At 37.5% G+C, this 144,179-nt stretch overlaps 1 protein-coding gene across 1 annotated transcript; it reads right to left on the bottom strand.

Annotated features, from left to right (window-relative positions):
- Positions 1-14,251: 14,251 nt before the first annotated feature.
- On the bottom strand, positions 14,252-90,691 carry RSPO3 (R-spondin 3). The gene is made up of 5 exons (XM_058566332.1): positions 90,413-90,691; positions 60,536-60,727; positions 58,823-58,969; positions 53,711-53,908; positions 14,252-15,447 (listed from the first exon to the last, which is right to left on the bottom strand). Exons 1-5 carry the CDS (start codon positions 90,507-90,509, stop codon positions 15,254-15,256), a joined length of 828 nt encoding a protein of 275 aa, XP_058422315.1. The 5' UTR covers positions 90,510-90,691; the 3' UTR covers positions 14,252-15,253.
- Between the last annotated feature and the right edge of the window lie 53,488 nt (positions 90,692-144,179).

Here is a 144,179-nt window from a genome sequence, read left to right on the forward strand (position 1 = left end):
GACACTCAGATTAGCTTGTTTCCAGGCCCTGACCTCGAGATGGAAATAGCAGCAGCCCCAAAGATGGCAAGCTGTCCAGGGCACCAGTGCTTCATTAGCTCCACTAGGCACCATATCCAACTCTCAGCTCCTATTAAACCTGTGGTCAACTAAAACCTCTAAGGGTTAATTTCTCCATGCCCACAGCTATTAATTCTCTTGTTCTGTGTAGTTCGTTGTATATTCATGTAGGCCTATGCTTTCTTTTCTTATAGATTTTATCATTTTAGTACCAGCCTATCATTTCATCCAAAGCATTAGTTATTTCTTTCAGCATCATCTTATTTTTCAAATTAAGATAAGCATGCTTTCTTTAGCTTCATTTAAGCTATTCAGATGGAGTAGTAGTAAAGGATGAAGGACAAAGACTTTGGTGCACCATTATAGAACCTGCAGGTTGACATAGGTATTTTATCAATACTCTTTACATCGAGTTGTTCAGCTAGATATGGATCCAGCTAATTGTTGCCACTTCTGTAACCTTTTCATGAAAATATCTAGAGAAATCCTTTGTTAAATTCAAGATACAGTCTATGAAATTTCTTTATTACTTTAAAAATCTAAAAAGAAAACCTTCCAAACCAAAAAAATATGACAGAAATGTGTGATTTGTAAGGCAGAGCCTGATGTCTGAGAGCTGTGGTGGTTCCAAGTGCTCTCTAGTCTTCTCTGAGGGTAAAGTCTGGTCTTCTTGCTTCTACGTCAGTAGCTTAATATTAGCTTTAGAATTTTGTCAGATATAAATGTGTAACTTTGGTGTAGTTTTCAGAATCTACATTTGTTTCTCAGGGTAGGCCCTGTTATTTAGGCAAAAGACAGTATGTTTTGAAAATAAAGTAACAAAAAAAATGAGCAGTTTTGAGGAGATGATAAAACAATAGATTTTTTTTAAAAGGATGTACAACAGATGTAAGAAAATTCTTCGACTTTCTGATCCTTATATACCTGATTTTATGATTTAGAATCTGACTTGAAAGCAAGCATTTCTCTTTTTTAATTTAGGAGAAATTGTGAAGATACATGATTTTTACTGGTTATCTGAGTTTCTATTGGGCAGAAAACCAGAATTCTATATTTATCATTGGATTTATACTATAAGCGTTACATTAGGTTTCTAGTTTTAGACATCAAATAAGTTAATGGAGATAATTTAGCCCTATTTTTGCTGAGTATGCTATGCACAAGATGCTTCCTATCATCAACCAAACACATTAATAAAACATCTAATTTTTAATTGAATAGCTGACACTATGCCAATAAGTAAAAGACAGAGTTATAAACTCTAACAAAATACAACAGATTTCATTAAACAGGACTGCACATAGTGGACTGCAGCTGCGTGTATTCAAAAAAATGAAAGCAAATATGGAGCCAAAAATTAATGCTTCATATAAAATATACTTAATAGGTCTAAATTTTTCTTAGCAACAGAAAGTAGACTTGAACAGTTTTCCTTTTTGTCAATGATGCGTATTCACAATTCGAACACTGATTTACAACTTGATTGAGGAGGAGATAAGGCATCCTTGAATTGATATCAATAATATTATTTGTTTACTTTCTATTTTTATACTTTATGTATACTTTATATATTTTATTGTTGTACTTTATATTTTACATTTTTGAAAGGACTCATGCATTTTCAATTTTTTTTGTAACTCATTTATAAAGTAACATTTAAAAAGTAGAAATTAATATATTATGTATAAGTTTTGGGTAAAAATTTATGTAGGCGGTATTGCCGAAGAGTTGAGAAACTTGACCTAGGTGTTAAGGAGGGCAGGAATATAGATTGGCTGTGGATGGAAAAACCAGTAAAGGTGAAACAACAATACCAAATGCATTTTTATAGAAAAGGAGACAGTCAAATAAAAAGGCAAAAAAAAATTATCGTGCTGAGAATTATGAAATGATATGGGGATTGGAGAGAGAGTTGGAAGATGTGTTGGGGAAACAGGTTAGAATGGGAATACTGTTTAAAGTGATATTTGTCCACTATGCTTAACACAATATTTTTAGTTGCGCTTTTAGTTTTAATTACAGGTTTATTACAGGTTTGCATGATTCTCCTCCTTGTCTGTTAAGCTAGGAAATTCCTTTTTCTCCTTTGCTTTAGCAGGTTAACGTGCTCTGGTCTCATTTCTTTCTCTACAAAGCAGACCCGAGTGCATCAGACCTTGCCTCTGTGTGGGCCCTGCTTGAGTTCTCTTTCTCATCCACATGGCCTGCGTCCCACCTCTGCAATTGCTCTCCTCCCATTCTATTCTCAACACACTCAGATCTGAATTCTAGCCTCCTAACTTTTTCGAAACAAGTTCTGAAAGATGACCAGATTGGCAATCCCAGGAACACGGGGCCTTTAGATTGGTTGCTTTTGTTGTGGCTCTTGATATAATCGATATAATCACATCTTCTTCTGATCCCTACCCCAGTGTTGTTTCTGTGTTCTCACTTTCTTTGTTCTTGATTTTTTTTACCTCTCAGCTTGCCTTTCTCAGTTTCCTTCATAACTTCCTTTTCCTCTACTCACTCTTTAAATATTGCTAAGTGTATTCAATCTTTTTTCTTCTCTTTTAATGTTTTCTCCTCAGGCCCACTCACCAATGCCCTCTGACTTATTTACTCAATGATTATTCCTGAATCGGTATCTCCACATTTCATACATTTTAATCAGGGGCAGATCTATATTTCAGACTACCATGAGTTCATCTCCATTGAATGTCTCCCACATCTCAAAATCAACAAAGCACACCAGCAACCCCACTCTTGCCTGTGGTCCATTCTCTGGGTAGTGCCATGGCTTTCCTCAGAGACACCCAGGGAAACGTGAGATCCACTCGGCTCACCTGCTTCCTCCTGCTGGTCACCACGTTTTGTGGCTGCCACTCCCAAACAACCTCTGATGTCTCTCCCCTCGTCCCCTTCCCCTTTCTCTCTGTGTTAATTCAGGCTCTACTTATTTTGGAGCTGAGTAATATAATTTTATTCGCCATACTTAAAACTGCTGCTTATCTGAGCCTTCCTTTCTTCATTCTTTAAAAATTCCATCCTTTTATTGCTACCAAAGGCATCTTTGTAAGGCAAATAGAATCATTACACTGCCCTTCTTCAAACCCTTAACAGACTCATCACTGTTTTCAAGATAAAGTCCAAAGTCTCTTGCATAGCATATAAGGCCATTTGACATCTGTTCCCTGCCCGCACACCTCCCACATCTCTTCCCAGAGAACACAATTCTCCTTGGAGTTCCCCAAACAGCACATGCTCTTTTATACCAGACTCTTCTCATGGACGGTGATGCATCACCCCTCTCCTACCTTGTTTCTCTGGCAAAGAACTGCTCACACTTGAGGAATTAGCTCCGGTTAGAGGCCACTCACCCTCTCCTGACTCTGTTCCCAAGGCTGGGTTAGGGGCTCCTTCCTCTTGGCCCCCATACCACCAGGCACATATTTAGGTTAAACACACTGATAGCCTTTGGGTATCTTATGTGTTTCTTCCACTAGGAAGACTCAAAGATAAGGATTTTGTCTTGTGGATTTGTATCAGCAGTACCAAGCATGTTGTCTGGCAAACAGTAGGTATACAGTAAATACTCATGGATTAAATTGATTATTATAGGAAGATTAATTAATGAGATGTTATATGTGTGTGCATATATACATGTATTTGTATATATATATGTGTATATATTTACATATATATAAATAAAAACTTCTGTTCAGAGTGATTTGGAAATTCTGAATATTTTAAACAAGGCACATATCAAATCTGATGATGATAGGAATAATTTATGGAGCACCACCATGTGCTTGGCATGCTGTATACTTTGTTTCCTTTAATCCTCACAACTCTATACAGTCTGTAATAATATATTCCTTCTGCATAAGAGGACACTGAGGACTCAAGAACTTAAATGATTTTTCCAAGATTGCCCAGCTCGGCAGTGGTGGAGGGATTTAAATGTGAGTCCTCCTGTCTGCAAAGCCTGTGCTGTTTCTACTAATTGTCACTCAATAAGGCAACCCCAGACTTCTCTCCCAGTGTTCTCCAATGATTCTGTCTAGCTGTTCATCTTGGCTGTTTCTTCTGAAGTGTATTTGGGTTGTTTCATGATGCAGTCAAATGGGGTCTACCGATTAGGAAAGAAACAAGAGCCAGGAGTCACGGGGTTGGGGGGGACAGTCAGGGGCACTGGGGGAGGGTTTATGCATACAGAGCTAGCACTGTGCCCCCCAGGTTTGTCCTTCCTTTCCCTTCCTTTCTGTTGAGTTATATGGAATATTTGTTTTTGGCTGGATATGTGTTTTATTTTGTCATATTTAGAAGAAGCTTATAGAATGAAAAGAAAATGCTCTTTTTGAAACTTGCAATATGAATGAATTTTTGTCTTTGCTGAATTTTTGTTTGTTGAAAGAGAGGAAATGGTTAATTATCAAAGCTGAGGATGATTCTTTTAAATTTATTACAACTTGTAGTCTGGGTAAATTTGATCTACCTCCAACCTTTGCAGTATCTCACGAAAGAGACACTGGAATTTAGAACATCCTTTGTGCAGCCTGGATACCAATGGCATTTTAGTTAATCAGAAAAAGAAAGAAGGAAAAAAGATGTAAGGAAATGACTGTTATTTTCAAAAGAGAACTTTTTTTTAAAACGGAAAACTAAGTTCCCTATTTTGCTGGTATACTTTAGGCCACATGTGAGAAATACAATAAATATGTGTCATCAGCAGAAGACTGTTAGCAGATGAGATGATATCTCAGACCACATCCCAGCAGTTTTCCTCTGCCAAATACTACTGCCATTGGAAAGAGAAATAAGGATGCTTTTAAAAAACACTTATATGAGATTAAATATCCTTACATACTTATTTGACTAAATGAGAAATATTTATTATCTTACTAGCATTTAACAGGTTTCATTTGTTTTTGATCAAGATTTATGAACTGGGAAGAAGAAATAACTGAGAGTATATAAGTTTGGAATAATTTAACTGCTTATTATTATTATTTACTATAAATTGGCATAAAGATTTTTTAGAAGGTATTACAAATTACATAAGTTTCTAATGCTTTTGTTCCTTTGCATTGGACATACAATGCTTACTATGTAACGTACAAAAATTTTATCAGGGCATTGCATAAAACAAGCAGAGTGATTCCTGGGCAAGTATCTACATAATAATTCTTAAATTTACTAGGAGAACTCAAGCATTCCAGGTAATTATTTTGCACAGGAAGAGAGCCTGACCATTGCTGGAAGTTCTCTATAAATATTAATTGAATGGGATACTACACACAAGTCGGATGCATATAAGAAGCACATGAAACAGGGTCTTTTTGATTGTAATTGCAATGATTAATAACAATGAAATGTAATAATTACCATAATATTCTCTTACAATGGAAGCGTTGCATTTTCTTAGTATATTACATTGGAGATTTTAGTTTTTCATTGCAAAAAGAGGGTAATTTTCTTGTCTGCCAGTACAATAATAATTAGAGCTAAATATGAACCGGTTTCATATCTAAACTAACTGGCCAGCAACTGAACGCTTATTTTCCTAATTTCAAATAGTAGAAAACAGCAGAATTAAAATATCCCTGAGAATATTAGCCTCATTTGTACAAAGACATTATGTATAGACAGTATTACATTCTTTGGGACTTTAAAGTAAAATCAGTACATTTTTGGTTTGTATTTGGTCAATAATGGAAAGCATTTCCTAAATTTAAAAACTAAAATCCATCCTTCATTAACGGAACTAAGAAAAGTTAGTCCTCTCTCTCACCCTGCCCCATCTCAAGCCCTGCCTCCAGATGTTAGTTCGTATTTATTTTGCGATGTTTATTATGACCATCCAAGCCGTTTATGTTTTCAAGATACATTGGTCGGTTTATTTATAGAGAGACGGCTTCTTGAAGCGGAGACAATTTACTCTGGGTGTGGGTTGAAGCTACACAGCACCAGAAAGAATGGGTGTGGCTGGTTTTCTCCACCGTGTCTCTAGTATTCATTTCATTTCCTTTCATTATGAGGACTCTGTTTTTTTCTTTTCTTTTAATCCTGGAAGGTTTTACGTGATTGACGCTGTGAGAAAGACTCGAGCTCCTGGCGCTGTTACTGTGCACAGGAAACGAGAGAAACCCAAGGCGGAATGGGTGAGTGGGCCTTGGTACATTTGCTTACAAATCTGGCTCCCATCAACGGTGAAACTGGAAATTCTCCCGAGGCACGAAGATAGAGAGCAATGTGCTGTGTTTTGATAGAATCTCTAGTGCTTCTCAAACCAGGCTTAGTACTGGCCAGCGGGCAGGGGGAGGTGGGGTGCGAGGTGTTTGTGCAGTAGGGCCCCATCAGGGTTGGGGGGCCCCGCGTGCTGCAAGACGCTGTTATCCCTTTCCTTTATGTGTTGCAGAATAAAACAATATTCCACTGTAAAACCTGTATCAGAAAGCTCAACAAAGTTCTCATTTTTCCCATTGTGACGACTTCAATGTCACTTCGGTAATATTGAGTAGCGTTTTTCTCAAAAATTGTTTTGTAATATAAAACAGCAATTTTTTTTCCCCGAAAATTGTTTTTCCTTACTTCTGCTTTGCCCAGTTCCTCAGAATGTGCTTGGTCTTTCTATTGGGAAGTCCGGCCCCGAGTCTGTGGCAGTGCAGGCTGGGGACGTTGCAAAAGAGAAGCTGGGAATGTGATCTCCCGCAAACGCTGGGGAAGCGCTGGGGACAGTTTTGGGTCAGGGCTGGTGTGGTGTCTTCCGAACCACAATGCAGCACTTTGCGGTAAGATTGAGGCTTCATCTTGCAAATTAGAGTATACTATAGGGGATTCCACTTTTCATTATTTTCCTCCACTTTAGCATCATTTTTCTCTCCACACTTTAAGAAGTGATTTGGGAATGAATTTGTTTTCTGAAGTATTCTTGTCAATTCCATTTTAACTTAATGGTTGAGTGTTGTATAGTGTTTCAATTGACACCAGGAAAAGCAGGACAATATGCTACTATTTCTTTGAGGATATGAAATAATATTATACCCGGCTACTTCTCCAACTGAAATGCTACTCAAAGGTGTACTTCTTTTTTTTCAATCCTTTGAAGCACTGTTTGGATAGCAGATCAAGACCTTAGTTTTGCTAGCTAGTTCTGTAGTTCAGTCATGATTGTTTTTACAGGTAAAGACGTTTCCCTTCAAACTGATAATTAAATTACTTTATCTCTGCAAAGTTAGACTTCTGTATTTTCACATTTTCTGGGGTTTTATAAGTTATACGACTTATAAAGTCATATAACTACAAAAGCAATAGTATGTTTTCTTAGCAGTTTTACAGACTGGGAAACATTAATATTTACTAAGGATGCCAGGGTTGGTAGAGCGATTATTACAAAATAACACAAGGCTGTTAACCTCTACCTAGAGAATTGATAGAAAATTTTAGGAGAATATTTATGTAGCCTATATATATCAAAATACTAAGTCTAATTGGGTAGGTCCATTGGCCTTTCAAGGCACTGTGGCTAATTAGCTATACAATAAGGATGGCAGAATCTATAGTTTGATTATTTATTTTTTAAATGATACCTCAGTAATGGATGGCGCTATGAGCTGAATGTGTGTCCCCTCCCCGCCCCCACGCCGCCAAATTCATACATTGAAATCCTAATGCCCAATGTGATGGTATTATGAGATGGGACCTTTGGGAGATGATTAGGTCATAAGAGTGGAGCCCTCATGGGTGGGCTTAGTGCCCTTATAAAAGAGGCTCCAGAGAGATCCCTAGCCCCTTCCAGCACGTGAGGACACAGCGAGAAGGTGCCATCTGTGAACCAGACAGTGGGCCCTTGCTAGACACCAAATCTGCCAGTGCCTTGAACTTGGACTTCCGGCCTCCAGAAGTGTGGTCTATAAGCTGCCCAGTCTCTGGTATTTTGTTATAGCAGCCCAGATGGACTAAGACAGATAGGAAGTACCTCTACTGACTGGTTTTAGGTTCATTTCCCAAAGTGATTATATTAAATCTGAAACAAGTGATGCTTTTCTATAGTAATTTCTCTTTAAGTTTATTAATTTTTAATTATTCTTTGTCAATTTAGTCTTAGTTTATTTATTATCTAATTGACTGGTTGTTTTGGGGGGTGGAAAGGGTGGAGACAAGGAAACCGACACTGGCCCTTAATTTCAAATTGCTTAGGCCTGCAGGAATGTCCGTGACCAATCTATTTTGATGATTGCGGGAAAGTTAATTTTCCTAATAAATCTGGAAAATCTGGAGACTTGGAATAGCACATTCTAATGATCTCTTCCTTTCTGTAAAAAATATCATTTTGGATTTGATTGGATCATATGAAAATAGAAACTAAGCTCTATTCTCTTGACCCTTTCACATGTTGCATATTAAGCTATGCTTTAAATATTCCACAGTCAACAAGCGGAAATATTGGTTTACCACAATAATTCATTCTCCCCCACCCCACCCTAACAACTCCAACATTTAAAAGGACACTAAGATGGCAATCAACAAAGCTAGAATTCATTTGCATGAAAATGACTCACTTTCTTAAACTGACTCTGCTTGCCTATGTCTTTTTGGAATCGTAAATTATTCTCACCGCTGGTTTGGATAAAACTAAAATCTATTTTCCTGTAGCATTCAGGGTGTTCCTAAAGTGAGTCACAATTATTTTTTGCTATGGGAAAAAGATCAGTAGGAGCAAACTTAGTGATAAATAGGACCTGCTTCTAAATAGTTACCACATGAGGAAAATCCCTTGGATGTTAAAAACCAAGTGTTTCTACTTTAGATTTTCTAGTTTCCTTTGATTTTGTTCTATTAAACTACTGCTTTAAGAAGTGTAAATAATATTCTTTCCTTAGTTTTATATTAAAAGTAGAGGAACTTACTAAATTATTTCTTCAACTTATTCTTGGGTAATTTTTAGATCATTGGGTAGTTTTTTTCCTTTTCAAATTAGCCAACCAAAAAAATATCAACAAGTGAAGTACAGGACCAAAGCAGGGAGAGAGGCCAAAGCCCAGGACAATGACATTGCCACCGTGGGGAGCCCAGAGTCCCAAGGCTAGGGGCATGGCTTTTTTTTTTTTCTTTTTTGCATAATACTCTTGGGGAGAAGCAGTACATGGTTGTCACTGAGTAGCTATAAGGATGAAAGTAAGGGCCTCCATTCTTTTGGAGATCACACATTTTCTTTTTTTTTTCAAACTTTGAGACTGTCATGGCCAGATGGTTGATAGAGCTGTGGTAGAACTTCCACCTCTTGGGAGGTTGGGACCAACCAAGAGAGTGCATGGTCTGGGGAGAGAGAGCACACACAAGGTAGCATCAACTGACTCAAAAATGCCTCTGGTATAGATTCAAGATTTAGTGGTAGCTTATGTTATTGTGTTTGGGCACCACAAAATTTATAAAGTGAAGGTGCCTCCTGTCCCACATTTGATGTAGCTCCATACCAGTAGCTACAGAAAAATATGCCAGAAGGAGAGGCTGCATGCTGCATTTTCAAATACGTGGTCACCTCAGGAATTAGTACTTTTATTAACTCCTTCTTGGGAAGGATGTGGATAATTTCCTCCAAGAATCAAGTCTCCTGTGAGATCAACAGTGTAAGGAGTGGGGAAAAGAAAGACAATCTGTTGCTATAGTTAGCGATTAGTTAGCAACAATAGTAGCTTATATATTTATGGTGCTTTACAATTTCAAAGCACTTATAAATATATTGTCTTATTTCAGCTTTGATTATATAGTAGGTGCCTCTGTAAAATTTTTAATGAGTTGTTAAATTGGTTGAAAAATTCTACCTCTTGCTTAAAATCTATTTGAGATGGATATTTGAGAGACATAACTAAAATGGTAACTGATATTAACAATACAAAATCTAGTACATCAGTTAAACCTCAATTAACCAGAAAACTTTGATAATTAAAGTTATTATTCAGCTTTGTTTAAAAACTTTTCTAACATATATTTGCTAATTCTCCATTTTTAAAAGTAAAACTGAATCTTTAGTAGATAATTCAATATCTTGGATTGTCTCAACATCATTTTGAACAATATTTTTCATTGCACACAACTGAAGCGCAAGATATTTTTCAGACTGTTTATATATCAGGTTATTTTATGATCATGTAATTCTGTCTTCTGAAATTATCATGTGGCCAATTTTCCAGCTAATGGAATATTCCTACTGGTTGAGCTTCTCTTATAACTGTGTTATAGTGACTATGAATAAAAGTGTTTACTATTTTTTGCCTGCCTTCCTTCTCTCCTCCTTCCTTCCTTCCCTCCCTCCCTCCCTTCCTTCCTACATTTCTTAATTTTTTTTACCTGTTTGTGTGATGGATATGTTACTCCCTGAATTACTTGAGAGACAAGATGGGCAAGGAAAGATGTGTGACAATTAAAATATTCATATTGAATGTCTGAATTAGCTGGGAGAAAGTGAGGCATATCTGAAGGAAGTTCTTTTGGCAGTTCCAACAGTAAAGAAGATCTTTACTGTTGTTTGATTGATGTTTCTTCCTGTATCATTGCAATTCTGAACAAGGACTCGGGGAAAAGACGACAGTGTTGGCAAATATCCTGCTTACACTGGAATAGAACTGAATTGAAGTCAGTCCACAGTCACAAAGGGCTATAGCAATCCAGGACTTTCCCAAGGAGCCACACCTGCCGTCCCCCTTTTGTGTCTGAACTGTGGTCTTTTTCTGATGGCACATAATTCTCATTTCCCCTTTTCCTTTCCTATTCCTGCCGAACACACTTGCTTCCTGCCATCCACTGCCCCACCAGCCAGCCCACAGGCCCTCTGGAGCTCACACACAGACACACCCAGACACACACACACACACACACACACTCATACACACATAGTCACATTTCAGATTCAGAGTCCTATCCTGGGTTGAGGCCTCTGTGATTTGACTTCTCAGGCTTCTTCATGAGGTACTAGTTCAGATCACAGGACAATACTTCCATTATGTGTGTCATGAACATTCTTGGAACAATAGTAAATGTGATTTTAAAGGATAGGATGTAGGGGAAGCAGCATGGGTTTTGGAGTCAGCCAGAGCTGGGAGTGGCTTCCAGGCTCACTGGTTGCTGGTTGTGTGACTTTGGGTACTTCTGTGGGCCTCAATTTCCTCATTTTTAAAACAAGGATATCAATAACTCTCTCAGAGGGCTTTGGGGATTGTTACATAATGTAACTTAGTCAAAGGATAAGTGGCTAGCATAAAGGAGATACAGACAATTTTTTTGTTTTGTTTCTCTTTTTCTAACAAATCTAGAAATATAATAAAATGATAACATATCTACTAAGTTAGTGAGATGAAGTGTTATTGCTTGAAATGGGAAAAGTCTCAACTGATCCGACCACAAGCTTTATTTAATCTTATTCTTTTAGTGGAGGATGGATTTACATTGGCTTCCAGACAAACTCTCTTTGTCTTACAAGAAGTAACGCCCTGTTTGTAATAAATCAGCCTTAGAAAGAGGCCTTTTCCTGCTAATTTTCCCAGGGATAGTTGCAATTGTATTGATAAAGAGTCTAGTCATTTCCTCTGCTATTAAAATATATGCATGAGAAAGATAAAGTGTCTTTATTTATGCTTATTTATAAAAAATGCAAACTTTAAAGAATAAGTAATTTCTTAATTTTAAGAGGATCCAAGACAAAACTGGTAGTATTTACATTTTAGTTAACTATTATTCACTTCATTTCTATGATTCTCACATATATACTTATTTCTTGAAATTTTTACACATGTAAAAATATGAGGGTACACATGTACCCTCATATGGATAATATGACATATCATTAATCAAGTAAAAATGATTTATATGTGTGACTTGTGGAGTTAGTCATTAGTTTTTATTGATATTTATTTAGATGAAGACTAGTTACTACTATTTTGGGTGATGAACCTTTTAACTCTCATAATGACCTTGCAAGATAGATGTTGCCACTTCCATTTTGCAGATGAGAAATGAGGCTCTGAGGGACTACACAACCTGCCCAAGGTCACATGAGTTATGACCAGCTAAGGAACAGAACTGGGGGCTGACCCAGGCTGTCTAACTTTAGCCAGGGTGTACTTCCCACTCTCTTTGCTGTCTCCCTTTGTGGGGATCAGCCTCTATTCTTGGCATTAGCCCTACTTATATGTTCCTTTCTTCCTTCTCAATGTTATTCATTTCAATATTTTAATAATCACAATTTTTAATTTCACTTTTAATGTGAACAACTTTTAATTCAATAACATCAGAGCAGCAGAATTCAATCTGTATCCTCTAAAAGCCTCTACATTTCCACTCTGGGGAAAGCAGGGATGGGGAACAAAGAGCACTGTTGCTAATGAGGACTCGTTAGGGGCATCACTCTGTACTAACAGAGGACCCAGTGCTCCCTTGCCTGGGGCTACAGTGATCATCTCCAGCCCACCCGTTCCATGTTGCACAGAAGAAAAGAGGACCCAGACCATTTAAGTGATTTGTCAATGGTTGACGGTGAACATCTGAGACAGGAACCTGACTCTGCCCATAGAACAGAGATCCCTCCCTCAGTGATAAAGCAGAATTTGGGGACCAGAGCTGGAGTGTGGCCAGACATAGACAGATTTATGTTGCTGTACTCTCTCGATTCTCTTTGTATCAAGAATTTACCAGCCATCTGTTACCATCAACAGTTTACCAGATCTTAGAGACAGAATCAGAGCAGAAAGTTAGTGCTTTCTGTGACTAGTGCAGGAGCTTTACCAGAAGTTGATTACAAGTCTTTGCTTAAAGTTAAGTAGGCTGCTGGTTTGAAGATCATAATGATTCCATGTGTCTGAAGATCTATTATAGGTGGATTGAGAATTATAATTAAAATTGAAGTTATCTTTGTCTTCATTTACACCTAATGAATGAATATTCATGTTAGTTTTCATTTCTTTTCCCTTTGTAATGATTCTACTTTTATTTAAGTGCTGCATTATGGATTTAGGTCGTCTACTGTTGTCTGGAGGACCACAGGGTAAAAGCTTTGAGTCAAAACACATGGGATGACATGAGAGTCGTTTGCCACAGTTGTGTCCTGGTTTATTTAACCATCTTTGCAGCACTGCATGTGCAGGTATAGACCTTCCCAGTAATTGCTTACTGAAAGGATGAACACAATGATCAACACAGAAAGATACACAAAAATAATTTGGCCACTTATGCTTAACTAGATAAGATTGAGGACAAAGATGGTGTTTGAAACCATTCAAAAGTTCTAGAACATGGGAATACACTTCTGCCTAACAGATCTGTAGAAAAAGGTTTGTTTCTCCTTGGTGACATCAGTTGCAGTTGAAGATAGAATTATTTTATACATTGGGAACAAATCTAGTTAGTTGAAACACTTATCTCATGTGGACAAGGAAAGAAAACACCAGAGTAAGAAACAAGAATACATGAGTCAAAAATTTTATATGTTGGAAGAGAAGAAGAGAAGTGGAAAATGAATTAAGTCAAGCAGTTCACATGAACAGTACACTTGGTGGAGAAAGAGTGACCACAGCTAGGCAGCCAGAAGCCAAATTCCATTGCAAATTCTTCAAAAAGCAGTGGTCTTTAGAGGCTACGAAGCATGGTGGACAGAGCAGCTGTGCATCCTTCCATTACAACAGAAAGGTTAAGGCGGGTCATGAGATTCTGTGCTGCACACTCAGAGATGCCTCCTCCAGCCCTGGGCTGGCTGTGTCCTCTGTGAAACAATGGTAAGGCCTTCAGCTAGGGTGACTTTAGTCCCCAAAAGACATCCTCAGACTGAGAAAATATGGAGAAGAAAAGGCCAAATGTTCAAGATGCATGAGGAACCCACATACAAGAAAAGATGCTAACTTCTAAGCAATGAAGGGGAAACAATGACATCATTTAGGGACACCCATATGTCTATAACTAGAATTTTGTTGATTAAAATAAGAAAAAAGCTGAATAAATATCTCCTAATACTGTGTAAGTAAATCTCCATCGGCTCAGATAAAGGTGGTTTCGAAAAGCAAACACTGAGAAATGTAATATGTTCTGAATTACATAGGATACAGAAACCTCTTTCCTAATTTGTGAGTCTCTAAGAGTAACAATTTTCCAATAAAACAAACAACAAAACAAAATGAACAAAACTTTGAAAACTATCAACAAATATATTTATTGTGGTGGCTTTCCCCCTACTAGAGACACCTTGTTAGAAAGTAGTACCCCTTTTAGTTCCAGGTGGACCATTAAGCAGGTAATAAAATTGTTTTTCCCTCGTTGAGAGAGAAAGAAAACACATGACTTTGCAAATATGTTATATCCTCCTTGCTCTAGTTTTTGTTTTCTATGAAATCAGAATTTTCTTCTAATAAGTATGATTTTCTTTTTGGAAGTAAGTTACAGGTACATGTGTACAGCTTATATAACCCGAGGGGTAGCAGAGGCTGAACCACACAGTGCTGACATAGATTGGAGACCTGTTCCAGGTAGTCATAACCCTTCACAGTTTTGTAAAGCACAAAAGTCATCTCCAATTCTATGGTTTCTTCCACATTTTGCCTTTCTCCAATCCCATACAGTATACTGAACTCCGCTGTGCGCTCTCATGCTTCTTGCAGAAGGACAGGATGAGGGCAATCAAACCAATCTCAAACCAGTTGTTCCTGTGCTAATAATTCCTATGACTCCAAATGCCAGGCCCTAATGTCTGAGCACTCTCTACACCTCCTGGACAAAACAACACTGTCCTTTGAAAGATGTTTCTCTCCCCTGATCTCTTATTTGTTTTGAAGGGACACTGCATCTTTGAATTTGCAGAACTATCTTTTGCTTCTTAAAACAAGAGCTTGAAAAAGATTTTTATAGGGAAAAGATGTTGCTTCTCCAGATGTCATCATTACGTTGTTACATCATATAGCCTATTGATAATTATGTACAAAATTTCTTGTCTCTTAGCAATACACAGAAGCACGTAAGATAACCTTTCGAAAGCATCCCTTCTTTGAACTTTTGGTTCTTTGTTGTTAGCTATGCTTGTATGAAGAATATAGCAACTATTTGGAATGTTGTTTAGACTGAGCGGTAACTGACACGTTGTCCATTTGTGGTCCTAACGGCTAGAGCACCTGTCCTGGGCATCTGGTTGAGATAGCAGCATCACGAGACTACAACAATCACATGGGACCCTCTAGTGTACAGTGCTGACTGATACCGATTTCTGTGCTTTGTCTTGGATCTTCCGCTTCTTCTGCTGCTGTTTGTCTTTGTTTTCTCGCTGTTCTGGGGTTTCTCTGCTGGGTTCCAGACCTTTGTTATCAGGTATTGGTTCCTTACTCTCTTCTTTATTAAGTTTTTTTCTTTTCCTCTCCCTTCCTTTTTTTCCTGAAATGAAAGGATACGCCTTTAAAAAATACATTCAACTATGTTCTATTTGGTTATTCTAAGTTTTTAAAAATGAGTTAAATTTCTCTTAGGTTGCATACCATATGCATAGATACCAAATATCTACTACTTAAATCACTCACTCAGCTACTCTTTATTAAGCCTACACTGTATTTCAAGCAATGTAAACATGAAACACATACAAAATATAATGAAACAATTAATATAGGATAGTTCTTAACTCTAGAGGATTCTATTATTATAAATTTGGTACGTATTTTATATGATAGTTATTTATGGATATTTAACAGAAAGTTTTGAATATATTTCGTGCCATATAAAAAAATGTATTAATGTGTATATGTTATCTGGCTCCTATTAAGGTGCTATTTTATATTCGAATTTTTCCAAGTAGCAATTACATATTTGCAATCTGCCCGTACATCTGCATGCCATCGACTAGAAGAGAATTTATTTGCATAACAAATATGCAAATAATGGTTCATGAGGAAGACCAGGATAACTATACTTTATTTAACACAACTATTTGTGCATTGAAATTAATTTCCATTGCAATTTCTCTACATGCAGGGGTGGCAGTGACTATAACATCAATTACCCTATGGTATAAGCTACGAGGGCTGGGACATCGTGTCTCTATCAATCAAAAGAGTAGATATTTATTGGATATATATACTGGATTCCATGGAGGTCCCTAACTCTGAACTGGGTTTGAAGCATAGATTTTAATTCATATTCACACTGTGAGGGATTTTAAAAAGTGAACTCAACACAGCTTTTAAGGTTCTGATGTGGGAAGACATATTGCAAAGTAGACAGGAGCCAGGGTGAAGAACTGAATTTCATTCTGTTGGCCTTGGAGAACTGCTGAGAATTTTAGAGGAAGAGAGTAATTGGATCAACGTGCATGAGCCTGGCACCAAATTGGATGGATTTTTTAGTTTATTTCTAAATAGTGAAATATATTAACAAGTAAAACATTTTACATATACAGTTTACAGTGCAAAATAATTTCTGCGAGCATGGTTTTAGTGATATCTATTAATACATATATCCCAATGAGAAATTACTGATTTAAATCAATATCATTGTAAATGAAAACAAGGAACCAACTATTTCTTGATGTGGGACAGGTTCTGACAATGCGTATCCCCACATACCAAACCATGTAAAATTTGAAATTAGTCTCTGTCTACAAAAAGTCACTTTGGACAAAGGTATTTTGGAGAAATTATTTGCATGAGAGAACCAAAATATTTTCATGTCCTGAAATAGGTCGCAAATATTGAATTCAGTGGTTTGGCTTTCCTTTTCTTGAGCTCTGGTTACAGAATCCTAGGGAGCAATGTTATTAATACTGCATATGTATACTCGGCCAAAACAGTCTCCTTGGGTTAATGATTTTTATGCCACAACTAGCTTTGTCTGAGACTATATTTACAAAACCTTCTAGTTACTTTATGAAAACTTGCCTTATGGGCTCAACATAACCCACCTCCAAATTCTGGACTCTAAAAGGACAGTTAACAAAAATGAGAATTCAGACCACTATAAAGCAAATATCAGTCAAATTGTTTTGGATATGTAGAGATGAACAAAAAATATTAGAGTCAATTATTGTGTCTATGGCTGAACTAGCTGTACACTGATTCACCAATTCCATTATTCTTTTCATTGAAAGGAATGTTGTTGGACTGATAAAATTTCTACAGAAGGAATCCATGGTTGGTTTCTTTTTTTTCATATTGGCTTTAATTACTACACATTGGAAGTGCTAACTTGAACTTGGTAACTAAACAGATAAAATTGAAGAGTAAATTTACCTTCTTGAATATGTAGCATAATTTAATTTTCATAAAGCTGCACAAACTGAAAGAGAGAAATGCTGATTTTCATGGTATGTGGTTGGTTTTCAGAAGGACGTGGCTGCAAAGGTTAGATTACATAATATTTCCATTTTGAGAATCATTTTGGAGGTGTTCACGTTCAAGTCTAAAACAATTGTCAGTGAAAATCATTCCAAAGTTCCATAAAAACTACTGACCCCGAACAAAATGTTATTTTTATGAAAATCATCCAAAAGTTCAGTGTTTGATATTGTTCTCTTGATGATGGTCCAACATCTTACAGCTGTGATCCCAACCATAATGTTCTGGACACATAAGAAATATACTGTTTCTTTCTTGGTCACAGATTGATTTATATGTTTTTTAGTCACGTGTGACTATATACTCAACTTACAGCGCATTTCTGCTTATTAGCAAACTGATATGATTATTTCTTAAGACAGGCAGAAACATTTTTGGAAGTAGCTTGAAACTCAGTATTATAGTTTTATTATCCAAAGAATAACTATTTAGTCTGGGCGGTGAGTGAAAGGGGAGGCTCTAGTAAAGTAACAGTAAACTAGCACATTGTACATTGTTGTTGCCCAACGGAGGGCTATTACACAATAGAAAAATGGGATTATTATTTTTTACAGGCCATGTGTTAGTGGTTGGAAACACTAACCATCCTTTTGCATAAATAATATATTTTCCTGTTGTCCAAGAAATAAAATAGGAATGCAAAAGAGTGGCTGTAGTCCATTAAAAATCACTTGCAATGTGGGAAATTTTATAAGGTTTTCATTAAAGGGGACTTCTTTTTCTATTCTGGTGACTTTTCATTGATGTGGTCAATCGTTATTTTTATACTTTTTTTGTAATTTCGTGATAACAAAGCATTCCAGCTATCACAATCTTACATATATGTTTGTGTTCTGTCATTCTCTGATTATGTGTGTACACATGCACGTGTGTCAGAATTGGGTGGTAGAGGGTTCCAATGATTAAAAGAATGTTCATCTTCCCTTAATGTTCCAGCTATGAGCGTGGTGTCTGGATAGAAACCATCAAAGACAAAGTGCAATTAGCAATCAAGTACAGTCTGAGCCCTTGCAAGGAAGCACCGTGGTGTAACATTTAACAACACTGTCTTTAGAGTTAGAAAAACATGGCGTTCAAATTCTAGATCTGCCACCAACTAGCTGTGTGACTTTTGGCAAGTTGTTGGTCTCTCTCAGGATTAACTGTCTGATATTTAAAATGTGGATAATCATTACTACTTGCTAAACTTTGTAAGGATTACACGAGATGCTTGTAAAGCTCTTAGCATAGTGTGTGGCTATATTAATCATGGGAGAAATGAAAGCTAATGTTATTAACTCATTACACAAACACGAATTCAGCCTCGACTCCATGCCAAAAAGTGTGCTAAAACCTGAGGATACAAGTGAGATATGGAGACAGACAGAATAATTAGTCACAAGCTGATGCTAAAACAGAGGCATGCACACAATCCTATTGGGAACACGGCAATGAAAGCACTGAACTCTGCCAATGGAGATTGAAAAAGACTCCCCAGATGGGGTGATGCTGGAGCTGAGCCTTAAAGAATGAGGGAGCGTTTGCCAGGCTGATGAGGGAAAGAAGGGCATGTGAGGCAGTGAACAATATGTCAATGGCATGAAGGCATGCAAGGTCATGGTGAATCTGGGGAACTGAAAGTAGACTTCCTTGTTTTGATCAGAGTCTATATATAGGATATTAGCAAGAGGAGCTGGAACGATATACGGGACTCGATTGCCATGTTGGGAATTTGTCCTGAGGACCAGTGGTACTGAAAACTGGAAAAGGGCAAGTATCAGAATCTGGGAGCAGAGCAGAGTTCAGATGTTTCTGTGACTAGTTTAGGAAAGGCCAGTAGGATATTCTGACATGTAACCTTATTTCTTACTTCATAAACACTTCTGTAAGTAATAAGAATCCATAGAGAGAGTGTAGGCAGTGACTGGTATTTATTTTTGAGCCTTAACCGTTAAAAGAGTAGCTAAAATCTCTGTGCAGACCCATATAGCCACATATTATTTAAGCTTTCACTGCAAATAGTATCATATAATTGAATAAGTGATAGGCGTTTTTGATATTCTGAAATTATTTCCTATTAATACAAAAATATATAGTCATTTATACAAGGTCTTCCTAGGGCCTTCTGTAGACCAGGTTTCCAAGCATAAGTGACTTTTAAAAATACAGATCCCTAGGCCTCTACCTCTGGGGAGTATGATTCAGCAGTTCTTATGATGGGCTCAGGAACCTAAGGTTAATAACATGTTCACCCCCAGTTTCTTCTGACGTGCAGCCACATTTAGGAACCATAGCTGTGGATCAAGAGAAGATCCCATTTTTTTAAACATATACTTTCCGAACTTATTTCACATCACGTGGTTTCTCATTTGATTTCTTGTATTTTTTCCCAATGGATATCAAATACGTTTTCTGACTTACTGTAGCTGCTGATATTTAAGGCAAGTTTTCTGATTAGGTACATTTGGAACAGACACCTAGATACAAAATGAAAATTAGTTGCAGATTGTCTTTTTAAAACCTGTTAAATAAAAGTATGAACTAAAGAGAATAAACCTGTAAAAAAGAACAAAGAGAGAAGAAAATGATCCTGAATTATTTTTCCTAAGTTGCAATAAGTTCCAAGTGAAAATATAAACTATAGGAAATGCTAAATTACCCTTTTAAATGTAATGGGGCTATGAATAAAAGGGTCTTTCTCTATGGAATGACAAATATAGTTTATTTATTGAGAAATTCAAATTATAAATATCAGTTCATGATTTTCTGAATATTTAGAAATATCTATGCGTTGGTCTTTATAAAAGCTGCTTCTTGGTGAATTTCTTGCAAGACACCACTAAGGGGAGCCATTGAGCTTTAAGTAGCTCCGCTTACAAGACAAAGTTGATAATTTTTCTCAAAAGGCTAAAAATGTATCCCACACTCTAGACTGAGGACTAAATATCACTGAGTCTATGACTCGAACCAATTAAATAGATATCCCATTAAAAATATAAAATTTATTGCTAGGTCTTTTCTCTTTTTTGGGTATGGAATTAAATTCAACTGGAAATCCAATGGCTTTTTACCTTCAAAAAAGCACGAATGGTATGAAAATGGGATTAGTCTAAGGATTCTTGGATCTAGAGTTGGATCTGATTTTTAGGTGTAGAGGATGAAAATCCAACTTTTGTTCTTTTTAGTTAAGATATCACTGGGGAAAATTTGCAAAGGAGGGGAAATTGCTATAGCACAGCTTCTGCAGCGATTACGATCTATTGTATAGACACATATTTAAAGGCCTTTGAATGTGAGCTATATAAGCGCAGGACAGCCTGACCCCATGGTGAAGAACACAGCTGAAAGTCAACAAGGCCAAATTCCATCTCAGCTTTATTATTACCAAGTAGAATTGACTCGAGAAATATATCCAAACCTTTTGTCTTTTGTTTGCTTGCTTTTCGAATAAAATAGAAATACTTATTTCCTTGCTATTATTTTAAGCTAGGAATGTATAACAAATATAGTGAAAATATGAGAGAATGGATAACTTTTTTTTTGCAAATAGGCAGACGGTTAATTTCTCCAAATTAAAATTTAAAGCTACTTGAATTATCTCCTCTGTAGTTTAATACATGAGTTAATTCAATTGCATTTCTATTAAATTCCAATATGCTTCTGAGTAATTATTCACAGAAAAATAATTTGACACATCATTACATATTCTAGTAAATGCTGTTCATTTGGGAAATTACCTGGAACCCATTTTGCAAAGACAGCTCTGATCATGAAAATATATTAAGATTGAGATAGCATTTTGTCATCACTTGAAAGGGGCTAATATAGGAGATGCAATCTATTTGTGTCACATTCTTTTGGGAATTCCAAAACAAGATTGTCCTGACTGTAAGATATTGAGTGTAAATTTTAGGAGCCGAAAGCAGATAAACCCAAGCTTCTTAACACGACACTCAGAGTCCTTGTCCTCTGTGACTTGGCCTCCCATTTCGGCGTCCACTTCAATGGCCTCCCATTTCTCCTCCTAGTCACCCCCTCCACTTCACTCACGAAACCCATGTTTACTGTTCCCATATAGTTTGGTCCTTTTACCTAGAGTGTAATTTCTACCATCCTTTGCTCTCACTCAGACTTAGTGTTTAATTCTCTGCCCGCGTCACCCCTTCCTCGCTCTTCTAACCTTTTCCCAGGCTGGATTATTTATGTTTCTCCTCTCTGTGTCCCTTAACTCCCTATAAGTAACCTGTTGGAATAATCAAGGTAAAGATGACTTGGGGAGTCTGATTTTAAAAATAGTAAGAGTAACAATAACTAAAATCCAATGAAAACTTCTATGTACCAGGCATCCTTGTAAGTAGGAGCATGGTGTCTGTAATCTCTGTCATCCCCTCATTTAAGAGTGAGGAAAATGAGAACTCAGCATTGCACTCTTCTACCTCCATATGACATCTCCACAGAGCAGATGTGACATGGCATCCTCGTTTTCTTTCACACTTAAGCCACTGAGCAGGAGAAAAAAGGCAAGGAAAGTCTCCAGGCATGGACTAACTTATTAAAACAGAAGAGTTTTATAAAAATTAAGGTTTAGAACATACTTAATCTCTCAAAATCTGAATTTTCTGAAGGGCAAGTTGCTCATCAGAACCTAACAGCATTTTGGAATAGATGTTTTGTGTCAGCACCTTTCAGTTACCCCATTCTCTACTCTCTCTTTTCTTATCGCCACAGTCTATTCATTTTTCAGTGTTTCCACACACCCTTGCAATCATAAAGAGGTAGGATATAGTATTTTTGTAACTTGGAAATTATTTATATAGTATACAATTTATATATAATTTAGAAACTTTATTTTACCTTTAAACTACCACCATTACATTTTTTAAATCTTAATAAAATTATCAGAGATTTTTGTATTTTGTTACACTTAATACCAAAAAGGAGAAAGAAAAACTGTATGGATTTAAATTTTAAAATCCCACTCAGGTTTGAAGGCAGTCCTATTATAAATCATTTCATTTTATAGCAAACCTCATAAATATCAATAATCACAGTTTTTTAAAATCTGTATTTTCATAATCTGCTTCAGCATAATGAACTTTCTTTTCCCAAATCAAATACTTTCCTTTCCTTATGAATTGATTATTGTCAATAGGCCTTTACAGATTTTTTTTTTTCTCTGTTGTGTAGATAATCTTATTACCCACTGAAGATTCAGGATATGAAATTTTGAATTTTGGCTCTATGTACCGACAGAAGTTTCCATGGCTCTATCACCCAAGGTGACTCCATTCCACCTCATTGCTTCTGTTGTCCAGAACCCTAGCCTGGACTCCTTGCATTCAAAAGGAACATTAGCTAGAGTCCAGAAGAAACTGGTAAAGATATTGGATATTGCCTACCAGGATGTCTCCCTGTTGTAAATCATCAGTATTAAAAGAACAGTTAAAAGTGCAAAGAGAAAATACCCAACGATTTTTTTACTATTTGCAATTTACTCATTATAAAAGTAAAGGCTATCCTGTATTTTATTTTATAATATTTTAAAAACATAGTGCATTACAATTTATATTACATAGCTATTTTAAGTTTAGTATTCTTTTATGTGCGCTTATTTCTCTTGGATCAACTACCTTTTGGTTAAAAGTTCATTTGAAATTAGTAATTTCAGTGTTTCTTTTTTCAGTGCAAAATCTTAGCTTGACTTGGAAATTCTATGCACCACATTAGGTTAGATTACAAAATTCTGGGAAACTAAATCACACACATTAATTTACATGTTGAAAATTTCTTGTTTTAAGCATGTTTGCATAATGTGTTTTGAACTAGATCTTGGGTCTTATACAATTATATCTATTGGATAAACATGTAAACTTATTCTGATTTTCACTTGCTGTCAAAGGGTGTGTTGGTAAATTTCACCTATTAAATCCAGTCAAAGTTTGTTCATTACTTTTGCAGTGAAATTCATGACTAGTTTGTGAAATGAACGTTACTATCCCCTTAAGAAAAGAAAATAAGTCTGCATGTGATATTTTGATTGTTTTATATACTGTTTATAAACTTATAATGGAGGATTCATGTGATACTGTATATCTTCAGAAATTTAGACAGTGGAGTTGCTGGTTCCACTATCAAAAACCTTTGAGGCCTGCCTAGTTGTATTGCCGAGTGTTCTGAAATTTTCAGCTTAGAGCAGTCGTCTCAAAGTATTAATGACCATCTCAAAAATGAATTGATGGGTTTATCTTTTGTGTAATACTCATACTCGACCTTGTCTCCCTCTTCGTTGCCCACCCCCGGCTCATGCTGGCTGCTGCTGTAGACCACCATCTTATATCTCAAGGTAGAGAATATGTGTGTCTATGGAATGTTTATGTCAAATATTTCTTTCACGACATCCTTTAAAAAAATGTATCTCAGCAATTTAAATATTTAAAAAACTCAGTGACATAGCGTCTTTGAAAATTCCTATCATACACATATCGCCAGACTGAAAGTATGTAAGTAGATCATAGGTAGGTTTTCCTATAAACTTATCTAAACAGAATATACAATTTCATTCAGACCATCTATTGAGTGATTCAGTTAAGAAGTTTGCAAAAATTATTTCTTTATATTATTTCATTATAATTAATTCCTTTTAAAAACTTTTCACATTCTTTGTGATAAATTAGTTTGCCTTAATTTTGTATCAATTTAAATTTTAAATGCAACACCTTTATTTAATATATCACTAATCAACAATTAAGTGGAAAGTGCTGCCTGAAGTGTAGATCGCTTTGAAAATCTGAGTCTGAAAAATATTTTTTTTCTGGTGAATTTTTATTTTCTTGCTCTAAATCTGAGTTGACAATCATGCTACCTCAGCCTCAATAACACATATTAAAGTGACACAATAAAGAATGCAGACCTTTGTTGACTCATCCAATTCATTTAACTTAGAAAAACCAGTTGTATCAATATTTGATACTGAAAGTTAATTTTTAAAAATTTTTTTCCATCCTTACATTTTCCTCTCATGAGGGACCACAGTGATAGCGAATTTTCATGCAGAGCTTAGAGTAACACTGGTATTTGAATTGTCCCCATTTTTGTTTAGTTAGATGTGTGGGCTCACAGTTTAGTCTTTTATACTTGAAATACCTGTTCTGGAATCTGTTTCTGGTAAATATCCACCAAATGCCCCCTGCTTTTTTAAAAAAAAAAAAGAAAATCACTCAGCCAAGAGCACTGTCTTCATCTTTGATGAAATATAGCTTTCCAATTAACAGAAAAGTCCTTCATTTCAAAAGACTGAACAGAATGCTACTTGAAAATGCATTCCAGCTGGTTAAATTGAAGAACTGAAAGAATTCCAAAGAAAGAATATTCTCTTGGCATTTGATTTTCATTTGGATAAATTTCCATTTGCTCCAACAACTTGTCTCAGAATTTTGTTCTTCCGAGACAGAAAAAGAAGTGTTGATGGCGATGTCTGATGGTGCTGCATTACTCCCGTACCCAAACTGTTGAGTGGCCGTATTGACAGGAGGGAATTGCCTTATACTTGCTGACACATTTGCAATGATTGATTATACAAGAAACGTTGATATTATTCTAATCTCTTGCAGCATTTTACGCTCTAGTTGATTCTGCTGTCTAATTCTCATTCTACCACAGCCCACTCTTTCTTTTCTTTGAAGCTTTTTACTGTTCTATGGGGAAAAAATGTAATTCTAGTCTGGAATTACATCACAGGAGGAAAAACAACTACCAAGTCTCTTATTTTAGTGTATGCTACTCCATGATATTTTTAGTAAAGATGTCACACTTTCATAGCTATAATTTAATATTTTCAGCTATTTATTGATTACCTATGTAAAGCTAATTTTTTAATGCACTTTCAGTACATTCTCAAATGTTTTCACTTTGCTTCAGTACTTCATTTTTGTTACAGATTCTGTCTCAGACTATTGATTTCTTAACTAGCTTGGAAAACATAGAAAATCTCACTTAACATCTACTATATTAAAATTTGTAATAAATAAATTTTATTTATAATATAAATAAGATCATAAAGGGCATATTTCACCTATGGCAGATAATGCAAACTGTTTTAATTAAGTACTTTTTCTCCCACTCTGTTGGTGCAAATACCTGTTCTTAATTAGAAATACTTTCCACGTGCATTTCCATAACCAGCAAGATAGCTTCTTATAATTACTTCATCAATAATGGTTACATATATTTGAGTGGAATACAACTGATTTAATTTCTCTAAAATTTTTTGGCAGTTGTGTTCACTAATCTAGAAATATTGACCCTATAATTAAGCAAGATTAGTAAGATTTTACTGAGTTTCATTTTACAGCTTTTCACTGTGCTCCCTTTATTATTATTTTGATGCGTGTTAGGGTGGGGGAGGAGAGTTGGGAGGGTAGACACATGTGCAACAAATGTGTTTGTATGTTTGTGTGTATATATATATAAATATATTTGCATATATTTATTTATAGGTCTCCTCCTACTACAGATGGAAAAGTTCTATTTTTCGGGTGGATTTAAAAATATTGAGTCAAAGACAGAGAGCCTGTTTTCCAATTTAATTTTCAATAAGTCTGAAAGATTCATCCTATTATAAGAATCTTTCAGAAACTTGAATCTTTAAAATTAAGAGACTGCTAGGTTATATGAATTTTAACTTTTTCTTATCAAACATATTTTCCTTGTTAAATTCACACTTGCATCCTCTCAACTTTTTTTCTTTACAAACTTTCAAAATGTTATGGGGAAGATAGAATATGGTCCCCTAATAAGCATCTGATTAGTGCAGAGGAAATCAAAGAATTACTTTCATTCTTGGATTCCCAACCTTCTGTAGGTGGACTTTCTCTCCCAACATTGACATTGTCATTAGAAGCCCAATTTCCCTCCTCTTTCTCTTCTACTAACTAGTTCATTTCTTTCCATTGTTTTGATTGGGTCCTTAAGCACATCACAATATATTATCTACTGAATTTTGATCTATATTTCTAGGCTGTTCTGTAATTTGTTAAGGTGATATTGATCTATGTTTCTATTTTTTTGTAATATTAGAAGAACAATGTAGTAATAACTTCAAATATGATGAACTTATCTTTATAGAAACTCAGCCTTGATTCTCTATAAATATATTAAAAAGAGAAATACAATTCACAGGTCAGGTTTTTTGGGGGTGGGTGGGTGGATAATATTGGGGCTTCTAGCAGTGGGTTCTTCATCTATTTGCATAATTTCTGCACAGAGAACCTCGGAGGCATAGGAGGTCCACATACCTGGTACACTGGTAAGCATTGCTACCATTGTTCTAAAGAATGTTGTAGCTTTCTCTTTCTCTTTGGCAAGAGCCTGTACACAGTAGCTACTCAATAAATATTTGTTGGAGAAATAAAATGAAAAGATGAATGATGCTCTCTTTCCTTGATTTCATGCCTATCATTCTATTTGAGGGAGAAACAGGCAAGCACAGGCATAGAGAGAGATGCTTTTGGTGTTGTTCTCACATATGTAAGCATGCTGTGATTACCCAGTATTTCCAACAACTCATCCTAATGACTCCCACTTATTATTATGGAGTCCTCAGTCAGTTATCTACCTCTGTTCCAATATTGGCTTGAAGTGGCTACAGCCCACTCCAGAGAGCTACATCACAGCCTCAGGGAAATAATTTTGACTTGTCATGCCCTAGAAGCTCATCTTTGGACCAAACCAACGATGAATAACTAGAGTATCCTTAAGGCCGCTTTAAGAAGAGAATTTAGAAAGTCCAGGTTGCAACAGAGAGGTTATAGAGGACCCTATTCTCTTCTCCTATTTTGAGAAGAAATTTAAATTCTAGAGTAGTTTCAGAGATTTGAAAACTCTAAGGTTTCACTGAGGTTGGGAGTGTGGACCAGAGTCTGTCTCCCAGCCCAAAGCTGTGAGACAGTGGCCTAACAAAATATTTCTGAGACTGGAGAATAAGAAGTGGTCAGGGAGAGGGACAGAAAGGGGAAATGGAGGAGAAAGGAAGGGGCTTTGGATGATTGTGAAAAGTTGAAAGATGGCAATATAACCTTTTCTTCCTTAAATTATCTTCTAGAGCAGGTGTAAATGATGCTTTAGTTGGTGGAGTTGGGAATGTAATCTTCTTTTAAAATAATGAAATATGACCTTGGCTCATCTTGGTCCAGTCTTGGGGCTTTTGAAGTGGTGCTGTGCAGTCTCAAAAGCTTGACTTCCTCTGGAGTTTTGAATGACTGTGGCTTTTGTTGCCATTCATTGAATTTTGCTTTCAGCGGAATTCCACAAAAATGAAGAGCTGTTGGGTAGTGTGATGAAACTTCCAATTTAAGAGGGTGTAGCAAGGGCAACGAATGGCACGTGTAATGCAATTAATGGGGAGAGAAAGTCTTAGGAAAGACTTAAGCAAATTAAAGAAAATGTGACAATGCCCAAAGGAATGAACTCTATCATACTCAATCTCCAGGAAAATGAGTATTTATTGTTTAATCGAGTAGTTAAGAATCAAATAAGATGATCTTGGAAATAAAAAGGCCAAATGAAATAGAAGAAACGTTTTAAAGAGTTTAAAGAGTTTAAAGTTTTCAATAACCCATGTTTTCGATTTTTATTTTCTGAGCAAAGTGGACAATCTTCCTGTGTGCCTGATGACCGTATTAAGGTAGAAAGGGGAATATGTGATCAACGATTGTACATAAAATTCCAGGGAATTTTTAGGAAAAGGGGTAGTGGTCAGGAGGTGGTTATAAATACTGGGGAGTAAAAATATTTAAGGCAGAAGCAAGATTGACAGATTTGTCTCTCCGCTATGCTGGGGTTTGGGGGGATAGGAAGGAGAATCCTTTCTTCTCCATTATACTTTGGTCATCCTTACTCAAGGACATTTTTGGGTCTTGCAAAACTGTTGGAACTTTTTAGCAGCAGAGGCCTTGAGAAATTAAGCATGAAATGTTTCCTGGGCAGCCTTCCCTGAATGAGATGTGGGTGTGTGAATCTGCCCTAACCAACAGAAAAGGATACCAGTGATTTCTAGAAATCAGCAAATATTTCAGAGATCACTGAATGATCTAATAGACGGTTTTCACTACTGCTTACAACACATGGTAAGCAGTTATATTCTTTATGTATATTAATACATTTAACATTTTTGATTTAAACATGAATTAATATATTAACATATTTTACTATACTAGTTGTTAAATATTTTGAAAATCACTCCTTGACTATATACATCCTTCGAGATACATTTCAAAGACTGCTTTCTCCATGAAATCTTCCCTGATCATCCTCTAGCAGGTGAGGAGGGAATGCAAGGAAGCACGGCTTCTACGACCTTGCACTTTGAAGTTAGAAAGATCTGAGTCTGATTCTCTGCCAAACCATTTAGTCATTGTCTCTCCTTGGGGGATGTTACTTAAACTCTCAAGACCTCATTTTTTTAAAAGTGTGCTTAAAAAATATGTGTGGCATTAAATTAAATGTCAACAATCCAAAATAGGTATCAGAAAATGTGCATTTTAGACTTAGCTATATTGCTTATCAGCAATATCACCTTAAATAAAGCACTTTCTGTGCTGCAGTTGACTCATTTATAAGCTAAAGGAGATAATTCCTGTTATTCTCACTATTTAAGGTAGGTCTGAGGAACAAATGATATGTAAGTACTTAGAAAATGGAAAGAATTATGAAATTATAACCCCTAAAATAATAATGATGATGATGATGATGATGATGGTCTCCATGAAAATATAAAACAGTTGAGTGAATCAAGTCACCTTTGAAAATAGAACAGCTTCAATCTGATGATGGTAAAACTCAGGGGTACTTAATTCTTTTAAGACTTTTGGTGGAAGCCGCTCAAGTCTATCTGCTTTGGTACAATTTTGAAAAATTTACCACTTACATATCTCTCAAATGTGTTATTCCCTCTTCATTCTCATTTAGTTAAAGCCACTTATTAACTCTAGAATGTATTTTGGCAAAAAGAGGGACATTGCTTTTTTTTTGCTTCCAGATGTTTTCCACCTTGCTGTCAGGTTATCTTCTTACAGTGCAGGGGGCTGGTCTGTTGTTCTTGTTGGTCTCTTGTTTTTAAATCTCCCCAGTGCCTGTACTCCCAAAGTTGGGAGTAATGGCTTAGAAGGCTCTTCAGAATCTGACTCTAGCCTATTTTATAGGGCATTATCTCTTTCCCTAGTTTGCCTTTGCTTCAGCCGCACTACATGTCTCACTATTGTTTGATCATATCATGCTCTTTCTTGCTTTGTGCCTTAGATGCTGCTCCTCAATGGAAAGCTTCTTTAGCTGGAAAAATTCTACTTGGCCTACAAGAGTCAATAACAATTTACCTCCTCTGTTTCCAGAACACCATACCTATTGATCTACTTTGCCATTATTTGTTTACAACCAACTCTCCTATGAAACTATGAACTCTCAAATGAGTCGCACACATACTTTTATATCTTCCTTGTCATTTTCCCTTCTAGCATAGAGCACAGGTCTTGGCATGTAGTAGTTATTCAACTTATAAAGTCGAATGAAAGGATAAATAGAATGTTCAATGCCAGAATCATGCAAAGCAAGGCGAGTGGTGATACCACAAATCTTAAACAACAAAACAGTTTAATGACAATTCCGTTCATAAAAACAAATTTTCTAATAGAATATCAAGTTATTTTATTAGAATTACTTATGTCACAATTATATTGCTTTGTCAGTTTCTTTAATGCTATTTCAAGTAAAGGAATCTTTGCTTTTGGTGATGATGTAATCTAGTAAATAAAATTGTTCTATATGAAGCATGGCATCATTTCATCACCCCAGCTGGGAGCAATGAGTCTGCAAGGCTTACTCACGGTACCATTGCAACCAGCTTCCAATTTCTAGGTTTCAATTTGTCCTCTGATTAATAAGCACAACACATGCATGCTGAGTTAGGCATGACAGACTTAGCCATATTTTTCTACACTATGAGAAGGATTAACTTCTTAAATCAATGAAAGATAGTTCCAGGGGAAAAACACGGAGAGTAAGGAAAGAACTGGGCAGATGTAGCTGATTCTGTCAACAATTTCTCATGCAGGAAATAATCTCTATGATAGCCCACTTCATAAAAATGAGCAATGCCAGCTAATGTTTGTCCTTAGCTTGGTGACCATTCACCTAGAATCCATTAAGAGAGTGTTATGTCAATTGGGGGCCCTTCAAATTTCCAAGAAGCACGACCTGTTTTACCAGAACAGCCCTGTGGTAGGCAGAATAATAGCCTCCCAAAGATGTTCGTGTCCTAATCCCGGGACCTGTGAATCTATTATTTGATATGGCAGAAGGGAATTAAGGTTGCTGATGATATTAAGGTTGCTAATCAGCTGACTGTGAAACAGGGAGATTGTCTGGGATTATCTAAGTGGGCCCAGCTTAATTACATGAGTCCTTAAAAGTAGAAGAAGAGGCAGAAGAGAGGGTCAGAGAGAGGCTATGTGAAAAGGACTTAACATGCCATTGGTGGCTTTGAAGATGGAGGAAGGGACCACGAGCCAAGGCATGTGGGCAGCCCCTATAAGCCGGAAAAGGCAAGGAACTAGATTCTGCCCCCTAGAGCCTCCAGAAAGGAACACAGCCTTCCAGACATCCTGATTTTAGCCTGATAAAGCCTGTGTTGAACTTCAGACCTATAGAACTGTAAGATAATAAATTTGCAAGACACTAAATTTTTGGTAATTTATGGCAGCAATAGAAAACTAATACAAGCTCAAACTTTGTAATGGTTTTCTTATATTTCAGTTCATAAACATGTGCCAAAAACAGTTTTGAAGATCACTATCCCACTATTCAAATGCTTCAGAGAACTTGAATGAATCACCTTGGTTATGAACAGCACCAAACTTGTCTACACAGACTGTTAGAACATAAGCACTTTAATTTCCTTTCTGGAAACTTTATTCCAGGAAATTTGAAGAAATTGAATTTATTGATGACCAGATGCTAAATAATAGATCAAAGGCAGCCAAGTGCCAGACAGAACTGCATCCTAATTTTTTTTTTTCTTGAGGAAGATTTGCCCTGTGCTAACGTCTGTGCCAATCTTCCTCTACTTTGTATGTGGGTTGCCACCACAGCTGGCTGGTGAGTGATGTAGGTCTGCGCACGGGATCCAAAACCACAAACCCAGGCCACCAAAGCTGAGTGTGGGGTACTTTAACCACTCGGCCACCGGCTGGCCCCCACATCCTAATTTTTTTTTAAGTTCATACCTCTACTATTTATCCAATTCTTATGATAACCAAAGATTTTCCCTTTCCTAAAAATGAGCTGATTAATTACTAGCCAAATTGTGAAACAAGCAATTGTAATGTGCTTACGTCCTCCCCATCTTATTTTTACATATATGGTGGACACATTTTCAGTGTCAATTTGTGAACAAGGATTCCTATTAAGCAGAAATTCATCTGGACTATATCATCTGCAAGAACAGCTTTAAGAGAAATGAAAGAATGTGAAAACAGGGAGATTCTTTAAGAATGAAATTATGCCTTCCTCCATGCGCCCACACCAGTGTGGTTACAGAACTTTGGGGAATTCATTCCAATGTTTTCTCTACTCTCCGTGTTCATTGCTTCAGTTCTTCCTATCAGAACCTCCTGGGGTCAGAAAGTTTTGCCCTTTTCAGAGATTTTTTTCAGCCGGTGAAGGCTTCTGAGCGAACTAGAAATCAAGATGGGATGCTGCATTATGTCAGAACTGCATGTTTAGTCTGCTTTCCTAGAAATAATCAAGAAAAGTTATATGTGAAAAGACACAGATGCTCCTTTCTCAGCAATATTTTCATACTTTTGAAGTATAATATGAAAAAACCTAGTTGAAATCTAGAACAATATGTATTTTGTATATCCACATATTTCATTGATTTCATTTATAAAAGCTCACAAAATATAAACATATCTTAGAAATGCCTAAGATTATATATATATAAAATATAATAATACTAGTATGTGTAGTATATATACTATTATTATAGTATATATGTAATACAAAGTAGTAAATGTTATATCATGTTGATGTTGATTCTTAGCCCAGCAAGTTTTTCTTTGAAAATTCTTAGGAAACTAATATTCTACCACTTATTCTGACTTATAACTGAGCATATTTATAGCATGGAGAGTATCTTTCTTTATCAGACTTTCAATCATTTTAGGAAAATCTTTGAAGGGGTACCTAAAACTAAGTTGCCCCATGTTTAATCGTATTGCTTATCTTTTATTTTTATGATTATGTAAAAGAAATAGGGCTCAAATTAAAGCTGCTTGAAGACATACATTCTGTTATGGCTTTAGTAATTAAGCAGCTCGTGTGTATATCTTAGAGAATCTCAAAAAGTTGTCTGTGGCATTTATAGTTGTTGTCCAGCCCAAATTCTACAAAATGTCTCCAGTTGTCAACTACAATATATAATCTACTGTTTAAAGATTTTATTTATTTATTTTTCCCCCCCCAAAGCCCCAGTAGATAGTTGTATGTCACAGCTGCACATCCTTCTAGTTGCTGTATGTGGGACGCGGCCTCAGCATGGCTGGAGAAGCGGTCCGCGCCCGGGATCCGAACCCGGGGCGCCAGCATTGGAGGGCGCGCACTTAACCGCTAAGCCACAGGGCCGGCCCTATAATCTACTGTTTAAAAATCTACACAGTGAAATTTGGATTTGAGATAACTACAAAGAATCCTTACAGGATGCACAGCTCTGGAAGAGAGCTAAGTAAACACCTGGTAATAGTCAATAAATACCAAGTTCATTTCACACTCATTTCAATTTCAGAAGTGCATCAAGGAAGGACTGTATCCCACAGATTCTGAGACTAATACTAATGTAATAAAATTTATTTCACCATTCTATTTTTGAAAAACAACAACAAAACTCCAATAACAAAACAAAACTTTGAGACCACTATTTGGCTCTCTCTGATTCCTTTCCCTCGATAGCATTTATAATTGACTTTTGAGGAAAAACAAACACATTTATAAAAAAAGTCTGGCTTCTTGAGAGTCTTTTCTCCCTTTGTCTTTCATCTTTTTCACTCAAGTTACAAAAAGAGAGAAAGTTGATGCAAATCTTTTCGGTTTACATTTTTTAAAACTTCTTTTCAGTTCTTGTTTTACCATTTGAGTTTGTCACCCAGCTCTGATTACTTGTTCCTATAGTTTGTGGCATACTATGTTCACACTTTATCAATAATTCTAATAGAATATAGAGTCAAGTTCTTGTGACCAGAACTTATTACTGGCATAAGACATTTGGTGCTAACCTCAAATCAATTCCAAATTGGCCAGCTGGGTTTAGTTGACAGCTACCAGATGAATGTGGCTCTTCTGTACAGCTGAGATACGGAATTGTCATCGGGAGCATTTGGTACAATTTGGTAGCTTGAAAGGCTGGGAATTCACATTTGTGATATTTAAGCAGATTTTAGTCTCACTGGCTTATTCCAAGAATTGGGTAACATGTTATAGTTTTTGATGATTTGTTGGTTATTTGTTATTCTTTTAAATTCCCAAGGAATGAGCAAAATATCCAGTGGGAACATTGACGTGAGCAATCGACTTAGCAGTCATTTCCATGGGCCATCAGCCGTGGCACATCACATTAAAAACCCCAAAGGCAGGCCAATCTTGGGTCAGAATTCTCCTCAGTTAGAGGAATGCCCTACTATTAAAGAAAGACCAAATTCAAAAGAAGTCTTGGCTTAAAATGTAAGGTTTGCAAATCTCCGTATAGTTGGGGGAAAAACAGGTGATGTTTATTTGAAATAAAAATGTGCTACATCAGGGAATCACAGGGATTATCAAGAGCATATTAATTCAGCTACAAGGAAGCCATATTTTGCAACAGGTGTCACCTCAGCTAAATGAAGATGAATTTGACTTTTATTTTAAATTAAATTAATATGTAAACTCTGGGGTAGAATATTTCTTCTTTAAGGTATGCCTTGAGCTTTTTCATTGTCCAAATCCTGGATTATCATAAATTCATGCTAAATTACTTTCTGGTGACTCCTAAGATAAAGTGCCGTTTTTTTTTCTTAGACATTAAAACATCGTGCTCTTTTAAAAGCTTATTCTTTACATCAGTTTGGCCATATCAATAATAGTTATGAAAAATAGCTGACCTAAATAAGTGGGATTTTAGGACCCAAACAAGCTGATAGTAAGGAGTGAGTATTTTAGGTCTATTCACGAAAAAGGAAATAACAAGTTCCCTGACATTGGAACTCCAACCCCTTTTGTTACAGGCTTGTACTTCAGCTTCCTTTTCTGCTTAGTCATTGCTTTAACTCCCACTCTAAGATTAATTGCATGACCCTTGGAGATGAACGATCTTCCACTTAATGTTAGCCAATGCAATCTGGACAACCTCAGGGCTGGTGAGGCTCCTCTTGGGTGGTTTTCATTTGTTTTAAGAACATTAAAGTATCTCATAAATCTATATTTATTATATTGGTGAGTAATCTGCTATAATTAAATATGAAATGCTGAAGACAATGTTAAGGTAACATTGGGGTCACAAACCTCTTTTTATGGTGATTTCATGGCTGCAAAAATACTCTGGAATTTGCTTTTGTCTTTATGTCTGCATCTGTTTAACATTACAAAGCATCCAACAACATATTTTCAGATGGGCACTTTAGAAGTGTTTTAAAATAATAGTGATGGTTTTTGATGATAAATACACAAAGCTTATAAGAAAACAATTTCAGACAAATTTTAGAGAGAATACCCTCACTCAATATAATGTGTCCTCACTCACCAGTATTAGAAAATTTAGTGAGCCAGTCTTAAGGAATATAGTTTTTAAGAATATCCAGGTTTGATACTATGTCTATTCTTACTAGTTTTCAGACTGAGACCAGTATGGAGATGGAGAAATCAGGTTGAGTAACAAAAAAAAACCAGCTTAAGGCCATGAATTTGGAATCTGTGATTTAGAACAGACTGTGATGTGTGCTAACACTGACCTTTGCAACATCGTCAGGAGAAAAGGGATTTGTAAAGCAAATTAATATTGAAAAAAACATGGTTTTTAGTTTAAATTATCAAAGAGTATAAAGTTTTCCAGCACTTTATACTAATTTATGAAAAAAAACAATGTTACCAGGCAGTATTCTTTGATAATGAAGCAATTACCTAACCAATTTTCACTTGGCAGCAACAGAGTAACCATATGCAATTGAGGAAAGTAACACAACTGCATGTCTTTCAAACATATTCCGTAATTCATATTAGCAAAGCTTTTACTTCTTTGGATTTTCTGGGTTTTCAATATTCAGCAAGATGCATACCCTTCCCCCACCCCAACAAAAACTAAATAATGTGCTTTGGGGCTTTATCTTCAATAAAGGACCTCTATTTTCTAAGTTAGACAAATGAACAAAACAAAATAAATGAGAATAACTGAAGATAAGAGACTCAAAGAGTCAAATACAGGGATAAAACTACAAATCAACAAGTTAACTCTGATTCTGGGAAAATGTATATGTTAGAGGATGAATGAATTATAGAATGTAAAGAGGGTGAGGTGAGCATTGAGTGCTTTCAATAAGCTAGAAAAATCACTTCTTTTTGCATTGAAATGTGCTATAAAAATCTATTCACTAAAAAGTTTGAAAATTGAATAAATTTTCATGCATCTGTGCCTAAAGTCAGGGACATAAATGAAAGAAATCTAAGAGTTCCTCACTCATAGGATTCTATGGCTAGTTTAAAGATTTAAGATAAATCTGGCCAAGGGTAGAAAGCTTCTCCATAAATCTAAACACTATTTCCATCAGACATCTCTGCAAACTGACCTAGGAAAATTTTACTGAGTACTTCAATGGAAATTTATTGTACGGCTAAGAGTAAATACAAATAGATCATAAAATAGGCTTTGTTAAAAAAATGTGTTGATAACTATGTTTGCAGTTCTCTGACTCCATACACATTATTTTTAATTACTGTGTAGCACACACATAATTAAACTTTGAGGAAAATGGCATAAGACTACTTCCATTCTAATGGTTCTAGAGAATAATGGTGGCAGTGAGGTCAACCTGAAAAGCCATGGTCCTCATCTTCCCCTAGGCCACTAGCAACAAAAGAAAATCCAGCATAGAAGCAGTTTCATAACATTATCTGTTCCCTTGATTTCTTAACATCCCATGTTTCTTTTGCTCTCTTCACACCTCTTGGTCTGTTCCTGATGGGAGCAGATTCACTATTTCCAAACTAGACTAAATGAAGTGTTTGTGAAAATACACAGGCAATGCCAAAATGGCAACCACCAATTTGTTCCTATTTCCATTAGACCATCCTTGAATCTGAAAATGTCTAATTATGTTTCAAGTGCTTTAGGAGGCTTAATAGACCACTGGTAGGTTTTGCCACATCTTAATTCTGAAAATCTGTGTATAATTTAAAGGAAACACATCCATGTGTTTCTGACTAACTTGCCATTAAGCTTATTTTGTGAGCTCAATTTCATGTCAGAAAAATATTTAAAAGCCTCTTTAAAATTTTAAGCCTTTTCTAAGAGCAAGGTATCACCAACACACACACCATTAGAAATGGGCTGGTCTTTGATAGCCCAAACTAAAGGCTGTAAAAAGCTATCTAATAGTATTCCTAGAGGGGGGCCAGCCCGGTGGCGCAAGCGGTTAAGTGCGCGCGCTGCGCTGCGGCGGCCCGGGGTTCGCTGGTTCGGATCCCGGGCACGCACCGACGCACTGCTTGGTAAGCCATGCTGTGGCGGCGTCCCATATAAAGTGGAGGAAGATAGGCACAGATGGGCGCGCACCGACGCACTGCTTGGTAAGCCATGCTGTGGCGGCGTCCCATATAAAGTGGAGAAAGATAGGCACAGATGTTAGCCCAGGGCCGTCTTCCTCAGCAAAAAAAAAAAAAAAAAGAGGAGGATTGGCGGATGTTAGCTCAGGGCTGATCTCCTCACAAAAAAAAAAAAATAATAATAATAGTACTCCTAGAGGAAATAAATGCTGCCATCTTTTTGCAAACAAACAGCTTGCTGACCTCTGTTTGCCTAGTTGGATGAGCATGCTGTACATTTATAACGTTAGAATGAAACTCTTCTTCTGTTAGCAGTCAGTTTCCCTTGTTTCCAAAGTTAAGCTACTACTATATTCTAGGAGGAATTCTGCACTGTTGCCCTAGCCTCAATCTCACGTGCCTTCAGCAGATGTCTACAGCAATTGAGAGCAGCATGAGATTTTTCCATATAGTCGTGAGTTCCCAAAGAACAAACCAAAAGCCATGCTGCATCTGCTTTCTTCGCACATGCACATCATGTTCTCTTGGAACTCACAGCTTGCTTCCGGCCTGGGATCCTCCTGGGCTGGGAACTTTGCTCCATGTTTGGCATATACACTGATTCACACGACACGTAGGAGACCACATATACTTCATAAACTGAGTCGAAAATCTGAACCTTTGAAATACATTTTTAGAGTATTTCATTTTATGTCTTTGATGTTCTTTTATAGTAGTTGGATGGGGTATTAATTTTCATAACCTTTTAAAAAGCCAAATGAGGATCTTCACTGGGATCCATATTTAAACATCACCCTGTGAAAACTGCATAAACTGCGTAAAGCCTGAAGGTCACTGTATTGACTGACAGCATCTTTGTTTAGGCAGCAAGATGCCACTAACATAACCGTTGACTGCATTTGAACACAATGTTATCAATTTGTGAAAACCATTTGGCTTTAAAACACCAGTGTGATTTGAGGCAAAGGAGAATCATTGGCCAATTTGCTCATTAAGTTCAAGTTTGTTCTTTGACAAGAGAATTGTTATAAAACAGAAAGAAAGACTTAACAGATTTGGTGGTAGAAATTGAACATTCTCAATTTTATCCGCAACAACGACAATAATAAGAAATAATTGCTAACACCAGCCACACGTGTGGTAGGTATAATTTGAAAAGGTCAAATAGATATAAATGGTCATCTTGAACATGTGGCAAAAGTGTTGAAAGAGACAGAATGGGAAGAAGGCTGGATTCATAGACAAAACATCAAGTTTCCAGTCCAGATTCACTTATCTACTAGCTAACACTCTTAAGGTAGTTATAAACTCTTTTCAGCCTCATTTACTTGAAATCTCAATGGACTTGGAGGCAGATCTGGGTTTGAATCCAGTGTCTGTCACTTACTATGAGGGATTTTAAGTCACCTACTCACACTCAAAGCCTCAATTTCCTCATTTTTAAAATGGAATTGATAATAACAATGCAGAGATGCCCGGAATAGTTAAAGGACTACATGAGATGATGACACAAAACTGCCAAGATTTAAGCAAATCATATTATTGAATCACAGCCCAGTTGGAAAGAATCTATGTCAATGGATGTGGTTATTGGTTTGAGTAAGGACACACAACCCAAGCAAATTATTTTCCTGTATTTTGCTTTTTTAAAGATGATTTTGGGTCTACTGTAATTCCCCTGGAAAACTACTTACTTCTTCAATAACTAGAAGTCTCATCTCTATTTTAATTACCTTATCAGGTTCCCAGAATAGTATAACTAGGTAACTGAACTACTATGTCCTAACCCTTTAGCATCCAGAGGTGAATAAATTCCCTTCCAGTTGTTATATTATTTAGTGGGACTCCATGGAACATTAGGACTTAAACCAACTCAGAATTTGGATATTATTTTTTAAAATTTCTGATTATAAAAGCTGTATATGTTAAACAACTTGGTTTTAGACTGGTGAGATCAACAGTTAAGGGCATATTAATGATTCATAAGCCTCCCTTCCAGAGAAACATAGGCTTGTGAAACAGGCATTTTAGTCTAAAGGAATAGAGTTTCATGGCAATCTGATGTTTAATATGATGAATTAAAAATACTTTTATGTTTCCTATGGAACTTTGGGTGTTTGCAGTTAGAGGATTCTGGGTCACGTGTTGGTAGTTTTATTCTTTTCATTATTCCAAATACATATATTCAAGTCCTTTGGGTCTTTAACATATTTTTTTTCTAAATTTAGTATTGCACACACATTTTTAGTTAAAGTAATAAACATCTGTCATCTGCCATTTATTAATATTAATTATAAATGGTCAGTGGCTCATGGGATCCAAGCACGGCAGCTGAGATTTTTCTAAATCTGACCTCCTTAGAGTTTATATAAAAAATGTTCAGAGTGGTTCTCCTAAGCTCCTTGGCAATTTAAGGCTGGTCTGCAATCTAGTGTTATAGATTATGCATTTAACAATCAAAAAAGGAGAGATAAATGACAGAAATCCTGAAAAAAGCATTGATTGAAGGGATAAGGTAGGACAAATAACAAGAAAAGATCTTGTTCAAAACGATATGGCGCCATACATTAAACATTACTACAAGTTAAAGGTTACATGTAAAGCGTATGTGTTAGGAATGTTACAAAATTTCGTGTTTCTTTTCCACAGTTTTGCTGCTTCAGATGACAAATGTGGGAGCAACATTTCCATAAATTAGTATAAGTGAATACAAATTTGAGGAGAAAACCAAGAAACAAATACAAAGTCCAGCATGTTAGTATATCCCCAGAGAGCTAGTGTTCACAGCTAGTTATTTCTTGTCACCTAAACATCCTTATAGCTACAGCATAACAAACACGAAAACATCTGACATAACCTCTGCATGGTGCCTTGGGGGGCAAACTGACATATTTCTCCCTTCCAAGATTCAAGCAGTTTTCCTAAGAAAAAATATTGTGCTTTACTGCAGTAAAGAGTCCCTAGGAATGTCAAATTCAGGTTTTACCTGAATCTAACTGAAAAATATGAAAGAGAGTTTATAAACTTTTTGTTTAACGGTTTCATGTAGAATACTCTATCACAGAGTAATCGATTGGTTAGACTTTACTTCAATACAAGCATTTCTATATTCTTTTTATTTTAGATTGTGGCAAAATGCACATAACATAAAACTTGCCATCTTAACCATGTTTAAGAGCACAGATCAATGGCATTAAGTACATTCACATTGTTGTGCAACTATTATCACCATCTGTCTCCAGAAATCTTTTTGTCTTGCAAAACTGAAACACTGTACCCATTAAACAACAATTCCCCATTCCCCCCCACCCCTCAGCCCCTGGCAACCACAATTCTACTTCCTGTCTCTATGAATTTGACTACTCCAGGTACCTCATATAAGTAGAATCATACAGTATTTGTCTTTTTGTGACTGGCTTATTTCACTTAGCATTATATTCTTAAGGTTCATGCATGTTGTAGCATGTGACAGAATTTCCTTCCTTTTTAAGGCTGAATAATATTCTATTGTGTGTATATACAACACATTTTGTTTATGCATTTATCTGTCGATGGACATTTGGGGGCTTCCACCTTTTGGCTATTGTGAAAAATGCTGCTATGAACATGGTTGTGCAAATTTCTCTTTGAGACCTTGCTTTCAATTATTTTGGGATATACTTAGCTGTGGAATTGGTGGATCATATGGTAATTCTATTTTTAATGTTTTGTAACCACCATGCTGTTTTCCACAGCAGCTCTACCATTTCACATTCCCACCAACAGTGCACAAAGTTTCCAATTTCTCCTCGCCAACAAGAAACTCTTCTATTTTTATCTATTTTATACTTTGGGCTCTGCATAAGATTTCATTAAAGCAGAGGGTTCGGTCACTAAAACTCATTTTAAAATGACTTTGCTCGGGCCGGCCCCGTGGCTTAGCGGTTAAGTGTGCGCGCTCCACTACTGGCGACCCGGGTTCGGATCCCGGGTGCGCACCGACACACCGCTTCTCCGGCCATGCTGAGGCCGCATCCCACATACAGCAACTAGAGGGATGTGCAGCTATGACATACAACTATCTACTGGGGCTTTGGGGAAAAAAAGGAGGAGGACTGGCAATAGATGTTAGCTCAGAGCCGGTCTTCCTCAGCAAAAAGAGGAGGATTAGCACGGATGTTAGCTCAGGGCCGATCTCCCTCACAAAAAAAAATAATAATAATAAAATGACTTTGCTCATCCAATCTTCTCATCTTGTAAGCATCTGTAGATAGCCCAGCAATCTATTACCAGGAGCAAAACAACACTCAGTAAAATTCCCATTGAAAAAGCTGCTCTTCTCCCTATAAAAAACTTCTTGCCTGCCGCTTCCCTACATTTTTTTTTTGGTCCCACTCTTTTTGTGTCCCTTCCCAGACCACCTTTCCAGGGAGAACTCTCTTAGCCTAATGCTTGAATCTCCTTTCTAGAATACCTTGCCCTAAGCCACCTCAGGCAACGAGGACAAACTCACTGAGAAAGACCTATTTCATTGAAGGGAGACTGTCTCTTTTCCATTGTAGCAGCTAAGGAAAGCTCAAGTAGGTGGCTCCCTGTGCTGTTAAAAAATAGGGCAGATAAGTGATTCAAAAAAGGAGAAAGCAGGTAAAAGTAGTATTGTGATACATTATTCAATATCTGTGTAGTGCCACAAATTGTATTAAAAACATCAACACAGTTAATGGAAAGCAATAAAACAATACTACAGAAAATATTGTGTCCATAAAGCAGCATGATATACTGGAATCTGCAATGCACCAGCATTGTGATAAGGTCATTTGGGCAAAGTCATTTACTCTCTTTAGGTCTTGGTGTCATTTATTGCCAAAAAGGACTGATGAGCTATGCATCTCTAAGGTCTCTTTTGACTCTCTTGTTCTGATGTTTCACGTGTTGCTATTACTATACAAGTGGAATAAGATTAGTCCTAACACACACCTCCTCTTAATTATATTGGTAGAGGCAGAAGTGAGTTCATGAGGGGTACTGGGCAAGATAGCTTACATATATGGATCATCGTATGTACACACAGATCCATTTATACTAGTGTGCCTGGTGCTATGTCTAGCACACCACTGCTGTTTAATAAATGTTTGTTGAATGAACATCCACACATAAGATTACAGTATGTAACCAGTTTTTAAAAAATCAGCAATCCAGAAGGAAAGGTTGTGATTATTTAAAGATAGGAAAACCCACTATAAACATAAGTCAAATAAATAATAGAATAAGAAACATATTGGTATACACATGACAAAGGGTTAATATCCTCAATATACAAAGAGTTCCTACAACTGATTCAGAAAAGAAATTAGTCAATAGAAAAATGGGCAAAACATATAAATTTATATAAATATAAATTTCCTATAAAAATCCAAATAAATAACAAACGTGATTAGCCTTACTAGTAGTCAGAAAAATGCCAATAATAAAACAATAGGACACCATTGTTAATCTATCAGATTGGCAATAGTTTGAAGGACTGATAACATCCAGTGTGGCAAGGATATAAGGAAATAGGCATTTCTGATATACTGCAAATGTGAACTGTTAAAATCTTTTTGAAAAGTAATTTGGCAGAACACATTCATTTTAAAATGTGCACATCCTTTGATTTATCCATCCAATGTTTGGGACTCCATTTTCTATTGGATCTCACAATTGTGGAGTGCTTACCATGTGCCAGACACAAGTCTAGGAGTTGTAAACACACTCATGACCTCCTCACTACAACTCTGTGAGGTAGTTCCTGTTATCCTTTCCATTTTACAGATGAGGAAAATGGAGTATACAAAGGCTAAGTAATTTGCTTAAAGTCATAGAGTTAGTTAAAAGCACAATTGAGATTTAAAAATAGCTACTGTGCTTCCAGACCCCGTGTTCTAAATACGATTCTGTGTCCCCTCTCTTACCTCCGATAGAAAGTGAGTGCATCAGTTCCTTAACATTAAAGAGATTTTTATTATAGTGGTAAGAGCAAAAAATGGGAAAAAATTTTACTGTCCATGTATACCATTATGGTATATTGAAATGTATACCATTATGATATCCATACATACCATAACATGTATACCATTATTGATATTAAAAAATAATGCTTTTGTGAAAAGTAAACAAAGACACAAATAAACCTCAAATCCAGAGTTGAACTGAGACGATGCTCAGTTCAAACTATTTCAGTACTTTCTTACTTCACTAAGGTTACGTTGCAAATATTAAACATTACATTGTGAAGATTGTGAACATGAAAAGAAACAATGATTCTATAAGCAGATAATTCTTTGAAAATTGAAGAAACCTGCAGGGGTGGGAGGAAAGGATGATAAAGCAGGTTATGAAGCAGGAGGAGGGGCACCAAGAGCATAAAACATGGTAGGAAGCCAAGTGGCTGAGGGAGAGAAATTAAATATAAAAACTTCCTTCTCCTACACATTTTGAAACAAAATTTGACAAACTGGACAAGTGTGACTCCACCACAGGTATGCCCATGAAATATTCAATAAACTGCATCTTAGCTATTGAAACAAACCAAATTTGAGATAAAACAAAAGCCCTTTATGATTTTGGTGTTGGTTGTGAACCAAATAACTATCATATCACGTGTCTACAGTGTGTACTTATTATTCTGAGGGATATTTCACTATAATATGTCCATATTCCATAAAAAATAATTAGCTATCTAATTAACATTCTACTATTTACATTATGAAAAACTAGGTTATTATTTCTGTCAATTAGGATAATAATTTTTGTTCACAGTTTGCAATTAATTAGATATTAACTGCTGATCTTAAGTATACATGCATTTCTACGTCTGTTTTATTTTTGGAATTAGCAATTATTCATATTTCCCAAGTGTGAGTTTAGTATGTTGATTTTTCCTTGCCTAAAATGTGATATTATTCAACCCTTCAGTGAAAAGTAAGTGGCATTGCGCTTCCAGACATTAGATTTCATGTGATGCAAAAGTACCAGGATTATCTCATTTAAAAATGTACATGTTTTGCATTGAGATATAAAATGTAATTGGACTCTGTTCAGAATCTCTTTCCTAAATCTGATCCTTTGCAAAAATAGGAAAAGCAGGCTCTTCCAGCAGAAACAACAAATAAACAAAACAACCCCTTACAAGGCTTATTTCTCAATTATGGCAGCCTGGGCTCACAGAGGCTAGAGTTATGACCGGGTGGTGTATGCACAATATAAACACAAGAGTTCAGTAATTAGATTTGAGTTAATTTGAAAGTTTCAGTGGCCTGGTGCATAATCAAGCAAAAGGTCATTACCCACACTGGTACGTTTCACACAGAACACACAGCAGAAATGGACATGGACATGTCTTGACTTAAGCTTGCACAACTCAATCCCAGAATTAATCCCCATTTAAACAAGTAGTGGATTCTTTTGCTATTCATTTCAGAGCCAGTTTACTCACATAAAAATGTTTTTAGCAAATCAGAGAAATTAGAAAAAAATTAAATTAAAATATTATTAGCATCATGCTGGACATGCCTCCCTAGTCTAAACTGGATGGAAAAAAAGTTTGGTTATTCTTTCTCACTTAAATTTTTTTTCCACAAATAATATTGGACAAAGATTACCCTATAGGAGTATAAGCTTCTAGATTTTGTAAATTAAATTTTTTTTTTTTGGAAAGGGGTCATTTACATCTGTTGTTTTGTCAGCACCCTTGTTTCTAGGTAGAATTGCCATTCAAGATGGCCCACATGTCCCTTGGCTTCAATAGTGGGTGTGTGACTTAGGCAGACCAATCACAGTACCTCAATTCCTTTGTCATGGTGATTGGTTCAAGGTTGGACATATGACCAAGTAGGGTCAATTGAGTCCTTTCATGAGATTGGATGAGGGGACATTGAAAGACAGAGGGCACTATCCTTTTGAATTGACAGCAATGTGTATATAGACTTAGGGCTGTCCAGAGCCAGCTTTCCCGTGAGTGGAGAAGGCTCTCAGCAACAGGGAGAATGAGGGCAATAAACAAAGAGAAACAGAGGCAGGGTGAGTTGAAATGGTGAGAAAGAGAGCGGTGAGAAGGAGGTGGACCCAATGATAATATTTGAGCACTTAGAGCAAGTTGTGCCTAAAGCCAATAGTTTTCTCTTCGCTTAAGGTAATTTGAAATCTGTCATTTTCATCTAAAATGTCCTGAGGAATACACAGGGGGTAACAGTGAGCTTGGAGAAAAAGGACTATCAATGGGGGATAAACATAACACAGTGTTTTTCTGTTAAAGAAATAATTACATATATTTGCAAATAAATTTTTTAGAGAAACTGAAACACAGAAAAATTATAGAAAAGTACTTCCAATTTAAGACATGAGAAATTGGGTGCTTTCAATGCAAGGTAAAAGGGACTGAATTGAAAATGAAATGGAAAGAGAAGTACATGTGGAAGAGAGCAGACACATAGTGGATTAAGAGGTTTGAAGAATTTTCCATTTACATCCACTTTGTACATGTCAATAATTATACGCCCCTGGTGCCACACGCTGTGCTAGAAGCTTCATGCTTAGATTTGTCCATCAGTAAAAAAATGTACTTCATTCTATTTGGGGTCTAGTTTGACAGCAATGTACAAGGATTACACTATTTGAGTGGTGCATTCCCATTCACAATGCTAAAAAAGATATGGTTTTAATGTAAACAGTCTGAGAATGTTTCTGTTTCAATGATGCCATAGAATTTAACTGTGTCCTGGCTGTGTGTGGTTGGTGACACCTCTTGGGGGGCTTAAGAACAAGGTATCCCGTCTTTTTTGTTGGGCTATAACAATCTACAAAGTTAGTCTGTAACATTACTATGAAGAAGTTGCTGGGGTAGATAAAAAGAGAACAAGATAATGATCTATGGAAAGAATAATTCTTTTGTGCCTTCCAGTGTGGGGTGTCTTCTCTGCCAAAGAGGTTTCAGCAATACCAGCAGTTTCAAGGAGCGACTGTATTAGGGAGGTAGGAAGGAGGACAGAAGCATGAAAGGAGGAAGTGTCTTCTTGCTGGAGAAATGTTTACTTTGTAATTAGCAAAGGACAAGAAGGCCCTTTTGGAAACTATACTTGGGGGTCCAGAATTTAAATTTATGCTGATACTCTCTGAGTCTCTCTCTAGGGAACCCTCCTAATTGGCAGGGATCTCAGTTGGCTAGAGCAGGCTGCAAATGAAGCCAAGGTCTTGGGGTCATTCCTCCAAAGGGCCCGTTAACTCAGCTCTGTTCCACAGCCACAAGCTGTACCTTTAACCCTACTTAGCCAGCTTACAAACACATACTAGCACATCAACATGGTGGTCACAGAAAAAATACAGATATTCGCCTTGAGACCAAAACTGAGAGCAGGCAGAGATATTTCGTTTTTGCCAGCATAAACAAATTCTTTGTAAACATGTTAGCAAACTCTAATGAAGACTGCAGCTACTGATGGAACAAATCACGAAGATGAGAACCGTCCACACAGGCATATGCTACAAGAGAACTGATCATCGATGGTCATTACCTTGTGGACTGACAAAAACCATGATGCCAACATCTAGAAAACAAGATTCATGATGGCAGAGACTTTTGTCTTTCTTGTTCATTGCTATATCCTCAGCATCGAAGAGTGCCTAGCACATAGCTGTATCTACCACTGAGTGTGTTTTCACAAAGGAAGAGACAATCAGTACCTTAGATAGTAAAAGAATGTTGAATGAATGAGCAATCACACTCATCTAACTGAAAACAAGAGAAAGACCTCTGTGGTAGATTGCAAAAATGGTTACAATTCTCCACTCATCCCTGTGTGGGCATGCCACCCTACAAAGTGACTTTGCAGCTTCTCCCACCAAGAGGTTCAATCTATTTCTTCAACTCTTGAATCAGAACTGGTCTTGTTACCTGTATAGGTTAACAGAATGTGGTGATAGTAAAATTGTGCCAGTTCTGAGCCTAGCCTCAAGAGGAACTGCTTGGAACCCTGTAGAATCCCTCGTCACCTTGATGATGATAGAAACATAGCACAATTTCCTCAGTCTTCAGCCAGCCAATCACATGAGGGAGCCCAGCTAGAATTGCATGGTAGATCCCAGCCCAAATTGTGCACCCACATTTATTGTTATTGTTGTTTTAAGCCTCTATGTTTTGGGTTTGTTATGCAGCAAAAGCTAACTGAAACTCTCATGCACAGGATCTAAACAATGGCAGGATCATTGTTTGCTTAGGAGCTGAAGAATACTTTGTATATGACAGCTATTACTCTATTCAATAACCTGACCAGTGTGTGATATGTTACACACACCAACGCGCCAAAAAGCATTAGATATTTATAAATATCATAGAAGAGAAATCTCAGAAAATACAGCCATTTGTCTGGATAGTTTATCATAAAGATTGTTTTAGAATAGGGATGCTGAGGTACACACTAACACAGCAGACAAGCCTAAAAATTTTTTCTCTATCATTATAAAAAGGAAGAGACTGCACAGATACTGGTAATACCTAAGTATTTCCCACCATGAATAATGTCCCCCAAATCTTAGCGAGCCATGGTATTAACTATAAAATGATAATAACTGCTGGTTGAATTATAAAAAAATGGTATTATACCTAGGATTGCAAGGCCTGAAGTAAAAGGCTTCTTAATTTCTGCAGAGCTTTTTCTCTAACATTGAGAAGTTTAAGAACATACAATGGGATTGTAAAATGTGTCAGAGGCAAGAAACCTAATAACTGTTCACTCACTTTTTTCAGTATCTATCCAAGTGCTGACTGTGATCCTTTTGCTTCTTTATTACAGAGGGATGTAAACTGAACATATAAAGGCTCTTGGCATGGTCTTCAATGCACAAATCTGGGCAACAGAGAATTCTCACAAAGATCCTGCCGTTGTAATGTCAGTGTCAGAGGAAACAATGAGAGAGGTTGGGGCCTGTTGCAGAGGCTATAACATTCTTTTAGCTACATGGATAATAAATTATAACACATATCCGTGGAATTTGCAAGCTGATTTGATGCTTTGAGGATTAAACTAGAGCTGGGCAAACAAAAGAAACAAGAAAGACTAAGAGTTCAGTAATGTAGCTAAGGAGAAAAAACATAAAGTCAGGGAAGAGGCCAGGAGTGAATATGATTGAAAAGGGTCTGAAGATGAACCACGTTTTTATAGGGGTCTTTAGAAATTAATAGTGCTTACATCCTTCAAAAACAGTATACACCTGTACCCTTATTAAAAGCCTAATATTTAAATTGTGTTGTGGTATATGTAAACTGTAATCTTTCAATCAGTAACAACCGTATTCCAGGTCTGGTTCTAGTATTTACAAAATTTAGAGACAATAACTTTTGAAGTATTAGGTTGAACCATATGAAACTGCTAATAGTTTTTGAACTACACAAATGGCAGCTTCATATGGTTCAACCTAATAGAGAGGATAGTATTAAAAAACAAGAGATGACGGTAGACACATAATTAGTGTTGGTCAAGAGAAAACTAAAGAATGATTAAACAACGGGCCAGCATCTCCATTGAGGACATTAAATGAAAAATTGGGCTTAGTCTTTGAGAAGAAGTACATACATTTATATTAGGGAATATCTCTCTGCGAGTGAAAAATGTTATTACTGCAATGGACCACTTTCCCAGAAGTTTTAGACGTGGCTGAATATTTCTGTGTGGTACTGGACTATTTTAAATTAAAAGAACATTAATTTTTATAAAAATTGATTACCTTTATATTGATTGGGGAGCAAAAATTTCCCCTCTGTTCCACCATCTTATTCTTGATCGAAACTTCGCACCATGTGCAAGTTTTCATTGGTGGCAACTGGTTCTTCCCAGAACAAACAACCCATTTGGGTAGGGACTGACTGTACCCCAAGAAGGAATAACGAAGAGAGATTGTTGACTTTATACCAGGGTTTCTCATCCTTGGCACTTGGAAGAGCCTTGGTAGATAATTTTTATTGTGTGGAGCTTCTGTGCATTGTAGGATATTTAGCAGCTTCCCTGGCCTCTACACACTAGATGGCCATAGTGTTCTCCTCCCCCATGTTGTGACATCAGAAATGTCCCTTGGGGAGCAAAATCATGCTTGATTGAGAACCACAGTCTCTAATGCCAGTATTATCTCAGCTCTGTACTTTGTTAATTTTCTCTGACCCATGTTGAAGGGCTAGCCTACTGATTCAGTGTAGGGAAAGAGCAGAAAGCTCCCATCCTCCAGTGCTTAAACAGGATGAGTGTCTGTAGGCCAGCTGGTCTTCCTCCATGAGGTGAAGGTGGGGAGAGGACATCAGCTAACTACTCTAAGCCAGTTGGCATCCTACAATTTTGAGCTAATGAATCCATCTATTTGGATTTTGAGAACTGTTCTGGAAATCTTGGCTAGATGTCTTGTTTTGAATTTGAATGAATACTTAATATAAATCCCTTCTGTAAAAAACTTAACTATTCATCACTGGAAGAGTTGTTATAAAGGTTTTAAGAAGTAAACTAAAAGACAGAGAACGAAACCTAGGAACAAAACAGACATCATTTTTTATTTGCTTGATTTTTTAAAACTGATTTTTCTGTAATTTTAAATATTGTGCTTGTGATAAACATGATGTATATCTATAATACTGAGCATTAAGGCATAATTAATATTAATTTATAAGTTAACATATAACACTTTTCCTTTATGTAAAACCTAGTAGACTTTTAATTTTGGGCAGGCACATAAGGTGACCTATAATATACTCAAATAATGTAATAATTCCCACTCTAGTTTCTTCCCTGGAAATGCCTCTGGTCTTGTTCTTTATTTATATTTTAATAGATTCCTTTTCTCTTTCTCTCCTAGACAGGATGCTATTTCTTCTTTACACCAAGAAAGTAGACCCTGCCCCATTTCTTCCATGACTCTGCCCTTCTCTCTCTTTTCTATCTCAAGATCATGCACTACATGTAATGAATTAGTATGTTCTTCATGCCATTAGTCAAAGAACAAAATTTCTTTCATTCCTTGTGAATTGCTTTAAAATTGAATATCTATAGAAAATTCTCTGCAGTTAATTAAAGAAATGTACAAATTAATGATAAATATGTTTGGTGATCCTCCTTCCTCTGCCTGCCAACCCGCCCCCCAGCCCCCTCCACAAAAATCACCCTTGTGCATCAAATGCAGGCACATATATATGTTTCCATGTCCTGTTCCACTTCCCCTTATCCAAGATGGTTACACCCAGTATATCAAGAGTCAATAAATGTAAGTTGAGAACTATTGAAAGTGCATTTTCTCCTTGTTTACTTCTATTTCAATACATTGTTTTAATGCATATGTGATACTAGTCTACAGGTTAGTCTTTATAATCTCTTAAAATATGTTATATATCTTTGACATTTCAGATATATAATTCAATAGAGGTAGGCTCAAGCTAGAAACTATTGCAATGGTAATAACTTATTAAAGCTAGTAATTGATGAAGAAGTTAAGACTGATTAAAAGGTAGCATATCAGGTAAAGGGAAATAATCTTAAATGGTGCAAACAAGTAGCACATTAGATAAAAATTCAGATTTGGGGCTAGAGAAATTACATTTTTCTCCTCATATTCATTTACTATAACTATTCTAAGCAAGAGAAGAATATTAATAAAGAAAAATATGTGTGTGTGTAAGATTTTGCAACCAGTTTTTCCAACATATATCTATGAAAAAGCATCTGACAACTAGAATAATCCATTCTGTTACTAAAAACTATTTCCTTCTATTTAGCTTCTTCTTTGTGTACATTTTGGAGAGTCATTTCTGGATCTTATCATTCTTCCCCGGAGACCTTGCCTTTGGCAATTATTACACAGCAGAAAAAATCCTGAACACATGCTCCATACCTTTTCCAAAAATGAGTTATCTACCTCTGTCTATTGTTAACTCTTAGGCAGGGATGATAGATGTAAGTTTAAATTCAAGATTTTAAGGACAAATTTTATTTAAAAAAAAAAACAACCTTATTTTTTAGCTTACTCATCTAGAAATGCTCAAGCCATAAACCTAAAAGGTCTTATTTTATGAATCTAAAAGCATTTAGAAGCAATTCAAGTAATAACTATTCTAGTGGTAGGAGAAATTATGTCTTTATAACTTTATTGTGTTTATCTTTTATCACTTTATTGTATATATATCTGAGATATATATATCTCAGAACCTACATGAGACGACTCTGGGTAATGTTATTATTTTGAGGTGATATTTGATATATAGTGGTCTGTCCAGAGGTCATAAATACTTTTCTATTTGGTTTCTTCATATTCAAATAGGATATTTGATAAGATACCATTAAAAGAAGTTAAGAAAATTGTTAGGTTAGAGAAGTAAGGAATGGAGAAGTGGTTTCCTTCCTATCTTAAATTTCTAGGCTACTTGAGAAAATTTTTTGACAGAAATATAGAAAGGTGAATGAAGATTAAATAAAATGGGACTAAATGTGGAATTTATAAATGTGATCCACATTTCCTACTTGGTAGTCTATGCATTATCAAATTTGAAAAAGAATAAAGCACCTACATTTTTAAGATTGTGTAAAGTTTTCTTTGTAAATATAAATTGTCACCGTATCCTTCTCAGAGGAGAGGAAAAAAGACCAGAAAGAAACTTTTAACCCAAGGTTTTGTCACCGGTTACTATTTTAAACTTCTTGTGGCATTATTTGTCTTATCCATTGCTAGTTTTAAAAACTGATATTTTCAACGTTAATGTTTAAGTCAATTGCTAGCAAAATATATTAAAAGAACACATTCTTGAATAAAAGAAAAAAATGTAATTAGTATTGTAATTTAATTTTTCTATTAGATAAGATTTTCTTCACATATTTTAAAAGCCAAGTATACTGAATACTGATTAGCAATGTCGAATCTTTGTAGAAAGAATAATATGAGCAAAGACCACCTGTAAGTCATTAAATTTCAAGAAAATTTAGTAAACATAAGTAAATGTACGGCTATGGGAGCTTACCAACAAGTAGAGTGATGAAACATTTGATTTCCAAATCCAACTTTTAAACTCTAAGATATTTTAAATTAATTGGTAACAAATGCTAGAAAGACATTTTTCACTAGCCAACTTTCATTCCTTAAACCTAATTTTAATCAAAACCTCTTACAAAAGCTTGATGTTCCCTTTAAAATAATCCATGGCTTCCGGAATTTTATCACATTAACTGCTTGGTTACTATTGGCAACAACAGGCTGCATACATTCTGATGACGGCCAATCCTTTGGTACATGCAAAGCACAGGTGACCCAGATTCTTTCTTGTATGAGCACCGTTCTAGTTTGCACAGCACCCTCCTCTGTGTTTCCATTGACCTTTGTTCACACACGTATAATCTCCCTTAGTGTATGATATGGTGAATATCTGTTTAAACACCTCAACCGTCCATTGGACTCTGAGTGTACCTTTAGGAGAGAGACAGTACCGTATTTAGTTGTGAACCCCCTAGGACTTAGCACTATGTGTGGCCATAAAGTGAAAAGTCAATAAAATGATGTTGAACAAATGAATGAGTGAATGAAATAAGCAAAGGAAGTTCAACTACAGATGCAGCGAAACTTCTTTCCAGCTGCAATTAATTGAGAGGATCATTTATAGGCTCGCCGGATAACTACCAACGGTTATATAAAGCTACATAACGTATTTATAGGCAGTGATGCTAAGGACATTAGTGAGACAGATGGAAAAACTATATTTTAAAAGTCAACAACTGCAAATCTTCTAAATGGAAGTTTAATCACCTTATTAAATGGTATATTTCTCTTTGGCAATCATAAGACTTCAGAACAAGCTCTGACAGAGTTATTTAATATTTATCTATAGGTTCTGCAATCTGGTATGTAAAATCAGTGTAATATGAAAAAAAATCTGGAAATAAAATGTCATTAATGCTTGTATTATATTTATAAAATATGGCCTTGTTCATTCACTTCAACTGTAAAGTCAGTATTAAAAACATCTACCATTGAAAAATTTTAAAAATCCTATGTAACCTTTAAAACATGTTTAGTGACAAAAGCTTGAACCTAATTGCACTATTTGGGTTTATAGGCAATGAAGAAAGGAGTAAGTTGATGGCTGGTGTTCACCACGGTCTTGTACTAAATGGTATTAGAACTTGTGTTTATGACGCTTCCCAAGAGTTCTCTAGGCATTAGAGAGGTAGATGATAGGAAAGATAATGGACTAAAAGAAAGATATAGGCCTAAATGCCTGCAATGCAGCCTCCTTCACCACGATTCAACTTGCACACTTCTATAGTAGTTTAAAGTTCTGATATCAGGCTCCATTTCTTAAAAATACTACATCAATATTCTGTAATTTACAGCCAACATATTCTTTGTTTGGTACACATTTTAGAGTTTTAGACATGAATGATAATACTAAATGTTTCCTAAGAAATAAAGTGAAATTTGCATGAGATTATGAGGATTCAAACAAGCACATTTTGTTAGCATGAATGTACCTCGTTCTCCCTTTTGACACTTCTTTCTTTGCACTGTACACTTCCTTGTCTCACTGGTGGGGGGACACAGGTTACCCTTTGCTGACGGATGCTGTGTTATTTCTCGGACCCGTGTTTCAGTCCCTCTTTTGAAGCCACATGTTTTTCCTTTCTTCATGCAGGGGCTCCAAGCACTCCATTCACTGGCCTCACAGTGCACTGAAACAGAACAGCAGCAACAGCCTCAGCTGGCTCACAGATATTTCACAATCTTTAAATAAACAAAAAGGTTTGCCTCCATCAATACTTGCCCAAATTCTGAGCAAAAATCCTGCAGAATGAAGTTGGGCAAAATGACTTGAAGGTAAAACAGAGAGAAAACGAAAGGCAGGAATAGAATGTTTTCCATTTTTTAGTTCTCATATTATCAGGTAAATTCATTCTTGCATTGGGTTTACTTTTCACTCTAGATTTGATTAATCCAGGCACTAATATGATTACTCACAATTGACCAATGCTTTGCAATTTCTAGAGCACTGCTACATTTATTGGTTATCCTATCTATAACTTGATAGAATTCTCATTATTATGTGCCAGAGAATTGATTTTCAAACTTTAGTGTGCAAAAGAATCACCTGGAGGGCTTGCTAAAACACACAATGCTGGACCCCACGCCCAGAGCATTGGTTGTCTGGGGTGAAACCAGGAAATTTGCATTTCTAACAATACATGTGACACTGATTTGCAGGTTCTGAGAACTCACTTTGAGAACTTCTGTGCTAGAGAATGGTTAAACAAAAAAATGAATCCAGTCCTTGGCCTACAATTCACTGCCTTTTCTATTTCATGTACTGTTGGATACTTAAACATTGTCATTTATTAATGGGTTTGGTTCAGGCATAGTGGCATCTATTTTAAGTGAATTCTGTGTCAATTTCAGCTGATAAACTGCTTCAAGAATTAACTTGACCACGTGATTTCTAAGATGAACGGATGTACTTTTTCTAAAACTTCTTTTGTAGATTTTTTTCCTTGTTCTGTATGTATTAATCTGTTCTTTTCAATCATGGCTTTTTTGCAGAGATTTTTTTTTTGTTTTTCAGGGAAAGATTTGACCTGAGCTAACATCTGCTGCCAATCTTCCTCTTTTTTTTTCCTCCACAAAACCCCAGTGCATGGTTGTATATCCTAGTTGTAAGTTCTATGTGAGCCTCAACCACAGTATGGCAACTGACAGACAGGTGGTGTGGTTCCGCGACCAGGAAGCCAACTCGGGCAGTCGAAGCAGTGAGAGCACTGAACTTGAACCACTAGGCCACCAGGGCTGGCTCTTTGCAGAGACTTTTGCACTTTGAATGAAAATACATATCTTCAAGGTGCTATTCTTATATTTATGTCATAAAACTTCCTAAGTTACAACAATGGAAACAGCTTATAGAAGTAACTCTTTCAGATGACATAAGACTCTCTTTCCACCAAAACAACTTTCCAGTAACATTTCTTGCTGCCTTCTGATTTAAAGAATCCTTATTTTAGAGTAGAAGGCTATCTTGCATATAGCCTCAAGAAATGTAACCTAAATGTTTTAGAAATTTAAATCCATTTGCCATCCATTTTTTCATATGCTTTTTCATCACTTTCAGGTATCTGAATGACACACAGAGTTAAATGGAAATGATTAGATAAGTGAATATAGGTTTCTATGAATTTAACTTTATTGAACCACTTTCAAAATAGTCTTCATGCTTGGTTACTCCACTATAATTTTGGTTAAGGAATAGAGCAACCAAGTCACTTAATGGTATCACAATCTCTTGCCAGTTAAGGACATATCTCTCATCCCAATACTAATCATTAAAAAGCAGTGGATCTTTAGCACATACAAATAAAAACACCTCCAAGAAAGTAAACAATAAAATAAAAATCAAGATTTGTGAGCTGTCACTTTGTCCAGTATTCATTTAAGGCCAGAACTAAGAGGACTAAGTTGGAAAAATTTATATGATGTGGAAATGACCAGAACTTTGGTGTTTTTTTCACAATAAGAGAGGTAGTCTAGGTAAATGTATACCTAGACTTCAGAAAAATAGATTTTAAAAAATCACAGCAGAGGTAGCTATGAGTCCTTAGTCAGAGGATGAATGGTTCTAAAAATGAAATTTTAATGACAATCTTAGATCATTGCATTGAAGAAGAGGGAGGAAAAATATTCAAAACTAATGAATTCAGGTAGTAAAAAGCTCTAATAAGATGGGATATTTACAAAGCCTTGAGAAGAGGAGAATTTTTCCTAGAGAAATACTGTAGCATGAACCTGTAATGTTAGTGTCCAAAAAATATTTCTGGAAAAAATGGACACCTTGGAAAACATGTAAAGACAACAAAAAGGGTAATTTAAATTATATTCAGGTCATTAAATGAACAATGTAGAACTGGGGCACTATTTGGTTAAGAATTAATTGAGAAAAAACAGAACTACTCAACTTCTGTATTTCTTCTATCTTCTGTATTAAGAACAATCTGAACACTGGAAATCTTTATTCACTAATGAAGCATCTCAAAAATGTAATTATCTCCCTGTCCCTGGAAGTGGTCATGCTATGGTTGATCAGGAACACTGTAAAAGGGATTCTTGAATTGGGAGAAAAGTTGAACTGGATGTCCCACCAGTAATGGCCTTACAACACGGTTACTCATTTGCTCTCACTCTTGTTGACTGACTGTATGGCTCCATAGAGAACATAGCTAGGGTGTGTTCCTTGCCACTTACTCTTTGGAGCCGGATATCTTCCCTCTGTGACTACTTGAACAAAGCCAATTCTCCAGGAGGAGCAATGAGGATGACAGAATGACATTTCAAAAAGGAAGCAAATATCTGGAGTCAAAGTGGAAGAAATATGTTCTCCTATAAAATTGGGTTCAGTGGACATTTATGCTTAATTTGACCTGCAAACCATGGGGAGTGGACACACTGTGACACAAGCCTTTCACTTCAGCTCTATATCAAGGTGGTATTTTCTCTGTTTATGACTTTTCCTCTCAACTTAAAATCTGGGTACAAAACAAGTCATACAGTGCAGATTTTTGCAAAGGGAGAGACACATTCTTCAGCCTCTTGGGTGAGCACTAGAGAGCTAGAGTCAAGATACTAATTATAGCGCTGACAGTAACTCACATCGTGTCCTTGGGATCATCATTTCAGCTCTCTGGTTCCTAGTTTTCATATTTGTTAGACAAATAGGCTCTAATGTTCCTTTGTGATAATCAAGCAGGTCATCATTTTTTTGTGAAATTCTGGAGTAAGCCCCTGGGCATGGCCCACATAGCGTTTGCAGGTTAGACACTGCATGATGGGAGACATCCCTTACGGAGCAAGCAACAAGTGCCAGCCCTGAACAAAAGTTGCCGATTTGCGCTATTAGTATGTCCTAAGTCATTTATACCTATCTGTTGAATGAGCCAGATGCACTAAACAGCCTTTAGATTGCTAACCTTTATTCTAAAATATACAAATTTCTTAAATTTAATTGCGTTAAGAAACAGTCTTTGTCTAAACAGTAGTCTAAATTACCAGTAAGTTTTAATAACCAGTAAGTTAAATAACCAGTAAGTTAATCCAACAGGGCCAGGTGTTAAATTCTCTCTCTGATAGGAAAGCATTAATACATTTAAGATAAATAGACTTTCAAGGACTGAATACTGCACCTTCAACAGCTAAGAAAACTAAACATGTGCCCCTTTTCCTAGGTAGAGAAATACCACGAACTTTTCCACAACTCATCCCAAATTTTTGTCCTCGAATATCCCATAGAATTGTTTCCTATTTTTTCCACAGTTTGGAACTTATTACCTCTAATCATCAGCCCTCAAGACCTACAAAGAGATGAACTTGACATGCTTTCTCATATATCTTTCACTCTATTTCTAAGTTGTTTTTCTGTGTCTTTATTGTCTAGAGGGGGAAAAAAAAGACTGAACCAAAATGAGTGATGACCTGTTTCAGGATTGTTGTTTTCCAGATGCTTCTGAAATGATCTTTAAAATATCATCTATTTATTTCATTCTCCCAAACACTTTGCTTAGAAATAAATTTTCCGTGTGGAACTGAAATGGTTAAATCCCCGCTTTAGCGTTATTACTCCAGCACTTTAGATTCTAATGGTTCTGTCTGTGGGGACCCAGGGAAGTCCTGGACACTATCTTGTACTGAATCAGGAGAACATTTGTGTGCATATGCCAACATTGGTGCAGCATCAAAGGTTCTTGTAGCTCTTGCCCAGGGGATTTTGAGATTTAGTGTGCTGTTTTCCCATTTGCTTTAGCATCTGCTCCCCAACTGTTCATCAAACTCATAGCTGTAGTAGCTGCACAACATTTAAAAGAGGGAAAATATAGCCTGACAGTGATCCCTTATTTAGACAAACAACTTGTCTGAAGGACCTCCCCTCCAGGAAACTCAGCCTGCAATTAATCAGACCCTGGGACTGTGTCCCACTGTCAGTTTGAGTAAGTCCAAAATCCTCTCCTTGTTTCTGAATACCTGTGCAAGCAGGACAGTTCAGCAAAGCAGTGAGAGAAAAAAGTGAGACTTTTAACTATGTCAGTTCCGGTTCTTTGGGTCTTTGATCCATCTACTGAGTATTAATGGGCTGTATCCAGAGAATATGTTTTCTCCCCTTGGAAAATAATTTTGGTCAGTGGTTGACATTAGACCTAGGTATTTTGTGAAACTCTTGCCCTAAGGTGGAAATTTAGTTCAAGACCAAATTTAAATAAATATGTAATATATATATTATACGCATGTAAGTATAGATATAATTCCTATAGGTAAAACTTCATTAAATAATCATACAAAAAATATCTATAATGATCAGAATAGTTGAAACAGCTGTTGACAGCCCCTAAGAAATAATGGAGCACCCACGGGGTGTTAAACTGTGCTGTGATACATGTTGGGTAAGGCTATGGGAACACCGTCAAGACGGTATCTTTGTAAAGAAGAATGGAGAGAGTCTCTTAGAGACAGTTCGTCAGGTTCTTGTGAAGTAGAACTTTGAGCAGCACTTCCCTGGAGACTGACATTATCATCTGAGGTGTGTCTTATTCCTTCTAAATCTGAGAGTTCCTCCTCACCAATACTGACGCACTCCATAGTATGGTTGTTGGCTTCCAACCCTTCTGGGCAATTGTCAAGGCACTTTCCAAGGTGTAAGTAAAATCCACTTTTACACTTTGTGCAGAAATTTTTGTTGAAACAGGTATCACAGTCAGCTTTGCATTCTGAAAGAGAAAAAAGAAAAGAGAAATATGCTTTCATTATCTTCCAGTTCTGTATGCTCACAACACAGGCATATGCAACTTTTGTGTCAAACAAACACTTAGGATTCAAAATTATTTTGCCAAACTTAATTCAGGATTCCTCCACAGTCATTTAGTTGATGTACATCAGTTATTGATTTCCAAATTATTGTACTTATTGCCTTTGGAAAAAATTTTTGGCAATATGTCTACTGCCAAGAATGTTTGTAAGACCAAGTATCTGTTTAATATTAAATGATAGTGAAAATGTTTCATCAGAACTTTAATGAAATATACTGAGATATTGCCTTTGTGCTATTCCTGAGATCTATTCATTTATTCAACAAATATTTGATTGCCCACTATGTGCCAAGGATGATTCTAGGTAGTGGTTGACAGCTATGCACAAAAGAGAGTTAAGGCCCAGACTTCAAAAAGCTTACATTCTAGGGGGGAGACACAATAAACAAGAACAGTAGTTGACCCTTACATGGTGATTACTGTAAGTCAGACACTGCTACAAGTATTCTACAATATTAAGTCATTTAAACCTTACAGTAACTTAGAGAGGTGGCTCCTATTATGATTCCCATTTTATAGATAAGGAAACTAAGGCTTAGAAAAGTTATGTACCCAGCTCAGGACCACAGAGCAGAGTCATTTTTGAAACCAAGCCATATGGTTCCAGAGTGATAAGTACTCTGGAAAAAATGACAACAACAAAAGGTAGGAAAAAGATATAGAAAATGACTGATAAGGGGAAGAGGTTGATTGTTGTGGATAAGATGGTCATCAAATACCTATCTGAGAAGAGGACACATGAGCAGAATGTTGAATAAAAGGAGAGAGCCAGCTAAGCAAAGGTGTGGGCAAAGAGCTTTCCAAACTGCCAGAACAGTGAGTATGGAACAGTAAATGCAAGGCCTTGAGGTGGGACGATCTTGTAAGAAGGCCAGTGAGCTTAATGAAAAGTGGTTGAGCAGCAGACGTAGATGAATTTGGAGAGGTAGGCAGAGCCACCTGTGGTGTATGAGAGAGCAGTGATATGTCCCAATTTACATTTTGAAAGGTTACTCGGTCCACAGTGTAGAATAGACTTTCAGGGTCCAGATGAGAGGTGATAGAAGAGTGTTTCCAGCATTTATTTCCAATTGACAAATAAATGTTTCAGTTGCTATACTGGAATCCTTCTTGAAGCGAAAAGAGCTGAATTGATTCTTCAAGTCATAAATATTTAGATTTGGGGATGGTAATAGGAACCCAGACGGCATTGATGCTGGCAGTACTTTTCTATAGGTTCAATGAGTAATTACCACGTTCTCAGTTTTCACTTTTATAATGAAAAAAAACCTCCACAAAACTTGAGTGTTTTTTTAGTGGTGGAAATTTTCCCATTCTGAGGGCTAAGTCCAAGTAGGTTTTAGTCTAATTATCAGGTAAATATTATTATTTACTTAACACTGAATATCACAAATACGCCAGAGGCCATTTCAAATCTGGAAAGTCCCCAAGGATGAGATAAAAATATAATTTTGTGTGAGCACTTACTTGTACACTTATTTATATCTGGATATCGAGTTCCATAATATCCACTTGGACATGAAGAGAGACACACTCCAATCTGCTTCATGCCAATTCTTTCCAGAACAAAAAATAGTCTGGGCTTACATGACAAACATCCATTGTAATCTGAACACGTCGCACAGCCTCCTTGGCAGCCTTGACTGACGTTAGGATGCACTGGCGGGACAAATGCAGAAAGACAAAAACAAGGGTTAAATCATAAATACAGGAAGTCCACGTCATTCTCTGGGCAAGACATACGTTTTCTTTCATTAGCTTTCAATTGGGTGGTGATGGATAAATGAGCTGGAAGATTTTCCCCCTTTTTCTGTGAGCTGGTATTTTCCTTTAATACATCCATATATTGTTTTTAATTTCAAAGTTCTTAAAATTTGAGCATTTGAAAAATAAGAAAATATTGACTCAAACTACGTCTAGACCATATATACAGTGAAAATGTCTTCATTGAATTAGCACTCTGGCAGATTGGAGACTGGGTAATTTTATGCTCCTTCATGGAAATCAATACACATTAGTTTTGCTTTTCATTTATTGGTGGATGATAAGCGTACGTCTCTAGTTTTTTCAAGCAAGGATGACAACATAGGCTGGGGCTTGAGTAAGGACACCACGTTCTAGGATATCTTTTTTCAACTGTGGTCTATTAGAGAACACAATTTTACTCTTTGATCCAATGCAAACTGATTCTGAAACTATATAGCTATTCAGCACTCCCCTCAATGCTTTCCTGAAATATTTCTTATCACATATGTTTAATATTTATCATTTCAAATTGATATAATGGTGAAAATGTAATATTAGTCTTACCAGTATTTCCACATGGATCATATGTGAGTATTTACAATAATTTATTTTCAACGTTTTATCTTTTGGGAGAGAAGTCTTACAGTTTTTGTGCCCTCATCTTCCATTTACTCAAGTGAAATATATATTTGGTCAGGACACGACCAGTCTACACTAAGAACTACTGCTACATATATTCCTGAGAATTCCAAGGTTTTCAAGAGTCACCAATATGTGTGGTGGTGAGACTGTTCATTAGCAAGTCTGAACAAATATGAACAAACATTTGGAAGATTCGTGTTTACTTGAGATCTTCACAACTTTAACCCTTCTTAGGACTATTGATGGTTATCGACACCTGTGTGTGAGCTGATGGAAAATTGCTAACTAAAGAGCATCCCTCGTATAGTTGGTGTTTGGGATGATTTCTTCTACTGATGTATTCTCTATTCAAATACAATATTATAGTTTTATTGTCCTTTCAGGAATCCAGAAGGGAAAAGTCCTGACCCTTATAAGAAGCAAACATTGATGCATAGGAGGGCAAAGGCCATCTCAGTGTATTTCTGACTTCTTTTGTTGATGGTCGGAGGGATAGGCTCTGACGGAGCTTACCGTTATTAAGTCTGTCTTCACAGTGATGTTTGTTATTGCTAAGTTTTTCACCGCAAAAAAAACCCCACCAGGCTTAGTTAGAAGGGGTACCCGTAAGCCCAGTTAGCCTCACCACAGCAGTACATGGGCTAGCTATAGAGAGGTCATTTGGTTGACCAGCATCCTCTGCCTGGAGGAAACCATCCCTGAATCAGCCACAGGAACCACAAGCAGCTCATGCTCATTCCAAGACATTTTGTAAATAAACTGAGGAAATGTGTGGGGGAAGGGAGTCTGCCTTTCCTGTACATGCTCCTCTGTGGGGTGGGGCAGACATATAAAGTGGCACAGGAAGTTTAGACATTATAGGACCTGGGGGACTTGTAAGTGAAAACTGCTTTCCAAGTAACGGGTTCATTTTTCATGCCAGTAACTCAGCATTGGAGACTTACAGAAAGTGTGTACACAGTTAAAGGAGAGAAAAAAACTCTGAAAAGGAAAGGGGTAAAGAGAGCTCCATGTGTTCAGAATCTAATTACCCATTTCAAGAAGTGAGAGGTGTAGGTAAAAACCTGTTAAACATTTTCATAAGAATTGTCTATGGAAAAGAGGACCTAACTTTGCAGGAAAATCACTCCAAGCTCAGAGCAGTAAGCGACTCTGAGTTTAAATGAAGACGGATTGGATTAGTCCACCCAATCCATCTCCATCTCTGAAATGCAGCAGCTCCAAGGAAACAAAATTGTAATTTTAAGCGCTTTAAAACTTTTGTCAATTATGATATAACTTTAAATAGATCAGTTATAAAAATAAACATGATTTACATGTTCAGAACCTCAAAAACTGATACACCTTAAAATAAATTTCATTAAAAAAATTGGGTTTGGGATGTTTGGAAACTTCTCCAGGAGAGAACTCTGTATGGGTCTCACGACTGCTAACAGTTTCCATCGAAATTATGAGATGTGCCCAAGTACCTTGCTCAATTCCGTCTTTAAAAATTTTGTCATCTCACACATTGTGCTACAATTATTCTTTTTGCTTGTCTTTTTTTCAAATTTTGCCTTTTTAAACAAAAGTTTTTGACAAAGTAGATTTTTGAAAAAGTAAAGAAGACGTAATTGTCCTAACTGGCAAAGAAAATTCCTGTTTGTTTTTAATCAGGGAATTTTGAATATAGGCAGGTACAAATGACAGCAAACTTTATTTCTTCAGGAAGATTTAAGTATTATACTGTGGTTAGTGAGAAAAATTGAGACTATCAAGCTCAGATTCTATGATTCTAAATTTTTTTTACAGTTGAGTAGCGTAGTGATGGCTTTCTTGATTGCTGTATAAGCATCGCTCAGATTATACAGTCAGTATTACACAACTAGGTACAAATTTCCCAAACTTCATCTTAAGGCAAGAGTTTTTACTTTTTATATGGAAACCACAGAACACTTTGGTCTGGATTGACTGTAACAACTCTTTTAGCCTTAAAATCTTATGATTCTAAGATAGAAAACAGAATTCTACTTTGTCATGCTTCTTTTTTCCATTCTCATAATGACTTCATATTGTATTTCTGAATCATTCTTTTTCAAACAATGTTTTTGTACTATTATTTTATACGAGCAATGGAGGTGTTGGTGGTGGGAAGTTTCATAGAATATCTAACGTTTGAACTTAAATCTTAGAAAGTGGGTTGAAGTTATCAGTATGTAAGTGGCCGTGGCAGGGCTAGAGGAGGGAACATCACAATCACCCACAGCAAGGAGACTGGCATGAGTTTGGTGAAACTGGTGCATAAGTAGTAGTTAATGGAGGTATGAGGAATATCAAGAAGATTGGAATCACAGGTATGTCTGGATTATGGAAACTTTGTGGGCTGTGCCAAGGAAACTGTTCTGTAGATATGGGGGCTTTCAACCTGGTGAGTGATATGATCATATGTGTATTAGAAAAGTAATTTTTCTGGCAGCATGGCAGGCATAGAAACTTGGAGAAGACTAATGTAGTGGCCAAGGTAAAAGACTGATGATTGCTTAAAATATAGTAGAGGCAGTACAACATGGTAAGGAAGAGATGCATAGTCCAAAGATATTTAGGAAGTGGAATCAATCAAATATGGTGACCAGCAGAATGTGAACTAAATAAGAGAGAGGATTTGTGAAGGTGTGTTTCAAGTTCCAGCCAGTGAATAGAGAGGAGAAGGATGGCTGGAGGAGTAAAAGCCTGCCGTTGAAGGATTGGGGCAAGATACATAGAAGAAAAAGGTCTAAAAACATAAACATGGCTTGGGATCATTGATTTTGTAGATTTTATGAAATATCCAGAAAGTGATGCTTAATAGATGGAGCTTAACATTGTGCTGGTTGCTAGAGATGTACATCTGAGTGTCTGGTGGTAGCTACTCAAATGAAAGAAGACATCTTGAAAGGGGGAGGTGCTGAAGAATGCCAAAGAAGGGAAGCATAGTCCAACATAAGGGACATTTGGTAAGAGAAAAACATATACTATCAGCTGATTTTAATGATACCTTGTATTTCTATACCACTTTTGCTTTCAAAGCATGCGTCTCATAGAAAGCTAAATTAACTGTAGTAACTGCTGTTAGTAAGGGTAGAAGCTATCACAATTGCTTATTTTGAAACCCCAAACTAGGACTCAATGAAATGATGTAAACTACCCACCATAGTGAGTTTAGATCGAAGGTTAGAACCTACATCTTTAATATCTGGTACCAATCTCTTTATACTAAGGAATAGCGGTGGAGCATTGTCTGTTACAGAGCAGGAAGGTGAGAGGACGGTGCAAAAAGACCGGGCAACGTTCCGCTCTGCTGCACACAGGGTTGCTAGGAGCTGGAATCGACTGGATGGTATTAATAACAACAATAACCTTTAGGTGTGTAATGTGGGTAAACATGAATGGAAAAATGGGCAGAATTCCCGGGAACTTTAAATTGGGAACTTCTGATTACAAATGTATCAAATACATGGTAAAATTACTATCTTTCCCTAAACTGGGAAAGAAGAAAGGATCTTTTTTCAACTTGTATATGAAGGTTAAGTATGCAAAGAGTATATATTAATGCATAACTTAAACCAATTTTCAGTGTCTAAACCATTGACACTCCCTGAGTAAGTGACTTCAATTTCTCTAGCTGTTAAGCCTCCCTACTATTTCTCTATTTGATGATCTTGTGATGTATAACTGATGCAACAGTTCCTAAGGGCTATTGTCACGAGACCTAATTCAACTTTTTTGATAAAACATCCAGAATATAGAGTTTTAAATGGTACTAGAGCATTTGGTAAATACACAATCTTTGGCTAGTTATTTTCTTTTATAAATATTTATTTATTTATTTATTTATTTTCCCCCAAAGCACCAGTAGATAGTTGTATGTCGTAGTTGCACAGCCTTCTAGTTGCTGCATGTGGGACGTGGCCTCAGCATGGCCGGAGAAGCGGTGCGTCGGTGTGCGCCCGGGATCCGAACCCGGGCCGCCAGCAGCGGAGCGTGTGCACTTAACCGCTAAGCCATGGGTCCGGCCCGGCTAGTTATTTTCAATGTTTATGATATACCATACTGATTGCAGCATTAGAATCTAGGTTCTGTTTCTCTCACAATTTAAGTGCAAGTGTCAAGGATTTGCCTTACTTTAATCCCGTTCTAAAGCCCAACTGCAAATGTACTAACGTCTATTGTAAATTGCCATGTGGAAGAAATCCGTTATTGCATGCTGCCCATTACCTCTGCGGTCATGGATTTGTGGCTAGAGAATTTCCAGAAGTACAAAATTTAATAGACTTTAGGTTTATAAAACAGGTTTGACTAAGTTCAAAGGAAGTGCTAAATACATGAAAGTAACTTAGTGATTTCATAATTCAGATAATCAAGAATTAATAAATTAAATTTAATAAAAGCTATTTTTAACCAAAAAAAAAAATACAGATTCTTTCCCTAAAAGCTTTGTTGTCTTCACAACATTCACTGCCTGCTCTTCTCTACGAGTGGCCTTAAGAGACAGGGTAGGGACAGGAGATCAATGGGATTCTATAATCAAAGATATTTTTACATCTTCCCCTTCTTCCATGTCCTCTCCTTTTACAAGGACGTTCTCATTGACTGGAAGCTTCTTGAAGGCAGGACTCTGGTTGTTCTTCATAATTTTCTTGATAATTTCCAGCTTCTACACAGGGCAGCTGCTTATGGAATAGGTTCTCAATAAAGAGTTTTTGATTAGTGAATGGATGAAGGCAATAAATATAAAAGATAAGCTGTTTATTTGTGCTTTTTAAAAATAATAAAGATGTCAAAGCAAAAAATACTTAAGAGAAAGTATCTATAATAATTGCCTTTAAGTGGACTGTGCCCATGAACATCTGGTAAAGAGATCACGTTTCAAATCACATACTCTTTGAGAATGCTTAATTATTAAATTAATCATTCAAAATAAAATAATGAAACCTTTCCTAGGTGTCATTTACTACAGTAATCCATTCACTTAGAGAAAATGTAGACTTTTTCCTTGCCTAAGTTAGGACAGAACATTTCTGTCATATCTTCGGACTTGGCTGTTATAGAATAATTTTTAAGTTTAATGTAATGTTATGGTCACAGAAAGAGATGTTTCATGTTTCCTCTGGAATGTTTGGCAATATTCACTTTAAGAAAAATCTAATGTTAAAAATTTGAATTACTTGGCAGTCTCTTTCAAATTCTGTTGAATCAAGCCCAGAAAATATTGAGAGTCAGTGTTTCTTATTTGTTCATAAGTTAATGCTTCCACGGGTTGGGTCTCCACAACCATTTGGGCAGTTTGGGAGTGTCAGGTATAAGAGCAAAATATCAAAAGCTGTTTGAGTGAATATAATTACTTGTTGATATACAACACTCCTTTACATTCTCAAATGATCTCTGGATGAGTAGGGGTCTATCATAGCCCTCTATTATTATTTTTGACTAATAGTTTGTTCAAAGAGCCACATGTTTATATATACAAACATGTATAGATTTTGCTATTTTTGAAATACTGTCGTCTGATAGTTTTAATGTTTTAATATACCAATGTTTTAATCACTAAATGAATTAAAATTCACCTATGCTATTTAAATATACATACGTACACATGTGTATACGTACATGTATATATATATATGTATATACCTATACATATATATACATAATCAGACACATGACACACACATGTTCTATTTGGTCTTTTATCAAAGTCAATAGCACAGATATTAATTGAGTTGAAGCACTTAGGATAATAGAATCTGCCACACCTTTTGTCCCAGTGAATCAACCTTGAATACTCTGAAAGTTTGTGCCCATACCAATAGGTTCATAACATTCTTAACAGTCTCAGAGAGGAATGTATTCACCAGCTGCTGAATACAGCCCAGTTAGGGCACCACCGTTATTATGTGGGGAAACATACTGTTTTTAATGGAAACTATTTCTTTGAGAACTTGGAAACTCTTTCTCTTTCTCTTACTGAATAATAATTTCCTGAAGGGAGTCTAATATTTATATTCTATAAATACTTTAAAATAAAACCACAGCAATAAAACAGACCTAGAATTAAGTAGCAATCAGCTAGACTTTTCCACTAAAATCAAGCCAGCTCAAAATATTAAGAAAATGGCTAGCAAATTATGGCAGATATAGAATTCCTGAAATCTAAGATATGATGAATATTTGGTAGCTAGATGCCAACTTGGTGGCCAGTGGCTATGCTTTGTCTATCCACAGGCTATAGAATCAGGATTAGAAATGAAAGACAGACAAAAGTGGGCTGCATTGTATATACATGATTAAGGTTTTCAACAAGAATTTCTGATAACTCACTATATACCCAACACTACACATGATACAGAAAATATAGGAGTGAACAAGACATCTGTTCTTAAATGACCTCATGATGTTAATCAGTTAATAAGCAAGTAAACAAATAATTAAATGATTAAAGATTGTGATGAGTGTTGTGAAGGAAATAAACAGGTGGGTAAGGAAGAGAATAACTCTGGGGAGCTACTTGAAATATGGTGGTCAAGGAAGGCCCCTTTAAGAAGTTTGCCCTTTAGCTGAGACATGGAGAATGACGGTTCAGCCATGAAAACCTGATTCCAGGTGGAGCGTCAGCAAGTGCAAAGATGTTGCAGCTGTGGAAAGAACCAGGCACGAGGAGCGGCACAAGGGGGACCCATGAGGCTGCAGTGCTATGAGTGCTACGAGATGAGGTTTGCAAGAGGTTAGAGCCAGATCCCATGGACCAAAGCAAATAGCCGAGATTACATACGAAGTGCGTCTAGACTCTGCATTGCTAAGTAAACATCAGAAGGAAAGGAAAGAACATATTTTACCTGATATAGTTATTCACTTGAATTTTTGTTAATTTTATGGGTCATGGAACAGAACCAGCATCTTCTATTCCATGAAAACATGTTCTCTTATCAATTTTTATATTAGAGGAGAATGTTTGAACTAGCCACAACTTGGGAACTTACATTCAGATTCCAATCTTTGAAGAGACTGTGCATTGATCTGCATGTTCTTTGCTCTTGGGAATGTTTCATTTCTCCTTTGTTCTTCTTAGTTTGCTTTGGGGTTTTAAATGTTCATTCTCTTCTACTGGGGGTGTGTGTGTGTGTGTGGGGGTGGTGGGGGTGGTGATGGTGGTGAGGAGAAACAGCAAAGTTATGAAATATATGAGATCATAAGAACAAATAAAGAGAATAAAAAGTAAAACATTTTGCAATCTCGCATATAATATTTTTTGTATTTTTCTGAATTCTTGCCATTAGCGACGCATATTGACACAGTCTAAATAATTTAGAGTGACAATACTTTAGTTTCACTTCTAATAGAACTTTCCTTTTAGAATCTCAATATTATGTTCTTTTTTCCATTAAATGAATTAATAACCTGAGAGCTAATTCCAAAGTTGATTCTTCAAAAGTAGTGAAAACCATATTGTGACCAGATAGCTATAGTTGATTCTGCTACTGAAACTGCAACAAAAAGCACTTGTAGAACCAAAAATAGTTTTGTTTTTCTTTCCCAACCACAAGTAGAAAATCTATCATAAGGTTAATGCACTCTGCTACGGGTGTCAGCATCTCCAGCTCTTGCTAAGGGAGGGAAAGCTTCCCCTTCTCCAAGTGGCCATGTTCCCAAGTGGAGGTGAATAGAGGACAAGAGAACATGGATAGGGGTAATGGAGGCCCAGATTCCATAGAGAGCCAGGACCTGTTCATGAGTTAGTGGGTGGTAATAACAGCGTTTTTCATGAGACAGATCCAACAGTGTTCATCCAACAGTGGGAATCATTATGTGCTCTGGTCTGGCTGAGAGAGCCATTCCCCCTTTTTTTAGGAGAGAATTAATTAGAAATCAACATAAACAGAAAATGTGATAGTTTAATGGTAATGAATCTGCATGAGTGTGATTCCATAACTACTAAGTTCGCATTCTTGAATGAAACAAACTTGAATTTGTGCTAAAAACAAACTCCACTTTGTTATATTATGAATAAACTTGGATCTTCTTGCCACATAGCATGCTAAAGTAGCATATCTGATGGCTGAGGTCTTAGCATAAGCAAACAGCATGCGAGGGACTTGTGGTATTTTAAAAGGCACAAGAAGATGTGCAAATAGTGGGTATACCATTAAATAATTCCAGCTTTATGTGTCACATCTAAAATCCTGAGCAGAGAAAATAAGTTGATTTTTCTCCTACATTCACAAAATTGCTGACAGAACAGAAGGTGCTGACATGCACCTTTGTGAGTATGATGCATTTTTGTACTTGTATGCACGGCTCACTGCATCGCCACTTCGTTCAAAAATAGGCCCTGCATACTTCCCAGAGGAGCACAGGGACTGGGCAGTGATGAACTGGCTATGGACTCCTACAGAGTTCTGATATTTACTAGCTGAATAACCAAAATTTCTCTTTCCATCCAGCTATTCATTTAAACAAATTACCCAACATCCAGATACTGTGCTAGTTAGTGAGCATCCAAAGATGAGTAAAACCAATAATCCGTGTCAAGGAGTTCACAGTGTGATTATTTATTTAGATGGAAGTTGCTTAACCTCTTTGAGCCTAGGCTTCTTCATCTGTAACATGGGCATATCTACTTGGTTGATGCTGGGGGGATTAAATGAGATCACATGCAAGCACCTGGCACTCTTACAGGCACTCATTACAAATCAGTAGGTGTAAGACATTTTGTTTTACCCAAGAAGTACTGACTACATTCTTGTGCTATTTTCATTCTTATTCCAGGCAGCTGGGAGCTTTAGTCAATAATAACTCTCTCTAAACCTCCAAGCAGGGAAGCTGGAGAAAGGGCAGATGCTGATGCTTCTTTGTAACACAGGAGATCTGGGGAACCGCAGGGAGCCAGAGACACACTAACTAACAGTCACGGGAGGGGCTACTTTTTAAGGACAGCAGACACAGCTTTCAATCAATGGGGGCCTCACTAAACATTCTGGGCAAGAAGCCCTGTAGGACTCTAGCAACCCACTGAAGACAAGAACGTGCTTAAACAGTGCAAGAGGCAAGGCACGCCATAGAAGTGATACCAGAATGGTATAGAGAACCTGAAGGTCTATGCCGGTGGTTCTAAAACTTTACTGTGTGTAAAAATGACCTGGAGTTCTTTTTAATCATGCAGATACATAGGTTACACTCCAAAAGATTTTGATTCAGGAAGGAAGAGGTGGGGCTCGGTACCTGCATTTATCAGAAGCACCCCAGGTGGATGTGATGAAGGTGCTATAAATACCACACTTGCAGTATCACATCATTGACATCTTCACAAATAAGTATTTATTCAGCGATGACTGGAAATACTCTTCTAGGGAATGAGAGACAAAAGACGCTCTCTGACTCAGGAAGACTACAATACAGTTAGTAAAATAGTCTTTATATTCTAAGGGCCACAAATATATAGACTAGAAATTTAGTGAAAGAGAAGTGAAAAGGAGGAATTACTGATGGTGGAGGCATTTGGGGACTACAGAGTGCAGTTAGGAATAGTTATGGGACTTGAAGGAAAAGAACTTCGACAAATAGAAAAAGGAAAAGAGAGAGCATGATATGAACAAGAGTGTCGATGTAGGAATAACATCAAGAAGATTTGGGAGAATGGTGACTATAACTGGAATTAGAAGGATCTTAGACATCTTCCTTCTCTCTTAAATTTCAGATGAGAACACTGAGGTCCACACAGTTCATTAGCTTCCAGCTGATAAAATCATAAACCTTTGGAACTTGAGAGGAATTTAGGTCAAACAGCCTCCCCAGAACAGCCTATTTAATCATATCTAGTAAAACACATCTTATGATATTTAGGGGCAGCCAATATAATTATTTTACAGCATCTCCTCATATTGAACATCTTAAAACATCTCCCCATATTGAAAGTAAACCCGTCTTGCAGGAAGCTCTACTATCGTAGAGCACACCCAGTACGTTTTCTACTTTTTCCTGGCGACAGTTTGTCAAACAATGTTTGCTGCTTTGGATGGAAAGATGGTTAAGACCTAGGAGTCTGACGTATGGCGAGAGACCATAAACAAAGTAAAACCAGTGTGGTAGATATTATGTATGAGGCTTCGGCAGAAAGGAAACGACTAACCACCTGGAAGCACCTACTTGGGAGACCTGACGTTTGAGCTGGATTTTGAGCAATGAGGGGAAACGGGGTGGGGGTTTGAATTTAATCTTATGTGTAATTTGGAGGAACTGTGTGGACAAATCAGTGTCATAATCTAATTTGGTTTTAAGTAAATACTCTCGGATGGCAGAGAGAAGAACACTGGGGAGGAGAGACTAAAAGTTGAGAGAGTCAACAGGATGTTATCTCCTACGTGTGGCATTGCTGTGAGCTGAATTAGAACAGCATTAATGGGAGGCAAAAGAGGATTTTAGAGTTATTTCCAAAGATGACTGGGCAGATTGACAGGACTTGACAATCAATTCTAAATGGGCAAATGAAGGAGTAATAAAAGTTCATTTGGGGGTTTCTAACCAGGAGACCAAGCACAAAATGACCTAATTAACTGGGATAAGGGGATTTAGATATTAAACTAGAAGGATAGGTGACTGAGGGAGCCAGGGAAGCAGGTAAAATGATTATTTTGAGGTCCCGGCAGCTTGGACTTCTTGTATTCCCTTTTTGTATCCCAAACATGTAGCCCAGGACGAGGCATATTAACAGGTTCATAATAAATAATAAACAATAAATGAACCCCTTCATTTTATAAAGAACAAAAACCCAAAAAACCCAAAACTGAGGCTTATGGAGTTTTGGTGCTTTGACTAGGATCACTTAGCATTAGTGGCACTCTTCAGGGGTTTTTTGGTTTGACTGAAATGTAAAATTTATGGAGAGAAATAGACGGGAGAAAAAGTTAAGACTAAACACAAGAAGATGAATAGCAGGGTAACGAGTTTATCGTGAAGGCAATAAGGAAACATCACAGTTTCGAAAGGTGATAGAATGTTACCAAAAGTTGTTCATGAATTAAAGGAGTTAGAAAACTAAGGTGGAGGGATACTTCCAACCTGGCAGTTCAACCATCACACCAGAGCATGCACAAATTTAGGTATGGAATCTGAGTTTTCCAAAGTCAAAGAGAGCTAAAATGCTGGAGCTAAGCTTAATTTCTTATAGCATCAATATCCCATTACATTTTCCAGTGTTTGGGATCATTCCCTGATGTTCGTTTCTGGGTAAGTAGTCATTGTGGAGACAGCACCTGGAAAGTTGGTCATGAAAATTGCCCAGAGTAGGAGCAGAGTCACCTGACAGGATTCCTCTGATTTTCCACCTTCCCCACTGAATAAAACAAATTTTCCTGTGGTCCATTATAAATGACCACTCTACATTGAGACTACTGAGCCAAAATCTTTTGTTGCAAAAAGACCTCCAACATGGCTCATTTTCTATCCCACTCCCAACAGGCATGTTGCTTTGGACAATGTGTATCATCAGAAGGCTCGCTGTTAGGGAGCTAATTTCAGGACCCTAATTCATTCCCTACATCTAACAAAAACAATGATTATAGACAGTGAAATAGCAAAAGGGGAAAGTTTCTTTTTCTTAATCATTTTACAAAATAATATATCACTACGAGTCTCTATTTTTAGTTTCCTTTATCTATGAAGGACTATGAAGGGAGCCATGGGCTTAGAATTTTATTCTTAGATTTGAAAGCATTTATGTTGTCTTTAAAATAGCTTATTTTGTACCCTTTTCCCCCGGTTCCCCCCTCCACCCTGTGATGGGCTCACATGTGGTATTCAAATGGGAAAGGACTTTAAAGATCCACCAATTCACCTTGTCAGCCAGTAAGAATAATCTCATCCTAACAAAGATTTCCCCTAATTGACATGCCTTTATCATCAAACCCAAGGAAATTATACTGATAGTAGGAACTTCACAGGAGATAAATGGGGATTATGGCAATGCAGGAAAGATCATGGACTTGTATTAAAACAAAACAAATATCCCCCTGTAAGAAATCTCAGGCTGAGTTCTGCCACTTACTAGCTTTGTGGTACTATATAAATCACTTAACATCTTTGAGCTTTATCATCAAATGAGAATGGTAAAAACTGCTCTGCTCAATTCACAAGAGTATTAAAAAAATCAGATAAGATGATGATGGGAAAGTGTTTATAAGCTGTACAAAATTATATTGATGTTATTGTTCATAATGGGCATAGTGATGGTTTGCCAACTCAGGGCCAGATTTGAACCTAACCATTCCGAGCAAGAGAATAAGAATACATTTGATGAGAAAACTGACAACTGTATTTGATGAGAGTATGTGTAGCTGGTTTGTTTTTTTTAATTGTGCCCTATCATGAGTCATATTAGACTAGGACAACAGGTTATAGTAACTTTTTAAGATTTGGATCTCGTGGAGTAAGGAAATAAAGAGATTGTGAAATAAATCTTCATCCAGTGAACAGATAATTCTCTTTGAAATGACCATTAATTAAAGAAGCAAGAAATTAGATTGCAGAAGATCCACAGAGCACTTCTCTGGAATGTCAGTCCTGGGGACCATCTGCTGGGTGGCATTTCGTGTTACAGAATGGCCACAGGAGTTGTTTCTACTCTTGGCTCCATTGCAAACTGACTTGTCAAGTAACTTACTTCTCTTTCCCTCTTGAGTAACATGAGGGCATTATGCTGCAACATTATTCCCCTAAATCTTCCTAACTATTAAAACATATTGTACACCTAATCCACATGTGCACTTTCTTTCCCCAATGTTTTCTGTTTCAGTAAATGGCACCATCTGGTTGCTAAAGGCAGAAATCTAGGAGTCCTCCTCATCCACATCTCCAATCATCCTTTCCTATGGATTCTACCTCCTTAATTAACAGAGCTCACAGCTTACCATTTCCCACCACCACTACTGCTACCATTTAGCAATTAGAGAGATCTGTTAAGAACAATCCTTTTGATCTTATCAGGCCCCTGCTTTACAAAGAGTTTAAACGCTTCTCCATGCACTTTCCAAGTAACCACTTCTGTCAATTAGCCAGGCTTACTCTGTCTCACCCTCACTTTTTGTCTAAGGAGGTATTTGTAGTTCCATCTCAGCTGCAGAAAGAGAACTCACCCTCATTTAAACCTCCTCTGGCATTCTCCTTTAGCAGGCTCAATGAAAAGCAGAGTGTAATGGGGAAAGCTGTGTCTTAGGTCAGAAGATCTGGGTATACACTTAGTTCTACCATGTCTGGCTATGTCATTTGGTTTGTTCCTTAATTGTTTTGAGCCTCAGTGTCTTCATTTATAAAATAGTTAACATATCATGAGATTGTTGTGAGAGTTACACGAGATAACACATATAAAAATACCTGATAGTTACCTTTCTTTAGTCAAAAGCCTTCACAAGTTAGTAACGACCTACAGAAAAGAACTGTATCATGTTATTTTCAAGACTCTGAATTCCTGCAACTGACATCTTTAAAGCTATCAATTGATGTTACGAAAGGTCATCAAAAGACTTACATAAGAAATCCAAATAGCTTGTTGACACGTGTTTGCCAAACTGGTGCTTTAAGTAGATCGGATTGTATGTTCCATGTAGTGGTTAAGGAGTTACCATAAAAGGGTTGAAAAATGTCTTGGAGAGATGGACAAAAATGCACTATTTTTAAACATACGATATTTTAATGTTTGTTTGGTGAAAGTAATTCCAGTTAATGAACCAGTGTGAAAGTTCACTATAGAAATTAGTCGATGTGCCGAAAATGGAAATTTGCTCAGCGAAACTATGCCATTGCATTACGAGCTTTATCTAACAATGCCAACTACGTTTACAGTGCGCATAGCATACTTCCGATGATTGTCACACACGTCACCCTAAATGATGACTCCTATTCATTGGTCATAAATTTTCAGACAAGAAAATACTAGGAGGCCCAATAAATTCCAGCGTTTTCAGTTGATCTTCCTTCCACCTTCCTGCTTCATCCCCACACACTCTCTAGTATCCTTGTTTTCCAGAGAAAAATCTGGGTGTGCATCAGGCTCACTGGTCAACTATTTAATCAATTTCTAATTCTATTTAAAAAAGCTTTAAAAAGAAATGTTATACAGCTTAGGAAGAGTATCTAACAATTTTCATTTATCTTAAGCCAAATATTGTTTAATTCTGGCTTCACATTTTCTTTCCTTAACCACTGTGACATGCTACAAGGACAGGTTTCATGTATGTTGCATTCAATTTGTAATCCAAGCACATACTAAATGTTCAATAAATAGCTGTTGAGTGAATGAATGAATTTATGCTGTTTTAATTAGGGCTAAGTTTAATTGTAATTTTTCCCCGTACTTTTCCCCCAACCAGAACTTCTTTTTCACTTGTTAGCTTTTTAAAAATATGGTCTAAAAAACTCCATGAAAGTACAAAGAGAAATTTATGCTTTTGAATTCAAGCCCTAACTTCCCTTCTTGAAGTTCTTACAGACAACTAAGGTTAGAGCATGCTATGTGAAGAAAATGGAAAGCTCTTGATCTTACTGTGGAAGGGATTTCAAGATCAGCCTCCCGCTTTTAGATAAATGAAAGATTATGAGTCCCATTTTGTAGTGGATGCAACTGAATCACAGACTAAATGATTTTTCTAAATGATACAGCAGAGTATTAATTATAAATCCATCCACCAGCCCCCTATTGTAGGATTCCTCTAACTATAGTCCAAACTCAAGAAGATCTAGACTCTAAAAAGGCAATTAGAAAAATGTTATTCTCCTGCAATGAAGCTTATGAAGTTTCCACTTCATCTCCCTTAAGTCTCTTTTTATTATTTTCTTTGCTAAATCATGAACAAATATGGGATTCAAGTGGGATTCAACTAGAGACTCAGCAGTGAATGATTGTTATCAGATGTTTGAAGCAAAACAAGGAGTAAAATCCCATTGTAGATATTTTACCAACATTATTTACAGAGCATCTTTTTTCTAAAGTGCTTTTCTAGGAAAAAAAATCCTATATAAAGTAATCCTAATATAAAGTAAAAAAAAAAAAAAAATCCTACTCCTGTAAAGAAGAAAAAACTGCATATACTAATGAGAAATCTTAAATTGTGACTTGTCAATAGAGAAACTGAATTAAAATTCATGGCTTTATATATTTTAGGGTAGGCCTTAAATCATCAAGGAAAAGAGGAAACACTCATCTAAAGGATGCACATCTTTTCTAGTCAAGGATCACAGTAATGATTAATACTGCAGAATCAATTTGAAATTCAGTCAGTGAAGCCTCTGATGCTCTAAATTACTTAGCTGTGTAATCCCCTGGTGTATGATAAACAGTTGAAGACGCCATGCGAACAGCAAAGCACAGAAGTGGAGCACTGTGAGTTTCCACCCCTCAGGCTAGGGTACCACCCTATCTTAACAAGTGATATTTGATATAAGCATTAAAGGCCAGCCATTATCCCTTTTTATAGTTCTTAACTAATAATATGAAAACCAGAGCTTACATCAGATAGGATCCCAGATGTATTACTTCATTTTGGTGGGAATATGGAGAAATAGCTCAGAATTGCATTTGAACTGGCATGGTGATAAAAAGATCTGTAATTACCCCCCACCTTTTTTAAACCATTAGAACACCAGGAGTAAATTTTTACTATTTTCAATTTAAATTAACTCATTTCCCCTACATTCTGTGCACGTTAAAACACGCCGTCTCTAACGTGATAACTTAAAATAATATTTTGCAGTTCAGATTACATACAATTCAATCTAATTCCTGCCTTGATTCTTTTCCCCCTCATCTTTTCTCCACTGTACAGTATTGGAATCTGTGCATCAGATAGCATATGGCCTGCTGTTGCAAACATTAATAAGATCTATCATTTAGGAACAGTTACTTACACTTTGTTTAATCTCTAATGGAAAGGATTTCTCTAAATATTTACACCAGAACAGTTGTCAGAATGAATCCTGCAAAATTGCTGGCATATTCCCAAGAGCTGGGGGCTGGTGTGTAGGGGAGGAGAGATTCCTGGTCCCTGGTCATATAATTTTAAGCAGCCCTAGAATTTCAAGGAGCTGCTTGCTAGAACATGAAGAGTTTGTATTAACAAAAAGGTACTTCAGCGTGCAGACCAATTCAAGTAAAGTATCTGAACAGCCTCTTTCGTTTATTGCTCTTGTAAAAATGACTCTCCATTTGCTTCGGTTTTAAAAGTAAAGGGATTATTCAGGTTTCAGAGACCCAGTAAATAAATTGTATATGAGGAAAGAAACTTGTACAAGAAGTGTGAAGAAACACCAAACTTATTCTCTGCAATGGCCCTCAAGGAGCTTAATATATAGAAACGACTTCCTCGCATGAGTTGCTGAGTGAGAGTCAGCATGCAGGAGTTAGTCAGACAGGAGAGAATTGAAATCTGCCAAGATAAACCCAGCAATGTGTTATAAATTAACTAGGCTGTCTGTGTGTTTGTTTTTTCTTTGGAAGATTCTAAAATTAAGACTGTTCAACTCATCTTAGTAGTGGTTTAGAATTTAGGGGGTGGATGATGAAGTGATTTTGGGCTAGAAAAAGTGGAGAAAATATCCTGCACTGGAAAATCTTGGCAATTTTCATTTGAAATGTGTTCTTATCTGATGAACGGTAGCACTTCTGCCCCACAGCCTATGAATTAAGTAGTTTGGTTAAAAACTGTTACATAAAGATTTCTGGGATTGTACGCTCTCCATTCATAGTATGGGCAAGATAAGTTCAGACGCCAACAGTTTATAATGAATTCCCAGAGTGTCAGTGAGATGCCCACATGGGTGCCGAAAATGGTAGTGGTAGCCTGAAATGGTTTAGAGTTCCTCTTTCTGGAGCTCTCCCTTATATTCTGTTAGAAATTAGACTTTGAGGACTGGGCACATAAAGCTCATGAATCTGAAAACACATGAGTCAGGGCTGGGTCCTGGAGGTCCCGTGCTGGCTGGAATGGCACATAGTATTGATTGTTCTAGGTCCAAGTGTGCATCGACATGATCCTGCAAGCCTCACTGGCTTCCAAGGGATTCCCACCGACCTATGTTAAAAGCTTGGATCAACATCAAGCTCTGGACAGAGCTGGAAAGTTGGATGGATATCCCAGAAATGTGCTATAGGAAAGAGAGACTGCCTCTTTTAAATTATATTAGTTTTTGTGGAGGGGGCTAACAGTTACCATCTTGAGGATGGCATGAATGAGTGGGTGAATTGAGGCCAGAGGGGCTAAGGATACCACCTTTGGACTTTATTTCTTGCTATCAAACAGTAATGGGGGTCTTTTTGGACTTATATCAACAAATTGGTCATAAATTGGAAAACAAGACTGAATTCTGTAATAAACAAATATATTCAGCTGCTCACTAGGTGCTCACCTAATTTGTGGCTAAGCAGCATTTGTCTATATCTTTTGTATTTCATGGCAGAAACTACATGCCATCAAAAGGCAGTGATACAAGTAAACACAGGTCACAGTTTCACTGCTAAGTTTCCAAAAATTAGGTTTCTTCTAATCTCAGATTATCTCATGGTCAAATCCAGGACCAAAGAAAAGCAAATATATGGTTCAACTAAATTGGTCATATTGACAGTGGGTCAATATAATTCTTGGATGTGCACAGTGCATGAGGTCAGGGTTCATTTGCCAAATGCTACGTGCAGATCGCCAGTTGCCAGAGAAGGCTGGCCAGAAAAAGAGTCTGCCTGCCTGCCTCCCTGTGGATTTTAAATAAGCAATATCACCCATCCAAATGTTTAAACAATGAGAGCTAGTAGTCTAAGGTCATAGGAGTATTGAAATACATTGAAGTCATTCTGAACCATAGAGGAATGTGAAACTTACCACATTAAGGACAGTGATCAATGGGGACTCTGTGTCTTTGTTCAATTGAAGACTCATCACATGAGGTGACAGAGTACCCTTTCTGGGTATTTGAGGCAACACCAATAGTTTCAAACTTTCACTTAGGGTATTAAGCTCAGATATATTTGTGTTACTTGAATATTTTCCTGGAGAAAGATTAAACAATATTCTAATTTCTAGCATATTGAAAGTTTAAAATTAGAGGATCAATTAGTTATTGATAATTTCTACTTAGCTACTTACAGCACCACATTTCTAAATGGTATTGTTTTCAGGACAGGAAATTGTAAGTTTTCCCTTGGCTTTTCCTAGCGCTAGAGGTTTTAGAACTCTTGTCCTGGGGTAATGTCCCACTATTTTCTTATTTCCAAATGTACTTCAGTAATATTATATCTAAATTGACCTTAGGATGTTTACAAGGATCCCTCCTTTCCATCATAATCAGACACCTCTCTTACAAAGACTCAGACTGAATTCCTTGGGTTCTTTTTATCTACTCAGGGGGGAGGAGGAGACCTTGCAGTGATGCCAGCAGGAGGTCTGTGTGTGCATCTGCACCCATGCAGGCAGACGAGGTGGTTTATAAGATGACAGTGGCATGCACTGTGCACACATACCGGCAGCATATTTCCATCTCTTGCAGGCTTAGGGTGAATAACCTATTGAGGAAAAAAAAATTGGTGGAAAAGCATTGTTTTCTGGTGGATTTCCTGCTCTCTGTAACTCATGATCGCTCCCAACCCTTAGGGACAAGTAACGAGGTCTGACCATGGAGCAATGGCTCAAGCGTGCTGGGATGACCCTCCTCCCAAGGAGCCTGGCTTTCCTCAGTCTAATTACTTTTGGCAATTGTAGTTATTGGGATTTGGCCTAGTGACTCACTAGAACCCAAATTCTCCCAAGGAGCCCCCTTAACAAGCAGAATTAAGTCTGACAGGAAGTCCAGACTTCCACCTCACTTTTACATGGAGCTTTCCCTCATTTATGACAAGGTTTGAAAATCCTTCGCGGACTAGAAAAGAATAATAAACAAGATTTAATGAAGATAGCCGCCCAAAGAAGAGCACATTAGGAGAGAAGTAAAAACAGTAAGTTCACAAGTAAACAACCTACCGCAAACCTTAACGCATTAAGACAGAGTTAAAATTATGCTATTTATAGTAGTTTTACTGATCACCAGTAGTCAATCTAGTTAGTCAGGAATTGTAGAACCTATAAAAGAAAGGGATGTTTACTTCTTGTTAGGCAGTTTTCTAACCATTACGTTTTTCCTAAAAACAAAGCGGACTCTAGGGCACGTTACCAAGCATCTGGTAAGACATGGAAACAGTTGTGTATTATCAAGTAGCTTTGAAAAAAAATTCTGGTATGGCTGATACCCCATCATCTATAGTTATCCTGTTGACTCCCTCCTTCACCCATGGTATAGCCCAGTGGCAAACATACCCACCTGTGACTCCACTGGTCCTGGCAGTGGGTCCTTCTTCCATGAAGTAGCATCTGTTACAGTCACTGGCTTGTCCTACTGTGTACACTTTTCTCTCTTTTTCTCAGACTCTTTGGCTGAGACAATTCTATATCAGATAGTCTTGTCTGCACTACTGAGTGCCACAAGTTTAGCAATATTTTCTTGATAAACAATATGGGGCTATTGCTTTATATTTTAAACTACTGTCTCTTCAAATGACATACATCTCATCTCTTGTCACAGTCCACACAAGTCTATTTTATCTGTCTCACCCTTATGAAATTGGCATTGTTTTCAACAGTTGCTCAGTTATAACAGTTATTCTTGAATCAAGGGTCCAACAGTAGTTCTCAGTTTTGCTGCACATTAGAATTACCAGGACTACTTTTGAAAATACAGATGCCCAGGCCCAACCCCAGAGATAGTTTCATTTGGTCTAGGGTGGAGTCTGGCATTGGGTTTTCTTTTAAAGATCCCCAGGTGATTCTAATTTGAATTCAGGGTTGAAAAATCACTGTACCAAGGCCCATAAAGCAAAAATTTGGAGTGGAGGTTACTGTTAATGCTCATGGTAAAAGTAACATAAATAACAGATTTTATGAAACACCATAAAGATAACTTTTCTGGATAACAAAAAATAGCCAGTGATATATCTATTGTGGTTGTAAATTACATAGAAGGATTTTGATATTTAACTGCAAAATTATAGACTGTGCCCACATGCTCATGCCTAAATTAATCTGCTCTTGGATACGCACACTGGAGATGGGAAGATTAATCTTAGAGCATTTCATGTAAACTGTGCTGTTCTGTTGCTTCTAATGAAAAAAAAATCAGCCACTTTTATGTTTAAAAACGATCAATAGGGAAGAATTAAGGAAAGAGAGGTTAAAAGGTAGAGAAAAAAAAGAGACATGATGGAGAGTACTAGAATCCCAATAGTTGAGGTGACAAAGAAATCAAGGATGATCGTGGGCTTCAGAGTCAGACCTGGGCTGGAATCCCGGGTCCACCACATCTTCATTGAGGAACCTCAGGCAAGTCACGTGGAACTATTGGCACCTTCCTTACAGGGTGGGTGTGAGGACTAAATGAGATAATATTTGCAAAAACCTGAAGTAGACGGTCTGGCATTCACAGATGATTAAAACATGGCAGCTATTTAAATAATAATCATTATCACAACACTCACTTTAACAAACAAATATAAACGCATATGAATATAACAGTGGCTCTGAGAACTCTGAAGCTATTGTTTGCCAGGAGGCATTTACACAGACTTTGGCATAGCATTTTACCTCTTATCAGCAAAATGTGACTGATACCTCCTCTACTTACGTGACAGCCTTTGTCAAGATGACTGTGTTCATATCTATGAAGTCCCCTTGGAGGAGAGGAGAACATAACAGTGAGAAACTAGCTGTTCTTTTTCTTACCAACTTATCAAGCATATGTTAAGAAAATAGTGTTCTAAAATAGGCAGCTCACAAATTCTGTTATTTTATATTGTGGGGTGGTGGTTTGTATTATGTGGTTATAAAATGGGGGCTGCTTTAGCTCTTACTCTCAGGAATGTGCTTTGTATTGGGGTATAATTATAAATATGCTTACCAGCTAGTTTTCTGAGGACAATTTTTGGGAGTGAATCTAGCGCATTGCATTACCGTGTATTCATTTTAGAAAGATGTTTTAAGGTAACTGAATCTAATCCCATGCCCATGCCAAGAACTCAGAGAAGAACAAGGGCAAGAATAGACACACTAGAAAATATAACTTGCTTCTGATACAGAAAGCCCAAATTGAATGGGAGCAGAAAGAGAGGGCGTGGGTCCTAGTTTTTACTGAGGCCGGACAATTACTTGGTGGGGATGTTGCAGATGTAATCCACACACTGTGTAGATGGACTGGATTCCTTCACGTTTCATCCCTTCCTGAGATTCTCTTATTTTAAGAGAGCACACTTTGTAGAGAAATCTGCTTGAAAGTAGAATGCCACTGTTATGAGTAGATGCTAGCTCCAAATGGAATGATACAAAATAAAAACATGTTTACACCTTAAGGAAACTTGTCTTTCTTTACCATAAAGTTTTTCAAGTCTCCTATGATCTGTGGCAAAGTAATATAGTTCCTCAGGTGATGGGACTTCCAAGGAGGATCTTCAGGTGGAAGATTTAGCTACTTAAAACCACAGCTCATGATATCAGTGACTATTCTCTTATATAATATGGAGAGTACTATAGGAATGAGAAACCACAGTTGAGAATGACATATTAGACTCTTTAAAAGACAAAATACCTTAATGTAATTAATCTTATTTTGATACTACCAATAAGAGTAAGTCTCAATGTCAGCACTGCGAACACTTTTGATAACAATAAACAAAGCACTACTAGGTTTTACCTCATGCATTCAATTATCCCCTTTATGTGAGTGACTCTAAAATACTTATCTTCAACCCCCAACACTCTCTGAAACTTTGATTCTGAGTTGCTAAATGTCCTACTGGCCCTTAAAATAAAGATAGCTCAAAAGAAAAATGTTTCCTACCAAATGGGCTTCTCCCACTTTCCTGCCTTTTTGTTGATCTCCTTCATTTCTCCATTCACCCAGACCAGGGTCCTCATATTCCGAAGCTTAGTACCAAATATAGCCCTCCTCCTCTTCTCCCTTTATATCCAATTAGTTGCCAATACTTATTGATTTAATCAATATAAATTACCAGTTGTATGCACTCTCTTGCTCAATCAGTCACATTCATAGCACAGGGCCTTATTACCTTAAACCTGGGCCACTGTAATTACCACTTCCATCCCAGCACAGGCCACTTCTGAGAGCCTGTCATGGTAGGAGGGCTCTGAAGCATCTCTCCAATTGGCATTTCAAACCAGATCCCAGTGATTCTAAGCCCAAGGACACAATGGACCTGCTGTCAACTGAGTATGCTGATTGATGCTATGGCAATGGTTTTCAGGCACCGAAATTGTGAATGATGGGGAATATCGTCATTAATTCATTCTCTACTTTGATAAGTTACTTATTAGTTAATCTTTATATGATGAATTTACTTACAATAAACTAATCCTTACATTTGTTTGCATTCTTAATTGTCATCCACTATACTTAGTTGAATAATACGACTAAGTTTAGAAGGACTCCCTAGTCGTGACTTATGTTCTCATACCAAAAGATTAAAAGTTGAAGAGACTGTAGGAATCGCTTAGATCTACATTTTTGACCAACCACCTCATTTCACAGATGAGGCACTGCAGCCTAGTGGGTAAAGGGACCTTCCTGGGTTATCCAGATTTTAGTAGCAGTGCAGGATCGAGAACCCAGGTCTTTTACTTCTCAGGCTAATTTTCCCAACATACATGAGAGATTCTCCCTCAATGGCTTCTTAGGTCTCAGTCTCTACTGTGAACTTACGATGCTTGCTACTCATTAAATTCTTAAACGTCAGATGGAACCCTAATAAAGCAGTGTCTTGAAGTCTGGATTAGATTCTGGCATAAAGTATAAAGACAGTTAAAAGCTTTTAAGTATATATTTAATTTGGCAATCATACTCTTCAGTACCATTGGATTTTCTCTAAAAAACTTCCAGAAGAGTTTTAGTGACAGCAGATGGTAACTAGTTTCCCTTACCAAGATTACAACTAAAGCAGAGATGCTCTTATCAGATAAGAGGCACCCGCAACCATATTTTTGTTGTTGAATTTTTGAAATTATCAAACTTTTCACATGTGAAAATAATTCAGGTGTTTTGCTTAAAAGTGTCATGTTGTTGAAACACCTTTGGAGCAGAAAATGGGATTTCTTAGCACTCAATAGCACTTAGCTGGTAAGAATTCTCAGTACCCCCCACAATCCTTGTGAATGGAACATTCCATTCTTTTCAGTATTGCTAGATGAGTACTTTAATCAGAATGCTGGTAATATTCCTGAATGGAAAGATCTGATGGGTGGAATTAAATATAAAAAGTGAGCAGCATCTTTTACAGATGTATATTTTATGCATTATATATTTTGTTAATGTATAATTGTAAAGTATTTCAAACTTACTAGGTTGTCCAACAGATGGTAAATTTTAAGATAATCCAATCGTTTTAAACCTCACAATCAAAAAAGCAATCCACATTTTTCCTCAAAATCAAAAGCAAGGGAAAAACATCTATATAATTTATGATGCAACACTTTTTCAAATGATCATTCTCAAAAGAATGCAAGTATACAATGCACTGTTAAGAGGAGAAATAGTCCTAACCAAGTAAAACATAATTTCAACACACTGTCTTGCATGATCCTTACCATGCTCTCAAAACTGAATGATGTTTTCCTAATGGTAACCAAAGTTGATTCTTACATTTCATGAAACATAATACCCACTCTGATGGCATTTCAAGAATTCACTACTTGGAAAAGGATTTTTGGGGGGTGGAGTGAATGAATAGTGAGGAAGTGGGAAAAGAGGTTAGGACAACATTCAAAATGGAAAATTTGGATAGAGATAAAGAGGGGAAAGATGGTTTAGTAAATGAGTATATGTAGAATAGTTTTATTTTTTGATAGTTCATTCTTATGATTGCAGAAGGATCGTTTGATCATAGTATTCTATCAACATTAAATAGGATTTAAAAGAACTATTGTATTTTTTAAAAAGATTAACCATTCAACTAGAAAATATTTTGGATATTTAGTAGCAATCTGAAGATCTCTGTCCAGATCCAAATAATCTAAAATGATCAGATGATCAATAAATTTGGTTTGTAGTAGTGTGGCAAGGGTTTCCCCACAATAACTTGAAAACCAAATTTAACTACATGTTGTAATTTCCATTCATTGCTTTCTGGGGACCTAATTTGTAGAATACTAAATTCCAGGAAAATATTTAATGGATAAATGATTTAGCAAAACTAATTTACTTACAAGTTGAAATACTGTTCATATTTCATGCTTAAAGGAATATTGAGACGATGACATTAAATCAATGTCACACTCACTCTTTTATTCTCAATTACTTTACATAGAATAACTTGGGACTAAAAACGCAATATTTTAAAATTATCATTCTTAATGTTCTTAGTAAAATCCTTCTATTGAAGTAACATAAAAAGAATTGAAATAGTATAACAAAGGGATATTTTAAGAAGCAACTCTGATAGTGTAAAGATAATTAAATTAGAATTCACAAAAACAAACATCTTTTGCTTATATTTAGATGTTGCCACTACTGCGTAAGAGTTTGAATTTGTGGCTTTGATTCATACAGATATCACAATATGTTGCAGAATATACTTTCTCCAGCAAATTTTACTCATGTCTCCATTTGGAAAACAGTGTTTCTCTCAAAACCAAGGCAGAATGGTGACAAAAGTAGGCAGGTTTGTAGCCAATATACAAACCATACTTTCATTCAAAATTAATATTACAAAATGCATAGTAGAATGAAAGATTTTCCTATCTCATAGGTAACTTGTTATTTTCCAGGATTAGCAGTGTACTCACCCAAAGTGTATCATAATCTCAAAGAACAGCTCAACATCTGAAACAGTGTCATGCTCTGAGCAATGCCCAGTAGATTCCAATAAACCAGTTTTGATTTTATTATGATTAAAATTGTTTCCCTTGTATTCTTCCTCCTTTGTTTCAGACATCTTGATGAAAGACTTTGAAACAGTTTTAGGGACTGTGCGATAGGTGCTTTGTAATTATTACGGGTACAACGACTTTTCAAACTTTCATTTATTTGGAATCTAAACAATGAAAACCCAATTAATAGGTGGCATCAAATAAAAAGGATACTACAATGGCATGTGATGTTTCTAACAATAGTCTTCTGGCAAAATATGATCCTACAATGTCTTCGGAATAATCAAATAATATGTTATACTTAGCAAGCTTCACTATTACCAGTAGGTATTTAATTCTTCGACATTGATCACTAATGTATAATACATATAAATATCAGTTCACAAATTTCCAGTCAACTAGTACAGCTTATTCTCCAAACATATTTAAATGATGGTTGGAGACCATCAGATATATTACTTAACACAGCTAGCATCTTCTCTATGACATAGATCAGCATATAGTATAAATAGCAGGAGACAAGTTCCACTTACTGGCTGTATGGTTTTATATAGATTACTTAGTTTCTGTTTCTCAGGTTCTTTCTCTGTAAAATGGGAATATTAATACCTGCTTCTATACTTCAAGTGGCTATTTAAGGGCCCAAGTGAATAATTCAAATGAAAATCGATGCAATAGTAAGGTGTTGTGGTTTCTATTATTATGGCAACTACGGCCTTTAACTTTATTAGCAGATAACCTGGAATTCAGAAGCTGACGCTACCAAGTTGCAAAGGCTGAATAGAAAGTGAGTTAAAAACTGGGTTTGGGCTTCTTGATTTAGCATCCTGTACTTAAAACTAAGGCTTACCTCTGAAAATATTTCTGGCTGGGGATTTTTGAATAAAGATTGCATTTCATTTTTATCTTGAATTCAATTTAGTGATTCTAGGAGCTGTATATGAATCCAAATAGGTAAGAAAGTTATTGTGTATTTATTCACCTATAACTCAATAGATAGTTTTTAAGGTACAAAATTCCAGTTTAAAATGTTTCTTTTACAAATGGAAACAAGATCACTAGTTTGCAACAAAGTAGAGACAAACAATATAGCGGTTGTTACACCGAAACAGGATGATACTGATATGGCTTTATCTACTATATCTGAGGATTAGCCAGGGTTCCTTAGACTTGACAATATTTAACACTGCAAATAAATCTTTTTTGCGAGAAACTTTTCTATGAAAATATTCGAGAGACCACTTAAAAAAATTTGAAAAGTAGTTCTTACACCTTAATTTTCTCCCTCTCATATTGTTAGCTCTGATTTTAAAAATTTAGGAAAGTGAAGCTACTTAACTACAGGCCAGAAGGTATACTCTTAAATACTCACTTTAGTTGTCTCTTGAAGGAAAAATAGGAAGGGCTGCCTCTTTCTAAAATTCCTTGACTACTACCTTATTTTTCATTTTAAAAACCTTTTCCTAGTCCTCATTTGAGAAATATTTTTTATACGTTTCTTTCAGAGATTTCCAAAGAAACGAGCATGTGCACATGCAATTTGAACTTGAGTTTTTGGACATTTAACGAAGATCTCTCCTTACCCTTTACCCCTTCCCCATTCTCCAAAAACCAACTGCACCTGCCAAGAGAGTCTCGTCTGTCTCCTCGGAGGACGCAAGGGGTCGCCCCTCTCCCAGCATTGCAGCAGCAAACCCAGCCGCAAAGGCAGACTCAAGTGCGAAGCAGCAAGGAGCAGCCCCTGCAACGGGAGCTCTCTCCCACCCCCACTCCCACAGAATAATTGGAATTGCAACCCAATTCCACCCACTCCCTCTCTCATCGCCGCTGCACATCCAGAGGGCGCCTTTGACCTGGCGTTGAGACGCGTAAGGCAGGTAGAAAAGCAGTTCGCCTTTTGACTCTGCGATTCCTCTCTCGTCAGAGCCTAGAGGTGCACCATCCCGCTGCTCCCGTCAGCATCGGGGGCAGGGTCACCGGGCAGCTTCCCGAACCGTGGTCCTCGGTTAGGTCCTTCTCGAGACGAGGTGGGAACGAATGGATAGCCAGGTTTCTTTCTAACATCTTCCTTCAGAAACAGGGGCCCCCAAACTGCAATCGGAGGCACCTCTAACACTGACACTCAGGACCCTGTCCCGCCCCGGCAATTGTGTGGCTCCTGGCCCGGGGGTCGTCCGTGGGGTGGAGACAGTGAGCTGTGGGCGCAGGCTGGGCACGGGCTGGAAGAGCGATGGAAAGCAGGAGGCTGTGTTTGTGCGCGGCATCCCTTTCCCCACAGACCTGTGACTCAATTCCCCCAGCTAGACCCCGCGAGGAGAGGAGGCGGGGACCACCAGGCGCGAGGGCAAGGCTCGAGCCCGGGCCGCTCCTTCGTTAAGGCGGCCGCGCGGCTTGAGTGAAAGTGTGGGTGGAGGAGTTCCGAAGAATACAAACCATTCAGAGTCCAAGAATAATAAATCGGATGCCCTGACATGTTTAGCTTGGGTCCTCCTGACCCCTGCTACGCGATCCCAGAAGCGGTGAAGCCGGCCGGAGCCCCTGGCTCTCGGGCCCAGCCACGTTTTTTAAAGGCAATTTTCAGGAGAATCAAACCTTGTCTGCCCGAGGCGAGCGGCACAAAGGGAGCTTTCAGGGGACCCTCCTGTCCAGAGGCAGGGCAGAGAAACACAGCGGCGGGGAGGCGATTACTAAATCTCCATCTCGCACAAACTTGTGCTGTGTCCTACGCGCGGCACCCCGCCCGGCCGGAGGGGCTTCCCGGCTGGCGCTCCGAGTGGGCTCCTCGCGCGGACCGGGCGCCGCCAGCACTCATCTGCTCCCCTCCCGGGGAGGTCCTAGGGGCCAAGGCAAGAGCATCGCTCTCTGCGCTCTGAGAGCTCCGCGGAGGTTTCTCCCTTCCTGTCCCCACCAACAACCCCCACACTGGAGCCAGGGTCGCGCCCGGCTCTGCTCTCCGCGAAGGGACTCCCTACGCCGGCACAGACTCCAGCGCGACCAGCGCGCCTGGCTACCCGAGAGCAGGAAGAGGTGCCCTTCTTGCGTCTGTCCCCTCATCTCTGGAAGACGCCACTTTTCAGACAGACCCACTCGGGATGAGGGTGCTCTGGGGTGCCCGTTTGATCCCAGCCAGGGCACTGTCTTAAGCCTTGGCAAGCCAGACTTCCAAGTACCAGGAGTCAGGATAAAGGGCAGCGAGGAGCGCGAGTCTTTAGGGGGAACGCCACCCTCAGTATATATCTGCCCCAGGGGACCCACTTGAAAGGGCCTGAGATGGTAAAAGCGCTCACGCGTGACAGGCAAGATTGTAACCGGAAACCCGGCACCTCCGGCTCCCAGCGGTGGGGCTCTGCAGTCCTCAGACCCCCAGAGTGGGACCGCAAGCGGCTCTGCAAGCGCGCAGGCACGCGAACCCTGAGCGCCTCGCGCGCCCCTCGGCTCGGGCTGCGCGTGGCTGGGGGAGCGCGGCGCAGGCGCCCGCTCGCTGGTCCCCGGGCTGGCGGGCCACCTCTTCGCACCCCGAGAGCAGCGGGAGGGCGCAGCGAGGTCTCCCCACGCGAGGCGGCGACGCGAGGTGAGCGGGCGCTGTGGCCGTGCCTACCCGGGCGTTGACTCTGTGGTCGCGGGCATGCTGCGGGCCGCGCGTCCGGGATGCCTGGGGCGCGAGGCCCCCGTCTGCCTCTCGAAGGAAGGCACAGATTCCTAGAACTAGTCTAACGAAGGACCGAACTTCTCCGCGAACCTCAAGTTACGAGGGGGCGGGAGCCACCTTAGCGTCGGGTCCGCGGGACTCTAGCACCCGCGAGAACGCCGGGGAAGAGAGCGGCGCGGAGAGGAAGGCGTGAAAGGCGCCGTCTACACCGGAGCCTATACTGTTACCTCCTGTCGGAGGCGTGGGGTGCAAGGCGGGAGGACAGCTGCCGGCTGGGAGCAGACTCTGGACAGGCACAGCGACCCGACAGGTGAACACGGCGGGAGGGAGCAAACGCGTAAAAACCTCTGCACTTACTTCTTCGGTGGCGCCTTCCCCGGGAGGCGTTTTGGCTGCCGATGTATTCCATAAAGTTCAAAATGATAAAAAACCAAGAAATCAGTCGCAAGTGCATAGTAACCCAGTAATGTTTCCTTTCCTTTTCTCCTTTTTCTTGTGATTGTTAATTATATTGAATGTTTCAGAAATATATGTAGGTGTAAGGCGGATAGAGAGAGCAAGAGAGAGAACCCAAGCAGCGGACAACTTCTCCACTCAGATCCGATAGGCGTGCTGGGATGGCAAACGAAGCGGGTCGGGTGGAGAGGGAAACCAACTATTGTACTTTCAAATTGTCCAAGCCCTGAACCGCGGCGGCTCCGCAAGGGTGGCTGTCAACGCCGCGAGCGAGGGTTCCAGGAGCAGCGAGCGGCCTCGCCGGGGCGGCCGCAGGTAGCATGGTGCGCGGCGGCGGCGGCCGCGGGCGGGATCCGGGCGGGTGGCGGCGGCGGCGGCCCCTGGGGCTCAGAGGTGGCGGCGGCTGCGGCGGCAGCGGCGGGGGCCCGGGGAGCGCAGGGGAGCCGGCGCCGTGGGCACCGCGGCCATGGCCAAGGGGCGGCGGAGAGACCCCGAGCTGCTTCTGCTGTTCGCGAGCAGGAGCCACTCCAGTGTTGGGTTGGGCTCTCAGGAGCACCCCAGAGGGGCGGAGGGAGGGAGGGAGGGAAGGAGGGAAGGACCGGCGAGGGAGGGGGAGAGGGGTATGGCTGCGGGGGGCGGGGGGAGCTCGGGGGCGGGGAAGGAAACTGCTGGAGCAACAACCCTGAGCGACCTCAATAACTTTCAATTTCAAGAGGGAAAGAGGGAGCTGGAAAAGTACAGGCGTTGCGATTTGGCAGAGGGACGGGAAGAGGCGCCTAAGGGGTCCCGGGTCTGCAGCAGAGCATCTCTGGACACTGCAAAGAAGGCGGGAGAACGCGAGCCGGGGGTAGTGGGGGAGGCACTGCGTGCCGAGGGAGCCCCTCAGAAGGGCAGCTCTCCCGGGGAGAGGTGGGCGCGCTCGGGCTGCGAGTATTAGGACAGAAGGTCCAGCAGGGCGCGAGACCCCCGGCCCCCACTCCCGAGTCCGGCTGGCCTCCGTCGCCTCAGGCTGGGCGCACCCTGTTCGCCGTGGCCGTGCGCCCCTGCGCCCCCGCGCTCTCACCCCCAGCGCTGGCGCGCAACGACTGGACCCTGGGCAACTCGCCCCTCGGCCCCTTGGCAGTTCGCTGGAGGGATTTTGGCTGCGGACTCCTACTCAGTTTTCTCGAGCCCCTCCTCTGCGGCTTTTCTCCCTTGTCTTTCAATAAAAGTAGCTGCAGTTGGGCGCTGGGCGAGTGGTCCGGAGGAAGCTCGGTGGGCACTGAGCGTCGGCTTGGCCGCAGGTTACTTACTCGGAGTGGGGAGGACCCAGAGGTGTGTGCACTCGGGACTGTCCCTTTGGAAATTCAATTGTGCTGCGGCTTTCTTCCAAACTGAGCCTTTGCTGCGGCTCTGGAAGATTCCTCCTCCGCTCAGGCAGTTCTCTCCGTAGTCAGCTTGCCCTCGCTCGGCCCTTTCTCTCTCACCCTCAGTCTCCCAATATTCTTGAGAGAATCTGTTATGCAATTTGGTTTCTCATCTAGGGGACCGGGAATGATAGTTGGAAAGATTTTTCCCGGTCTTGGGGGAGGCAGGAAGAGCCCACTACTTCCTTCTGTTTCCAGAGCAAGTGGGGGACCATGGCAGCGGAAAATAAGATTTAGTGGTCCACCCAGAGGGGGAAGACCGAGGGCCGGCAGTTCTGAGCAGTGTACACTCTGTTATTAGTCAATGGTAAGCTTCCCACCTCTTTTCTCCAGAAGCACAAGTCGATGAGCTTCCAGTAGTTATCGAAGGAGTATTTAGTTGAAAATCACAAGCCCCCAAAATGATTTTCATATAAACCTGTCCTATGTGTTGTATTTATCAGAATATCTGAAGGACTACATTCTGTAACACTACAGTTTTACACAGCCCCAAACTTCCAAGAGGTCATTTTGAAACAGTCTCTGATTCATAGACACCTTATTAATTCTTATGCTCGAATAATTTAGGTTTCGAAAATAGCTAAAGCCTTTTGGGGAAAAGACGTAAGATTTGTATTTCTCTCTCTTTCCTCCATTTGTAGTCCCTGTTGCTGGATTGCCTTCAATTTATGTGTTGATAAATGAGAGGAGAAAAAAAGGTTATTGCCCCATCCATCCCATTTTGCATGTTTACAATGATTTAAATTGTTGTATGTCTCCGAAGTCTTCAATGATATAGTTGTTACACATCCCTAACTTGAGGATCCAGGAGATGAAATGGCCTAGAAGAGAACATGCAATATGCACTTTTGTCAAAGTGCTAAAAATTAAAATCTGAGAGACTGGTCTTTCCATGCTAATTTCTGAATTAAATACCATTTATTACCTTGCATACTTGTATTGGAATTTTGAAAGTAGGATAGTTTTCTTTAGGTTTGACATTATGGGGAAGACAATAACCCCATCAAGATTATGATTTGGGGCTTATTTTTAAGAATTCACATTTGTGACATCCCTCTTTCTATGGTGAAACTGTCTTTTCTGTACATCACACACACACACACACACACACACACACACACACACACACACAGACTCCCCTCCTTTATCTGTTGCATAATGTCCAGTTGCAAATGACTGCATTTATCACTTTGAACCAGGAAAGTTACAGATAACAGGACAATTCCAATAATGATTGTCCAAAAAAGAAGCTACTCTCTTTTTCTGTGCCTGTCCCTGTCAGTTGCTTTCCCTCTTAATACCTCAGATCCTGAATATCTGCCCCATGAAACGTGAGGGATTTAAAGGCTGTGGGAGGCTCCCTTTGAAAAGGACTCCAGAGATGGCCTTTCTAATCCGGGATACTTGAGCCGGATGGGATGAGATTGCACGAGGGATGTAAAAAAGCAATTTGGTGAACAACTTCAGGGAAATAAACATGAAGAAAGACATTTACTTTTCACTGTGTGCTGTGCAGACGTATGTTAGTTTGGATGAGAACAGGAATGGCGGTGTAAATAAATAAACACGGTGAGAAGCTACGGTTCTTGAGCCATCCCAGGCAAGAAGTACTAGATGCAGGGGGCAGGAAAAGCTTGTCAAGGAATAAGCGCTCTTCTGAGGAAACATAAGGAAAACATTAAATAAACGGCGAGTGTATTTTTTCTCTCTTGACGCTATGCTTTAGAATAACTTTTTCCTGATCCATGTTACCATACTATTAAATGTGTGTTTACTTGCCTGGCTGAGTCTTACATTCGCTCAACTGTCCTAGATGCTATGGAAAGCATGCCATGGCCTATTTTGTGCAGCAGATTACTTTTTTTTTTTAATCAAGAAAACAACACTCACAGAAGCCTGTGGCTGACGATAGATTCCAGAGCCCAAGCCTAAAGAAAGTTAAAAACCGTAGGCCCTGCATAGAAGTCAATATTTGCTTGTTATTTTCTCCAGAAATCATGAAAGTCCCAGGGAGCATGGATAACCAGGAGTTTAAGAGAGTCGGGCCAGGAGAATAGAATCATTTTGGACAAAGAGAGGAGATTAAACACATCCAGACTAGTTACTGCAACTTCTCATCTCTCTTTTGCCATCTCCCCCACCAGGCAGTGACCACAGTAACAAGTTATTTTTGTCTGTTGCGGCAGGGGCACTTTAAGGAAAGAAAATGATTGTCATATTGTTGAATCCATACTGCAAATATGTGAAAGGGGGTGTGCTCCAGAAAGAGAGAGCAAGCTCCATAGTTTGGAGTGGGGTATAACTAGTAGTGATGAGAGATGTTTGGCAAAGTTCAGGCTGACATCAGTCATTATACCACAGAGCTAACATGCAGATCCTGAAAATGCTCCACTCTCCAGTTACTCAGATCTGGAGGCATCTGAGTGGGTGAGTCAAACAGGGTCCTGCTGGCGGGATCTGTGTAACTGACGCAGCTAGAAGTCAGTGCTGAAACATAAGGCAGACAGCAGTATTTAAAAGCCATTAAACTTAGTAGATGAAGGACAACGACTATTTTGAGAGAGAGAAATAAAGGAGACAGAGTTATGATAGCAATTTAAAAAATGATTAAATGGTTATATAGCATTAAGAAAATGAGAAAATCAAGCCTCATGATGGATTACTTTCTGTCAACAAGAAAGAATGTTCTTCCTCCCAGATGAAATTATGGGACACATAAAATTATGGTGAGCACTGTCTGGTGTGCCTATTTTTAAAAACTTCTTTCTTTCACAGTTAATTGCTGAGCTCATTTAAAAAGTGAATATCCAGTAGTACTTAATAGAAAGAATTTAACACCTCAGAAAATGTTGTTTGATTATAGAGCTTTAGTCTTAAAGAGGCCACATGTTGCAGGAAAAAGGGACTAGACTAGCAATCTAGGGAATCAAGGTAAGTCCTTTTTCTGTCTTTGTTGCTGTGTTTCAGATTCCTTCATCTGAAAAATGAGGGAATTCAACTAAATGATCACCAAAGTCCCTTTTAAATCTGAAAATAATGGCAATATACCCAAAAAAGAAAGACAGACTTGTAATTGCAAATGTCAAAGCTATTTCTAGTTATGTGACATCACAGCTTTCACTTACGGAATTGTTTTTAATTGAATAGGTCCAGATTTAGAAATCTGCTTTCAAACTCTTTGGCTTTCTGGAAAAGTCTAACCCATTACAAGAATCCTAGATGACTCTGGCCTAGGAAAATAGGTCCAGGACGAGTTTAATCTTTCTAGATGTCTCTAAACTTTGGGGCCAGGAAGAACACATTTTAAACCTCAAATTCTGGGAAGACACCTAGAGAGAGAAAGGAAAAGGACTTTTGCACCTTGTGGAGGTACCACTTAATCTGTTTGTTTTCAGGAATTGTAGGTGAGGAAGGAACATGGATTTCATTGAGTGAGGACTTTCCCTTTGTTTCGTGGTATTCCTCTTCATATCTTTGGATGAGGATTTATAGCCATGTCTCTTTTGTCCCGGGAAACTCTTTGTAAGGTCAACAGTGAAGCTTGGGTGGCTGTGGTCACAGTTTTAGGTTAAGAGATAACTTAGGATATCTCTTAGGATAACTTAGGATCTCTTAGGATAAGAGATAATCAAAGACATAGAAGTATTGTAAAATGTAGAATACAAGGCTAGATGAGGGATAATTTATAATAAAATAAGCAATTATTTTTGCAGTTGCTTTTTCATATATTATCTCAAAACACGGTGTTTCATAGATGACACAACTGAAGCCATAAAGGTGAAGTTACTTGGCTTAGCTTATATAGAAACTATTCTCATGATTTCATATTACCCCAACATCTATTTTCTCTGCCATCCCTGACCCCGAGGATGTTGACTTCTATGGACTAGTTGGCAGAGCTTTCTTCTTCTGGTTTCTGAGTTCAGTCAGTGTGGGTACCAGCAGGAGACGAGAGCATGAGAGGAAAGAGTGATCCTGCTCCCTTTCTGCTCTGGCATCATTCTGGAGGTGGCTGTATCCCTCAGGGTGACTACAGCTCTGCCAAGCAGCCCCTTTCCATGACTAGCTCTCAATAAGAGCTATGGTTCAATAACACCATTAACTCTCACTGCCTCTTTAGGCCTAGGAGTGGAAATGGATTCCCACTATTCCTAGTCCCTGGGTGCCTCAGCAGCTGCTACTGTTTCTCTCAACTCTGCACTATTATAAATAGTCCTTTTGTTAAAGTATCTTTCAAAAATTTTTGCTGAGTCCCTAAGTAACACATAAGTGTCAGAGCTGGTACGTGAAACCAGGTGGTCTGATTTGAAGCCGGTGCTTTTTCTACCATGTCATCTGGCCTTTCCAGAGGAATGCACTGATTAATGCTGAGTTGGGTGAAGGGGAGGGGATCAGGGGAGGCTGGAGGGCAACAAGCTAAGAAGGCTTATCAAGTAAGGAAGTGGGCATGCAACAGACTTCAGAGCAAGGTCATGGGCTAAACCAAAGTGAATAACTAATTACCAGAATCAGAATGGCAAGGAGCAAAGCAAAGTTCACGTTCAAAATGGTAGCCAGGCATCAGAATCAAGGTGACAAACAGGAAGAGAAGGAGCAGCTCAGGATAGAGCAGCAACAGAAGATGATGTCGATTTTAAGGCTGTTTTGATTAAGTCACTTTTTATTTATTTATTTTTTCCTGCTAGGTCTGAAACCAGTCTTGCACAATCCACGGGTGGGTAAGGGTACGTTATTGGAAAGTGTAGCGAAGAGTGGCAGCTGTGGTAAATCAGTTGTCCATTCGTTCCACAAAGGCTTATTGATGCTACCTACTATGGTGACTCCTGGCTAGACAAAGTGGCAGAGTTGTAGGCATGGTTTTTGAGACAAGAATATTGAGGGGATGACTTTATAGGTTGTATTGATGCTCTGGTTAAAAGCAGTGTTACGGTTTACGACAGAAATAAAATGGCATGTAGAGGCACATAAGGGCATGCTCAACAACAAGCTTTAGGAAACATCTCTTCAAAGCAGCTATATTAAGAAAAAAAACAACCTCTCTCCATCTATATACTTACTTATCATTTATGATTTACATTTGTTACTACTGATGCATTTGGGGAGCTACTTTTGGTCAACTGGTTACTCCTATTTCAGCATTCACTGAACATGTGACAAACACCATGCTAGGCTCTAGAGATAGAAAACTATGAAGACTAGGGCCCTGCCCTCGAGGAAAACACCCTCAAGGAGGGAGGCAGGCGTATGAATATTTAAAGCTTCCATAAGATAAATGCTGTATGATAAGGGCTACTGGTATGTTGGGGGAAGAGGAAACGGAACAATGCTTTGGGTGTGGGGGGAGATAAACTCTGTGTCTAAGATGTACAGCATTTAAAGGACTGATGGTGAGTCTTAATGCAGATAAAGAAGGATTCCTTCCTTTGCTTAGACTGGCCCTGATTCAGAGGTGGAGGGATAAGCTCCTCTTCTATCTTGTTTTGTGGAGGTCAGTGGTCACAGTTGGCTGCCTGCTTGCTAGCGAGGCAGCCATACTCAGGGAGGGAGTGGTACAGGCCTCCTCCTCCTCCAGCAATTCAATGTGGCTCAGTATTGACCATGTGGGAGTGTTGTTAATGGCTGATACCTGTGCGGGGGTCTGTGTAGGTTAATGATTTGACCAGTTTACTGTAGCAACACTGTGGGTGGATGGCTCTCATGTGAGAAAAATGACATTTCATTTCTCCTATTTCCTACAAATGTTTGAGTATATTTAGAGTAACCAACAAAGAAATGGGGGCCAGCTTTCCCAGGTGTCTGGCTGCTCTCATTCTCCTCCCCACCCCCATGCTCCAACCATTCCCCACACATTCTAGTATTCTTCTGCAACGTGTTCTCCCCAGATGGTGTTTTGTGCACCCAACCTTACCCAAAAGTCCCCTGCTGTGTCTCATCCATTTGGCTGGGTAGCTCTGCCCACATTAGAAGCTCCCTACTCTGAAACCTAACCCTAGCTCACATATTAGTGATAACGGGTTAGCTTAGCTCTACCCTTCCCTCCTTCTTTCTTCCCCCATATAATCCTTTCTTTCTAGAAATATATTTTGGTTTCACATTGGCCTGTGGGGTATGCCCAAGATGTATGCCCCATCATAAGTTATGGAGAAGCTCCTGGTTGGCAGGTGGTCCTGAGATTTGGATGCTAGCTTACTTGCCACTTTTTCCAATTTGGCAGGTGGTATTCTATATGTAGAAACAAAGGGCTTTCCTCCCAGGGAGCTTGTCTCTGTTACATATTGCTGTGTAACCAACCACCCATAAACTTAATGGCTTAAAATGTCAACTATTTATGGCTTCTCACAATTTTGTGAGTTGACTGTTTCTCCTGCTGGTCTCCCCTCATACACTACACTCATATGCTACTTTCAGCTGTCAGGTCACTGAGCCTGGGCTCAAGTGAGATGGCAGAGAAGGTAGGCTTTACTTCCCAGGTGGCTTTTCATCCTTTGAGTATAGAGCTTTCTGGGTTCTAGATACATGAAAGAAGAAGCTGCAAGGTCCTTTGGAAGTCCTCCAGTGTCATTTCCACTACATTCTATCAGTCAAAGTAAGTTACAGGGCCAGCCCATATTCCAGAATTTGCCCAATAGACTCCATCTTCTGATATGAGGAGCTGCAAAGAATTGTTGGCTGTTTTTAATCCATCACAGAGCTAATGAACAGGTTATTGACCTCTGGATAAAGTCAAGCTCTCGAAGCCTTTGGCGAGTCGGAAAGCTGACATTGAATTGAAACAAGAAAGCTAAACTGAGGTTTACCATATAGTCTATTTGTAAAGAGTGTCTGGTTCTAGATTAGTTTTTTCTCTGCATTGAGTTTCAATTTTAGTCTTGAGACCTCAGAGTATCAAACAAGTACAAAGTTCCAGGCCACTTTTGGGATGAATTTTTGGCCTTCAGCACATAAGTAGAGACTATTATGATTTGGAACTTATAGAGAAAAATTGTTGGGGCATTCTGATCTTGGGGGAAGTCATAGGGCTTCTCTTATTTAGAGGTAACTTCAGTCTGTTATTTTCTTTTCTTTCTCTCTTGTGTGAAGAGCTAAGATAGCATTAATATTTGTCACTACAACATAGAAGTTTCCTCGTTAAAAAGAGCCACTATGTAAATGCCTTCTTGCTGGGAGGCCTTCCTTTTGTCTACTAAAATTGACAGAAGGACTTATCATTTTAGTGTACAGGAACATGAAGCCACTATCTTATTAAATTCCGTAATTATAAGATTTAATGAAATAGATGCAATCATTTTTCCCTATAAAATGGATTTACCTTCAGGGTTTAGGAAAGGAGGCAGGTAAACTAATGGATTTCCTCCCTCAATGTTAATTGATTCTCTGACTTACTGAAGAATGATACATTGATTTTGTATGACTTAATGGTGAATTTTCATTATTTGTGGTCATAAGAATCAATACTTTTTAAAGTAACATTGTAAATTATATAACATATTGTGTCTTTCATGTTTTTGTTAAAGATACATGGAATAATAGTTAGAAATTCAAGGCCAGCCTGGCTTTCAATAGATAAGTAATAACTCGAGGATGTCTCTCCCAAATAATTATATGTATAGCTTGCTTTCCTTTTTCTCTATGTGTGTTTGTACATGTGTGTATATTTTTCACCTATTTTTTTCTCATTGTTGAAATTATTCACATCATTATGTCTACTGCTGGAAAGCATCACAATTAGAAATTTATTTTAAATGCAAATACTCCCAAGAAAGTTAAGAATGAATGAATGATGTTAATTAGATTATTTTCTTCTTAGCAGATCTCTGACATTTGGCAAAGGGAGAAAATCCAACCTGTGCAGGGCATTATGGATGAGTATGTGGGAGACTCGTGTCTAATGTGATGCTGGGTGACTATGGGAGGGGGAAAGTGAGGGCAGAAACAGAAGCTGCAGGAAAAAGCAGCAGAAGAAAGCGAGGTGTGAGAGTTTCCAGGATGAACTTAGTTTTCTAGGGATGGCCTGATGAAGCATTAATCAAAATTTAAATTAGACACCTTATGGCAATCCCCTTTACATAGGAGGTGACTGTGTAAAAGATTATACAATGGATTGTTCTAAAAATAACTTAAAATTCCCTGACATAGATTTATATGAGAGTTGGCATGAGTTCCTATGAGATAGGAGAGAAGAAAATTTATCCAGAAAATGCACTTGGAGATTGAAAGTAGATGGGTGTGTGCTCTCAAACCCAAAAAAGGGAAGCAAAACATGTTATACTATTTTTACTCTTCACTCATTTTCTCTTTTAAATTAATTGTTATTGAAATTGCTGCTACTATTGATACTTGTTAGTGAGGACTGAGTGAAAGGATTTTCTCTGACATAAACAACTTCTAAATGCTTCATTGGGGGAATCCTCAGTGACAACATAGATATTTTGGATTGGATACTAACTAGTACCCACGCTACATTTTAATTTAAAGACTACCCCAGCTAATGAAAACCATTGTGTTTAATTTACAGCCTTGAAGTTTAATATTTTACATTGCTTAATCTGAAGATAACAGTTTTGGAAATGTTAAGCAGATGAATTTTCATTCCCTGGAAATTAGGCTGCCCTCCAATTACGAAATCGATTGAATCCAGGCCATTTATTATTTGGGGTAAGAGCAGATATCACTCAGACCACAATTTCGTTGTTCTGTTTTGAGTCTCAATATTGCCTTTCTTGAATCCCTAGTAATATTAGTCTTGCTACGGATTTGTTGAGAGACAACAGATTTCAAAATGCTAAAACTTTCCCTTACACATGCAAGCAAAGTTGGAGGTCCAGATATAGAGCTTGATTGAAAGTCACAGTGTAGTGAGGAATCAGTACTTAAAAGATTTCCTTGTCAGAAGGAAGAGGAGATGGAGAACCCTTCTGGAACTGGAGGAAAGAGAGTGGGAGAGTAGGACAAAGGAGTCATAGTCCAGTATCCTCTTGATAGTCCCTTTTACATAGGAGGGTAGAATTGTTATGGAGATCTACAGCCTTGTGTAAAATGTCGAAGAGGAACTTATAATCAAAGGTCAGAGTATGAGCCAAAATTCCTCCCTATGCTGGTGGAACCTAATGTAACTAATATAACAGTTCAAGGGCAGATCTAGTTGGGGCCCAGAGACATCTTGTATAGCACTCAAGTATGGGTGAAAAGTGACCAAAGGAGGTTTCCTTATAATGCCAGCCCTGGCGTGGCCTTGTGTGGAACCTGTCTCTCTTCACTATGTTTTCTGGACACATGTAGAGATTTCACATCCCCGCCCCTCCTTCCCTTTCTAGTTAAGCACAGAATGTACAAGTTGAAAGAAATGACAGTAGAAGTGACACTAAGTCACTTCAAGGTAAAAGCTCTAAAAGCCAGTGTCAGATTTACCACATTCTCTTTCTAGTGCTGTGGTGATCACGGAAGCACATGGAAAAATGAATCCTTCCTCAGACTACATCCCTGTGGGACTATGGTGAACAACTCTCTGACTCCCTACACCCTGCCGACTATGCTGGGTATATAGCAGGAGTGAGAAACACAGCTTGGTAGTTGTTGGCTACTGAGATTTTCCTTAAGACAGATTCTGGTTCCTTCAGTCAGTATAGGTCCTAGCATATATAAACCAGGATATATGTGCAGAAGAGGATCTATCAGAGAGTAAAAAAAGACAATTTCCATCAAAATAGCAAAGAGGGAAGTAAGGGATAATTTAGAATAAGATTCCATAGGTCCTTACTGATAATGGGGAAGATTGACTGAAAGATGGAGCAGTTGAATCCTCTGGAATAAGATATATTTGCTGTCGTTGAATTGATAAGTATTTAAAGATTAAATATAAGAATGGATTCTTTTATTTTATGTCCATTGCCAAAGAACAATTACCTTTAATACTAAGTTGAAACACATATATTTTAGAGAACTTGACTGGTTCGGTAGTTAATCTGATCTTTTTCACTTGGCAGATATTTCAGTCGATGCCACAACTCCATCCCTGTGAAGTGCACATTACTGATGTGATCATGACCCTCTGAACCGCCAAGTCTAGGGCCTTTACACACGGTGCTCTATGTGTCACTGCCCATCAATGGGAGAGGAGTACGATGGATAAAACTGTTTGCCACCTGAACCTGAGATGGGAGAACATTTAAAGCATCCTTGAGAGACCAAAGTGTATACTGTTTTTAAAGGCCTTTTGGGGAGGGAATTTCCAGGCTTCTTTGCAAGATTTTAAAAACACAGAACAAATTTCGTTTCCCTCTAATGGTGAGTTCTGCCAGCATAAGCTTTCTGTACTAAATTGAAATTTCAAAAGCAAGTTGTAATTTTTGCCTAGAAACTGGTAAAACTTTGATGCTTAATGAAAATTCTAGTATAATTTGACTTGCAAAATTCATAGACTTCTAGAACTAGAAGGACTCTTAGAGATCATCTAGTATATATTATTTTATTTTGTGTATGGGGAAACTGAGACCTGAACCATTAAATGACTTGCCCAAGGCCATACTGGCAAAGCTGAGAGTAAAACCCGCTCCCTCTCATTACTAGGAAACTTTTTTTTGTGAGGAAGATTAGCTCTGAGCTAACATCTGTTACCAATCCTCCTCTTTTTGCTGAGGAAGATTGGCCCTGGGCTAACATCCGTCCCCATCTTCCTCTACTTTATATGGAACACTGCCACAGCATGGCTTGACAAGCAGTATATCGATGCATGCCTGGGATCCAAACCAGCAAACCCCGGGCCGCTGAAGCAGAGTGGGCACACTTAACTGCTACGCGCCTGGGCTGGCCTCACTAAGAAACTTTTACCACACCAGGATTCTTTTTTTTTTTTTTCCAATTGAAGTCTAGTTGACATACAATATTGTTAGTCTCCGTACCAGGGTTCTGATGCTGTTTCATTCAGCATTGTGTTTCATCACTCTTGCTACTTTAGAAATCCATATCTTTTGGTTTCGTGTCAGTGGAGCCTGAGAATAGCTCATTCATTCACTAGTTCATTCATTCATTCATTCACTCACATTTATTCAACATTCCTTTTGTACCTTTTTTGGACTTTATCCTTGATCCTCACTACCATTTTCAAATGAAGAACTCTTCATATAGTTTAAAATAATTATGAATTTATCCATTTCCTTGGGCTAAACACTTTAGTTCTGGTTCTTTTAATAATTCTTCATTGACTTTCATGTACTTGTATTTGCAAAGTCTGGGGTCAGGTGAATTCTGAACATAATAGAAGGAAGATCTAATATTTCAGCATTTACTTTTGTAACTGAAGATCGTATTTATTTTTATAATAGAGAACTCTAGTATGAATTTGCTATAAAGTGGCCCTGTTGTTTTTTTTTCAGTCATACTTAAGGAAAAATATTATAACCTGCTCACATAAATAACATGTGTCTATTCCATGTATTACACTCTACTTGTACTACTGAAATTTATTTATTTTCAAATTACTGTAATGTATAAAAATCACTTGGATGCTGCTTCTACACTGCCAATTAGTGAGAGTGCTAAGTGTCTACTATGTGGACAATAAGCATAAATTTATTAAATGTTGTGAGAGTAACACCAAAGAAATGAAGAACATGGGTGTCCGGGAGCTCATAATTTAGTCATGAAGAAGATATAACGAAATATATCCACAATGAAAATGTTATGCTATATATACTTTCTTATCCCTGGAAAAAGGTTACTCTTTAGACTACAGAGAAATGAGCAGAACCAGATCAGTTCAATCAAGGTACCAGTCTTGAAGAGTGTTAAGCCAGATTTTCAAGCAAATTTGATGGAGATATAGGGAAAAGGCGGTTCAGGTGTTCAAGTTATTACTGTTCAAAGGAAAGACTTAAGCTCGAATTTTTCCTTCTCTCCTTTGAGACCAAATGAATGACCCACTCTGTACGTATACCCCTTGAGAGTGTTCAGATTCACATTCAGCAGGAAATCCTGAGGGCTCACGTTCCAGGCTCTACGCAGGCACTACGGCACGTTGTCACATTCGTTCACCTGATAGTTCTTCCATCTAAGCAGATTGGCAGGTCCTTCTCAGTCTTCTCTTCCATGTTATTTGTCTTACTCACCACTGGAATCAAAAATATATAAATAATGTGTGTGTGGGAGAGAAAGAGGGAGAGGGAAGTCGAGTGGGTGAGCACTAGTTCTAGCTCTGGCTCCACTCCCAAAGATGTCAGTTTAATAGGCCTTGCTACTCATGTGTGGTCCACAGAGCAGCACCACGGAGCTCACCTTGTTAGAAAATGCAGAATCTCAGGCCCCACCCTAGACCTGCTGAATCACAATCTACTGAATCATTTTAACCGTTTCCCTGGGTGATTTGTATGCACATTAAAGTTTCAGAAGCTGCTTCATGGTATAATCATTTGAGGGAGCTTTTAAAACCACTGATGAATGGGCTCTATTTCAACACCATTAAATCAGGATCTCTGGTGATTGGGGTATCTGTATGATTTAAACACTTCCCAGGAGGTTCTAGTGTGCTAACAGGGTTGAATGCACTGCTCCAGTCTTTCCCAAATATTCCTAAAGATAAAAATCACCTGGAGCCCTTCTTAACAGGATATATTCCAGAGTCTAAGTTTAGGATCTACTGAATCAGAAATCAGAATTTCCAGGGGAGACGCCTGTTCATCTGTATGTTTGACAAGCAACCCAGGTGATGTTTATTAACAAGGAAGCCTAGGAAACACTGGCAATCCTATGATGTTCCATTCCTTTCATCTGATGACCTCATTTTTGTCTCAGTGCCCCCATATCCTTCTACCAAGTGACAAGAGGGAGTGGACTCACAAAGCAGGGAGGTAAACATGGAAAGGAGAGAATGTGGGATGAGATACGGGTTCCAAAATATCTGATAGGGTGGGAGCAGAGGTTGAGGTGGGACTCCAATTAGCCTGGTCCCTTTATCTTTATCAAGAGCCAGAGCAACAGGTAGATCAGTGAATGATTCTCAACAACTCTAAATCTCTTTGTTTGGGAAAGGGCTGGTGCTGAAAAGGAACACGGAGAGAAGATAACCAGAGTTTTTAGGGGAAGAGAGAGAGCAAATCAGAATGGTTAACTTGACTGAGGGTCTTAGAGTTCCATATGAAGGGAATGAGGAGGTATTCTTCAGGATTGTGAGAAGCTATCCTTTGGTTCCTTTTACTCTTACTTCACCCCTAGATTGAGGAATACTGATTTCAAGAATGTTTCGTCTCTTTATTAGTAAATGTGACACAAGGGCAACAACACATTTCTACTACTGATGTGGATTACATTTATTGCATCTGTTCAATGTATCTGCCATCTTGACATAGAACACCAGCTTGGTTTGACAGATTAATACTTCATAAAATCATACTAGTTGTCATTCAAGACCTTGTTCTTTTCAAGGCCTTGTATTGATTTATACAATTATTTGCACTGTTATATTTTATAGTAGAAAAATAACATGTATTTTATTTATTTATTTTTGCTGGGGAAGATTTGCCCTGAGCTAACGTCTCTGCCAGTCTCTCTCTATTTCTTGTGTGGGTCACCGCCACAGCATGGCTGCTGACGAGCGGTGTAGGTCCACGCCTGGGAACCAAACCTGGGCCGCCAAAGTGGAGCACGCTGAACTTAACCACTAGGCCACAAGGCTGGCCCCAATAACATGTATTTTAAACATCTACATGGAGAAATGTGTGGAACACTTTGCTGGGTGCTACAGATAAAAAATATTAGAGGATACAGCCTCTGCCTCTGAAGAGCTTAAAATTTATTGTGTGGGGGGTCAGGTCAGAACTTGTATGCACAAAAAATAAACAACAGTGGAGCAGGGCATATACTGAGAGTCAAATGGGAGATTCAGACAGTAAGGGCTGAAGAAGTTGAGCGTGCTGTTTTGCCTGGGGGTTTTGTACTTTGGGCTCTCCATCTGAAACCTGCCTACATGAACTAGGAGACAATTTTCTATTTCATCACCCATTCTCACTTATAACTTTAACAATTGTTTGACTTCTCTGAATATTAGTTAGCTGAATGCAAATGCTTCTTGGATGTCCCCTGGTGCTAAACTTAAAGGTACTTTAGAGACACAATGAGTTATCTTATCAAGTTTGAATATCTAGGGAAATTACAAGACCCTAAGATAATTAGCCTTCCTAATATGCACCCAACTGGACATTTGGCAGATAACTATTGTCCTGCCTTCTCATTCTAGCAAGGGGTTGTGATTTCCCAACAAAGGCAGAAGAGTTGCAAAACAGCAGGGCTTTGCTACAGTTAGTAATTAATGAGGTGCTAAAAGTGCCAGAGCAGAGGCTTCCAGACGCAGTGTGTGACTCAAAGGGATAAGAAGCACCCAGAATTTCAAACAAGAGTGTCACTTAAATAAACAGAAAGTCAAGTGATCCAGTCTGTGGAATGGGAAATGGTCTATTGACATCAGAAGCCCTCACACAACTGTGTAATACAATATAATAAAGATTAGTCACTGCATTTTGCAACTTGTGAAAAACTGGAGTGTTTTTTCTCAGTCCTGCAGAAAAGTGAGCAATTATCTGCTTTGCAGTGTTCAAAAAGTCAAAATGAACTCTTAATGCACCACACTGTTCAAATAAATAACCAATCTGTTACAGGCTCCCACCAGCGTGACTTTCCTCTACCCCTTTAATGTGTATTAATCAATCAAGTTAATTATTAATATTAGTAGACAAGCCAAAGTACTTTACTAATCAACTAATAGCTGGGGACCCAAGGCCTGATGAGAGCTTTCTTTACCGGGAGGAGCATAACTGAGAGAGAATGACATCAGGGGTCATTTTGGACCATGAGAGCTGCTTAAAACGGAATGTGTTTTCCTGCAGAGTAGAATTCCTGCATAAATTCGGATGAGTTTAAGGTATTTTCAAATGAAGACTTTATGATTTCTTTACCCATGTTATTTCCAAGTTTCTTTACAAACAATATTTAAATTTTGGGGTGTTAGCTAATAAAATAACACTGTAATAGGGTCTACCAACATAGGATAGCAGAAGCTCATTAAACAGAGCTCACTAAAATATATATCTATATCCATAACTATATCTATATATGTATTATATATATTTATAAAGGATATATATATATTTATAAAAGATATATATATATATATGTATATATATATATATATATAAACTTTATGTGGGTTCTCTGCTAGAATGAGACAGGACAGAAAAGATCTGATGTAATTTGATTATGCTAGCATGGGTATTATTCTCATGAGGGATTTCATAAATGCCTCTATTATTATTGATATATGAGACTTAATGCTTCAGCGACCTTGAGAAAATTTTATGTTAAGTCTACCTGAGATCTAGAATGCAAAACATGTGAAAGAAATCTCTTAAATGTAGTCAAATGTTAAGATTTTAGGAGAATCGAGCAAGTCCCTAATTATCCTTTTTGCAATATGGAACGGACACATGTATATCTTTCCATAAAAGAACACATCACGTTTGCACATTTACTAATGAATGTATATTCATTATATATGGAAAAGCTGAAGCTCACTGAATTTGGTTAGTAAACTTTAAATTGTAGAAATAAAGGCTTCATGATAGGTTTATTTGATTTGATAGCATTTATTAAATGCCAGCTCATTAAGAAACACTACCTGCCTCATACTAAAGCTATTACTGTGAATTTGGAGTTATAATACTTTAAATTGCAGACCCAGTATTTAATGACTTGACTTGAGAGTTCTCTGTTTCTGGTATCAGTTGGTGAATGAGTTAAAGGTATAAATCAGTAGTTTACTCAACAGAAACATTTCAGCTCTGTCCATTAAGAAAGACTACATTGTTTTTGCTATTTTTTTTTTAAGAAAACCTGTAGATTTCTTGAGGGATGAGGAGTATCATAGCAAGAACTTCCTGTGTTTTAAAATTTGTGTTGAAAAAGAATTCACTGGATCAAGTCTTTTCCTCCAACATACTCTAGAGGGAGTCAAATCTAAGAAAGTTATGTTTAGTGCATTTCAACTGCTATTGGTTCTTTTTAGAAATTCCTTTTCTTGGTGAGAACGTTGTTTTGACCCTCTTAAAAGGGTCCAGGCTAGGAATTGGTTAGAAACTGGAGTTAATGACGCCAAAGTAGAGACTGACTCCCTGTGTGAACCAATTAGCATCTTATAGAGAAAATACCCTCCTCCTTGGCCACAAACTGCTTGGATCAGCCTGTGAACCAATGCATATTTTGGCATGAATTGGGAGACAGTGAGAGGTAGGGTGTGGAGTAAGACAGTATTTATGGACCAGGGGAAATCCTTCCTCCTGAACTGGAATAATAAACTCCACTATGGGTCTCAATGCTGCCGGTAATTAGCTGTCTGAACTTGGAAATGCCATTTATCTGCTTTTGCCAAAGTAGAGGGTTGAGCTAGAAGGTCTCAGATCTAAATTTTATGATATTATTTCAACAGAAGATAGTTTATGGTTTGTATAAAAGCATGTCTTGAAAATCGGAGTATGAGCCAGTAGTTTCTAGAAAAATCGTGGAAGTCTAGCATTTTGTGCTCAATATACTTATAGCATCACTAAACACACACAACTGGACATGTTCTTCCCCCAAACACGTTGTGGGCTGTTTCCACGTTTGCTCCTTTCATTGCACTCTTTCTTTCACTTGGGATTCCTTCAGCTTCTATCTACGGTTGTAGAAATCCTACACGTTCTTTACGGCCTGACTCCAGCTGGTGTGTGTGCTCCAGGAAAAACGCCTTGATCCTCCTCAACACTACGGGAATAATTTCTGCTTCCTCTGAACTTTCTTGACATTTTTGCTTTAAGTTTTCTTTTAACACTATCATTTTCTGCTTTGCATTATAGTTGTTTTTTGGACATGTCTTACCTCTTCAGCAAATCAATCTTCGGAAGCATAGGGATCAAGTGATCTGAACTTTACAATCTCCATTTTAAGCAGCATGGCTTGCTCACAGGAGATGCTCAACAAAAATTTGCGGACAGAATGAATAAAAGAATGCTATTGAAAAAAGAACACCTAGTTTTTGAAACATCGTTTGAGTCAACATGGAGTCTGTTTTAGCGAGATCTCTAATTGCAGTTCCTCAGGCTTCATACTTGAATGCTGAGACAGTGCCTATGTTTGTGAGGAACTAGTTTTAGGAAATTTCCTTTTTAGGAATTGAAGGAGGAAAAATATTTTATATTTCTTTTTCTTTTGTACCTTATATATTTACTTCTAAGAAATCATATAGCTTCAATTTTTATCTCTAGCAACTCTAAGTTGGCATTCACTTAGAGCAGATTTTGAGTGAATATTTTGAAAGACTTGCATAACATTTTCGCACAGTTAATCTCCTGTTGATGTAACCGTTGGAGATGAAGAGTAGCTAGCATTTTTCTCATTAGGTACCAACTTACTTCCATATCACAACAGGATCAAATCTCCAAATAGAGCCAAATGTGAAATTAGAAATTCCCACATTCAGTACAAGATATGTATTAGGATTTTGCTTCACAGTTTCTTAGTTATTGTTGTAACTTTGATTTCTGTTATTATGCTGCCTCCCTATCTTCCTACTTTCATTTCTACATTTTGTTTCTTCCTTACAACCCACAGCTACAACAAGGATTTATCTACCAGGTGCCCAATATGTATTTTATTTGTTTTGGTTCTCACTGCTCCTTTTCCTTAACCAGGATATGGAATTTTATTTAGGGAAAAGAGTGACGTATGGAATTTGTCTTTTTTTTTTTCTTTACTTACAGTTAATTACCCTCTCAGTGGTCTTTTTCATCCCAAACTCTTCATCTTGTATTTTAGCTTTTCTGTATTTCTTTCTTCGAGTGGCTGCCATTTCATTCCTCTTGGGTATCAGCTTACACTGTGGGGTCTCCTCCCTCGGTAATTGCAAAGGCATAAATTCCTGTGGATAAAATGTCAAGTGGTGGTGTTGAGATTTTCAGACAGGAGGGCCTTGTGCATCATCATGTCCTTCATATTATCATGCCATGAACATATATGGCTGTATCAGTGGGTATGGGCAGAGTGTCCCTCCTCCTACCCCATGCTGAATCCCTTCCACTTAGGTATGGTTTCCTCACCTCTCAGCTCAGCTCAGGGCTGAAGGCAGAACTCTACTCAGGGGGCTTAATTTTTCTCTTTTCCCCCTTCTTTTTGTCACCTCTGGACTGCTGTGATGACTGGAGTGAGAAGACTTTATCCCCATCTAAAGATATATCTGAAAATTGTTTTAGCACAGTCGGGCCATTGACCAATCACAGAGTCAAAAAGTGTTAAAAAGGTTGATGTTAAAGGCCAGATAAAAGTATGGTGTTAGAGAGAGATAAATATCATTTACAAGGATGATCTCTGGCAGGAGTTCATGGTAGCCTGGGTTTTAGTTCTGTCTCTTGGATTTATGTTCTGTTCAACTGCTTTTTTTGGAGTTCCATTAAACTGGATAGTGTGGAGTGTGCAATATCTAACAGAAACATAGACTGCAGAGACCTCATAATAACTTATCTTCCAGGTTAATTTCTAGGTTTTCATTGTAGAAATATTTTCCTATAAAATCAAACTATTGAATGACAGAAAACGAAACATATTGTTATCCTTTACAATGAAACTGAACAGAATTTCGTAGTAGAGATAATTAGCATCATCTATGATTTCAGAGTTGTAGCTGCTATATCTTCTTTGACAATTTTTTTCACAATTTGAGGTGTGCCTTTAAATTATAGAGGAATATTTTGAGTATTAAAGCCATTGTGACTCCACTAAGGAGCCTCTGGCTGTCTGCCTTCATAATGTAGTTGGTATCATTTTTTTCTGTTGGCTTCAGTGCTAACTTCAATTTCAGGCTGGTTCCTTATGCTATAGCTAATGAAATAAGTGGTGGTAAAGTATAACATACATATGGCCAATATTAATAACATGGACATAAATTTTATGAAGTTATCACAGAATTGATATATACTTAGTATTTCAGGATTTTAGATTATGTCTTCCTTCCTTCTTTCTTTCCTTCCTTCCTTCTTGCCTTCCTGCCTTCCTTCTTGCCTTCCTTACTTTTTTCCTTTCTTCCTTCTTTGTTTGTTTCTTTTTCTTTTAGTAGCTGAAATGTGGATTAACTGATGAATTGATGTGTTTATGTATACCGAACTGAAATCTTTTCTGAAACTCCTGAAATGAATAACTGATAATGCTAGTGCTTGAATATCTTGGAATAAAGGCACTAATGCCCTAAAATTTTCAGAATCTGGAAGTGAGCATATCATAGCTATTGTGTTTATCTATAAAGACATGTAAGGCCAGTGCCAAGATCATTCCTTGGAGAAAAAATTAGTGCCAGAAGAGTAGTCTCCATAGTAACCTGTGGGCTACTTATAACCACGAAAAAATTTCTTGTCTTTGCTGCTTTTATCTAGATGTATGGTTTTTATTCTTCATATTTTGTATGTTTTGGGATGTAGTTCATATCAAGGACAGAAATAAAAGAACAGAAAAACATTAAATAAATATCTTTCCTTTTAGCTGCAAAATTTCCTAAGGATAAATGATAAGGACTTCAAAGGCATATGTACATTTCTATAGTGCAATAATTTTCTCAGACATTTAGAGATGACTTTGGAAAACCCACTAAAGATCCTTGAACCAGAGAGGAAAAAAAGATTAGATTTTATTTATGATAATGCAGAAAAATATAAAAATGTTTTTCAGAGAAAAAAGCTATGTTGGGGCAGAGGCACAGAAATAAGGAACGTATCTTAATCATAATGAACTCTCTCTAAAGTCCTATCTGAATTATTTCAAGCAGGTTTCTCTTGTTGCCTTTATGCTTCTGTTCAGTTTTGTGCCAAGATTCTAAAAAATGTGAAAAATGTAGAGAAATAAAGCTCTCAAAGGATCTTCTCGATAAGTGTAAGGATTTACACTCTTCCTCCACTTTTCCTTTTCCTATCCCACCAAAAAATCTCAAAGCCCCAGTGGTTTCCATGATGTAGAAAATGATACTTTTCTTTCATACTAGAAAACAAGGAAATAGAGATGTATTTCTACTGCTATGGATAACTAGGTACCATTAAAAATAATTTAATGAGGCATTTAGATTCAACCTTCCAGATTACTCATCTCTGGCAATCAGATTCTATGCACAGATTCTAAGAATATTCATCTATATTCATCTATGCATTTTTGGGCCCTTTTTCTATTTACAGCTGGAGATGCTTTGCATAGATGAAGGTAATATCTTAGTTTGTGCACTGAGAGATCTCAGAATCGATGAGGAGTGTTTTACCAATAAATATTTGGATATTGGTCTGTTTATTTGCTTTAATACTATGTATCATTGTCCCCTAATAGAGGAGTTAAAAATTTAGCATAATTTAAATGTATTATTTTTCTTTTTTATTTTATTTTATGCTTTCTGATTTTTATTCTTCCTTGGAGTCTCCTTTTATTTCTGTTGTGAACTATGTTTTGGTTTTTACTTGTCTAGGAATTTGAAAAGTAAGCCTACTATTAATTACTAGTTAAGTAATTAACTAGTAGAATTAAAACACTTTCAAAAACACTTGCATTTCTTTATTTATCTTATTATTGAAGGTAAAAATATATAAATAACTTTTATTTGTTTAGTAATTCATTTTTAATCCTATAATTAGTGTATTTACATAATTTAATGTACCTGTAATAGAATTAAACATTTATGCACCTTCCCACATTCACTTGGCCCCATCTGCTTCCTGGGGTTTTGGCTGCTTGCTCAGTGGAGATCTTTGGCCATCACATTATGGCATCATCTCATCCCCAAATATCATTTGCTGTCTTGGGTTCCCCAGGCAAGAAGTCAGGTTTTATTGCACCTGATGAAGGGGGCCCTGCACCAGCATCTAAACCAGGCTCAACTCAACTAAATTCATGCCAATTCTGTCTCTTCCCACTGGTTCTGTGTTCAGATGAGCAGACCATACATGAATGAACATAAGGTGGCTTTACTGTCTGAAGCAGAGGACAATAGAATAGTGGTACATTCTAGGACATGGTCTTACCATTTTTGTCCATGTGGCCTAGGATCATCTATATAGATCTGATGCAGATTTCTCAGTGGTAGTTTGTCTATGGCCCAATATGTCAATATAATAACTATCTTATGTGCAACACCAGAGGTGGCTGCCATAAGGGTGAACCCCAACAATAAGTAAATCAGACTGATGCTGTTTGATGGCTGTAGACTGGGTCTTCAACATCTATATTACCTCTATCCTGGGCATACTGTCTGAAACTTTCCTTGGATTATTTTCCTTGGATTCACTTTTTAAAAAAATGCAAACTTCATGATGGCAGTGAATTCACAATAAGATGAGAGTGACTTAGCATCTCCTTTACACAGGCAGAAAAGAGTGACCACGTCAAAGTGCTAGATGCATGACTGGAGAATACTATTTTTTAATCCAGGCTAGCTTTTATATTTCTAGCACCTTACAATTTAATAAAAATGTATGACAAGCCACTTGTAATTTTGCTTCACTTTCAATTTTGCAAAAGTCTAGTAACAATTTTATATATATATAAATTAAAATTTAAATATATATAAAATGTCTTTTATTTATAAAATAAATTTATAAAATGTCTTTTATTCTGATAAGTCAAATTACTTAATAAATGCGGCAAGTTAAACCAGCTGACAACCTAAATGTTTTTGTTGGAGTGGCAGTATGTGTTTGCTTCTGTGATGGTCTGCTTCCAAAGATAACCACCCACTTTAAGGTCCTTTAGGGCAGAGATTTTGTTTTACTCATCATTTAGTACTCTGTGCTGAGTAAAATGCTTTAAATAGAGTAGACCATCAATGATTTTTATTGCATAAATAGTGAGGAGTGAAAATTATAAATTAAAAGGAAAATTCCAGTTTAAAATGTAAATTCTAGGGGAAAACTTCCATCGATAAAAATAAGAACCCTGCTTACTCAGGGCCCTATCATGCAATCCTGAAAAAACCCAAACTGTGAATTCCGATGAGTAGTTATTGAAATAAACAATTCCTCTTTTTTTGTGACACCAAGTCGAGTAAGTACATAAATCTGGTCTTGGCCAATTTGGTGTGGGCAGAAAGATAGCTTGATTCATAACATAGATTAGTTGAGGTGGGTGAACTATTTCCCATCGTCTCTGAAACCTCTCCGTCCCTTCATCCCCGCCTGAACAGCCTTTGTAGCAATAATGCCTTTTCTTTTGAGTAGGAAGACTTGTTAGACCACAAACTTCCAGACTCAAGTTTTGTATATCCTGATGAAAATCCTCAAATTTCTCTACTGAATGTAAACATCTGTGTGATGTGTTTAAACTGAGACTTAACTGAGTGTTGGCAAGGATTTGCTGAAGTGAATAGGGTGGTGCATTTGTATTGATCGAGTTGTTAGGAATGTTAAAGTGATAAAACAGAATAGTCTAAGCTTGGATTATACTAAAATGTCCGCCTCAGGCCCCCACGTGCACTATCTCCTGTGTCGCTTCTCCTGTTTCCTCCCACCATGGACTTTTCTGGAATTTACTGACCTCTTTGCCTGACATTTAACTTATGTCCCCAAATTTTGTTTCTTCTTTTTTTTTTACATATTATGATCCTTCATCTTCTCTATCTGCCTTTCTCAAACTATATTCCAGGGCGCCTTCCCCAATCTAGGTATAATGCTGATAACATTAAAAAAATGAATTAAGGGGCTTGCCTGATGGCGCAAGCGGTTAAGTACCCACGCTCTGCTTACAGTGGCCCAGGGTTCCCAGGTTCAGATCCCAGGTGCACACCAACGAACCACTTGTCAAGCCATTCTGTGGCGGCGTCCCATATAAAATAGAGGAAGATGGGCACAGATGTTAGCCCAGGGCCGATCTTCCTCAGCAAAAAGAGGAGGATTGGCATCGGATGTTAGCTCAGGGCTAATCTTCCTCAAAACAAACAAAAAAGAATTTAAAAAAATTCCAAGGGACCTCTATAAAGAGTACCATGTAAATATGGTTCATATTTCCTACAGTTTTTTCTTTTTTTTTTTTTTTTTTTTATTTAGTGAGGAGGATTAACCCTGAGCTAACATCTGTGCCCATCTTCCTCTATTTTGTATATGGGATGCTGCCACAGCATGGTTTGATGAGTGGTGCGTAGGTCCATGCCGGGGATCGAAACCTGCGAACCCGGGGCAGCTGAAGCAGAGCATGCAAACTTAACCACTATGCCACTGGGCCGGCCCCCTAGTGTTTTTAATAAGAGGCTTACAGTACTGACCTGGACAAATAAATTAAATGTTGTAGATGTGATAACTGAAAAGCAATATGCTGATATAATTCAATTATAAATTATTACCATTTGAGACTTGCAAATGTACTGAACATCCTGAGGGTATAAATAAAAACTAAGTGATCAAAGGTAACTGAGGTGAAACTCAAAGTCAAAGGGGAAAATTCATAGGATTTCTAAACTCGAGTTCTATCAACTAAGAGGAAATCATGTTTAGGATAGAGATAATGTACTTAATGTATCTTTAGGTACGAATGGGTTTATTTTTAGTAGGTATGCCTGGGCTTCTTAAGTAAAGTTATGTAAAGTCAATATTTTTGGTGTCTATAATATAGTATGCAAACATCACATGAAGTACATATATTGGTTAGTCCATCCTTTTAAGTTGTCCAAAGCTGATAATAAAAGTATCACTTCTTACCTGGAGACAGTTAGCAGAGGTGAGTCTCTCTTAATACAGTTCTTTTACAAGCAAGTTATTTAAAATTATTTTTTTATCCTATTTGAGATTTTATACTCCTTGCAAGCTAACAAGTTAGCTTGCCACAGTTTCACAGATGCTGGCAGAAGACACAAGACTCCTGCTTCAGAAACAAATTGCTTATATTATCAGCAATAGCAATAGCCAGAGTGTCAGCATTTTCTCGTGCTGGTTCCCAGTTCCCATAAGACAGTGCAGAGATTAGGTAATGCTTGTCCATGAAGTAGCTTGTGTTAAAGGAGAGGGGTCCTGAGATTAGGGAACCTGAATCTTTTATAATGGACAGTAACCTTTCCTGCCCTTTACTCTGAAGATAGACATACTTTTTATTACACAAAACAGTAGGCAAACCTGCCCTTTGCTTTGGCGGGAAACACTGCCTTTATCTTCCAAGACTCTTTGTTTTACAAACATCCTTGAAAAGATAGTCTGGGAAAATGATAGAAAATTCCTCTGCTCACAAGCTGTGGAAAAATGAAAGAGGCCCATGGAGAATTGTCTCCCCAAACAAAATTTGACAAAAACATACCTCTCCTCTAGATATCTTACACTTAACTTATTGAGTGGTATGAGAAGCCTATTACTTATTCTGCCAGAGCAAAGGTGCTAAGATCGCCTCAGAGCGTTCAGAACATCTTAAGAGGGTTTGACATTTTTGTCTTCTCTACTGGATAGCTGTGGTGGTAAATATCCAGCCTAATGCTCCTTTAAGCTGACCAATCTACTTACCGTTCAATATCCAAAAATACCAAAAGAACAGAAAAGGTCCTGGCAGCCTTTCTTCATTCATTCATAGCCAAGATAGCAATATCATAAACATTTCACTACATGCCACCTTCCACTCTGATTTTTGAACCTGCACATGATCTCTTTAGTTCCTGACTTTTTGCCTTATTTCCTGTCGACGTCTTCACATTTGTTTCTCGGATCTTCTGTATAATAATATTCCTCTGATGGTGACTGGTAATCCCTGTGACAATGCCAGTGCTTTGCTCCTTGGCTTACATCTGCTGTCCACTGATCTGCAAAACACATCTGGTCCAACCAGGACTCCTGGGTTCTATCTCATGCCTGAGAACTGGTCCACAGGGTTGAAGTCCACACCCAGTTTTCACCAGCTTTTATGAAAAGAAGCCAGACTCTGCCCAAAGCATGAACACCCTCTGTAAGATCCCCACCAGATGTCCATCAAGCTTTCACTTGATTTGTGTCTTCTGGGTGGACAGTACAGTCAAAATAATCAAATGGTAACATACACTTTGGGAGGTATATTTTGAAAACTACTTCAGTGAAGATTCAGACCTTGGATTTAAAACCTATTTCAGTATGGATTCTATATGCATTAAAAAGTACAGAGAATACATTATTTTCATAAGACCTGTAGAATTGCCCAATCCTGATTGCTTCAAATACGATCTGAGACCTAGGAAATATGGTATGTGACAGGGCTTTTCCTGAATGAGGTGGATATTTTGTAAGAAATGACCACAAATATGTGACCTTGAAAATAATAAATATAATTTCACTACCCCATACAAACGTTTGTGGTCTTTAAGCATGGTGAAGACATAGTGTGAAGATTGACATGAAGGTCAATGTTAATAATAGTATTGGACCTTATCAATCTGTATATATCTTTGTTCTATCTTCCCTTATGATCTTGATCTTCTATTCTACTCACAATTTCTTTATTTTGATTTTTTGATATTTTTATTTTTGCATATTTTATATATCCTTTTAAGTTGTGAATTAAAGCAAGATGCGAACAAATACATAAAATCTTCACTGATTTTGTTTCTGTTTATTTAATTCACTTGGTTTGGAATACTTTGGAGTAGAACATGGCCTTAGCTATATGTGCTGTAGATTCTAGATCCTTTTACTTTCTTATCAGAGTGCAAGGAAAGTATATTGTACTTAGAAATACTACTTTGATGTTTGGCAGCAAAGGAATTCCTGTGGATTGCTGGGAAGTCAGAAATCTGTAGAATTATAGAATGTGTTGAAACCTTGAAAATTGGAAACAAATATTTTCCTGAATGACGGAGTAAAAAATAGCTTGATCGATGCCATACAATTAATGGCAAAGCCAGGACCTCAATTCCAGTCTCCCTATATCAAATTTGACATTTTTTTCACCATAACCTGCTGTGATTATTTTAGCTTGATATTGAAAAATGAATTAGAATTGAAGAATTAAAAAACGAAAGCCAATGCTACTTAACAAAAGACAAGATTACTCTTAGGGAATGTGTAGCTAAGGCATACTAAATTACTTGGGGGAAATTGAACTCATAACCAGTATATAGAGACAGGTCATCAGGTTAAAAAGTGAGTCAGAGATTTTAAATTATGCAGGGTATTTTGTGACCAATAGCATTTGAAGTTATACAAATCAGATAAAGATAATCAAATCTCATATCACAGCACATAAATTGATTGCTCCTGGGATCCGGCACCTCCTTCTCTTTCTCCCTCCCGCTCCCTTATGAAGTAATTTCTTGGCCCTTAGGGCTGTTTTCACGATTTATTCAAAGTGTTGCTGCCAGAGTTCCATCCCATTTGGCAGAAGGAAGGGAACAAAGCCCCCAACAACTCCACTGCTTTCTACAAAGGACTTAACTCCCACTGTCTCTTCATTTCTTGGCTTTGGGCAGTGATGGGTTGCAGAATCAGATGTTGCACAGAAGTCTTGATAACAGCTTAGAAAGATGGCCATTGCTTGCTTGCCTGCTTGCTCTGTCGGGTTTCTTTTTTCACTGGGAAGTTTACTGTGTATGCTTCCAGGCCTTAAAGAAAGATTCTTAGCCCTCTCTTCACAGATATCTAATTCTCTCCAGCAGGAGTGCAACTACTGGCCCTCCAGAAGACCAGGCTGATATTTCGGTAGATCTGTTAACCTATTTCACAGGATGCTAGTGCATTTCAGTTACTCTAAGAATTCACTTGGCACCTCTTTCATAGTTGAACCTGATCTGAAAATAAAAATCACTTTATGACAGTCTTGTAAATAGTTGTGTCTATATATGTAAGAAATCTAGCTCAGGGGAGTGTGCTTTCTGTAGCAGGAAGGGCACAGACATACTTGGAGTCAGAATTCTGGGTTTGAGTGCAGGTTCAATGGTTTACCTAAGGTCACCCTAAGCAAGTCACGCGTTAGCTTCAATGTCCTCACCTGTAAAATGAGGATAGTAATACCTACTCTTTCTACTGCAGAGCAATATGTGAGAGTCAAATGGAAAGACGTGAGTGAAAGTTGTTCTAAAAACTGTATAATGCTATGCAAATGGGAGTTATCATTATTCACAAGTGAAGAACAAGGGAGGATGAGAGAATAGTTGTGCCACAGATATCCAGACTCATGAAACATGTCAACTTCAATTTGTCTTCAAATGACTGTGTATTTAATTGTCTCAGCTGTGTAATATTGCTGTTTGCATTTGTGATGGAGAGTTATTATTGCCCTTTTATCAGGGCATTCATGTGGTAAGGGTGGAGTTGTGGAAAGTATATATATGTTGATATTTACTGAAATAGAATTTCCATTGTTGAGAGAGGTAACCAAGAAGAAGGCATTTTTCAAATCATGGTTCTATGCAATATCATTAACTTGGAATTCTGTGGAGTACCTTGAAACTAAAATGGAAGAATACTGAGATAGGACTCATGAGACCTGGGTTCAAGTGTTGCCTCTGACTAGCCCTCAATAAAAAGGATGATGATGGTGATGCTATCGATAATGTTGATGATGATGAAGATGATAGCAGTAAGAATTACTTTTATTGAGCAGCTCCTCTGGGTCAGGAAGTATGCTAAGTGCTTTATATACATTCAATTATTTAATCATCTCAACTACTCTGTCAGGTAGGTACTATAATTATCCCCATTTTACAGATGAGGTGACTGAGAATCAGACAGAGAATCAGACCTAGAAACTATTGCTCTTAAGAGCCAAGATTTCGTTTTGACAGTCTCGTTCCAAAGACCATGCATTTGGTGAATACTTGATTGCCTTAGTGTTTCTGTGCCTTGGTTATTTCATCTGTAAAATGCAAGGATTAGGGTAGATTACTGTGAAGTTTCTTCAAACCCCATTATTTTGTAGATATGGTTCATTTTTAAAATTTTGTTGCAGAATACAGAATTCCTAAAGCACACTTTGGGTATTCTGCACCTTGAGAGTAAAAGAGGAAATGATATCACCTGAATTTCCCAACACATATTCATTGCCATCTTCCCATTGAACGTCTAACTTCTGCTAGTACTTTTCAGAGAATAAGCAAAGATTCAGGCAGGGAATATATTTTTTTCAAAATTAAATATGACATGTTTACTAAATTAAGGATGTACTGTTAAATGAAAGAAGTGTGAAGATGAGGAATTCAGGATTTCAGAAAGTAAAGGAAGTTGGGGAAGATCAAGCACTGGTAGCACCAGTCAAAGGACTCATTTGGAAGCCCTGGTTTGCCAGTGATGAAAGAGTAAGGCGAGCTGTCCAATAAGTACAGTCATGTGCCGCATAATTATGTTTAAATCAAACACAGGCCACATATACTGTGGTCGTCCTATAAGATTAGTACCATATAACCTAGGTGTGCAGTAGGCCATACCATCTAGGTGTGTGTAAGTACACCCTATGATGTTCGCACAACAACGAAATCACCTAACGATGCATTTCTCATAATGTATCTCCATCGTTAAGTGACGCATAACTGTAATTACACATGGAGATGCAGAGAATGTTAGAGTTGGAAGGGGTATTAGAGAATGTCTGGTTCTGTAATTTCATTTTACAGATAAGGAAAGAGTGGAATAGAGAAAGATCACAGGCTTTGGAGTTAGACATATCCATATTGAAATCTCCATATTTGTACTTACTAGATATTTATTTGACTGTTGGCAAATTATTTCACTTCTGTGAGGCTCTTCAGAGAATGAGAATAGTACTCTCAACTCAGCAAGATACATGTAAAGCAGCTAGATTGGTACTGGGTGTCTAATAAGCATTCTATAAAAATTACCTCTCCTCCCGCTTAAACACTTGATCCTTTGTGAAAGAGTTCCGAGTTCCAGCTCACCGAGCCCCCCAGATCCTTAACCTCCATAATCAGCATTGGTCCCTGGGCACACTGGAGATTTGTCCCACCCTGCTGAAAAGGATTGCGATATCTGCTTTTTTCCTTCCTCAAATGCCCCCTCCCGCCTCGAGGTGCCACTGTGAAAAAATGGGCATTATTTAGTAGGAAACAGAGAAAGGAATAGGTAACTTTGATATTCTAAACAAAATGAAAAAAAAAATTGATCTCATCTTTCAGTCCCTCTCGGGAACTTTCTTTAATTTCCTATTTTCCTGATTCCTTGTCTTTGTCTACAAACACACTGAACAACAACATTACAATTTGTTATCCCAACACCTTTAAGGAATCACTCAAGGTCTTCTTTTTTTAATTAATTCTTAACATTTTAACAATTATAATATTATAAAAATTCTAAAATTACTAAAATAACTAAGTAATCCTTAGTTATTGTCCTGTTTCTCTTCTTTCACATTTCCTAAGCATTCTCATTCTTACCAACTCCCTATACATATATCCTATGTTTATCTCTCTCATACAAATAAATCAAAGTTTCTTAGCATTTCCATTATCAACTCTATACTCATGACTTCAATATTTCTATTTCACCCAAACTTCACATTCATTTTTCCAGGTATCTCAATGTGATTACAACAAACTTTATCATTTTGCCAGTTTTCCTTATTCCCTTCTCTTCAATTCTCTATTACCTTAAACATTTAAAGTAATTTTATTTTTCTATATTGCATTTCTATGCACGACCCAACAACAATGTGAAATCTTGGGTATCTCACTTTAGCACAAGTCAGCTCTCTGCCGAGTTATTCTGTCATTGCAAAGCCTTTCAGATACAGCCCTTCCTTTCCACGATCATAGACAATATTCTAGCAAAGACTGATATCAAGTCATTTCTTAAATGTTGCAATTATTTACTATTTGATTTGTTCTTCCTCTTTTGATTCATCTGCATAGTTTTGGCAGAAAAAAACCCCAGCTTTGACTTGCTCCCTTGCCCCTCAGTGACAAGAGCTTAGAGTTCTTCCCCATTACCTACTAAGATAACTCCAAACAGCTTTTCATGATTGCAAACAAAATCATTTGACCCTCATTACATCTATATAACTTGACTTCACATTACTTCCAGTAAGTCTGTCACTCCCACCAGGTCAGCTTGTTTACTGTCAGCATGCCTCCTTCCATACACCAGGGTCCCGGGGGCTTCACTCACATTTCTCCAACTAAAAGCATATTCATGGCTCTTGCAGTCTCCAGAGCACTTCTTCAGGCATTATTTCACTTGATCCTCCCTGTAATCATAAGAGATAGGTAGGTGTTAGTATTCTCTCTCTGTCTCAGATGAGAAGCCTGAGGTTTGGAAGGGTTAACTGGCTTGCAAACATCACGACACCGTCAGTGAACCCAAAGTCTTGCGATTGTAAAAAATGTTTACTACTTCAGAATACTTCTTAGAATGCTTTCCCATGCCTCAATACCTTTCTGTTTATTATTCAAGCCCAACTAAATTTTTTCTCTTCCTTACAGTTTCTTATGGTTACAAAAGCCCACAGAGAAGTCTTCTCATATTAAATGACTACGCAATAGATGTTTAATAAAAATATTCTCTTTTTATCTCTTAATATTCTTGCCTTCTCTGTTAGACCATGAATCCAAAGGGCTAGAGTTGGTGGCATCCTTTTTTCTTTTTTTGGCTTCTGAGTGCCTACTATGGTGCTTTGATGGTCAAACTATTTTCGTTGAATGAGTGACTTCTGTTCTGTCTTTGTAGGTCACTTTGCTACGCCAATACATTTGAAGCAAGAGTTCACCCTTGACTTTAATTATTCTTATTATTAATTACTTTTTAAACAGAAAATATTGTCAGTTTTTTAAAGAGGCTGATTTAAAAGGACCATCTTTATTTTCCCCACAGCAATTCAATGGTAGAATTAGCACAAGAACTTAGATCAGTTGACTCAACAATGTCCAGTGTTTTTGCCCCTTGTCTAATGCTTTTAATTTAATAAGAGAAATATAACTTGACATTTTAATCTCACTTCAGTTATTAAATCTTTTCTAAGAAGAAGGTGTGGTTGCTCAGTTTTCTCTGAAAATAGAGGACATGTGGATTAGCTAAGTAAAAATTAGTGTTATTCCGCTGTGATTAACCCCAAGACTGACAAACAGAAATTCCAACTGGCTATCTTATGTGGCCTTAGATAATCTTTCTTAGCTGTCATACTGCTTTTACATGGCTAAATTATCTCGACTTGGCTTGGACCTATTCATATGACACAGCTATCCATGGCAAGCCAAGAACTACAGTATCAAATACATACTAACAATTCCTAGTGTTTTTGTATTCAACAAATCTTGGGAAAAGCACTGAATTAGAAATTCTTTGTTAATATACTAAAATTGCATCATAAATATTATATAAATCTATCCTCAGTGAAGTGGATCCACATTAAATGACCCTCCTTATAGTCCTTACTTGTCAATATCACTGACCTGCAGATTTGTTCAATTATTCTGCCTCAATTATATTTCCTATATGCTTATTCAGGGCATAGATTACAAACACTCAGATAAAAAAAAAAACACACACATTATATATATTCACTGTGGCTAGAGTTTAGAGGTCATATCTACTGGTAAGAAATGGAACCAGCTCTCAGTCATGTCTCCTATAAGAGGTGTTTCCAAAATTGTCTTATCCCCAGTCAAAAAATTATTTAGATGTTGATTTCACTTGCAGAGATTCTAATTAGAATGTCTGGAATGGGTCTTAGGCATTTATATTTTTTACAATATTCTGAAGATGATTCTTATGATTAGTTAAGGTTTTGAATTACAATTTTAGAGACTTGCCACCACTTTTACTCAATTATTGCTCTCTTGTAAGACTTTTGCATGTTGTTTGCCTCTTCCATGGGGATGTCTTGCTTTGAATGTGTTAAGTATAGGACCTACAAAAAGACAACAGAATTCATTCATCTAACAAAAATTATTTGAATATAAAAGCACTGTTCTAGGCACTCAGAATCCAAAAAAGATGCTATTATATCCCTTTGCATGACTCCATATTCTTTATGGAAACCAGCAGTCTATTAAGATTAATTATTAACAAGCATGAAGATGTTATAATTCTTCAATTAAACAAGAATTGTTGAGCATATACTTAGGAAAATGGCTATATTAGATTCATCAAACAATGCCATGATGGGTAAGAAGCAACCTGTGCCATCTAAGAGCTTACCATAATAATAGCAAACATCTGTATAAGACAGAGGACGATAAGGCAAGAATGCAAAAGAGTGTAATTTAAAACTAAATCTAATAAGAATGACACAAGATTTTAAGAAAGGAGAGTTCACAGCCAAGATAAATGATCAAGAAAGGCTGCTTGAAGAAAATGACATTTAGGGCAAGTAATGAATAATGAATAGAAATTGGTCAGAGATGAAAAACTATGGTGTTTCATAACAGACAAAGGGCTTAAACAAATATTCTGAAATTGGACGACACACAGTATATTTGGGAAACATTACATAGTTTAACTTTGTTCAAGTTTATGGCACAGGAACAGCATAGAATGAGTAGGAGGTCAATGAATCAAGTGATCAGGTGTTAGATGGGTATTGAAACCACCAAACATAGTACAGAGCTAATGGTAAAGAGAAAGATACTCTTCAGGTGATAAAATATTCAATGAATGAGAAGGAGTGTACCTGGAGGATGATAGACATCTGCAACAAGGAGGGTTATCACATATCAGAGTCTTACAGCATGTATTTGGAAATAGCTAGAGCTTTTTTGGAGAAATTGGAAGTGATAATAAAGGGCAGAGAGAATATTTACCTCATCCCTGTGAGTGGAAGAAAAAGCCATCAACTGAGGGGCATGCAAGGTATGCTGGATCTGATGGTGAAGAGAACTGGTAGAGAAGAGGTTGAGAATATTGAGTTTATTGGTGATAACAAACCATGAGTTCCAGAAGACATAGTGCACGAGTTGAGAGTGTTGACAAGATGTCGAAGCTTGAGTTAGGCTAAGGGATGTACAGATCCAAAGCGGGGTACAAATCCATTTGATGCTCAGGGAATCTGGCCTGCCCGTGGTAACTGAGGTAAACCAGAGTGGAGGTAATGGTGGGATTCAATTTAGTCATCTCATAGGGGATGCAGATAAGCAGTTCTATTGCCAGTTTAACACTCACAAGAATCCTATAAGGTACATATTCTTAGTATAAACTTACCGATGAAGAAAGTTAGAAACAAAGGAGTGACTTGTATAAGGCCCTGTATCCAGCAGTGGAGCCTTATTTGAACTTGGGTTTTCTGACTTAGAAACTTTTTCTTTGCCTCTCCCTTCTCCTTCTCACTCTCTCCTCCCACAAATCATGATCCTTCCAGAAGGGACCAAGAATGATGAAAGGATGGAATAGAAATGAGATGATGCAAACCTCTCTTAAAATCAAGAGAGGTTGTTTCAGGAAGAAGTTGCTCCCAACAGAGTAAAATGTTTCAGCCAAATCAAGAATGATGAAGACAAAGGAAGGGCCTCTCAATTTGACTACAACATAAGTATTTCATTAGATTATATCAAATCAGATATGGCACGATTGGATAATCCTTATAGTTTGCAGAGTTCTCTCTCTATAATTTCCTCTCATGTTGACAACAGGCCTGTGAAGAAGATATCTCTCTATTTTGCGTGAGGGAACTGAGATTCATAGAGTAACTACAGCTAGAAAGTGGTGAAGCAAGGGTTGCAAACATAAGTCTTCTGAATGCTAGCCCTATTCCATTTCCCAAATCCCTGATAATGAAAACAAATAAAGAAAAATCCTTCAAGGTTCCAGATATACTGGCAGATCTAATGCCTGCAGAATTCCACATAGTATATAGTTACCACTGGTGTGGTATTATTATTATCAATCAAACACAAAAGATACTCCTTTGTCATGCCGACCAATAGAGGCGAGTGTCCAAAAGCAAGGGAAGAGTTGCATTCATGTTCTTTTTGATTCTTTAGAAACATCAGTGATTAGCAACATGGAGACATGTAGCTATTTTACGTGGTCTTGTAGCTAGATTAAATCTAGCAAGCCAGCTCTAGTGGAATAGTATAAGCTTTACGTTCAAAACTCTCTTCCAAAGCTTGTATTGTATACTTTCACTATATACAGTTGATTCTCATTATTTGTGGTAGCTATGCTCTATAAAGTCACTGCATACACTGAATTCGCAATACTGCACATTGATCCTAGGGGAAATACAGTGTTAGGTTCTTCTGGTCACAGTATTTTTGACAATTGATTAATACATAACCTTGCTTTATGCATGTTTCTCTTTAAGGATGCCTTATTTAATATATATTATTGATGAATAACATCGAACTCACAGCCAATAGAATTCTAACTCATAATAACTCATGCCTGAACTAAGCTTATCCAGTACATGTATTTTCTCTGTAATGCACATCACAGCCTTCTTGCACTTAAGAAGACTAGACAGCACGTCAACACCATATTTGGTGGTTATTTCAAATGGTAAAATCACCAACCAAATGCAAAAAAAGTGACAAATTTGATATTAAATACTGTGAAAAAGACACCTGTTTACACTATGAAAGCTGAAACAAGAAGGCAGACCATCTCTTTGTTCAGCCTCAGCTGGGAAATGTGCCAGCTAGTGGCTCAGACTTTTCACTGCTCTGTCCATGTCTGCAAATGGCAAAGAAAGCAATGCGGGTATTGATTTTGGGATTATAAATAAATTTTAGTGAGTAGGTAAATTTGCAAATGCAGAATCCATGAATAATTAGGAATGCTTGTATTAGGAAATTAAGGGTCTTATATTACTCAAATCAATATACAGATTCAATGCAATCTCTATCAAAATTCTAAAGGCATTTTTCACAGAAATAGAAAAAACTATCCTAAAATTTATATGGAACCAGAAAAGATCCTGAATAGCCAAAGCAATCTTGAGAAAGAACAACAAAGCTGGAGGAAATCACTTCCTGATTTCAAACTACATTACAAAGGTATAGTAATCAAAATAGTATGGCACTGGTATAAAAGCAGGCACATAGATCAATGGAACAGAATAGAGAGCCCAGAAATAAATCCATGCATATACAGTCGACTAACCTTTGATGAGGGTGCCAAGAACATATTATGAGAAAAGGATAGTCTCTTCAATGAATGATTTTGGGAAAACTGGATATCCACATGCAAAAGAATGAAACTGTACCCTATCTTGACACTCAAAAAAATTAACTCAAAATGGATTAAAGTCGTAAACGTAAGACCTGAAACTGTAAAACTAGAAGCAAAAATAGGAAAAAAGCTCCTTGACATCGGTCTTGGAAACGATTTTTTGGACACGTTGCCAAAAGCACAGGCAACAAAACCTAAAATGAATAAGTGGGACTATATCAAGCTAGAAAGCTTCTGAACGGCAAAGGAAATAATCAGTGAAATGATAGGCAATCCACGGAATGGGATAAAAATTTGCAAACCACGTATCTGATAAGGGGTTAATACCCAAAAATGTAAGGAACTCGTACAACTCAATAGCAAAAAAACCCAAATAATTTTATTAAAAAATTAGCAGAGGACCTGAATAGACGTTTTTCCTAAGAAGGCATTCAAATGGCCAGTAGATACATGAAAGGGCATTTAACACCACTAATCATTAGGATAATGCAAATCAAAACCACAATGAGCTATCACCTCATACCTGTTAGGATGGCCATTATCAAAACAACATGAGATAACAAATGTTAGCAAGGATTTAGAGAAAAGGGAGCCCTTGTAGACTCTATGTGGGGATATTTATTGGTACAACTACTGTGGAAAACAGTATGGAGGTCCTCAAATAATTAAAAATGGAACTACCATGTGATCTAGCAATCCCGCTCCTGGGTATGTATCCAAAAGAAACAAAAATCAGTATCTTGAAGAGATGTCTGCACCCCCACGTTCATTGCAGTATTATTCACTATAGCCAAGATAACGGAAACAACTGAAGTGTCCATTGATGGATGAATGAATAAAGAATATGTGGTGTAAATATATACTATGAAACATTATTTAGCCATTAAAAAAACCAAGGAAATCCTGCCATTTGTGACAACATGGATGAACCTGGAGGGTATTATGCTAACTGAAATAAGCAAGACAGAGAAGGACAAATACTATATGGTGTCACTTATATGTGGGATAAAAAAAATAAAAGCCAATCTCATAGAAACAAAGAGTAGAATGGTGGTTGCTAGAGGCTGCGGGGAGGGGGAATAGGGAGCTGTAGGTCAAAGGGTGCAAACTTTCAGCTGATGAATAAATTCTGAGATCTAATGTACAGCATGGTGACTGTAGTTAATAATACAGTATTGTATACTTGAAATTTGCTAAGAGTAGATAAAGCATTCTCACCACACACAAAAAGAATTAACTATGTGAGGTGATGGATGTGTTAATTAACTTGACCTTAGTGATCATTTCACAGTATATATGTTTGTCAATTTATTATGTTGTACATTTTAAATATATACAATTCTATTTGTCAATTATTCCTGAATAAAGCTGGAAAAAGAAGACTATTAAAGGTCTTATAGCTTCAGCTTCTACATGTAACAGTTGTCGGTAATCCAAACAAAATAACACAAAGCAATCATTTCTGGTTGAGGAAGGCAAAGAAAATGATCAATTTGAAACTTGACTTCCCAAAAGGCTGGATTTCTGGACATTTAATTTTAATTTTCTGAAAATATTTTAGAAGTTGTCATAGAACCTCAACAGCTTTTCCTCCAAAAGCAATACCAACCAATCTGTGGCACACTCCTACTCCTTTTTATTTGGTAATTTTGTGTTCTGTTTATTTGTTTAAGATGGTCAAAATAAGCCATAATATGTTGTTAAGGTAAGGATGCAATGGAGCAGAAACACTGAAGATTTGATTGGGATTAGAGAAGATATACAAGGTACATTACTATGTATCCAGTGGGGCTCAACGTATATTCATTTAATGTCATGTCTTTTGCATTTGGAAAGAGCTCATGAAAGAATCATCAATTTTATAAAAATAGATATATTTATATATATGTTTCATTAAATTACAGTTTAAGATGTTGCTCACTCTCTTATTCATAGATCCTCATTAGAGAACCTATGTAGTCAATTCTCATTTGTTTAGTTGTAAGATAAAATTTGCCTTTGTGGAGTGAATTGCATGCTTTCCTTAGCAAAACAAACAATGGTTAAACTCAACGTATTTTTCTTTTTGCCTTGGCTGCCAGGAAATTTAGAGATGATATTAGTGTCAGATTTTTAATAGGCATCTTTATCTCGATGGTTGGTGGTATCTGTATCTCTTCTTTATAGAGTCCTAGAGCTTTATAGCTGGCCAAGGATTTAGAAATAATTTAGTGCAAGATCCTCAATTCCCAATAATTCAAATATCCAGTTTAGTCACAATACACGTCTTCCCCTTTATCTGCCCCTCCACACCAAGTCCATCCTTATTTTGCCTCCCACTTCTCTCCTCCTACTGCACCCACAGTTTAAATTTGGCTATCTCCAATTCCATTCCCTTAAGGGTAGAAATCTTTTCACTGTGGTTTCCCATAAAAGAGGGTGAGTTTCTTTTTAACTTACAAGTATTGACCCAATCTCCCACCTCTATTGCAGCCTGATTCTCAACATATAAATACCCATTTTTCATTTATTCATTCATCCTTTTATTTTTTCATTCATATTTTTTATGTTACTAGGTGTCACTGGTGAAACAGAAATGAAGAAGACAGAAAAAAAAAACATTGCCTTCAAAGAAATGATATTTTAGTTAGTGGAGACAGACAATAAAGAAAAAAAATTAATTATATAGAATTTTAGACTTTGAAAGTGCCGTGGAGATAAAGCATGGTAGGGGAAATAGCGAGTGTGAGCTGAGGGTTGGGAGTCTGCAATTTTAAGTAGGGTAGTCAGAAGAGGACTAATTAGGAAGGGGAGGAAGGGTTAGCCATGGAGTGGAGTGGGGAGGAGCTAAGGCTATTTTCCAGGTTCCGGGAACATCAAGTGGAGAAGCACTGAGGAGAGTGCTTACCTAGAGTGCTCAGGAAATAGCAAAAAGGCTGGTGAGGTAAGAAGAGAGGGAATAAAGGGAGAGTACTCAGAGATAAGTCCTCTCAGAGATGAAATGAGTACTCAGAGATGAATACTGTCCAAGATAAGAATAGCACTCAGAGATGAGCAGCAACTGGGCAGGCCACATGGGGCTTATTAGGTCACTGTATAGATTTGGGACTTTACTTCAGGTGAGTTGGAACCATTGAAGAGCTTCGAACAAAAAGTATTATCTGAGTGCTCTTTGGAGAAAGGACTGTGGAGCAGCAAGTGTGGAAGCAGAACCCCTTTAGGAAGATTTTGCAATAATCCAAGGGAGAGACAATGTTGATTTAGGACAAGGTGGTAGGGGTAGGGTGGTGATAACTGGTCAGATTCTGGATCTACTTGGAAGGTAGACCCCACAAGATTTTCTGAAAGAATGGATGTGGGATATAAGGAAAAGAGAAGAGTTAAGAAGGACTCCAAAGTTTTTGTCTTGAGCAACTGGAAGGGTGGAATTTTTTATTAACAGAGACTATAAAGACTGTCCAAGGAGCAAGGTTTGGGGCAGATTATCAGGAGTTCATTTTGGATATTTATGTTTAAGAAGTTGATTAGACATCTAAGTGGAAATGTTGAGTAGGTAGTTGGATGTAAAAATCTATAGACAGTTCAGAGAAGAGGCATGCACAGGAATATACATCTGTGAGCTGTCTGCATATAGATAGTAAAAGATGAGGAAAAAAGGAGCCTTATATTCTCCTTTTTTCATACTCTTCTCTAGGAACAATACTTCCTAATATAAAAATATGGGCTTTACCAAACCCCTTTTATCAAGAACCGATTTTAGACTGACTGAGGTCAGGTGGCAAGATAGGAACTAGTTTCTCTCCCCAGTTCTTCAATATTGTGATGTGTTCGATAAAAAGTAGCTTAAAAGTTCCTTTGAAAAGCAAAGTGTACACTCTAAATGAAGAAGAAACACAGACTATTGTTATTAAGAAAGATCTGGTGGTGGCACTTAGAAACTTTTCATCTGTAGGTAGAGGCCCAAAGACATTTCCACTCATTGGTTTATTGAATGAGTCATTCATTTATTAACAAAAAACACTAAGCACCTTCTATGTGGAGTGGGATTTATAGGATTTGGTGAGGGATTATATAAAGTATGAGGGACAAGGAAAATTCTTGTAAGACTCTTCTGAGGTGTTTAGCTTGAGTGAATGGTGGTGCCATTAACCATTGTGTGGCAATTAGTTCAGTTATTTACATCTTAAAATCAGGGAAATTACATACTGTTCAAATGGATTGTTTAGTAGGCAATTGTTGGAGCGTGTTCAGAGCTCAGGGAGAGATCGGGGTGTGAGGAGTTCCATGCCAGAAACCCTGGAACAATTTTCTCCTAGATATTTTCTGGACTGGGTCTTTCTTATTCTTTATATCTCAAACTCAACTTCCGCAGTGACTTTCCCTCTTCCTACCTTATTCTCATACTTTATATCCTCTTTTCTCCTTTCAGGCATTATCACGGTTGTCATTTAATTACGTTCTCTCTCCCTCTCTCTTTTTTTGGTATATTTACATATTTAGTATATGGTTCCAGTGCTTGACTTTAAGTTATAAGATGGTGGCTTGACTTCACGTTGTAAGATGGTGATGATGATGACTATTTTGTCCCAACTAAATAAGACAAATTCCTGGGACATATAAGTGATCAATAAATATGTATTCAATAAATGAATAAGACATATATTTGGGAGTTTATAGCATATCTGTAGCAATTGAAGCTTGAGATAGTATGGCAATTTCTAAGGATAACAAAGAAGAGGACCAAAGAAATAATCTGGGGAAGCTCCAACATCAGAGTCAGAAAATAGGAGAATCATTCAGGAAGATTCCAGAGAACAGGAGGAGAGCAGTGCCCTGAAAGCAAATGAGGAAAGAATTTCAAGAACTACACTTTTTTAGGTTCAAAGGAAAGCAAAAGTCATACTTCAATTCTTGATCTTTATTTTTGTAAAAAACAAAACAAAACACAAATCAAACAAAAACAATCTCGTATCATTTATTATCTTTGCTGTCTTCTCTCTGATCAACTCTGTCTATGAACTAAGGATATTGAGTATATTTTCTTGTATATTTTTCACTTTTCCTTTGCATTTGGGCCTGTCATTTATTTAGTTCAAAATAGCTATCTTAATTTTCTTAAACCAGTGTCCAATATAGTTAAACGATAAAGAATATATATTTAAGTGTCTTTGTTTATGTGTTTGTGTACGTGAGTGTGTATGAAAGAGAGAGTGTATGTGTGTTCATGTGTGTTCTTTCAGGTTGAGGGAAAGTTTGAGTCAATGAAAATATTTCTTGAGTTCTATGCAGGTCTACATAAGAGAGCTCTGAAAATACAAAGTACGTAGGGGCCTAAATGTACTGATTAGAAGATCTAAATGTCACCAGGAATGACCCACAGAGTGAATAATTTGTTTCCCTAGGAACATATGGAATCCACTGACTTCAGGAAATATTTTCAGAGTGCACACATATTTCTTCAAGACGTTAACATCCCAGGGGAGGAGGAGGAATAAAAACATGACAGGGAGTAATTTAAAATGGCAGGTACTGCAGTTTTCTTTTCCTGTGCTGGAAACCTGATATTTGATACGAATGTAGATGATTTTCTTATGATTGCTATAAAAAGTTGATACTGTTCTTTCCAAAATTCTCTAAGATTTATTTTTTTCTCCTCCTTTGTGGAATTTTGTTATTTTTGAATGGCTTAGATTGTGGGTACAAAGAAATCAAAACATTGCACATTACTTCTTATAATGTAACCACAAGAAAACGCAAGCGCTGAGGCTCTGATTCACAAAAGAATATTGCCTATTTGTTACGGTATGGTTCAGTGGGAAAATGGAGTCCAAAATTAAATTATATTTCACTAGACCGTAACACAATCAAACCTTGATTTTTGTGCATCAGTTATATTATTTCCCTTTTTAATTTTAATCTTTTCAACATTTTTTATAAGATTATAACACCTCGGGAGACTTAAATGCTGGACTTTGACACAGACAACCCGGGTTCCAAGGCCCATTTGACCAGTAGGAAGATATATGACTGGGCAAATTACCTAAATTCTGTGAGTTTCACCTTCCTCACCTATAAAAGAGGGCTGATATTGTCCATTTTAGAGATTACTGTGAGGATAGAATCACATACTGGAAATGAATAAATGTGTTTTCTCTTTCTTTGCTTCCAAATGCCCAGTCTTTGGTGGATGTTGCAAATGTTAGAATTGCTGGGTACATCATCAAAAAATCCTGAAGAACGTAATCATCCACAGGAATCTAAGCTTGGAAAGGCAACATTTTGTAGAAAACAACTTCCAGGATGACTGATATGAATGCGATCTTCCTTTTCTGAAATTAACCTTTGTTATACTGTGGAAAGATGGTTCCTGAGTTTAGAAACTGTAAACTTCATCAGAAGATACAGATTTTTATGACAATGGCTTTTCAAATGATGACCCACAGTAAGAAATACATCTTATATTGCAACCTACTTTCACATTCATTCATATATATATGTATTATATGTATATGTATACATGTGTGTATGTATTATATGTATATACGTATATATTATATGTATATGTATATATGAGCATGAATGTATTATATGTGTATTTATATAAGTATGCATGTCTTATACCTATGTGTATATATGTATGTATTATATGTATATGTATACAGTCATGGGCCATATAATGACATTTCAGTCAACAATGGACTGCAGGTACAACTGTGGTCCCATAAGATGAGTACCATGTGGGCTAGATGTGTAGTAGGCTATGCCAGCTAGGTTTGTGTAAGTACACTCTATGATGTTCACATAAGGAAGAAATCGCCTAACAACTCATTTCTCAGAACATACGTCCATCGTTAAGTGACAAATGACTGTATATATGTATGTATTGTATGTATATGTAGATATATGAACCAAAAATTTCATAAAATTATGCATGCCTTTGCTGTATGTGCAGCACTCTGATCTTTTCTACTACTGTCTATTCTATTTCTTTATTTTAAAAAATACTGGTTACAACCTAAGAATTTGATTTCAAGATCCAATAATGGATTGTTATCCCATAGCTTGAAAACCTTTTTTACTTCAGATATGAAGTATCTCTGTAACAGAGCCTTTTGGTTGATTGTATTCCCACAAATAGCATCTCTATAAGTTTAAAATTTACAAGGTTCTTAACAATCACCTTATTAGCTTTTCTTTCTGCAGTCTGCAAGATAACATTATTTTTGGACACAAACTAAAGTAATCAACAATCTAAGTCTTCAAGTTCCAACTAAAGGCAAAACTTAAGTCACCTGCCCTTTGATGCCAGTGACATTTACAACACAATTATGTTTGACCACTTAGCTTATTCTAATAGAGAGGTTGTTGTCTGAAGGGCAACAGGAGGCCTCATACAGAGCTGGCTTCGTGGGGATACAACCTGTGCAGGTCACATGAGGCTTTGCCCTCAGAAGGGCCCTGTGTTTGGTTTAATGCTCTGTCGTCACATCTTCAATTCTTAATAATTTTATCTCAGTACTTGTGTTTTGTAAGTGGAGTATGATGGGATAATAGAGCATGGCATGAGCAGAGAAGATATGAGCAGTATGTGTGTCCACCATTCCTTGACATGCCATTTGCATACAGCCTTTATGATGTCCTATAAACACAGAATTCCACTGGATTCACGAGACATTGGAGTTCAGGAAGACTCAAAGCAAGTACAAGGTAAGCATGTTATGGAAGCTGCTGTGTTATAGAAGGAAAAGGAAAGATAGGGCAACCCATAGTTCCTTTTCCTTTCCATCCTTCTTTACTCATGCTTAAGTCCCAAATGTAGAGTCTTGGTAGAATGTGTGCATACAAGAAGTGAAGTAAAACAGTCAAGTTAGTTTTATGCAGAGCACCCTTTGTTCTAGCAACAACGATATACATATGCATGTACAAGCTACAAAATAGAAATTGCGTAATTTCAACGATTCTGCATAAGAGTTAAATTTTTTATATTTGCCTTTAAAACTGGCATTGTGCAATATAAAGTTAACAGTAAAATTTATGATAATAATTTAAAAATTTAATTTTATTAATTAGAATGAAATTAAATAGGAAATAAAAACACCATGATAATTTCAGAGAGAAACCACAAAAGAAAAGAAAGAACTTTATATTTTAGTAATCTTATGGCATTTTTTTTTCCTGCTTTATGAATGAGAAACTCCACATTTACATTTTGTGCTGAGCCCTACAAATTGTGTGGTTGTCCCAGGCTACATAATTTATAGCATTATATAATATATATTATAAATTATGCCATATATAGCATTTTATAATATATATGTAATGTGTGTATATATAGATAGAGAGAAAGAGAGAGAGAATTTCTTTCCTTTTATGATTTTGATGATTTATCTGGAGTCACGAAATCACAAAGTAAAATTTCCCAAACTCTATATTATATACAAAAGTTAAGAGCTGCCAACCAAGAAGACTGCGCTGTGAGTGGGTCTCATCTGTTATGACCCGGACAGACCTCTGGCAGGTTGCTCTGTACCTGGTTCTGGAGCTGCTTGCCAGGACATTCTGAGAGGACTAAGGGAACACTAGCAAACCATAACAGAACAAAATCAGGAGGAAATGGGACTGGCCTCTGTTCTTTCCCCTTTTTAGATTTTGGTCCATGATTAGTAGAAGAACGTCCAGTTTGAGAATGGAACCAGCTGAATGAGACCTCATGTCTGTCCAGCTGCCGCTGTCAGTGAGGGAGTGATTGCTCCTCCAACCAGATGTAGGAGAACAAATTCTCTGACTTGAGTGAGGGCCACAAACCAGGGAATTCCCAGTCTCACCTGTTCCTGAGACATATAATACCACCACGGCGATGTTTCCAGTGCCTAACATACTGTGAACACCCTGCTGAACAAAAGACTGTCATCACTAAGTAATATCTTTAGAATATATTCGATAGAATCTGAGTGAAAAGTATCTGATTGTGCTGTTCTGATTATTCTACATTTCAAAGCATAGTTGCTTCACCAGGGAGGGAAAAAAAAACCAATAACCTAGATCGAATTTCTCAATAACTTAGATAACAGGAGGACATGTCAAGCAGAACTGGGCCGGAATAATTCAGCTCAGATTTCACGTTCATTCTTCTTATATCCAGTTCCTAACTTAGAAATGAGTCTTGTACCGTAAGTTCATTTGGCCTATATTATCCTATAACAACAATATTTACGGTGGTATTTAGGTTTCCAGGATTGGTGCAAGTGCCCACTTTATACAATAAAACATATGCTTGAAGTATAAATATTTACAGAAAATGTTTTCAGTTTTTAACAATGAAATTGTGTAAGAAATGTTTTAAAATATTTCTCCATAGCGTGATGCTTGAAGAAAAGTATACTTCGATTAGATAAGGAGTTAAAAAATAACAAGGTTGTGCAGGTTTTTAAAGTGGATTCATGGGAATTTTCAAGGTCTTTAAAGATTAACAGTATTCATATAATTTAGGCCTAATTTTATTTTAAAATTTTTAACTTTTCTCTTTCCTTGGTATAGGTAATATTCCATTGATACAGTTGTGTTACCAGCCCTGACAGTACTATAGAAGAAAAGAGGAGAAGGAAAGGATGGTTATTTTTTTCTAAGGAAACTGAGCATGCAATCAAAGATATGTAAGAAAGGGTGAGGTAGTCAAAGTGGAATATTTATAGAATAAGGATAAATAGTCCAAGATGGAATTATCTGTAGTGATCGAGAAGAAAATATGGGAACCTCACTGTAGACACAAATCTTCTCAGGCAAAGAAGTAGATTGTGGGGAAGAGATGGCGAGTCAAGCATTGGGCTTACAAAAGGACAGGGCCAGGGTAGACCAGAAGCAGACACTAGTGCAGACAAAGGAAGAAAATGGAAACCAGGACCTGAACTGCAGAAAAATTGCATGAGTATAATGAACACAATCACGGGTGGCTTCAAACCCAGCCAGGAAGACTAACTAGCTCAATATAGAAAAGTACTAAATTGAGTTCTAATTAAGTGCCAGATATTGGGTTAATTTCTTCACATGAGTTGTATTTATTCCTCACAAGAACTTCAGTATAGATACTATGATCATGAAGTTCTGTATAGTAATATTATTATCCCAGTTTTATAGAGGAGAAAACTATGACATAGGGAGGTTAAATAATTTGTCTGAGATCATTCAGAGGGTAAGTGGGAGATTTGAGATTTGGACCCGGGAAGTCTGATACTGGGGCCCTCACTGTTGTATGCAAACATCCCAAAAGAGGATTAAATGGTCCAATCCCAGGATGAGAGGGTCTAACTGTGAGACTATCCTGGACTAGATTGTTCTAGGCTTTACTTGCTGCTTCTGCTTTCATTGATAACCTCTATTTCCAACTGTTTGGACCTCCCAAATCCCTCAAAGGTGCTGGGTAACATATATCAAAGATAGTTCCCCATCCTAGCCACTAGGTGGTGGTTAGTACTATCAACTTAAGAAGAGTATTGGCTAATATGATTAGGGTGAAAAACGACAAAAGTTTGTAGTTTTCAGGGGTCAAAGTATTCATTTTGCATTGAGGTGGTAAGTTGCTAGTGGTCAGATGGGCAATTATTTTAAAAAGGAAAAAGATAATGTAGAAGGGACAGATCCTCTCATTCTCTAAGCATTTATTGAGTAACTATTGTGTGCTGGATGCTGAGGTAGACACTGGGACAAAGACAAGCAACATAGAGTAGCATGAGGGATACAAACACCTACCAGGGTTGTGGTAATTGGCTAGACAGAGACATATACCAGATATGAAATTGAAGAGAAATACCCTCAAATGAGGTGTGTGCATGTGTGTATGCATGCCTGCATGCATGAATGCATGTTTGTTTGTGTGTGTGTGTGTGCATCTACATGCATAGTCAAGGAAAGATTACAAAAAGTTTAGGTATGAAGATATCAAGACTTAGATAAAAACTGTGCCAGCTAGGCTATAGGATGCAGTAGCATTTATAAGGCAAAGTAGGACTGTATCAAAGATACCCATATTATCAAAGTATGAACTATGGTTTCTTTATTTTTAATGACAGTGACTCAAATTGTGATCAATTATATCTGGCCACCCCATCACTATTGAAATATATGTGTTTTCAGATTTTGTCCACCAATCATCATTTAAATAATGACCGGTTCCTCACTTTATATAAATTAAAGACATTAAACTTCTAGAAGTTCTGGTCAGATGATATAACCAGCATTATTATACCCATTTAATAATAAGTAGAATGCAGCAAATTATATGAATATGAAATGAATTAATTTTTTGTGTGATATATATCAAAGACATCAAGGCAGAAAACTTGGAATGTCAAGCTTGAATAAGCTTGATTTTCTAATCTTCTCATTTTTGTCTTTTGGAAAGTGTACTTTTGGGACACTGGAACATGTAAGCTGAATTTTATGAGATCAGATACAATTTTTGTTCTCGTTATGCCAGTTAGTGTTAAGATTGGTGTTGTGTTTGTGTCTCACTTAAGGGAGACACAAGTGAGTTGTGTCTCCCTTAAGCACAAGGGTTGATATTCTTACCCATGTAGGCCAGAGTGAGCGAGTAGAACCCTCTGAGTTGGCTCAAGGCCCAATAGCATCAGAATGAATCTGTGCATGGTTAGCCCACCTGCCAGAACCCCACCAGGAGTAGCTGGAGTGAGACTTGGCCTTTCCTAATGCTTTGAAGCCCTAATTCTGATTTCCATAATATCTGGAATAGTCGGCTGTGCACATGACTGTAAGTGTATTTTTATGCTATAGACCTAGACCTGGGCCTTCTTGCTAGACACTAAAAGAATGACACTAAAACCTATTTTGCAAGATAGAACATATACTTCACATGAAACCATGAAGAACAAGGAAAATAGAAGTTCTCTTAATCATTAATTTAAACTATCTACTGAAAACAAGAAAATTTAAGTTTTCACTCTACCTCTATCACTGTGTATGTCTGTAGTCTTCCTGAGAAAGCTTGAGTGCGTGGCTCTCACTAGAACACACACTACAGCAGAAGTAGGGTCTCATCAATGTATACCATAAAGGATACTTGTATCCACACAGAACAATTACATGTCTACTCACATACATGAAAATTAACCTATCACTCTGAGGGTTACTCAGAATTTATTTAAAAAATTAAACTTTATTTGATTCTATGATTTGAACATGACCATGATAAAGAAAAAAATCTGTAATTTGAAAGTTAAAAGAGCTAATAGAGCAACTCAATGAGGTTTTCATTATGCTAAAGTAGACCCAGAATTTAATTAATGGAGAAAATTGAAGGATATAATTTATTTGCATAATAAAAAAATAAAGGGATTTTATTTCTGTCAGCAGAATGAATGAGTGAATAAATGAATGAATGCATGAAATCTTAATAATATAGACTTTTCTTTTTCTTAATGGGCTCGAGGTGGGTGGAGACTGAAATATTTTAAGAATTGTCTAATTCAGTTGTATGTCATCTGCTGTGCTATTGTATTATCATCACTATCCTCACTTTCTTACTATTACCACCAAATTGTCAGTAAAAATTATAAGACAATGCTTGGGGCCAGCCCAATGGTGTAGTGGTTGAGTTCGGCGTGCTCTATTTTGGCAGCCAGGGGTTCACAGGTTCAGATCCCAGGCTTGGACCTACACCACTCATCAAATCCATGCTATGGCAGTGACCCATGTGCAAAGTAGAGGAAGACTGGCACACATGTTAGATCAGGCCAATCTTCCTCAAGCAAAAAAGAGGAGGATTGGCAATAGGTATTAGCTCAGAGCCAATCTTCCTCACCAATAAATAAATAAATAAATAAATAAATAAATAAATAAATAATAATACAATGCTCTTACCTGCATGGTGTTTTGAAGAAATCTTTCAGTCAACAGTGACAGAGAAAAATGATAACCCCTGAACAAAATTAGAAGTGCACCTTTGAGAAAATGTAAGCTAAAAAACACTTCTGTTCTCATGGAGAAGATAAGAAATTTTTTTTTTTTTTTCCAGCCTAGACACTGGAGGAAAAAGAAACTTGTACTGATTTGTGATGCAAATTTGCATTACTTATGAGTTTCAAGAGTGCTCCTAGCTAAGAAACTAAGGAAATAAATTATCTTGTACCAGTGATACTCCCAAATCATCTGGCAGGAGTAAATGAGACACTTTCACGCCCCTGGCCACTTGCAATTACCACAGAGAAAACAATTTCCTCTACAGATGAGCTCACAGTAAAAAGTTACCAGCCAGATGAGGAAAAAAAAATCTACTGTGAAAAAATATAGTAGTACAATTAGACACACAGAACTTCAGAATACAGAATGACAGGTTAAGAATTGTAAAGTAAGTGTGTTTACATTGATCCTATCAACACAAAAATAAATTGAAAAGCATAGCATGTTATGAAAAAAATATCCAAATAGAACCCCTAGGAAAAACAGTGTAATTATTTTTTTAAAAAGACAAATTGGGGGCCGGCCCGGTGGCACAAGCGGTTGGGTGCGCGCGCTCCGCTGCGGCGGCCCGGGGTTCGCTGGTTCGGAACCCCGGGCGCGCACCGACGCACTGCTTGGTAAGCCATGCTGTGGCGGCGTCCCATATAAAGTGGAGGAAGATAGGCACAGATGTTAGCCCAGGGCCGTCTTCCTCAGCAAAAAAAAGAGGAGAATTGGCGGATGTTAGCTCAGGGCTGATCTCCTCACAAAAAAAAAAAAAAAAAAAAAAAAAAAAAAAAAGACAAATTGAAGACAGGTTACATGCAATTAAAAGGAGAATCTCTGAGGAGTGTAGATCTGAGGAATCACCCAGAATGCAGGGCACAGAAAAATATTAAAAACATGGAAGATTGATTAAGACACCTGGGGGATAGTGTGAGAAGATCCAGTATTTGTTACACAGTGTGATAGAGCCAATATATGAAGAGACTTTCTCAGAAGTGATGAAAGTCATAATCACTTTTATATTAAAGAATAACAACAACTTATTGAGTCCCAAGCAGGATTTATAAGAATAAATTCATGCCTATAAATATTGTAATGAACTGTAGAATCACCAGAGATTACAAGAAAATCTTAAAAGCAATTGAAGACAAAAAATATATAGTCCACAGATGCAACTGGACTTCTCAAGAGAGAAAAAGACCAAATGTAATGAATTGAATATTTCCACTAGCAATTCATATGTTGAAGTCCTGACCCGCAGCACTTCAGAATGTGATCTTATTTGGAAATAGGGTCAATGCAGATGTAATTAGTTATGTAAGGATGAGGTTATACTAGAGTAGGGTGAGCCCGTAATTCAATATGACTGGTGTCCTTATAAAAAGGAGAAATTTAGAGACAGACACACGTAGGGGGATGATGATATGAAAAGGCATAGGGAGAAGATGGTCATCCACAAGCCAAGGAGGAGGGTTGGACTAGATCCTTTCTCACAGTCCTCAGAAGGAACCAATCCTGTTAACACTTTGATTTTGCACATGTGGCCTCCAGAACTGTGTGACAATAAATTTCTATTATTTAAGCCACCCAGTTTGTGGTACTTTGTTGACACCAGCCCTAGCAAACTAATCCCCCAGACAGCAATGGAATTATAGCTTCAGAATACTGAGGAAAAATAACTTTTGACCTAAAATTACATGCCTGGTTCTCATTCACATATGATGACAACAGGAAGATAATTTTAAAACAAACAAGAATAAGTTTTCCATTTACAGAGACTCATAAAAATTTTATAAAAGATGTATCTCAGGAAGAAGAAAATTGAACTCAGAAGGAAGAAATTGGGTGCATACATGGTATAAATTTAGGTTTCCAAACATATAGGTAAATTTAAACAATCATTAGCTCAAGAAAATAAAGATTATAATGACTAATTTTAAAGACATTAAAAAAGATGCCAAGTAAAAGTATATAATAAAATATAAGATAAAAATAGCATGTATGTTTGGAAAAGAACAACTAAAATTAAAGCATAGTAAGATTTCTATATTGTTTGGGAGAAATGCAGAAATGAAAAAAAACTGAGGAAAGAAAAGACACAACAATAGAAGGAGATTAAATATGAGCTGGTAGAACTTGTAATTAGGAAAAAAATATCAGAGGTGAATTTGGAAAGAATACTAGGTATGAGAGACACTGGAGAAAACAGAGAGATGGTGATAGAAGTAAGAAACCAAACACAATTAAGTGTAAATTGGAGAAACAGTAAAAAATGACTAGAGAAAGCATGATAAATATTGAATATAGCTGCAAAGAGACCTAACATATGTATAATTGGAGTGTCTGAAGAATAAAAATAATGCAAAAGAACAAATATGCAAAGATATAATTCTAATTTCTCTTAAAAAAAAAGCTATTAAATTTACATATTGAAGTGCCACCATAATTGCCAGGGAAAAATTGTTCCAGAATGGTTGACATTGAGATATATTCTAGTAAAATTAAAATGTTAGATATTAAAAAAAGAATCGCAGTATTCAAAGAACTAAAGTCACTTACAATGTGTGTATTTGGGTGGGGAGGGAGGTAGAGACTGTTCTGAGTCCCAATTCCACTTTGGCAGAGTGAGTTCCCTGCACCTCATCACTTTAGGTCACAGCAAGTAAAAACTCTGCACAAAATACAAAAACAAACATGACAAACAAAAATATCCCCAACCTACCTAAGATTTCTGAAAAGTATAGAAAAGCAGGCAATTTGTGGAAGAGAGTCAAAACCTGGAAAGGTGACTGGCATGGGAGGGGAGGTGGTATATATACATTTTTTCTTAGTTGTGGCTTTGCCCCAAGTTCAGCCTCAGTCATCAGCAGTGCCACATGGACAGCTAACACTTCAAAGGAAATAGTGACAACTTTCTGGCTAAAGCAGTGGTTCTCAACCGGGGGATTTTTGCCCTGCAGGAGACATCTGATCATGTCTGGAGACATTTTTGGTGTTACAAGTTGGGGTGGGGGTTTGAGATGCTAAGCCTCCTACGATGCAAGGTTGGCTCCAAATATCAATAGTACCAAGGTAGAGAAAACTAGAGTAGAGCCTAGGAAAGCCAGAGAGACAGGAGAATCCTGGAAGGGAGAGAGACAGAGAAGGAGATCCCTTAATTCAGTATATGAACCCATTCAGTAAATTGACAAAGCTCAAGTTCACAATGTATGACTTATCCCCAAATGATGACACCATATAACTACCCCCAGGGCAACAAGTGGGACATTAGCAGTCCCAGAAGCCTCCTGTGTGGGAGAATAACTTTAAGAAACCCGTTTTCATTATAGACAAACCTGCTTTAACAATCATCGATAAAAATCTAATCTTGTTTTGTTCATAACTTTATCTACTTTCCTCCCTCCTGTATTATTTTGAAGCAAAATCCAAACATCTTATAATTTCTACTGTTACATATGTCAGTACATCTGTCTAAAAGATAAGGTTCATATAGAAAACCAATAATATTGAAAATACCTAAGCATTAACCATAATTCCTGAAATTCATAAAAACTGCAAATGTCATGTGATTTTTAGTGTTTTTGTTCGAATCAGATGCAAATATGTTTTTAAGCCTCTTTTAATCTATGTTTCATACATCTGTTTTTTTTTTTTTTTTTTTTAACAATTTATTTGTTGAAGAAATGAGTCCTCCAGGGTTTACTAGTCTGGAGTTTGCTAATTATGTCCCTCTTCTGTAGTTTTTCATGTTTCATTTCAGAGGAATGAAAAACTGTATTCCCTGGAAATTGTTCTTTGGATTTAGAAGGTTGATTAGATTCAGATTCAATTTATTAAATTTGTTTTGGGTGGCAAGGCCTGATGGAGGTGCAGATTGTCTCCTTTTCACCCCATTAATTCATTAGAGGTTACAAAATTGTGCTTTTTCAAACATGATCAGTTTTACTATCTGAAATATTTATATAAAAAGAAAGTTTACCTTTTATCATCTTTCCTTGCTTGATATCTGTGTCTTTAAAACCTTGCTTCATATATTTTGTCCAGATTTTTTTTTGTGTCAGGTGGGAGGCTAAATCTAGTCCATCCCTATTGCGGCATCTTGGACAGAATCAGAAGTCACTTTGCTATCTATCGGTAGAACTTCATAATTTTTCCTGTACCGGTCTGAACAGGTATCTTATTAAATTCATTCCTAGAGATAAACTGATTGATATAGAATCCTATAAACTCTTGTACCAAATA

The sequence above is a fragment of the Diceros bicornis genome, chromosome 23, assembly GCF_020826845.1.
Source record: "Diceros bicornis minor isolate mBicDic1 chromosome 23, mDicBic1.mat.cur, whole genome shotgun sequence".
NCBI classification, from domain to species: domain Eukaryota; kingdom Metazoa; phylum Chordata; class Mammalia; order Perissodactyla; family Rhinocerotidae; genus Diceros; species Diceros bicornis.

What these genes read in the sequence shown, in the direction of transcription:
- RSPO3 (XM_058566332.1), bottom strand. Translation starts at nt 90,509, where the DNA reads ATGCACTTGCGACTGATTTCTTGGTTTTTTATCATTTTGAACTTTATG. An exon ending in TATGGAGTGCGTCAGTATTG is followed by an intron (nt 53,909 to 58,822) that starts GTGAGGAGGAAC and finishes GTTCTGTTTCAG; the next exon opens with TGCACTGTGAGGCCAGTGAA. An exon ending in GTGTCAAAAGGGAGAACGAG is followed by an intron (nt 15,448 to 53,710) that starts GTACATTCATGC and finishes CTTTCATTTCAG; the next exon opens with GAAAAAAAGGAAGGGAGAGG.